At 40.0% G+C, this 121,896-nt stretch overlaps 2 protein-coding genes across 4 annotated transcripts in view; one reads left to right on the top strand and one right to left on the bottom strand.

Annotated features, from left to right (window-relative positions):
* Nucleotides 1–5,160: 5,160 nt before the first annotated feature.
* On the top strand, nucleotides 5,161–80,767 carry RGS20 (regulator of G protein signaling 20; the record flags this gene model as incomplete). Of its 3 annotated transcripts, XM_080801376.1 has the most annotated exons (6): nucleotides 5,161–5,313; nucleotides 28,940–29,242; nucleotides 64,217–64,365; nucleotides 71,045–71,131; nucleotides 76,739–76,973; nucleotides 79,758–80,761. In XM_080801376.1, the coding sequence occupies 6 exons, from the start codon at nucleotides 5,161–5,163 to the stop codon at nucleotides 79,944–79,946; spliced, it is 1,116 nt and encodes a 371-aa protein (XP_080657502.1). In that variant the 3' UTR covers nucleotides 79,947–80,761. The 3 variants fall into 3 exon arrangements, with proteins under 3 accessions (XP_080657502.1, XP_080657503.1, XP_080657504.1); XM_080801377.1 differs by lacking the exons at nucleotides 5,161–5,313; nucleotides 28,940–29,242 and adding an exon at nucleotides 30,034–30,120 and having other exon boundaries at nucleotides 79,758–80,767; XM_080801378.1 differs by lacking the exons at nucleotides 5,161–5,313; nucleotides 28,940–29,242 and adding an exon at nucleotides 30,706–30,774.
* Nucleotides 80,768–90,513: 9,746 nt separating this feature from the next.
* The window catches only part of LOC308341237 (acyl-protein thioesterase 1), a 91,300-nt gene continuing 59,917 nt past the window's right edge, over nucleotides 90,514–121,896 (bottom strand). The window contains exons 9-17 of the mRNA XM_080801041.1: nucleotides 121,444–121,506; nucleotides 115,358–115,463; nucleotides 110,124–110,211; nucleotides 106,774–106,919; nucleotides 105,255–105,322; nucleotides 104,110–104,253; nucleotides 100,783–100,929; nucleotides 93,859–93,930; nucleotides 90,514–92,101 (exon numbers count right to left, since the gene is read on the bottom strand). Of these exons, the coding sequence (XP_080657167.1) occupies nucleotides 92,093–92,101; nucleotides 93,859–93,930; nucleotides 100,783–100,929; nucleotides 104,110–104,253; nucleotides 105,255–105,322; nucleotides 106,774–106,919; nucleotides 110,124–110,211; nucleotides 115,358–115,463; nucleotides 121,444–121,506 (843 nt within the window). The 3' untranslated portion in view covers nucleotides 90,514–92,092. The remainder of the gene's footprint in view (nucleotides 92,102–93,858; nucleotides 93,931–100,782; nucleotides 100,930–104,109; nucleotides 104,254–105,254; nucleotides 105,323–106,773; nucleotides 106,920–110,123; nucleotides 110,212–115,357; nucleotides 115,464–121,443; nucleotides 121,507–121,896) is intronic.

Here is a 121,896-nt window from a genome sequence, read left to right as displayed (position 1 = left end):
CTTCATCTGTCCTGCAGGTGAAAGAAAACAGATCAAGCTAACTTAAGCAAAGGGTAATAATATTCTCAAAATAAGATTTTTTTTATTTTTAAGGAAGTTATTGGATGATGTAAATGAAGGGTCTAGGATTAGATCTTCAGGGACAGTGAACTGCTCAAATGATGTTAGGAATCTTTCTCTCTGCCTGCCTCTCTATTCCGGTTCTCAGTGAGCTGATTTCATCCTTAAGCAGGTTCTGTGCAAATATTGGCAAAGTAATGGCAACAGACTTATTTCTACTAGTTAGTCACCCCAGGGGAAAACAAGCAGTACTAATTTTCTGATAGTTTTAGCAAAAGTTCTAGGGCTGAGCCTAATTGAACAATTCACACACTTGACCTTGAGCAGTTATTGTGTGTGGGCAGGATGGAATTCACTAATTTACCAGGTTGTTTACAGACCTGCAGCTGGATGCACAGTGAACCCTATGCAAATAACAGGGATTGAGGATGGGATAGATGTATTTTCCCAAAGAAAACTGGAGTTGTGCTCTTAGAACTAAATAGTGGACAAGAAGAAAAAAAAAAAGAAGAAGAAGAAGAAGTCCACTCCATGCCACCTCTTCTCAGCCCACTGTTCACACATACACACACACATACACACACAAGCACAATCCCCTTTTTTCCATATATATACTTGCAGAAACGTTCCCACTGAGCATATTCTAAATGACATTTAAAATGTATTCACTCAGGGCGCCTGGGTGGTTCAATTGTTAAACGTCTGCCTTCGGCTCAGGTCAGGATCCCAGGGTCCTGGGATGGAGCCCAGCACTGGGCTCCCTTCTCAATGGAGAGCCTTCTTCTCCTCTGCCTGCTGCTCCCCCTGTTTGTGCACTCTCTCTCTCTCTCTCTCTCCCTTTGTCTAGTGCTCTCTCTCTCTCTCTCCCAAATAAACAAAATCTTTTTTAAAAATATAATCACTGATTCTAAAGGAAAACAAACCAGAATCTTTTCTAGTCACTGTATCCAGCTGAAAGTCAAGGGTCAGTTGGTGATTTGCACTGCTTTCAGTCTGGTCCATGCGTGGGTCCTCAAAGCTATAAATCCATGGTTAAGTGATACTTCTACCACAAACACTTTCAATACACAGTGATGAAGGAAAAATGAGGTACCGTTTGGATCCATGACATAATACAGCAAAGACTGCCTATCCTACCAGCAGAGCAAGTGTGGTCCACAATGTGAGCTATGACAAGCTGGGCAGTCTTGGAGAGCTCCCTTGTCTTGATCTTCCATGACTGTTTGAGATGGGCCCCTGTAAGGAATTCCCTCCCTGGACCTGCACACCATCAGCCTCATTTGCATGAAGGAAGATTGTTGGCTGGGCTCCTCCAGGCTTAGGATTTGTCTGTTCATCTCCATTAACACTTACTCAATCGGCTGTCAATCCACCAGCTTTCTGCCACTCTCATGAGTAGCAACCAAGTCAAGGTCATCTAGATTAATAGTCCGTTAACCTCCCTCCTTCGACCCCACTCTGAACTGTTTTTGCTTCCTAGCCACAAGTCCCTCAGTCCTGCCTGTTACACTGACCCTTTAGGAGATGTCCTTTTACTTGAGATAATGCAAAACAAATACATATTTGCCAATAAGTACTTTACTCAACTTTGACAGATAGTAAAATTCTTTTTTCATGTGGATTCCTCTCACTGTAATCTCCAGAAACTTGGTTTACGCAGAATGCCAGAGAAGGCTGATCAATGTTACTGTGCCACTATACACACACACCCCTCAAATACGAAAAAATAATTTTTACTAGGATCTCTCAAGAACTGAGTTTGCAATGCTTTATTAGCAGATCTAGATAAAGTTATCAAATTAAATTTAAGAAGATGAAGAATTTTCATAGAAATGATTGTTGACTAGAAAGAAGTTTCCAAACACAAGAATTTTTGCAAACATGGAGAAAGTGCTAGAGAGAACTTAGCAAATTTTTGAATGAAAGATTTCCTCCCTGGTTTGATACCACAATAGAGGGTGCAAAAATGAAAGCTGGAGCAAGAGAAAAATGCTGGTGGACCTAAGTGACATCATTAAAGAAAAAGAGAAACACGAATCATCTGGTTTGCAGAGTGGCTCAGAACACTGTGCTCTTGCCCTGGTATATGAAGACACAGAGGCTGGCTCCAATTGTACTACTATATATAGCCCTTGAACATGTCACCTAATATCTCATGCAAGTTTCGCCATTCAAAAAACGCACAGAGACAAAATGGGTAGGTCAAAATAATCTTCGGCTCCAAAGATTGCTCAGATCAATTCGAGAATACCAATACCACCCACTCTGTTTTCATTCTAAGAGTCTAGAACCAGGTCCTGGGACCCTCAGATCAATGATAGTTCAACCATATATTCACACAGCTGACCCCAGGGAATATTTTTAACTGTCAAGAGATTTCTTTATGGCCCCTCCCTGAAACATTTGGTCACTTGAAGAAGGCGCCTCTCTTTTTTATAGAAAGTTTAACAGCATTATCAAAATATAATTCACATACTATACAATCCACCCATTTAACATACACAACTTAATGGTTTTTAGTATGTTAACCAGGTTCTGAAACCATCACCGCAATCAGTTTTATAACATTTTCATCACCCCAAACCCTCATCACTCCTCAAACCCTCCTGCCCTAGGAAACTGCTAATCTACTTTCTGTATCTCAAGATTTGCCTGTTCTGGATATTTTCTTATAAATGGAAACACACACTATATGGTCTTTTGTTACCGGCTTCTCTCAGCATGTTTCTAAGGTTCATCCATGTTGTCCCATGTATCTGCACTTCATTCCTTTTCATTGTCCAAAATACACTTCACTTTGTCTGTTTACCAGTTGGTGGGCACGTGAGTTGGTTCCAATTACGGACATTTGTGTGCAAGCCTTTAGATGTGAACACGTTTCACTTCTCTTGCTTCAGTAGACATCTAGGAGGAAATTGGTGGATCTTATGGCAACTGTGTTGAACATTTTGAGGAACTGCTAAACTGTTTTCCAAATGGTTGCAACATTTTATATTTCCACCCACAATATATGAGAGTTCCAGTTTCTCCACATACTCACTAACATTTGTCCTTGTCTTTTTGATTAAGGCCAACCTCTTGAATGTAAAATCATTGTGATTTTGACTTGCTTTCCCCTAATGACTAATGATGTTGAGCATCTTTTCATGGGCTGTATTGATCATTTGCATATCTTCTTTGGAGAAATGTCTATTTAAACACATCACTAATTTTCAGTTAAATTTTGTTTTATTTCGTTAGTTGTAAGAACTCTTTACATATTCTGGATATAATTCTTTTTCTATGTATATGTGATTTACAATATTTTCTTCTGTTTTGGGGGGTTATCTTTTCACTTTCTTGATCAGGTTTTTTGAAAATCAAAGTTTTTCATTTTGCTGAAGTCCAGTTTACCTGTTTTTCTTTTGTCCCTCTTGCTTTTGGTGTTGTATGTAAGAAGGCCTTGCCTAAACCAGGGTCACAAAGATTTACCCCTACATTTTCTTCTAACAGTTTTGTAGAAGGCTATATAAGGCTAAATTCTTTTTGAGTTAGTTTTTTATGTGCTGTGAGGTAGAAATTCAACTTAATTTTTCCACCTCTAGTTATCCCGTTTTCCAGCACCATTTGTTGAAAAAACAATTCTTTCCTCTGTTGAATTATGTTGGCAACTTCTCAAAAATCAACTGATCATAAATGTATGGATTTATTTACAGACTCTCGGTTCTATTTTGTTATCTATATGTCTACCCTTATGCCAGTACCACAATATTAATTACTGTGAATTTATAGTAAGTTTTAATAGGTTACAATAAGTTTTAATAAGTTGTATTAAATTATAATAAATTTTAAAAGTTTTTTAAAAGTTTTAAAATTAAGAAACATGAATCTTCCAACTTTGTTTTTCTTTTTATGAGATTGTTTTGGATATTCTGGGTTCCTTCCAATCTCATAGGTGAATTTTAAAATCAACCTATCAATTTCTGCAAAAAAAAAAAAAAAGGAAGCTGAAAGAAAATAAAAAGGAAACTGAGATGTTGATAGGGATTGTGTCTGTTTTGTATACCAATTCTGGAGGCTTAGGGTCATTTTACAAAAGGAAACGTTTCCAGTTCATAACCCCCAGTAATACACACCTACGTTTTTACCTCTGTGACCCAGCAAGGCCTACTTGAGAATTAGGTATTCCTTGAGAGAAAGGTATTATGTTCTACTTTTTTGCATTCTGTTTAATAATCTTTATTTATAAGGCACTTTACAAATGTGAAGTACCATGTTAGAAGACAACTCTTGGCTTAACCACTAGATGATTAATTACTTCATTAGAAAAATCAATTTAATCCTACATGATATCAGTTAAGGTGTAATAATCCTGGTCTTAAGTTTGGGTATGAGTTTAGTACACATTTCTAGCCACAAAGCTGACTGCTGCTGAAATGACCTTTCAAAAAACCTACATAGAGGGGCGCCTGGGTGGCTCAGTGGGTTAAAGCCTCTGCCTTCAGCTCAGGTCATGATCCCAGGGTCCTGGGATCGAGCCCCGCATCGGGCTCTCTGCTCAGCAGGGAGCCTGCTTCCCTTCCTCCCTCTCTGCTTGCCTCTCTGCCTACTTGTGATCTCTGTCTGTCAAATAAATAAATAAAAAATCTTTAAAAAAAAAAAAAAAAAAAAAACCTACATAGATTAAGTGAACCACCTGCCTCTGTATTGCATAGCCCAGGTACTAGTCCCTGTCACAACATGACTAATTCAGAATTTTACAAAACGATCTATTCCCTTTGTCATTATATCCTAAACAATGTATCTCTTATATCATTTCTTTCCATTTTGATTTAGGATTAAATTTGAGTTAAGAGCTCATTGCTGCCTGTAGGGGGCAGTCATAACATACCTAGACATTCAAAAATAGGAGGCTCTACCTGGAATAGAACACTAGCAGATAAACTGCTGATCCACAAAACAGATAATCTTTTTGCTTCAGATAGTGTAACTTTCCAGGGAGGTCCCCAACTGACTGACAGATGGCCCAGCATCAGCCGAACGAAGAGAAATAGAGTGGACCCTGGGCTAGTGTTGTTAAAATCAGGCTGCGGGATTCATTTGGAACTTTATTGTAAAAACATGCCCGGTCCTTCCCAAGACAACCAAGAGTGCCTCCAGAAACATTTCTCCAGGCCATCTGCGCGGAAGCAATTCCTGCCCCTGCCTAGGGCTGAGGGATATAAAGCAAACATTCACCAAACTGTGGAAAATGAAGGCAGCACCAAGGTCAAGGTAAGACGATTTCCACAATCCATGACCCTTACTTGACAAAGAAAAGGTTTATCCAAAAAGAATATAAAACCATAAGCAAGCTTTCATAGTATTGTTCCTCTGTCTTATTGAGGCTTTATCAAAATGTTTTCAAGCCAACCCCAAGAGAAAAACTAGAACCTTGATAATAATTATCAGATCTGTCCAGTTTTCTCCAACCTAAACAACTTCCCTTGTCCAGACAAATGCTTATTTATTGTTTGTTTGTTTGTTTGCTTGCTTGCTTGTTTGCTTGCTTGTTTCAGGAGGTAATGTTTTAAAAAGCAGGAGACATAGTCATAGATTTTTCTGACTATTGATGTTCTGCAGCTATTGTGGCTCAGATGTTTTTCTCTGAAATAAAAATTATACCCCTTATAGTAATGAAAGAAAAATTATAGACTGCTTTCTACAAAAATTGCTCAAGGGAAAAAACTGATAAAATAATACAGGAACATAAAAACATTAAGAAGCTAAGGGATGTTTTTCCTAAATTCATAGTTTCCTGTGGTGAATTTTCTAAGCATGAATTTCTACCAATAGATAACATTATTTCCCCGAAGACTGACAATGTCCCTGCTCAGTGTAGTATCTTTGCAGTTTAAGTCTGTAAATCCTCTTAACTATGAATAGAATCATCTCTAAAAGGTTATTCAGGGTGGAGGGGGATGGGCATGTGTTAATGCTTACCAATAATCAGAGCTCAGAATTACACACTGCAATCACACTACAGCAAACCTATCTAAATACTTTAAGACAAAAAAAAAATTGATCTGTCCTTGTGCCATGGCTCATATCCTGATAATAACATGATTTATTGTCAGACATCTTATTTTAACCAATTGGCACAGGAAGAAGAAAAATGTAGAAAGGTACTGACCTTCAGTTTTGAGCTTTCAGACAGATGTGAACAAATAATATGCGATAATCCACAGCTCCTATTATCACCTGAGCACTAGGTCTTTAGGAAACTAAAATGAAATAGATACACTGGCTGGAAGTCCTTAATTAACAGGCATCTACACCTAATTGTATGGAACCCATGCAAAAGAGATTTCTGAAAGGTGGAATTTGGAGCTACTCTGAGGAAACAGAAAGCAACAACAACATGGGTATGTTTTATGTGTGCATATATATATTATGTGTACACACATATAATTTCAAAGTTCCAACTGTATCAAGGGGTATGCTTTAGACAGAATCATAAGCAAATACACTGGGAAAGTTTTTATGAATCAGCGGTATATCTTCCCACACCATCCTGGAATCAAATGCACTGCCAGCACTGGGCAATCCAACCTGTGATCCTGACCTCACTCACCTAAGTAAACAGGTTCCAGCCTGTACAACAGCAGGTTCGAGCAGTCAGGAGTGATCCATTGGGGTTGCTACTGGCCTCGCCACTCACTTTTACCTCCTCAAAAAAATCTTTTTATGTTGCATCTGATATAGATACACATATAGGTGAACATGTTCCTCTTCTAACATATATAAGGATGGTAGAACTCAATTCATTTTTATTCTACAAAGAGCACAACGTCCTTACTATTTGCAAAACCTCGGCTAGGTTTTGAGAAAGAGAAAGATATGCTCCTTCTTCTTTGCAGACTTACAATATATTGGGAAAGACAAACATATCAACATATTATCAAATTATCATATTATCGGCATGACTCATGTCAATAGTAGATAATATCTACGTGATTACATTGTTTTGATCAGGAAAGCAATAAGAAATAGAGATGATATATGACCAATATGGAGTAAAACAACTGAAAATGGCCTAATGAAAGAGTGAGAGAGATGAAATTTAAGAGAAAAGTGAAATAATGTCTAGAAATATAGAAAAGTAGACAGGGAGAGCATGGCTAGAATGTGTCTAGATGTCCAGGGGTCAGCGATAAAAATCTTCAAAAATCCTCCACCTAAGCCTCACACATTATATAGATATTAGCTCAAAATGCATCATGGACTTATAAAATGTACAACTGTAAGTAAAATTATAAAACTTTAAGGAAAAAAAATTTTTATCTTTGTGAGCTGAAGCTAAGCAGAGTTCTTAGACACCAAAAGTATAGTCTATATAGGAAAAATTAGTAAGATGAACCTCAAAATATCAAAAATAAACTTTTGCTTTGCAAAAAACCCTGTTAAGAGGATTAAAAAGACAAACTACAGACTTTGAGAAAATAGTTGCAAACCCTTATCTGACAAAGGCCTTATATTTAGAAAATATCAAGAATCACAAAACTCAAGAATAAAATTACAAAAAATCCAACTAGAATATGGGCAAAGAAAATGAACAAGCATTCCATCAAAGAGCATATACAGATGGCAAATAAATACATGAAAAGATAGTCAGCATCAAAGCCATTAGGAAAACGCAAACTAAAAACCCAGTAAAGTATCACTACACACCTATCAGAATAGCTAAAATGAAAATCAGTGAGTGGTGCTTTGGTGGCTCAGTTGGTTAAGCATCTGGCTCTTGATCCCAGCTCAGGTCTTGATCTCAAGGTCATGAGTTCGAACACTGTATTGGGCTACACTTAAAAAAATTTTTGAGAAAAACCTAGTGCTGGCAAGGATATAGAGAAACTAGATCACCCATACATTCCTAGTAAGAATGCACAATGGTACAACCTGTCAGGGAAATAATTTGGCAGTGTCTTTAAAAACCAAACATGCAAGAATCCTAGGGCCCAGCCACTTCACAATTGGGCATTTAGCCCAGAGAAATGAGAACCCACGTTCACACAAAATCTGTACACCAACATTCACAGCATCTTCCTTCACAACAACTAAAAACAGAAACAACCCAGAAGTCCTTCAAGAGATGAATGAAGGACTGTGGTACATCCATACTATGAAATACTATGAAACAACAAAAAAAATCAACTGTTGATATACAGAAGAAATGAAATACTGATACATGTCCTTTGGATAAATCTCAAGGGAACGATGCAGAGTGAAAGTCAAATACTGTGTGATTCCATTTATATAACATTCTTGAGATAAAATTATAGAAATTGAAAACAGATGTGTGTTGCCAAAGATTAGGATACAGAGCAGGTGGTGGATATTACTACACAGGGGTAGAATGAGGGAACTTTGTGGTGGTGGGATAGTTCTTTATCTTGATTTCAGTGATGGCTACACAAACCTAGAGATGTGAGAAAATTCCTTAGAATTACACACACACACACACACACACACACACACACGAGTGCTTGTAAAACTTGGGAAATCTAAACAAGCTCTATGAATTGTACCAGTGTCAGTGTCCTGGGTCTGATACTCTACAAAAGCCATGCAGCTGCCATTAGGAAAACTGAGCACTAGGTGCCTAGGAACACTTTGCACATTCTCTTTTGCAACCTACTATGAATCTCTAATTATCTCAAAATAAAAAGTTGAAAGAAAACAAAGGCAGTTAGACTGATGATACCAGCACAGTATTGCCTACATTTATTGTTGTGGTTCTTCAGTTGTTCTTTCATTTGGGTCCTTAACCAATTTCACTGGGTCAGTAGCCCCGGTGTCATTAGACCTGTTTCAGAGATTAGAAAACAGGTTTGGAAATACTGTTGGCTACATGTGTGAAATTGTCTGCGTGGTGATTTGAACCTAGGGTTTTGTTTTGTTTTGTTTTGTTTTGTTTTTTGGTGCTGATTTTATTACTAATTCAATAGCTTCTGATCGTGATTTAGAAAGTAGGCTATAATTTCATAGGCTTGAAGCCAATGTTCTTAATAGTGTTTTCCCTGTGCATTCAGCCCGAAGTGCCCCAACATGGGTCACTAATTTACTACAAAATAAACTAACACCCCCACCCACATAATCACACACCCATCTCCAGAAGAATTTTTTTTCTCCATCAGGATTTTTGCTTCCTTTCATTTAGGACAAGAAGTGCAAGTGGGAGGCAGGGTATCCCCTGGGCCAATTACTCTTCCTAAGTGACAGACATGAGAGAGAAAACATTATAGCCACACTGACAAGAGGTCAAATCCTCTATCGACAGAGACTTATATGTATGTGTCAGTCCATTCTTCTTCAGTAATAAACATGGTCAGAGGTTAGACAAGAAAGTTGTTCCCACAAAATCGTTTTTCTTTAACCTGGAGATTAAGAGTCTCATGGTCTATGGACTAAGCCAGCCAGGTATCCCTCCAAAAAACAATTTTTTGTATCATTCCAACATCAATGCACCTCTAAGAACACAGGTTTCTAACTGCTCACCTGTTCCAGATGTGTGATCCCTTGAGCAGCTGATTAAAGCACTTGTTTTAAGACGTTATATACTAAAAGGAGAAAAATAAATGTCAAGGCCCCAAAAGGTAGCTACAAAGACAATGGACTTTTGTCCATTGTCCATTTTTATGTGAAAGTATTTTAAAAAAAGAAGAAAAAAAATCTTAGTAAAAAGGAATTGTGCTTCTGGTATCCAATACCTTAATATTAATGTATTCAGAAGAGAAAATTTGTCCTCCCACCATTTGTGAGTTAAGTTCAATAAGAAGAACAAATTTTGTTCTTATTTTTTTTAAGGCCCTCTGAAAAGAATTCTGTAGTAATTAGTTTAACACCTGAGATGCTCACAAACCTCTTCAGAAAAAATTTCACTTGGAAGTTCGTTGTGATTACATCTCCCACAGTTAGCATGCAAATATTAATTGGCAATCCTCCCATATCTGCTGTAGGGTGTCCTAGATGAGGCAAAAAAGGAGTGTAGTTATCTTTTATTATTAATAATATTATTATTGTTGTTAATTTTTTTGTTTCTTAGGTTCCACCTATAAGTGAAATCATATGGTATCTGTCTTTCTCTGACTTATTTCACTTAGCACAATACTTCTTTTTTTTTTTTTAAAGATTTTATTTATTTATTTGACAGACAGATCACAAGTAGGCATAGAGGCAGGCAGAGAGAGAAGGGAGGAAGCAGGCTCCCTGCTGAGCAGAGAGCCCGATGCGGGGCTCGATCCCAGGACGATGGGATCATGACCTGAGCCGAAGGCAGCGGCTTTAACCCACTGAGCCACCCAGGCGCCCCAGCACAATACTTCTTGACTTCCAAAGTACAGTGGTTGGGGCCACGGAGAGTCCTAATTATGCAAGGGCAGGACACTACCACTTCAGTGGAAAACCCGCATAGTGCTTCTCTTCTTACCTTATAATTTTCCGAATCACTAAGTAACTGAAGACAATTGATTTATGGCAAGAGAGCTTTAAAGAAAAAAAAGTTATGTCCCAAGGATTACTCATAACCAAGTGTCACGGCAGCCCCATGTCTGTATCACTGTCGGGAAATTCTACCTGCGTCAGAATGTTTTCTGCTGCTACTGGCAGCTTTGGCTCTGGGCTGGCGTTGACTATACCACCATGGCATACTCCTGTAGAAAATAGAGGGAGAATTTTAATAATATATACCTGTGTTATATTCAAGAAGATGTTGCATTTCTGAAGTTAGAGAGGTGTCACAAAAAAAGTAAGTTTTAATGGAGATAAGTCATTCAGTCATTGATTTAAAAAGGGAGGGAGGGAGGGAGATTTAATAGCTGATTGGATGCCACAAAAATTAAGGTCAAAATAGAAAAATATATTTAAGAAAGTTGGTCATGGGGCGCCTGGGTGGTTCAGTCACTAAGCATCTGCCTTCGACTCAGGTCATGATCCCAGGGTCCTGGGGTCCAGCCCCTCATCAGGCTCCCTGCTCGCTCGGAAGACTACTTCTCCCTTTCCAGCACCCCCTGCTTGTGTTCTCTCTCTCACTGTCTCTCTCTGTCATAAATAAATAAAATCTTAAAAAGAGAGAGAGAGAGAAGAAAAGAAAGTTGATCACAACACAGAGGAGAAAGATAAAGAAACTAAAATTATGAAGACATAATAGAAAGAAAGGTCGTCTCTTGGAAACTCACTTTAGAGACAGATAAAGGAAACAGATAAAAGTGGGATCTGAGTAGGTGAAACAGCAATAATCAAGTTTTCTTTAAACATAATTTTATATTCCCAATGTAATAAAGATTTCAGGCAATAATCTAATAAGACATACTGTATTATAAGCAAATTTAATGAAAATAGAACTAACCCTAGAAATACCCTCATAGAATGTTCAAATTTCAAAAATTAAGGCATTTCAGTAAATATCCAGAGGGGGAAAAAAATAAGGTTACCTAAAAGGAAACAAGAAGGATTTTCACCTTATAGTTCTCTGGCTAAATAACTGAAAATAACTGAATTATAGCAAGAGAGCTTTAAAGAACAAATTTTTACGTCCCAAGAATTATTCATAAGCCAGTGTCATTCATGCCCTAACTCAAGAGAAAGACATTTAAGATATGCAAGTGTGCAGGTTATGACACAGCCACACTTCCGGGATAAGTCACATGGAAATACGTTTCAGAGCAATGAAAAATAAGGAAGCTACAGTTAGGAAGGGTTGACGGTAATTACTGAAACAGTCACTCAGATGGAGATCTTTGATGTAAAAAGTAACTGCAAAGTGTGATTATTCTTTAAAAGTTGGGTTATATTCTAAAAAGAATGGAGAAATGAATGAGGGACGAGTCTTACAGCTCCAAATTAAACTCACAGACACAAAGAGAGGAAGGAAGAAAAGGAGAAACAACAACTGCCCTACTCATCCTGTCTGGTAAAACGAAGTCAGAAGAAACTGTGGTTCTGCTTTTTTTTTTTTTTAAGTCCCAAAGAGGCAAGTGGAAATGCTTTCAGAGGAAATGACATATGACCTTCGACTTCCTTTAACATAACAGGGGAACTGGGGAGTAAGGAGGAGGAAGAGGTGAAGCAGAATTGGCAATATGTTGATATTAAGTGATGGATATGAGAGTTGATGAGTGTATTTGCTCTGGGGTTTTTTAAATTTGAAAATTAACATAATAAAAAGACTTTTTTTAAATCTCAAAGACTGGAGCTTAGAATTTACCCTTTGAAATTAAACAACAAATAGACACACAAATACATAAGTACAACTTCCCATTTATCTCTTTATTACCACGACGGTGGGAGATGTTAGCACACACTTCACAGTCACTGGATAGCACAACTGATCTTGACCTTTCAGAAAAATCTTTAAAAATGGCAAAAGAACCTAAGAAAAAAATCATAATAAATAAGTAAGTAAAAATAAAAAATAAAATAAAATAAAAGTGTCAAAAGATCCTGTCTAGAAGTATTAAAAACATACTGTGAAATTCCTGTTTGGCCTCATTATGTGATTCAGGCTTTTTTTCATAAATCTCATAATGCTCAGATGTTTAATTAATGATTAGCAAAAAATATGTGTCTCAGTCTCATTTCCCCTATTCAAAAGATCTCATAAAAATCATGTTGTTGGCTTTCTGGTCAAAATCAAATCAGCCTTGGGGCAGCCGGCTGGTTTAGTCAAAAGAGCATGTGACTCTTGCTGTCAGGGTTGTGAGTTCAAGCCCCACATTGGATGTAGAGATTACAAAGAAAATAAATAAACTTAAAAAAAAAAAAATCAAGCCAGCCTTCACAAAACCATAAAATCAATGCAAATGTCTTTGGACATTTACATTAAAGTTTTGCCTTCTTGGAAGGCAAAGATGTAGATGAACTTCACTGGAAGCCTCTTTTTTTTTTTTTAAACATCTTAAATTTTACTCTTTTTTTCAGTGTTCCCAGATTCGTTGTTTATGCACCACACCACTGGGAGCCTCTGACAGGAAACTTGTTGTCATAGGTTCTATATGAACCATGTATTTCCACTCTGTGGGCAAAAGCAATTCAGATTAGGCTTGTAATGTGGAAGTTCATTTTAGAAATGTCCACAGACTGGCTTCATAGTTACTGCATATAAAATGACTGAAAAAAGAAATTTTAAAATGAAGTACACAGGCTGACAGATAATATTTAGTTTAAAATGTGCAGTGACTATTGGAATATATTTCCATATTCAAGAATGGAACCCAAATTGCAGACTACATAAGTAATTTAATTTGACATCAGTGATGTAATCAGATATGTTTTCCCCTAAGAATATATTGTGCTTACATAATGTTGAATTCTCAGTCTTAAAAATTCTAAGGCTTCATTTTCAAGTGATAGAGCATTCCAAGGACTCTTATTTGCAGTAAGACTAAAATATCGTAAGCATAATCTCAACACATTTTGGTAAATGCCTGTTCAAACTGTGTATGACCAGAAGATAAAAGGAAACAGCAGGAAGGCAGGAGTCTGGCCGTTCAGAAACCTGAGCCTAGGAGTCTGTGGAAGGTGCTGGAAAGACAGCTCAGCACCAAAAAACAGACTCCCATCACTGCATGTCCATGTTCTCATTTCCAATTCCCAAGAGAGAGAATCTGGCCCAGTATGGGTCTGGTATCCACTCCTGGATCAATCTGTTCTGGCCCTTCTATAGGCTGAGAGACCATCTTAGAGGAGCTGACCAGCATGTTTTGAGAGACTGCAACTTTGAACCAGCATATGGCCTCCCAAAGTAAGGTTGACACTCGAAGGAAATAGTGCTAATTTAGGCGTTTGAAATCTGGCATTTTTGTATCTATCACTTGCAGGGTTTATAATCACATTTCAGAGATAAATCCACACATCTCCTCCATTTATCCTCAATTTAGCAAAGATCTGTGGGCAGGCCCCAAAGTAACTGAAGTTTAGAGTCACCAGACAAACCCCCACCTTCACCAGACATGGGGGACTGTGAGGTTTTTGTGTGATCCTCTGCTCCCTCGAGTCAGTGCGGGTCACCCAGTAATCCAGACACACAGCTACATGAATATTTTTTTAAAGATTTTATTTATGCATTTGACAGAGAGAGAGAGGGAGAAAGAGACTTCCCGCTGAGCAGGGAGCCCAGCATGAGGCTGTATCCCAGGACCCTGGGATCATGACCTGAGCAGAAGGTAGATGCTTAAAGAATGAGCCACCCAGGTGTCCCTCTATGAATATTTTTACCTATAAACTGTTATTAAAGGTTTCCTGAGGTTGTGAAAGAATAGTTGAGCAGAAATGACTAAATGGAATGAATAAAACGTTACTAGAAAGAAATGATCAAAGCATTTGATATTATCAATTTCACACATTTCTGCATTCTGTAATAAATATGCTCTCTCTGCTTCTGCAAGTTAGACTGGACCCCATTTCTTTAAGACTTTTTTCTGACAATTTTCCCAGAATGTCACATGTACAAAGGGCATATTTTTTGAAGTTTTCAGTTGAAGTGAGAGCTGTACTACCAGCAGCATCATCCAAGGAACACATGCACTTAACTACATAGATAATTCTGTTACAGAACTCGTTTGATAGATTGAAAGACAGGCTTATGATTAGCAAATAAAAGCCAACAACTATGGCTTCCTTTTTTCATGTTTGTCTTCTCTTTAAAAATAGAGGCCAACTAAAAAAAAAAAAATAGAGGCCAACTAACTATTTTTAATAACTTGCTGGTACCATTAAGGTCAGTAAGCTTCACCTTTGCAAAAGTGGCAATTTTGGAAAAGAAAGGCAGGCATCTTCCATCATGTGTTGGCCCCTGAGGGAGTCCAGGCTTTGAGGGACCAATCATTGTCTTCTGTCTATTCTTCACAACATTTGAGATGGGCAAGTTGAAGATGCAGATGGTATGAGGGACAGAAAGCAAAAGAAGGTCTCTCAGGCACCATGTCCATCAGCCTGGACCAGCCTGAGAGATCACAGAAGTTTGCAACCCTCGCTGTTTCCCCTACCTCTCATCCTAGACCCTTCCCCCACATTTCCAGGCATCCCCAAGGCACCTCATTGTCTCATTCTGGCCTGGTCTCTCCCATTAGGAAAAAAAATAAAGTCCAAATTCATTTGCACTTAGATGTAAAGGAATTCTTAGATTGTTCCTACTCACGAAATCTACAGGGAATGGTAATATTAGATCCACAAGGATGACCTTGCAGTAGTGTAATTTGGTATATGTGGAAGCTGAGCAGAAGACAGACCTGGTGTTTGGGGCTATTTCTGGTCCTTAGTCAGAAGCCACACTCCAGCCTGGTCCAAATCCCAGCCGCATCTGGCACCAGCTTCTGCTGTTGATTACAGAGAAGCCCAGCATTCCAGGCATCCTCTGGCACTTTCAAAACCTCCTCTTTTTCTGTGCAGTCTTGGCCAAAGGCCAGGTTTTAACTGTGCTTGCTCATCCATCAGAAATGAACTGGTTTTTATATACATGAAACCACAAAGAAGAGAAGAAAAAAATGGATACCTTTGGGTTTTAGAAAATGAGCAGCAGAGGGCTGCTGAATTTTGACATTTTCAAATTTGCATGGAGTCAAGATTCAGTGTTCAGCAGCATCCTTACCTCATGGCACATAACCCTTCACCTCATGCCCAGACATTTTGAGGCACCCAGAAGCAAGATGGGCTTTTCTGTCCTAATACTTTGTAACAGTTAAGGCCGAAGGGAGTGAAAGAACGGTAAATGCTGACACCTGGTGGACATTGCAGTATTGCAGGATCGCAAGCCCGTAAAGCTTTGAGGCTCAGATGTAACTGACAGAAGTCTGATTCCTTGAAGACATCCTTTATCCCAGCTGAAGTTCAGTCGTGTGCATCTTTTTGGTGTACGCAGGTGCAAACCAGGCAATAGGATGACAGAAAAGCAACGTCTTTGCACTGGCCAGAACTGTTTCTTGAATTCAGGTCCAAGTCAAATTTAATTCTCTTTGTCTTGGTTTTATCATCTACAAAATCAAGACAATAATACCTCTCGCAAGTAATTTTATTAGGTTTTTTTAATCAGATACTTTGACTTTTAAAAAACAATCTGCACCCATGGGTCCAGGCTTTCCATTGGTGCTGCGCTGCTGTCCTGGGGAACCCATGCTTGATTTGTACCCAGTTTTCCCCAAAACAGTTAATCTAATTATTCCCATCTACAGGTAGAGCCTCACTCATATTGGGCACATCTAAAAGCCCAGTCAATACTGGTTTGCTAGTTGATTAGTAGTAGAAATGTATTATTTTCCTACTTTATTCCCACCACGTGGGTAAAATACTACCTCTTTAAGCTAAGACTGTTGTTAGAATCTTTATTCAGCCAAATGTCTCAAGTGCCATGAAGGAAATTAATGATAGTTATGGATTCTGAATGGTCTCAAAATATGAAATTTCAAGTCCATGCCAACTTCCAACTTACTCAAGAAAAATACCCCTTTTAAAATGCAAAGCAAAGCAGTCCAATTCAGTGGTGTCCAACTCAAAGAAATCAGTGAGAGCTAACAAGTTTTCCCAGCAGCCAAGCCAGAGGAAAGAGAAAGCCTTAGTACAGGGCCCTGTGCAGCCTGGGTGAGACTCACACAAAGCCTGGTTTATTAGGAACCACTGGAAAAGCTACAAAGCTCATGCTGCCTTCCTGAGCCCTGTCACAAATTTCCACTTTGGATGGAACAATGTCTCCCCTTGTTCTTGCCATCTTGCTTGTTGATTTTTGTGCTCTACCAGTGTGAAATTGGTGGATCCGGCCTGGGACCATGGGGACAAATGGAAGGCAGGCTCCTCTAGGAAGAACTGCCTGTGTTCTCTTTTGCATCACACCTTCTCGGAACAGGCATTTTAATAAACCTTATGCCTAGGAGGCTTGCACGTGGAATTGTGGCAGCTTCTACCCTGCTGTCGCTCTTGTCTGTTGCAATTAAGAAGATTTGAGGTATGTTGCTTAGAAGCTAAAAATCATGTTTTAAAAAAATCTTTTTATTACAGCACCTGGATGTCTGCCTTCAGCTCAGGTCATGATCCCGGGGAGACTGCTTCTCCCTCTATCCCGCCCCCACCCCCACTCATGCTTCCTGTCTCTCAAATAAATAAATGAAATCTTTTTTTAAAATGTTTTTATTACAATAAATGTCAAATATACATAAAAGCAGAGAAAATAGCATAGTAAATAATAGCATAATAGAACCTGATGTACACATTACCAGCTTCAACAATTACCAACTCCAGATCACATCATGTCTTAGTTCATTCATTTACAACTATTGATTGAACACATATTATGTCTCAGTACTGCTTTAGGTTTTTTGAGACACAGGTCTGTACAAGGGCAAAGTCCTGACCCTCACAAACTATCACAATTCAGTGCAGGAAAGGCTGTGACAAGAGAAAGTATATGGGCAGCTAGCCCAAACTGGGAGAGCTTCCTGGAGGAAATGGCATCTAAGCTGAAACTGGAAGGCTAAGTAAGAGATGGCCTCAGGATAAAAGAGGAGAAGCAGATTAGGAATGGGTAATGATTCAGCAGAAGGAGGATTTATAAAAAGAGCCAGGAATGAACATGAACAAGGAGATTTTTAGGAACTGAGGAACCTTAATATGATTGGAGCTTGAAGTACAAAGAGTGAGAAAGAAAGGTAGGTAAAAGTACAGATCAAATCATAAAAGGTCTACATGCTGCTTTAGGGCCTAAAGAGAAATGAGGAGCCAGTGATTGGTTGGGGAAGGGGGGGTGGGTAACGTGATCACACTTGCCTTTTAGAAAGATCCCTCCTTCTGCAGGGTGGGGAACAGGTTAGAGTGGACCTAAGTGCTGCACAGGCTCCGAGGTGGAAACTGTTTAGGAGAACGCTGTAATTTAATTAAGTGAGCTAGGGAAGTCGCAGAGGGGATGTTGATAAGTGCCTGCCTGGGGAGGTATGCTGGGCTCCAGAGCTCCCTGGGGATTCTGCTCTGCTTCTCTTCTCTAAGGTATAGGGTTAGTGTGTATGTGAGTGTGTGTGTGAGTGTGTGTGTGTGTGTGTCCCTCTTCCTTTGGGGAGGGAGTCCCAAGAGAGGACAATGGAAAGTGATTACGTATCAGAGAATGGGTCCCACACTGAACCCAGAAATCAGCTCTTTGGAAGCCCTAGAGACCATCTTCACTAAATCCACCTGTGCAGGAAAGGAAAATGTACACGCATTTCCCTGGGCAGGAAGGGAAAAGCCCAAGTGAGCACACACTTACCCAAAGTCACAAGGGATATGGCTGGTAGGGCTTCCGTCTCCTGACTCTGCCACCCCTTCCTCCATCTGCGGCTTTTCCACTGCTCTGTTTTTATCCATCTTCTCCCTTCTCACCACCCCGCCTCAGGCACCCCAGGGGAGCAACAAAACCCCTGAAAAATGTTAGCATTCAAATGACAGCGGTGCTGGAAACTTTTGTAGACAGACAACATAAGAAAAAGAAGACTTCTGATTATGTGAGCAGCCCCATCCCCTGCATTTCTCACGCTTATGTTGTTCAAGATTCTGTTTGCTTCCACCAGCTCTTAGGATTTCAATGACAGGGTTTTTCATTTCTCATAGTCACTGACACCAATTCTTGAAAAGCCTTAGGATGAAACATTACAATAGGAACCCTTGTTGACCTGTTCCATATCTTCGTAAGAGAAACTGCATACAATCTGAAAAATAAATGTATGATTTACAATTATATTGGACTCTGCCAATCACTGTGCAAAGCTTGGCTGCACTAAGACTAGAAGCTTTCTTGAAAAATATAAATAATTAAATAGGAACTTTATAAATTATACAGAGTTTCAACAATATTGTATTTCATTTCAGAATAACAATATTCTGCACTCCAAGGATTTAACTTACCAAAGGTGTCTGACACCCTGGGAGGCAGATTCTCCCAGAAACTTCACTCTGGTGTTTATTCTTCAATATCTAAAATTTTAGGGGCTTCTCTGTTGGTGCTTGAAATTCTGTTCTTTGGTTTTAGGTAAATCGGGCTATTATAAAGCTATATAGCCCTTTTAGGATCTCAGAGAAGTAACTGTATTACTAAGCAAAGTAGAGAATGAGCAGCCATGTGATCAATGGACCCAACGCCTATAGAGTTGAAGTCGGGAATTCAATTTCCAGTGGTAGTTTGGAAGCGAGCTCATCATGGAATTCTCATTACTTGCTGGGTGTGAGAAGGAAGGGAAATTGGAATTTTGGTTTAAGAGAAAGGGAAATTGGAATTTTGGTTTAAGAGAAAGAATGTGGTCGAAGGTACTTAACTACATTTAGCCGCCATCGGAGGCATTTGGAGATATGGATCAACATTATTGCTGTCCTTGATGAGTGTCACTGTCAATCCTTGTTACTGACATCAGTAAATAATGACCACGTCTCCTGGATGTGGGTCAAGAAGCACCAGTCAGGAAGCACCAGTCTGTGGCCCAGTTCTGCTCCTTGTCAGCCTAACAGATATCATCTGAGCTCACTAGTCTGTAGCTTCCTGACCAAATAGCGATGAGGAAGGGGGTGGTGAGTAGTGAGATGCATGTATAGAACATTTTGTAAGTATTTGCACATCAGGGTAAAATACGTAAAAAATATGATGCAAGGAAGTATGCAAAATATAGGAGGGATTTTGTTGGAGCACGGCTTACTATACTTCAGGAATAGCTTGCTTGGAGATTTATATATATATACACACATATATATATGCATATATACTTTTTTAATTGTAAGAATCCGTGATTTTTAAAAATATGGTAGTTTGGACAAATAAAATTTTTATAGAGCTGGAGATCCCAGGAAAAGATCACTAAAGCTTCAAAAATTAATTTTGAATCTTTCTTTTTAATTTTATACTTTATATAATAATACCCTTCCTGATCTCTAGAGGTATAGAATAGTATGGAAGAAAGAGCACAGATTTTAGTTCATTTTAGTTTTAGTTATCTTTAGTTTAGTTTAGTTTTCTTTACCTTCTCAGCCTTTTTAATGATCTAACAGGTAAGAAAAATGGAGGAGAAGGCCCATAGGGATCTTAAAATCTCAAGACTTTAGGACATGGGCCTTTTAAAATTCTTACCATTTAAAAATGTCCTGGCTAATTTATATTTTTGAATTGGAATAGTCAAAATCAGACTAGTCCAGTCTTACAGTTGTCATCTAACACAATTATTGGGGTCACCCCTACATAGGCAGAATGGGCCTTCCCACCCACACGCCCCCAATTTGATTCTCTTGTCCAGACCAGTGAGGCCACATAAATACCAAGAGGGCATAGAGAGATGTATTACTCCCATAACGAGGCCCTCTGAAGAGAGCAAGGCAGGTTGCTTGCTAACAGGTCCAAAAATGGCTGAAGAGAACAGAAGAAGAGTGGCTTAGAATTTTATGGTGGGGCTGGAACTGAGGGTTCTCCTCTGCAAGAGTCAAGACTTACATCGCTTGAATTCCCTGCAGGTGCCCAAGGAGAAAGCATCGAGGCTGTCCTATCAGTTTGCCCGGATATGAGGCAGAAGGGAAAGGAGAGTAGTGGGGACTGAAAGCTGTCAGCAGTCAAGCATTTAAAAAAGAAAGAAAGAAAGAAAGAAAGAAAGAAAGAAAGAAAGAAAGAAAGAAAGAAAGAAAGAAAGAAAAGGAGCCAAGTCCTTATTACAGACTCTATTACAAAAATACAGAGCATTACAGTGTATATAATATAGTAAGTCTCCATCTAGTTGCCAACCTCTGTTCCCTGATCCACCCAAGGCAACCACTCTACAGTCTTAGCAGCTTCTTTGTATCCTCCTAGAGATAGTCTACGTATATACAAATACATGTACATGGGAACGCACATGCCCGCACGCGCGCGCGCGCACACACACACACACACACACACACACAGGATTCGTTCCTTTTGGGAACAATCAAAGGGTAGAAACTTCATAGTCCAAGGTTTGTTTAAATTCCTTCTAACTTGATCTATTATTTTCTGGATGAGTGTCTTTGACCCAGTTATTTCACTTGAGTCTCAATATGGTCTTCTGTAAAACGGAGAGGACATCAATAACTGCTTGCAGTGTCACAAAAAGAAATAAATGACATGACATCTAGCCAGAGTCTGAAACGTGACAAATGATGTCCCTTTGTCTTATTTTCTTCTACTTCTCTGGCTGCTCCCTTTCAGTCTCATTAAAAAAATTTCTCTCCCTTTACTGACTCTGAAAAATTGGAAGTTCCCTAAGTTTTCAACTTTGGGAAAGTTTTCTTTTCTCTTCTCACTGGACTCATTCTCCCTGGCTAATCTGGGCAGTGTCAAAGGTTCTAAGACAGCTTATAGATTGATGACAGCTTATAGATTGACAGCTTATAGATTTCAGGCTCTGTCTCCTGCAGTCCCCACATGAACTTACAAAAGTCTACTGACCATGTAGATTTACATGTCTAACAGGCGCTTCAGAATTAGCAATTGTCTTCACTTTTGCCCAAACTCTTCTTCTCCTAAGTTCTCTATCACAGTAAAAATGGGTACCGTCATCCACCCAGTTTTGAACTAGCAATTTGGGAGGCAGAACCCTTGACCTTGCTCTTGTCCTCATTTCACACGTCTAATCAATTCCCATGTTTTGTTCACACTATTCAAAATTATCTCTTGATCTGTTAATTTAGTTATCTCTACTGTATTTAACACTTTCCTAAATCAAGTCATTATCATCTCCCCAAAAATTATTGCAACAGCATGTTCCCTGGTCCCTCTTTCTAGTCATGTTTGCCTCTAAGTAACATCAGAGGACAGAGAGATTCTTTCTAAAATACAAATCTGATCCTATTAACTCCCTGATTAAGTTTTGTCAGTGGTTCCCCATTTCTATCTGGATGTGGTTCAAACTCCTTAAATTGATTCAATCTTGTTCTATATTTTCATCTTTTTCTTAGAATCTTACCCAATTCTAATAGCTTTAAATACCATTTTATGCTAATGACTCCTAAACGTACATCTCTCCTGGACTCCCACCCAGACCTCTACCCTGAGCTCAAGGCTCTTTTACAACAACCTATTTAGCAGCTCCATTTGAATGACTCATAGGCATCTATGAAATATGTTTACCAGCATTCTTTTTTTTTTAAGATTTTATTTATTTATTTGACAGAGAGAGAGAGAACACAAGCAGGCAGAGAGGCAGGCAGAGAGAGGGGGGAAGCAGGCTCCCTGCTGAGCAGAGAGCCCAACTTGGGGCTTGATCCCAGGACCCTGAGATCATGACCTGAGCCAAAGGCAGAGGCTTAACCCACTGAGCCACCCAGGCGCCCTATACTAGGATTCTTGATTTCCCTCCTCATCTTCCTCATTTCAGCAAGCCACCCAACTGCTCATCTCAAAACACCTGGGTAAGATCTTTGATTCCCTTTTTCTCAGCCTGCACATCCAATCTACCTGAAGTGCGATTAATTCTCTCGAAAACATATCTCAGTCTGTCCATTTCTCTGTATTTTATCCCCATTACTGTCCAAGTCATCAACTTTTCCCATGTGGACCATTGCAAAGTTTCCTGTTTTCACTATTCCCAAGTGTGTCCCCTTCCAATTCACTCCAATACAAAGCATCAAAGGAGTATTTTAAAAATATAATCAGATCTTGTCACTTTGTTGCTTAAAACCTTTCAGTGACTTCTGATTGCTTTTAAAATAAAATCCAAAATCCTTGCCATGACTTCTTGTCCTATTCAGTCTGCATAGATTCTTACTACCCCCTCCTTCACCACACCATAAGAGCAGATCATTTTCTTCCTCACTCACTTTGACTCCAGAGCCTCTAGAACAGTCTGATACTTAAGAGACGCATGATAAATATTTGCTGAAAGGATGAAGAAATGATTGGCCTGCAAGACCTTTCTTGGACCCTGCTTTAACTATTCTCCTTCTACCTCTACATATCACAATCTGTGTCCCCATACATTCTAGAATAGAATGGCAGTTGGCAATATCTATCTTGAAAGCACGTTTAGCTGAGGGAAGCAAAAATCAAAGCGAGGGAACCCCAAGAGATTCTGGCAGAATCAGGAGTGATTTACTCAGCTGTTTTTCCCTGCGGGGTGGACATTCTCAAGCTCCTCTGAGCTCACACCTTGAAGAGTTTTTAATGTTTTCTTAAACTGCGGGAAATTATAAATAATATAAAATAAATTACTATTTTAACCAGTTTTAAATGTATCATTCAGAGACATTAAATATATTCACAAGGTTGTAGGACCATCACCGCTGTCTATTTCTATAACTCTTCCTTCAACCCCTACACTCTGCATCCATCAAATAGTAACTTCCCATTCTCTCCCACCAGCCCCTGGTAACCACTATTCTACTTTCTATCTGCATGAATTTGCCTATTTTTGGTACCTCAGATAAGTGGAATCATATAATATTTGTCCTTTTGTGTCCAGCTTCTTTCACTTAGCAAGTTTTTGAGGTTTCCATGTTGTAACATGTACCAGAATTCCATTCCTTTTTATGAGTGGTTAATATTTGAGCTAGTTTTTGCATTCATTTGTCCCAAAAAATACTCATTGAGCACTTTAAGGGCCAAGAATGCTATTCTAGACACTACTGACATATCAGTGAACTAAAGAGAAAAAATTACTACTTTTGTCATATAAGGAAGTAAATACGTAGTATGCCAAATAGTAAAATGTGTTGTGCAAAACCAATATTGCAAGAATAGCTGCATAGGTGGAAGAGATCTTCGTGGTAAGATGGAGCCATTCGTGTTGTGCACTGAGCTAATGTAAGGACTTGGTTTTTACTCTGAAATAAGAAGCTGATAGAAAGACTGGAGTTAGAGAGTGATATAGCCCAACCTACATTTTGAAGAAAAATCCTGTCTTCAATATTAAGGGGAAATAAAGCAGAAGGGAAGTAGAAATACCAACTAGGAAGAAAATCCAATAGTCCAGGTTAATGATGATAAGAACTGTACCAGAGAGTATTAGTCAAGGTTCTCTAGAGAACTAGAACCTACAGGACATGTACATGATAGATGATGAGAGAGAGAGAGAGAGAGAGAAGCGAGGAGGGAAGGAAAGAGGGGTAGGGAAAGGAGAGGGAGATTCAGCTAAGGAATTGACTCATTCAGTAGTGTTGGCTGGCAAGTCTCAAATCCAAATCTGTAGGGCAAACCAGCAGGTTGGAAATTCAGGTGAGAATTGATATTTCATCCTTGATCTAAAATCTGCAGGGTATATCAACAGGCTGAAAACGGAGGCAGGGTTTCTATGTTTTCATCCTGCAGCCAGATTTCTTTGGAGGGAGAATCTATTCTACGCCTCTTTTTCGTTTCTGATCATTTGCTGGCAATCTTTGGCATTCCGTGGCTTGTGGATTCTTCACCTCCTTCTCTGCTTTCATTTTCACATGGCATTCTCCTGGTGCATGTGTCTGTGTCCAAATTTCTCCTTTTTAGAAGGACTCCAGTCATATGGGATTAGGGGCCCATGCTATTCTAACATGACTTAACTAATTATATGGTCTACCATCCTATTTTGAAAGAGGCCATATTCTGAATCTGGGGGTTAGGACTTCAACATATGATTTTTGGGGAGACCCAATTCAGTCAATAACACAGAGTGATAGCTGTGAATATAAGCAGGGATACCCCAGTGTTTTTGACAAAGTGATCAAGTTACCGTTCACTGAAATGGAGGAGAAAATCTGAAAGAGAAAATCAAGAGTTCAGTGTTGTATATACTTCAAACGAATATATGTATATATATTCAAATAAAGACCCAACTCCTGTCTTAAGCTCTTCACTCAGTTAACAACAACAGCAGGAAGGCAGAGGGCCCAGTTATCTCTGAAAGGACTGAACAGACAACCGTCAGTGTTTCCCTTTTCCAGACATACATGTCACCTAAGTAGCCCTTATTTCTGGTCCCCTCCACTTCCATTCCTAGTCCCACCTTCCTCGCTATCAATGCTCATTATGTAACATCTACTTATAACACCTCCATATAAGTCCTCGACATAGATCCACTTAAAAAGTTATTAAAAGAGGGGCGCCTGGGTGGCTCAGTGGGTTAAAGCCTCTGCCTTCGGCGGCTCAGGTCAAGATCTCAGGGTCCTGGGATTGAGCCCCCACATCGGGCTCTCTGCTCAGCAGGGAGCCTGCTTCCTCCTCTCTCTCTGCCTGCCTCTCTGCCTACTTGTAATCTCTGTCTGTCAAATAAATAAATAATCTTTTAAAAAAAAAGAAAAAAGTTATTAAAAGAATGGATGAAATCAGAACTAATTATGAGATATTCTTTTTAACAGTTGTACTTTCACTAAGAACATCAAGATTTGAAATGAACCCTAATAGAAATATGTTATTAATAGTTTGGTTGGCCTCAAACTAATATTAACCTGTGACTCTAATATCCATGATCTGCCTATTCTATCTTGCCATTTTCCAATCTGCATGCTTTATAGTCAGCACAAGCAAAGACTTGCCAGTGGAGTTTTAAATCACTGCCAATTGGATTCTTATATCCAAGTGAAGGAATTGTTTCTCCAAATAATTGAAAATTAAAACGTATAATGTTTACTAAAGTAAACAGAATTTTTATAAAAGAGTCCAGGCGGAAAAAAATAGATCCTTTCATAAAATTAAATCTAATTTCAAATTCCATTCTGTGATTTTAATTCTAAAAGCTCTGAGAAATTTTTGGTTAAAAGTATTTAATCCTCTGGTACACTGAAAAGAAATTTAAAAAATAAATAAAGATTTTTTTAAAAGTATTTAATCCTGCCATGGATGTTTCTTTTATGAAAGGCTATTGAGGGGTGAATGAAAATTTTCAACTTGCCTTTTAAAGGGATGAGATTTTTCTGTACATTTGGGTGTGGTGGTTTTTTCCTCTGCGTGGTTCAATAGACAATATGATTCATTAAGTAGTGGATATTCGATCTTTATAAAGTATTCCCTAAGTCTTCGGGATCCTTACGGAGCAGGGCTTTCAGGAATACAGATTCCAAGATGATTCTGTTTTGTGGCTAATATTACTGAAATCCTCAGACAGTCATCTAGAATCTGGCCTAAAAGGAAAACAGAGATCTCTGGAGCACTGCAGGTAGCTGAAGGTCTTTCCTCAGATAACTTTTCTCAGATCAAATTTTGTGGTACATTGATAATCCCAGAGCTCTGTCCTTGCCAGGAGGGCCAGAGGAAGTCAGATTTCAGCTCGCTGCACTTATCATGCTTCAGATCCCTGCTTGTTAGGGAAGCCTGTAGCCCCTGTCCAGACTTGCTCTGACTGCATAGTGTGTCCAGACACCACCCAGAATTGGAGAGTAGGCTGCTGATCCTGAGAGAAAAGACCCGTCTAGGGAAGGGTAAAAGCTGAATGTCTCCAAAGGAGCAGTGGAGCCCGGGCTTTGTGCTACTGGGGCTGAGTTTGAGACTTTTATTCTGTCTGAACATTTCCACTATTTTCCTCACAAGCGTCTCTGTCTTGAAGCAAAGGACCGAAGCGAAATGCCTAATGAAGCGTGCCGGGGGGGAAGGGGTGTGCAAAGGACTTGGGAAGAAGGACTTGGGAGGGGAGAAGAGAGAAGGGTCAGGTTACCGGTTCACATATTCGCAAGAAACCATTTGAAAATATGAGCTGGAGACGAAAATTCGGGGTCCCACGGAAGTTCCCTGAAGCTTCCTTCGGGGCCCTAAGAGCGCGGCATGCGACCCAGAGGTATGCCTGCTACTCATTTTCAGGGATTTAAGCTTTGCTCAAGCCGTGGAATGAAGGCTGGTTGGGAAGGGTCGCGGGTGGGCTTAGTTAAGCTCTGGGTCGCCGGGGGCTGAACCAGTTCTTTCTCGACTTCCTCTGCATGGGGTCCTTGAGGCCTCAGTGCTCGCTTCCCCTCAGGTTTCTGCTGCCATCCAGCAGCGTACTCGAGGCAGACGCGGCGGCCTCCGCTGGCAGGTGTGCACGAAGTTAGCTGCGAACCGCCCTAGCCCAGCTGCCCGCGGCATCCGAGCTCTATTGAAGCCGGCGAAGCACACACACCGACCCCAGAGCAAGGGCCTGGTCCCCTGCCCTCCTCCCCGGAGAGACGAAAGCTGGGCGCCAAGGCCGGCTCTGAGCGTTTTCCAAATCTCTCCTTTCCCCCCGCCTCGAGTGAGCTGTTGGCACTTCTCCAGAAGCCTCCCCGGCTCTCAGGGCCACCCCCTAAAATAAACACATGGTGCCAGAAAGCGGGGGAGGGGAGAGAAGCATCTGAACTGGGAGAATGAAAATACTAGGAGAAAGACTCCATTCTCCAGGAAAAGGTATAAGGGAAGCGAAACAGTGTGAACTTACTCGGATATGCAAACCAAGCTCCACTCTTTCCCCGATCGCATACAAACGACCGAAAGACAAATCCGCCAACACGTTCGTTGGCTTCCCAGAAAGGGCCTCATGAATGAGAATGGGTTGCTAGGTTTCCTCCTTCCCTCCCGACAGTCGCTTCCCCCACGACTTCCACCGCCTAAAGAAAACACGCCGGGCCTGGCAACTGCTGATCTAGGGAACCTAGCCAAGCCCACGGAGGCCGCCCTCGGCCTCTCCCGCCTTCAGGACCCTGGAGAGCGGCAGCTGCGCCCTTGGGACTCCCGCCGGGCTCCCGTAGCCCGGTCCAGCGCCTCGCCACCCTGTCACTTATTCGCTGCTTCCCGCCTCCACCTTCAATCTTATTGGCAACCGCCACTCTTGTTTTTCACAAACAGATTAAATTGTCTTTTTGTTTTACTTGAGGGAGCTGTTTGGATTGGCTGAGTTAGGTTCTGGATTGTAGCTTCTCTAAAGGTTAGTGGACCAAGAAGCTCTAAGAGCTCAAAAATGAGAGCCTGACAAGGCAGGTGACCTTAAGAAGCCACTGAGTTCAATCCCTTTACTCTATAAATGAAGCAGATAAATTCAAAGAATAAAGAGACTTTCCCAAGGTTAGTTGTGGAGTTAGTTGCAAGGCTCAGTCTAGAACCCCGGTCTTCTGACTTTTAAATTAATGCTTCCCTCTACTTTCAAAGAAAATAATAATAATTTTGCCTTTACACTGGCCGTTTAGATATCCTAAGCAACAAGTGGAAGATGTAAAGCCCTGTGTTCCTGAGAATAAGATGGACACACAGAGTGCAGAAAGGGGCCCTGCACAGTGCACACTCATGAGACCCAACACAGTCCTGGTATCCCACCCACACCAACCAGCACAACCCAGGACAAATCAGCCAGTCCCTTCTTCCACCCAGCCTACGTCTGGGATTGCTCAGTCTTCTGACACTAATGGATTCTCTCCTAGACACTTCGCACACCAGAACCTAGTAACCACGTCCAACTTCAGTGCCTCAGCAGGGAGAGCTCTAGGCACTTTAGGAGGTGGGAAAGATCAGAGGGAAAGCGGGAGAAGAGCAAGAGTTGCAAAACTGAACTAGATGTTCATTCACTAGAAAATCCTAAGAACCAAGAAGTATGAATATAGATACTTTTATACACTGCATCTCACATTTAAGGTGCATATGAACCCCCTGGGAACATTAACATTCAGATTCTGACACTAAAGTTCAGGATAGGGTCCCAGAGTCTGTATTTCTAACAAGCTCCTGGTTGTCCTTGAAGCTGCTGGTCCAAGAACCACAATGAGTGCAGAGTTAGAAAGGGGGAGAGGAGAAGGGGGGAAGGGGGAAAGGAGAGAAAGGAGAAGGAGAATCCAACCAAAGGCCTTTCCTTTTGCTCTCACTACCTTCTCTTGCACCCCCAAAGTACAGCCTCAAAATGCTGCAGTAAATGATACTAAATACACATTTTCTTCAGTCTGTAGCTAGACCCAACAGTAATGGTGTGTTGCTTTTGTTTCTCTCCCCTTACCTCTTGCCCTTCCTGCCGCCGGCCCTGCACAGCTCCCAGACTCGCCCGCTGCCCCGAAGCGGCTCGGTCTCCTTTTTAGCAAGCTCTCTGGCCTCGCGCGATGCTTCTCTCATCTTCTCCGGCGACCCCCTCCTGGCGGTCCCCAGTGGCGCCCGGACTTCTCCCTCCGGCTTCTCGCTTGCTCCCTACCAGCTGGGCTCTCGCGGGGGTACGGGGAGCGACCGGGCCGCCTCTTGCTCCTTCTGGGGTCAGCTCTGACACTGCCCAGCCGACCCCCAGGGGGACGCCCGCCCAGAGAAGAGGATGCCTGCGCTGGGCAGAGCTCGCCCATGCCCGTGAGTATAGTTGTCTCCACCACGCCCCGCCCCACCCCCACCTCACCCAGGCACCAGCATCCCCTGCTCTTCCCTAACCTCGACTGACCCACTCCACGCCAGGCCAGCAGGGGCTCCAGCCCGCAAGGGGCTAGGGCGGGAGGGGGCAGCGGAAGGGGCAGAGAGTTTTGGTGGGAAGGGCAAGAGAGGCTACAGCTAGTTCAAGGAAAAGGCGACAGCGCCTCGCCTGACACCCCCTTTCCGCTGTAGACCCTCGAAGCTACTTTTTGCTGGACCATTTCCTTCCAGTGTCAATGGAAACTGTGGGAGCGGGAGGGAGTCCTCGCCCTTCCTGAGTCGGCTTCTCAAACTCTGGTTCCCAATGGTGTAGCTCAACCCCCTTCCTACAAGCCTCTCCCTCGACGCGCCACCCCTCGCGCTCCCACTCCCCTGCCCTCTCAGCGTCTGCAGGCTCCGGAGGCCTAGGAGGAAATGACGTGATGTTATTTTTGTGTCAGGTCAGCTTCCAGCTTCAGTTTAGCCCTCCAAGCTCCCGCGCCGGGCACAGGCGGTCGGTCTGCGTCTCGCTCTCGAGGGCACACGGCGGGGTCTATAGGGACACGCGGTGTTCTGTGCCCGCGGAGCTGGGAGGCAGCGTTTTTCCTTCTCCTTACCCCTGCACTTCGGAGCCTCTGGGGACGGAGGGCAGCTGCCAAAAGTCTCAGCGGGATCCGAAATCGGGAGTTAGCCAACCCTACCACCCCTACCCCCACCCCCCCGACCTGGTGGAGCCTCCGGCTCCGGCAGCAGGAAGAGGGCGTGGAACTCCTTTCCAGTGAGGGACCAGCCAGGATAGGACGGGTGCAGCTCTCGGAGTGGCAACCGGAGAAAGAGAAAAGGTAGGAGGCTGCCCTCCAGACGCGGGGTAGTCCGTGGCGTGACTCTCCAGGGCTAGAGCACGCCCTCGGCGCGCGGCGCACCAACCCCCCGGCACACTCACACTTGCACCACCCACCGCCCCCTTTCATTCACAAGGTCTGAGCGCACGTTCCCGCACAGCCGAGTCTAGCTCAGCCCCCGCGCGCCGAAGGGTGGGAGCGCAGAGGGGGTCTTGCAGACTCTCTTCGCGCTCGCCTGGCTTAACGCCCACACTCTGGATTCTGCCTAATTCCGGGCTGGAGGAGAGGGCTACAGTCCTGCCGCGGACTGGGTCCAGCTTGAAGCCGGGCTCCCCCCAGCCCCCGCCGCAGTGGAGCGCGCCGCCGCAAAAGGGAGGCGAGACCGGGATAGCCCGGCTGGGGAGGCGGGAGTGAGGGGGCGGGGAGGAGGCTTAGCTGAGGGAGCGTGAGAGAGGGAGAAGGTGAGAGGAAAGACCGAGAGCCAGAAGAAAAGGAAAACCGGGGAAAGCAATCGCGGGCGTAGTAAGGCCACCAGTTGGTAATGTAATTAAAAAAAAAAAAAAAAAAAAGGCACACGCGAGACGCATGCGCACGGCCGACGGAGGCGAGCTGGCCGGAGCTTACCCTCCGGCTCGCCCGGCGGACGGTGAAATCGTGAGTACCCCGCATCTTCAAACCCTTTTCCCCTTCTCGGACTCCCTCTAAGGCCTCGGGCTGGGAAGTGGCCGGGGCCAAGCGGGACGCTCACGCAGGGCAGGACCTGGAGTTCTGGTCGTCGCCGCGATGGCAGAAGTCTGCTCATCCACGGGTCCTGCCCGGTAGGTCAGTCAGTGCGTATTTTGGGGGTGTATGGGCTTAGGGTGTGACTGGGTCTCAAGGGGGGGGCCCCAGCCACCAGGATCAGTTTCTGCCAGGTCCAGCGGGGAGTGCGCGCGATTCAACCTCTGTGGCCTGGGGTCAGTGAGTGGGTAGCCCTTAAAGACTAAAATGCGTACTGACCCCCCAAGTAGATTTGGGGAACTCCAGGCTGTGGAAACGTCGGCATTCTCGCCGGGCCGGGCGCCCGAGACAGAGAGTTTGAGCGCAGGTAGGACGGAAGAGGAGACACTCCCTGAATCACAGAACCTCCCTTTAAGAAAAGCGCAACTTAGGCGGGGGACGGGGAAGCGCCTGCACATGCACCCTGGAGGGTCCAACTGGGTGTCCGCATTCACGCTCTTGAAAACCCAATGGACTGAACTGTCCGCGCACCCTTGGACAAGGCGGTTAAGGTGCAGGCGCCGCGGGTGTTTTTCTTAAACAAACCCGGGCGATTGAATCTTCCGCCCTCTCCGAGAGGCGCTAGGTAAGTTGGAACGTGTCGCGGCAGCCAGGCTGCGGAGACTGGAAGGGGGCGTGGGCGCGCAGGGGACCTAGGAGGGAAGTCGCGCCCGCGGGAAGGGATGGTAGGACCTTTAGGGGTGGGTGTGCGTGGCGATTCCCCTCCCCCGGCTGTGGGGAGGAGGCGTTGCAGGGGCCTAGGAACTAGCTGGGCGGGTGGGCGTTGGCGGGCGGGGTCTCTGTGCTCCGCGTCCGGGGGGAGTGAGCGGAAAACGATGGGCACTGGGGAGTCTCGGTTCTACGACCTGCCCACCAGGCGTGGGTGGTGAGTGGGCGGGGAAGGGCCCTGCTGGAGACCGAGCTCCGAGGCAGGAGTGGGACTCGCCAGTTTCGGAGGAAAATCCGGGCGAGCGGCTAGGGCCTTGCAAGACCCCAGTGGCGGGCGGGATGCGGCGGCGGAGAGTGCTCGAAGCCCGGGACGCGGGCACGGACTGGGAGCCCGGGGTGCTGCTGCGGCTCCCTCGAGGCCAGCAGCGGACAGTTACAGGAGTGAAAGTGAATGCATTTTCTATCCAGAGGAAGGAAAGCGCCAGAGGGGAACTCTCTCCTCCTTTCTTTTCTTTCTTTGAATCCAGCGGAGGCCCAGGGCTCTTTCGGACCCCGACTGTGCCAACGGGGCTGCCTAGCTGGAGTTCCCAGGGCGTCCCAAACGTGGCAAGTGCGGGCGGTGAGGGCGGGACTCCTCTCGTTCACCGCCTTGCAAAAGTAGTCACTCGCCCGCTGGGCTCCTTCATGCCTCTGGACTGGGAATTTCCTGCCCCAACCCCCAGTCATCCCACTTGGGTCTGACCTCCTCATCCGGGACACAGGGCCCCAGCGTGGCTTGGCTTCATTTTTCTTCTAGTGATTGCAGATTATGGAATTGACTACACAAGTGTCCGAGTTCAAAAAACGAACTGATTTCGTCCCTAGACTTGGGAAGGACATTTGTAATGAAAGGACTCCAACTGTAAATTCTTGTTTTTGTTCATAACCTAATTTTTGCTCATAACCTCTATTGGGCCTCATCCTATGTACATTCTACTCATTAAATAACATCTTCTATCTCGTGTATCAGTAATGCATATGAGAAGCAGTATTGCCTGATAAGTCAGAGTTCAAGTTCTGTAACTGTCTGGATTCAAATCCTAGCCTAGCTGTGTGACTTCTGGAAGTAACTTAACATTTTGGTGCCTTTTCTTTATCATCTGTAAAATGAGGATAAGAAAAAGTACCTGTACCTACTTTACTGGGTAGCTTCCAGCTTTCAGTAAATTAATACTGTAGAGCTCTGTCACATACCAAACAAGAGCTAGTATTACTATTGTTGTATTTATGCAAAATTGGCTAAGTAGCTTTCAAAATACTGTATAATAAGATCAGGAACAAAATGCATTTTTTTGGATATGCTATAAAGAGAATGTATATCAAAGTAGAAGATGTCCATCACCGAAATTAGAAAAACAGTAAATATTTCCTATGTTGATATGTAAATTTTAAATATAGTGCATTTGTATACCATCTGGACTCTTTTTATTTCAAATAGTTATGAAATACTTATATACACATTTCAAACAGCATTTTTGAAAATAATCTTTAACCTTCAAAAAATGTTTCATTTTGTTAAATGATGTGCATAAAAAATACACACTAGGTCATGGTTTATACAGAAAATCCAAGGTCTCCATTAAAATATTGCACCAGGTCAGCTGTATTTAAGAGAATCTGGAAACTTACTTTGCAAGCTAGAAATGCTAACTTCTCTAAGATGATTGTAAACATTTTAGCCAAAATACTCTTATAATATCAAGAATATAGAAAGATAGGGGTGCCTGCTGGTTCAGACCCTTGATCTCTGGATTGTCAGTTCAAGCCCCACGATGGGCACAGAGATCACTTCAAAAATAGAGAAAAAAATACATAGGATAACAAAACTCAGATTCCTTCCCTTTACAGCTGAGAAAATACTCAGAGAGGGTGGAGGTCCCTACTGGAGATCTCCAGCTAAATAGGGCTCCAAATACGATTAGAGTTAGGTCTTCTGACTCGCCATCTAAGGCTCTTATACACCACACTGATGTGTTCCTGTTTACTGCGGGTTTATGAACCTGTAACAAATAGGAAACTGGAAGTCATTACATAAGGGAAAATATACAAGCATGTGTTATATACCACACGAGAAAGACGGGACAATAATTTGGCTACTGTCCCACAGCTTCATCATGGTCCCGCACAGCAGAAGGTAGAACTACATAACTTACTAGGCTAAGGTCACAGATCAAGCCAGAGGCAAAGCCCCCACTAGAATTCAGGGTCCCACTGGAGTATGCATTTGGTTGCATATTCTATTAATCCCTTGTAGCAGTTTTTCCTTAGAAATCACTTTTGAGCTTTTCTTAAATTCTGAAAATCTCCTTCCTGCTGACTTAAGAGAGCTTTTTAGGAAAGACCTTCAAATTTACATAGAAGGAGATTTTATTATTCCAGATTTTGTGGACAAGCAAGAGTGAAGTGGGGGACGCTTTCTTATTCTAATGCAGTGGCTTGGTAAATAAGGATTTCCACTCCAGGCACTTGAATATCAATTCCTAAAATCCTGCAGTTCTTTCATTAGTGCATGTATAATGCACGTATAATGACATTCACCTTCCACAGAGAGGTGCAGCAGGTATTTTCAAGGTCGGGCTCTCACACGAGCAGTTTAGGAATTGTATGGCAGAGCTTTCAAGTAAGCATCTAGCCTTACAAAGTTATTTAGGATTATAGGAACGATGTGTCCTCCAGAGAAAGCACTTGTAGGAATGGTACTTGCCTCCTTCATGAAGGAAACCATGGTTCTCTCCAGTGCATGAACTGGGATATCTTACCCTTGACTTTGCACCTCTGTATACCTACCACATGTTTTTAGACAGAAATACAGGGCATTAAGTAGGGAGTGACTTTGTAGCAATCTCCCAAGCCAGTTTAGCAGAATCAGGTTTTGAAACCACATGTGTTAAGTCAAGTCCCAGTATGATTAGAATGTGAATCACTGTCCAATTGGGAATATTTCAGATTGGTTTCCAGTGTACCACCAGGTGAGTCATGGTGTGAGCTTCTTCTAGTCAAATACGTATAGTACCAGTCAGCAGCTAACAGCGTTCACTCTGAGTCAGAGCTTAGCATTTAATACAAGAAGTGTGAGTCACTGACTACCCGGCACCTACTTGAGATGGTCTCTGAATTTTACCTTGAGCAGCTCAAGAATCTAGACAACACTGCATGGGGTGAGTCAGTTCATAGTACGATTGAATGGGCTTCCGTGGTGGCCATTCATAATAAAGTTTGATATGACCAAGAGCACAAGGGAATATTACATGATGGTGGATTCATAGAATAAATTGCTCTGATTCTAATCCCGATTATTAGATTCTAGCTATTTGCACGGGGAATCATTTGTGAAATAGGAGTAATATGCGCTCTTGCCTCGCAGGGATATTTCACTTCAGTTACTTGAGTGATTTTTTAAAGCCAGTTAACTATTCTGGTTTGGATGTGCTTGATTTCTTCTTACTACTTAATTTTACTCCAAACTGTAAAATCCTTTTAAAGTACATGTTAGTGTTGGGATTTTAGACAACCACATCTCAGGCAGTTACTTAGCAGTTTGGCTTCCTGCGGTCCTGGGTTGTACATCTGCAGGTCAACCCAACAATGAGGTACAGGAGTACACTTCGTTCTCCCATTTGGCTCCTCAGGTGCCTATCACCCCTCACACAACTGAACGGTATTCGCTCAGGAGCTGGAACACAGGTTTGTGGTGCTATTCCAAGTCTACCGGCTCCCAGCACTTGTAATCCTTTTTGGGCTGCATGGCTAGATCAACATAAACTTATACAGCTGTTGCATTTATGTAAGACAGTGGAAAGAATGATGCAACGTATGCCTTTACCCCACCTTTGCCAACAAATTTGACATCTCGGGGTGGAGTGGTAATGACATGTAAGGGACTAGTAGATTTCTTAATTATTGGTAATTAGTGGCAAAATGTTATTATCTTGGGAACAAAGGTTAGACTACTGCTTCAAAGTACATGTGTATTTTTCTGTATCTTCTGGACAGAAATACAGGGCATTAAGTAGGGAGCAGCTTTGCAGCAATCTCCCAAGCCGGTTCAGCAGAATGGCTCCAAGAAAATCCCAGACATGTGGAATTTACATACACCTTTATTGTGTTTCTACAAATATCCTTTCCTAGCAAATAACCCAGTTACTAATTCATACATCTTCTGCTACACAGGGAAGTATAGATACTTTTTGGCATTTAATGGGGATGAGAACTAAATGGTTCCATTCTTCCTAACTTAGTGTAATTCTTGGCAAATTCACGTCATTAGGACGCTAATGAATTAGACTTACACATAAAACTGCAAAGAGTTTCTATATAAGTTTGCTAAATTTCAGTGAGGAGCTATAAGTACTTTTGTGACATTATTACTTTTACCCTTCTTTATTTGAGTTATAACTTAAATAGTAAAGTGTACACATCTTCAATATACAACTTAATCAACCTTACATGAGTATAGCCCCATGTAACTTCCTGTCATCTAGATGAACATTTCTCAACTTCAACATTATCGACATTATGAACTAAATACCTGCCTATTTGGGAGACTGTCCTATGCATTGTAGGATGTTTAGCAGCGTCCCTGTCCCTAGATGCCAATAGAACCCTTTCCTAGATGTGACAACAAAACATGTCTCCAGACATTGCCAAATGTTTCCTGGGGGGCAAGATCACTCACCACTGCTCTAGATCAAGATATCAGATAATTTCAGCTCGTATCCATAAGACCCCCTCTTACTTTTTCCCAGTCATTACTCCCACAGATAACCACTCTTATAAGTTTTCAAACCATATACAGTTGACCCTGAAAAACAGGTTTGAACTGCTTGGGTCAGCTTATACATGGACTTTTTTCTTTTTTATGTATTACACTACTACAGAAGCATTTTCCTTCTGACATTTTAAATAACATTTTATTTTCTCTAGCTTACTTTATTGTAAGAATACAGTGTATAATACATAGAACATAAAACGTGTATTAACCAACTGTTTATGTTATCGGTAAGGCATCCAGGCAACAGTAGGCTCTATAGTTAAGTTTGGGGGCAGTCGAAACTTATAGGCAAAATTTCAGCTGCATGGGGACAGTCAGCAGCCCAACCCCCCATGTTGTTCAATGGTCACCTGTATTAGCTGGGCCTTTTCTTAGGAATTATATAGTACATATTCTTTGCATCTGGTTCTTTAGCTCAGCGTTATTTTTTAGAGATTCTCTTGTTGTTGCACATATTGTGATGTTTCAATGTTGTGCAGTGTTCCTTTGTGTTAACACAATACAGTTTATTTATCTATTTCATCTATTTATCTATTCCTTCTGTTGAAGGACATTTGAGTTGTTTCTAGTATGGGGCTATTATGAATAATGCTAATATTAGTATTCTTATTCAAGTCTTTTGATAAACATAAGCCTTATTTCTGTTGGAAGCCCAGGAGTGAAATTGCTGGGTAAATATGTTTAGCTTTAGGAGATACTGTCTGTTTTTCAAACTGTTTTTACACTCCGAACTAATTTACAACTGACCAGCAATATATTGCTTCGTGACCTCACCAACGCTTACCATTGTCCACCTATTTAACTTTAATCACTCTGGTGGCAGTGTTTTGGTAATTCATTAAGGTTTTAGGTTTTGTTTTGTTTTGTTTTGTTTTTTAGGGTGCTTGGGTGGCTCCTTTGGTTAGTGTCTGCCTTTGGCTCAGGTCATGATCCCAGGGTTCTGGAATCAAGTCCTACATTGGGCCCTATGCTCAGTGGGAAGCCTGCTTCTCCCTCTCCCATTCCCTCTGTTAAATTTTTTTTAAAATCTTTAAAAAATTATATTTCTCTAATTGCTAATGATGTTGAGCATCTTTTTGTTGACTCTTTAGTGTATTTTCTATTATAAACTGTCTCTACTAGTTTTGGCCCACTTTTCCGTTGTGGTATTTGTCTTCTTTTTCATTCATAAGAGTTCTTTATATATTCTGGATATAAGTTATTGTCAAAAATGTGCGTGTGTCCATATGTATTGCACATCCCAGTCTGTGCCTTGCCTTTATGTTCTCAAACCGTTATCTTCTGACTTCTGTAGGTTCTGTTGAAAAGTCCTGCTTCTCTGAAGGTAATACAGCTTTTCCTCTGACTGATTTAAAATTCTTCTCTTTGTTTTTGACTTGCCACAAAATGTGTGGTTTTGTATCTGTCCTGCTTTCAACACACTGAGCTTTTTTATCTGTAGATTGATACCATTCATCAATTTTGGGAAATGTTCACTCAACAACTTCTTGCCTGTTTTCTCTCTTTCTCTCCTGCTTCTGGGACTCAAATTCTACAGGGGTGCCAGGGTGGCTTAGTTGTTTGAGATTGAACCCCGCATCGGACTCCCTGCTCTGCAGGAAGCCTGCTTCCCCTCTCCTACTTCCCATTCTTGTGTTCCTGTTCTCGCTGTCTGTCTCTCTCTCTGTCAAACAAATAAATAAAATATTTAATAAAAAAAAGTTCTGCATATGTTAGATTTGGCCTTTCTTCCCTTGTGTATCTTATTCTATGCTCTGTTTTATTTGTTTGTTTGCTTGTTTGGTCTCTCTTTTTCCCTTCGAATACTTTCTTTTGACCTGTGTATTATTTTATTTAACCTGTCTTCTGCTGTGCCCAGGCTTCCATCAAGCCATCTAGGGAGCTGTTAATTTCAGAAAGTGTTTTGTTCACAATGTATTATGTCTATTTGATTCTTTTTAATACATTTAAATTCTGTGATGAAATTCATCTTTTCATCAGTTTTGTGCATCAAATTCTTTTTTTTAATATTTTATTTATTTATTTGACAGAGATTATAAGTAGGCAGAGAGGCAGGCAGAGAGAGAGGAGGAAGCAGGCTCCCTGCTGAGCAGAGAGCCTAATGGGGGGCTCGAGCCCAGGACCTTGGGATCATGACCCGAGCCAAAGGCAGGCTTTAACCCACTGAGCCACCCAGGCGCCCGTGCATCAAATTCTTATCTACTAAATCCAATATTGATATTGTTTGTGAGTCTGTATCTATTATTTGTTTCTTCCATCATATTTTTCTCTCTCTTCACTTACCTCCTGACATTTATTATATGTACACATCGTATGTAAAGAAACTGTGTTTGTTCAGATAATATGGTTCCCCAGCAAGGACTCTCCCTTGGAGGGGTTTCCTGTGTGAGGGTGAGAAGCTGTCCACTTCAGTACTAACAGGTATTGAAACGAGCTGGGGCCAGTTGCAATTTTAATAAGAAATAGGTAACCTCTGGCTTTTTCCCATTCCTCAAGTGTGTTCTCCTGGACTTCAGAGTTAGAGCCTAGTGGTTTCTATCTCTCAGTCTTGAAAGACTGAGACACTCAGTGTCCCCTTCAGAGGTTTTGAGCTTGCTTTCTGCGCCCACCTTACCCAGGTGGCTTCCACATCTGGTAAATGCCTGGAGGAGGCCAGTTATGTGTTTGAGGGTGGTCTTGTTACACACGGGGACTGGCTGTCCCACATGAGACTATGGAGTCCCTTTATATTCTCAACCCAAGCCTAGAGTCAGCAAATGCCCTCAAGGGGAAAAAACACCTGATGACAGACTTCTCACTTTGGAAGAGCTGTGCCTCTCAGAAATTTTAATTTAATCTTTTTGCTTCCACAGCTCTTTGATGTCTTTAGAAATGTGATTCTAATTATTTTTCTGACCTTTTTGGTTGGTGCAAAGGAACTGTGGTCTGCCCTGAACTGTTGTCTTTTTTCTTAAAGATATTTTTCCTGAATTAAGTTTCTTTTCTTTCTTTTTGTTCTTTCTATCTTTGGATCATATTTTCATCTTTCTATTAAATCACTTGTTTCCAATATAACTGAGAAAATTAACATTGAAAATCTTGCCATTTAAAAAAACCTTGCCATTTACAACTGTAAAGTGTACTATATGTTTTATGAGTTTAAAAATGTTAGAAGGAAAAGAAGTATGTTATGATCCTTGCAACTCTTTATGCTTCACATTGCAGTTACATAGTGTAAAAAACATGAGCATTGGGATGAAGGAAAACTGAGCTTGAATTTTTATTTTGCTCACTTAGTTTTCTGAGCCTCCAATTCTGAATATGTATAATAGGAATAATTACACTTACTTTATAATGAGAAATGTGCAGCAGAAGTTTCAAGAGAGCATTCAGTAAGTGGGACCTATTATCATTATTCCTCTAATATGTATCCATCATTATTTTAGGCCCCTGAACATGTATAATTTTATTTTAAACACTTATATTTTGATATATTTTTATCTGGTACAGATACTAAGATTTTTACCATTCAAACAGGGTTCTGAAAAGGGTTTTTTTTTAAATATATAAAAAGCCTATACCTATGACTTAATACCTATGAAAATATTACTCAATACATCTATGAATTCATATTCTACCAAAATTTTTATGTTTTGTAGACCACAAAATAAATAAAATTTAGTAACAGAAAGAATGATATTCAAAATAGTTTGCTCTCAGTAAAGTCCACAACTGACTACTTGGTGTCATACCAGTATGGTTTATTACAAGATGTTGCCAATAAGAAAACAGTATTAGGAAATACTTTAAAAAGTCTACCAGTATTCTCTGGAAAGGACAGCTGGTTCATTTTTGCAGAGGAGAGTCTGTGTGGGGGCTAGGAATAATTTTAACATTCTCTCCACGAATGCTTCAAATATAACTAATCTTCATATTAAATTTTCTGTTACAAGCTACACTTTTATTTTGACTTATGCATTTGTTTCTTTTTTAAAAGACTGCACTAGGGGTGCCTGGGTGGCTCAGTTGATTAAGCGATTAAGTGTCTGTCTTCAGCTCAGGTCATGATCTCAGGGTCCTGGGATCAAGTCCCGCGTGGGGCTCCCTGCTCCGTGGGGAGTTTGCTTCTCCCTCTGCACCCCCTTACTCACGTATGTGCTTGCTTGCTCACTCTCCTCTCAAATAAAAAAATTAAATTAAATTTTTAAAAGACTGCACTAGTATATGGAAACAATTAGATTCTGCTCTAAATAGAAGGTGAGAATAGTAGTCTTAGAGGCAGAAAGGTGTTTCTGGGATACACATGCCTCTCCTGAGAGAGCAGGACAGCACCTCCGGTCTGTGTCTCCAAGGCCACAGATGTACCTCAGTCTTTAGTTCCTCAGCATCGTGAGAGTGGGCTTCACTGGTCTGACCTCCAAATTCTAGGGAGACTGCACTCCTTACAGTTTGTGAGCAGATTTAAGTCAAGGCACAAGAATTGTAGGATCTGGTTATGCAACAAACTGGAATTTATCAAATTCCTATGAGAGCTAAGGCTTTGTTGGAGAAGTTAAATTACTTCTGGCCCTTTAAATGACTAATTAGACTCTGCTGTTCTTTTGGTGAAATGAAGTACTTAGTAACAAAAACATCTGAACATCATGACCAGATAATGTTGAATAAATTTGGGTTAAAGGAGGGTCAATGAAAGGATGCAAAGAGGTACGAAAAAGGTACAATTCTGCAAAATCTAAGAAAGTGAAAAACTCACCTGGGCATATTAAACAAATGTCATAAATGAAAAAAAGTGTTTATTTCTTTTCCTTATCTTTCAATGATATGTTCAAAATCGTGAATGTATTAAAACTATAAATACTGATTTATGGGGCACCTGGGTGGCTCTGTCAGTTCAACATCCAACTCTTGATTTTGGCTCAGGTCATGATCTCAGGGTCATGAAATCAAGCCCCACATCCCATTTAAGATTCTCTCTCTCTCCCTCTACCCCCCAAAAAACTATAAATACTAATTTAGATAGAGCATATATTTATTTAAAATATATCATATGTATTCTGAGAGTCAGGAGCTACATATACAGAGATTACGTTTTCTTAATGGAAACTGGTTGTCAGGGTGCCTGGGTGGTTCAGTCAGTTAAGTGTCTGCCTTTGGCTCAGGTCATGATGCCATGTCATGATCTCATGACATGATCCCCATGTCTAGCTCCCTCCTCAGCCAGGAGCCTGCTTCTTTCTCTCCCTCTGCTCCCCTGATCTTGTTCTCTCTCTTTCTTTATCTCAAATAAATAAAACCTTAAAAAAAATAAACTAGTCATCTATGAACTTTTTTTTTTTAAGATTTACTTATTTTAGAGAAACAGAACGCACGAGCGGAGAGAAGGGGCAGAGGGAGAGAGAAAAATCCTCAAGCAGACTCCCCACTGAGTACGGAGCCCAACGACACAGTGCTTGATCCCAGGACCCTGAGATCAAGATTTGAGCCAAAATCAAGAGTTAGATGCTCTGTGAGCCTTTTAATGTATCCCTTAGGATGGGGGTTTTATTTCTGGATCTCTGTATCTAACCACCTTATATTGTCTCACAAAAAGATTGTCAAAAGCTATGGTACTACAGGGAGGCCAAAATGCACAACCATTAAACATTTCAGTTACTTGAAATTTTTTCAGTTTTAGATGTTTGTTCTACATATCTAGCTATTTAACATTTTATGCCAAGGGGGGATAGGAACCTAAAATTCAGTAGCTATTCTGGCACAAATTGTAGAAAACCAGAACCTTGAGGACCAGAGATTCTCCCACATATACCCTGGGAACAGCAGACAAAAGCATTCCATCAGCTCAGCCCCCAGAGACTGTCTTGGGAGCACTAAAGGAGCATGGAACCACGGTAGTACATTGGAATTTCCATTCTAATCAGAAGCAGCCCTGCTAGAAAAAGGACTCCAGAGGCATTTACAGAAGGGTATCCAAAAATAACCCAAACCTGTCCAGCTGTGGCCCGTGCACAGCTGTGCCATCGAGAGCAAGGCCCTGTGGGGTGGTGGGATGGACCCGAGCCTAGAGCCGAAGGATCTACATTCAAGTCTGTTGGGGGGCTGACTTTGGGGAGTTGGGCATATCACACAAGCTCTGTGAGTCTGAGTTCCCCATTGATAAAAGGGGATCTTGAAATATCCACACAATCATTTCACAAATTAAATGTAAGGTGTGATGACTACTACCTTTGCTCATATAGATAAAGGAGAAACTGCATTATTTGGAAGCCATACTTAGAAAAAGTAGGCTCTGATAAAGAGTTTAGATTTTCTTCCAGTGTCGTAGATTGCCACTGAAGGCCACAGGAAGGGACTCACAAAATGTGGACTCTATTTAATCAGTAAATATTTTAGAGTTTATGGGCCACGTGGTCTTTATTGCAACTACTTAACTCTTGCCACTGTCTTGGAAAATCTGTGGGCAATAAAGTGCAAGGAGATTAGAGCTCACTGTAGTGGTCTGTGCAAAAGATGGTGCCCACCTGGGCTGGGCAGGTAGTGGAATTGGAGAGAAGTGGGTAGACCGGACGTCCACTCTGGAGTGGCAAGCTTGCCAGTGATTGAGCAGCTGAGAGAGGAATCAGGGTGATTCCTCGGATGTGGGTAGATTGGGGCACCATGTATGGACTTGGAGAAGATTGGAGAGGAAACGGAGCAGAAGAGGAGACTCAGGAGTCTAGTCTAAACCCTAAACTCTTTGATGTCCACAAAAGCTCCAGCTGTCGTGGTGAGTAGACGCTGGTTTGATGTGTTTTGAAATGAAGGGATTGGTCTGGGCTGGAGGCAGAAATGAGAATTTGTTAGGCTCTTTATGAAATGTAGCTTGCTGTGCTGTGTACTAAATTCTTACGAGGTTCTGGTGGGAGATTCTTTGGCATAATCAATGGGATATTACTGCCCTAGAATCTGCACTTTCTTTTCTGAAACCATGAACAATCTACTGAGATTTTCTATATGTTTACTACAGAGGTCAGCAAACTAGGGTGCCTGGGCCACATCCAGACTGCTGCCTGGCTTTGTATGACCTGCACACTAAAAATGGTTATTGCATTTTAAAAAAATTATTGTGTGTGTATGTGTGTGTGTGTAGAGAGAGAGAGAGAGAAATTTATTTCGAGGAATTGGCTCACACGATTGTGGAAACTTGGCACATCCAAAGTCTTGATGGGCTAGGGCTGGCATGTTGGGGACTCAGGGAAGAATTATAGTTCAAATCCAAAGGCAGTGTGCTAGCAGCATTCCTTCTTGCATGGGGGAGGTCGGTAACTCAGCCACAGCCTAGTGGAAGAGATGCTGAGGGAAAGGCATGGGGGAGGGACGTGGAGCTTCCGCGCTCTCTGTGGGGACACTGCTCTCCTAGCATCTAGATGTGGTCACCAACCGAGAAGCTCAGTATTTACATTTTTTAATTGTTGGGGGGGGAATCAAAAGGAAAAGAATATTTTACGACATATGAAAATGTTATGAAATTTGAATTTCAATGTCCATAAAGTTTTATTGGAACACAGCTACATTCATTCAGTGACATGATGTCTGTGACTGCTTTCGCACCAATAGAGGCAGAGCTGAGATGTTGCTACAGAGACCATACGGCCCGCAAAGACTACAGTACTGACTCTCTGGTCCTTTACAGAAAAGTTTTGCTTCCCTCTCATCTATAACCTAAATATAAGTGTGAAGTATTACTGCGTTTTTGTAGGAAACAGTCTATGTGAAAGTAAATGTGATGTTCAACCACTTAGCAATGTTTTTTCTTAGAAAAACTGTTCACTCTTAAAAATTTTTCAGAAAGACAAGACCAAAAATTCAATGAAAGACAATCTCCAATAGGAAATGAAGTCAGAGGATCTAACTTAAGGTTCCTTTTGGTATCCACCACCTTAATATTCAGCATTTTCCTATGAACAGGAAAACTTAAGGACATTTAACAAGCCCCAAAAGTATTAAGGAAGAAGGGCCAGAGGGAAATTATGTGCACCAAGGCTGTGTTTGTAACTCTGATGCTCGAGGCTTTCAGAAAGTCAAATCACTTACAATCTAAAAGTTTTAAATAGGATGGGATCATCACAGGATGAAAGCATCTAATAATGGACACAAGGCAAAGTTTGAGGACCCAATGCTTCTATCCACTAAGGATCATGGAGAATTTTCTATGTGGGAAGGTAGAATTTGTAAAAAGAGACATAGCAAAAAATTTGCCCAGACAGACCTGTAAGGAGTACAGAAATCTAGCTAGTTACTTAGGAACACAGATTTTCTACACTTTTATTATCCTTAATTTGCATGTACATTAACACATTTCACTACCCATCTGCTCTGATTGGTGGAAAAGTAGTTCATCAACTAGCAAATAGTCATCCAGGCCTAATGTCTGCAAGATCTGTGGCCAGATAAACAGAACAGATTAGGAGAACCCCAGTAGACTGGACCAGAGTGGTGGGGGGCTTCTGCAGCCTTGGGTGAGGGCTTACTCTTGCTTGTGATCAAAGAAGGAGGCCTTGTCCATAAGAGTTTTCATAGTTCTAACTAATTGCTTTGGGACAATGATAGGAAGCTTCATTGCAAATGATACTTACTAAAGACAGTTAAAATAAAATTGTTACTTTTAAGAAATCTAATAATCTTATAATAAGCACATTTAAAATGTAATGTCCATATAATAATAACAATGCCTTTGTCATACCCAACAAAGTTAACACTATTTTAGCATCGCTTAACCTCTGTATTCATTTGCTAGAGCTGCCATACCAAATACCACCAGCTGGGTGCTTTAAACAACAGAACTTTATTTTCTCACAGTTTGAAGGCTAAACGTTCAAGATCAAGGTGTGAGCAAGTTTGGTTTCTCCTGACGTGTCTCTCTCTTCTTTGCCCTCACATGCTCCTCCTCTGTGTGCACACGTATCTTCAGTGTCTTTCTTGTGTCCAAATTTCTGCTTCTTATAAGGACACCAGTTAGATTGGATTGTGGCCCCACCCCACTGGCCTTATTTTACCGTAATCATCACTTTTAAAGACCCTGTGTCCAAATACAGTCACATTCTGAAGTACTGGGTATTAGGACTTCAACATAAAAATGAGGGGGACCCAATTCAGTCCCTAACACTGACCACATCACATCGTTTCTCCTTAGTTTCTGTCTGACTATTTCGTCTACTCTCCGTCTTTTTTTCGTATTCTAACTTGGGGAAGAAACTGGATCCAGTGCCCCGGGAATTATTCTACATCATAGATTTACTTACTTTTTCCTCATGACGCTGAACGTGTTCCTCTACTTCCTAAATTTCTGCAAACTAGATGTTATATCCAAAGCCTGGAAGAGGCTTAGGTTCCGTGACTTGACTAGACCACTTCCTGGGTGGCGCTTGAACTTCCTACTGCATTGCATCAGAAGGGCACCGTGTCTGTTCGACCAGCCCCTTTTAGTGATACTAAGAACATTATTTTCTAAGGGCCTTTCAAAAGCTTGGTGGGTCAGTTCAACATTGACAGAGCGGTTACCAGGCCACTCTGGGCATATGCAGCAAGGGTAACAGGAAACTCTGTTTGCCAAAAGATCTTGACAGTGTGTGCTCTAGGCCAGCTCTTTGATGAAGTCTTATCCCTCAGCGAGGCTGGAATGCTTCCTTGATTTGCAGCCGTTCACTACCCCCTACCCCCAGTTTCTCCACCGCCCCCCTACCCTCCCCACTCCCGCCCTTACACAGCCTCTTCCTAGCTGCACTTTCCCTGGCTGGCCTTGAGCAAGGATGATGGTGATTATATTGCATTTCCCCCTCCACATTGTTAATTTGGAGAACTCTCTGGGTTTAGGAAACTGTATCACCTCCAGAAATGCATCTGAGGATATCAGAGGTTTCCATTCCCTTGTCCTGGTACGGAAAGGAATTCAGAGTGTACCTCGGAGTCTGGGGCCAATTAGGAGAGCACAGAGGACCTTTATCCCTTTTCTTGTTGGGTGGGTATATTCCTTGTATCACTTCAGAACCGAAGAAGAAACTGGCTTCACTCTGAAGTTGCATCCTTACTTTAGACAGTTTTGTAAGTGTGAGTTTATAGAGGATTTAAATTCACATCAAATTTCAGTTCACACTCCTAGGGCTATATTGAAGCATGCATAATACATGATACCCTCTGGGCTCTAGATGTATTTAGATTTCAAAACCAGGGAAAGAGATGAAATATGCAGATTGAACACAGTGAGGGCCAATGTGGGATTAACTGCACTTACTCACTATCCTCTCTATCAAATAAAATTTGAAATGTAATGAGTTAAGCTTTACTCATGTCTGTTTCTCCACATGCACTTTGAGAACCATGTCTCCACTGTTGCATGTAGGAAAGACTATAAACGTGATCATTCTCTGGGCCGAAGAGCACTTCTTGTGCTTTTAACCAGGGAAAGAGCTTGCATTCTGGATCTCTGTACCAACCAACTCCCACATACAAGAGAGTACTGAAATGCTATATAAGGTGACTGGCATGTTCATCTGAATTTCCCACTATAACATGATGTTTGTGGAAGTATTTGCCTTTTTTTTTAATATTTTATTTACTTATTTGGGAGAAAGAGAGGAAGAGAGAGAATGCAACCAGGGGCAGAGGCAGAGGGAGAAGCAGACTCCCTGCTGAGCAGGGAGCCCGACTTGAGACTCAATTCCAGGACCCAGGAATCATGACCTGAGCTGAAGGCAGATGCCTAAAGGACTGAGCCACCCAGGTGCCCCGGGAAAGTATTTTCATGACACTTCCTTTTTCAGATATAGACTTGAAAATCTGTCTAAACATGAGATGTTATACACAGTGCTGGGCCATGATGTAGAGTTTCCTTCGGGAGTCGGGTGGCTTGCCCACACTCCGACTACACCCCAGTGCTGGATCATGCACCCACAGCCCTCTCCCCCTCGCTACTTGCAACTCTGTTACTGGTGTGTCGCTGCTCCTCCCTGCCGCGTGTTGTCTCCTTACTCTTCTTCCCTGCACGTCTTTCTTTCCTTGCCCTGATGTGTCTCAGCTCTAAGTCATGGAATTCTTTGTCATACCTAACAAAAGTAAAAATGCCTGATTAAATACCATGCTCAGTGAACGTGAAGTTTACAAAACAGCAAGTAGAAATGACTCAGCCACCAGAAGCCCAGCACAGGCAAATGACTTATGGAGGGTCCCCACGTTAGGGCCAGAACTGAACTTGCGCCCGGTGTCCCTGCTCTTCTGGACCCATGCAGCCCAACATGCTGCCTTTAAAGTAAATTGAAAAATGGCATGTAAAAAAAATTGTTTTAATTGTAATTGATAACCATGTTACATTTGTTTCAGGTGACAAGTCTATATAAAGTAACAGCATTTTAATAATATTATATTGGGAGATAATTTATAATACCATACAATTCACCCACTTAAAGTGTACAGTTCAATGGCTTTTTTACTCTATTCAGGGTGTGTAGCAATCACCATAATCCATAATCACCATAATTATAACTAATTATAATTAAACTTACAATAATAATGGCATTAGAGTAGCACTTAACTAGTCTTCAGAGACCTCTCATGTACATTCTCTCATTTATGACTTTGAGCCAATCTCCAGGAGGCTGATATCCAGATGAGGAGGTGAAGGCTTAGGAGGATGAAGTTGTTTGGTCCAGACCACACAAGTGGCAAAGGTCAGAGTAGAAGTAGGCCCTCTGACTTGAAGCCCCATGATCTCTTCCCTTCATGGCACAGGTCCCTACATACTGTTGTAGAAATTCTAGATCAATTGCCCATTATTTTTTTATTAATTTATTTTTTAATTTTTTTTGTTTGTTTATTTGAGAGGGTGGAGGAAGAGAACAGAGAGAGAAGCAGGCTCCCCGTTGAGCAGGGAGCCCAATGTTGGGATCCCCGTACCCTGGGATCATGACCTGAGCCAAAGGCAGACATTTAACTGACTGAGCCACCCAGGCGCCCCTCATTGCTCATTATTTTTCAATGATTATTCTTTAAGTGCCAGCCCAAGACTTGCAGGACTTCTCTAAATAAACCTGGTATTCCCACCCGGCTTCTGATCCTGGTCACTACAGGGAGGCATACCTCCATGATCTGGCTTCATCGGATGCCCCTCAGCCTCCTGCCCGCCGTGCTCTCTGGAAATCAGTCTGCCAGCAGAATGCCCCAGGTTTTCACAAGTGTCTCAACATCCCTTCCCTTCCTTCTCTCACTGAAATTTGGCTACTCTCAGAAGACAGTACTTTCCCCCAGGGCCCTGGTAATTGCAGGCATTTTTCCACTGAGATTCTACCACTTACTTCCATTCTTAGAAGTTAAGTGGGTGTCTCTATGGCCACTTCGAAAACATTCTTCCCTCAAATACCCTACTCTTAAGTTCCGGGATGGGCTACAACATGGATGAACCCTGAAGACGCAATGCTGGGTGAAATAAGTCAGATATGAAACAAAAAATACTGTGTGGTCCCACTTATTCAAGGTACCTAGACGACTCATATTTTTAGAGACAGCAAGTAGAATGGCTGCTGTCAGGGGCTGGGGGAGGTGGGGATGGGAAGTTAGTGTTTCATGAATTCAGAGATTGGAGATGAAAACGTTCTGCAGACAGATGGTGGTGATGGTTGGACAGCAGTGTATGTGTGCTTAGCGCCACTGAACTGTACACTTAAAAATGATTAAAATGATAAATTTTATGTTATGTAAATTTACCACAACTAAAAAAAAAAATACTTCTTTCGAAGTCTTTTGAATGTCCTTAGACATTCTTTTGAATGTCCTTAGAGTGAACCTCAGCTTCTGCTCCTTTCCGTCATCTGCTCACTCCCTGGCCCCTGCCCTCAGGTAGAAGACTCTAGAACGTGGGCGTCATTTTCTCTCCAGTGCTGGCCCTGTCTTCGTTCCTGATTTCTTCAACATTCGTGTAAGTGACCTGTGCTACCCTCTGGTCTCTCTGCTTCTTGATTTCTCACTTCCAGAAGGCTTTTCCCCTCCTACACCTCAGCCCTCACTTATGTGATCATCCGTAGGGTCAGCCATGACCAACTGCACCAACATGGAAACCTCATCCTGAAACCCATACCTGTGACCCACCCATTCCCTCATTCTGGTGCTCTCCTGCATAAATTCTCTGGTGTCTGAGGCCTCCAGTCCATTCTCATCTCCCTGACTCATGTGTCCTCAGCACTCCATCCCCTTATAATTCACCACCCTTCCTGCATGTTCCGGGGATGGACCAGTATCATTCATATTTGCAGTTCCTTCTTGGAAGCATGCCCACCCCCCCGACATCCATGTGCACCCATGCACAACAACCCATCGTTGGTCTCACTTTAGTTTTCCCATCCTCAGAGACCTTCCCTGTCCACAACTCCTCAACATGCTATAGGGTATCGACCATTTTAGCATCTCACCAATATTTTGTCATGGTTTTGTGTTTCTCTACCTAGTACATAAGCCCTTGGCAGAGATAGTCAGGCTCACCCCACAGGACCCCCGTCTGCAACACGGATTATTTCAGGTGGGGCTTAATAAATGTGTGACCAGTTCAGGAGGAAAATCCTTTGAAAACAAACAATGTCATATTTTTAACCTTTTACCCTAGATTTTTAATCAGGTCATTCTTTTTTTTCTTTTAAGATTTTATTTATTTGAGAGAGAGAGCACGATCAGGGTGGGAGGAGGAAGAGGGAGAAGGAGAAGCAGACTCTCCGCTGAATAGGGCCTCGATCCCAGATCATGACCTGAGCAGTTGCTTAACTGACTGAGCCACACAGGTGCCCTTAATCAGGTCATTCTTTGCCTGATCCTCCTGCTACATCATCAAAGACTTTGCATGTTTTCCACATTTGAGAAACTGTGAAACAAATCATCCAGGAAGGTTGTGAAGCCCATATACCCGCTACCCTTTCTCACAGTGTCTTGTTGACAATATCCAACAACTCTGGAACATACAAAAATCTTTCACAAGGCCATGATCGTGCTTATTGGGCTCTAGATTTACGCCAAGAACTTCGTAGGATGATTTCTGTATGAAACGGACACTCATGTCAATCACCATTACACATGTATTATGTTCTGTTAGCCACTGTATTGTATGTCATTAGTTTTTGATGTAGTGTTCCATGATTCGTTAATTGTGTATAACACCCAGTGCTATTACACATTTTTAAAAGTTCCTCCTTCATAATGCTTTCTGGCCCTTTGACATATGGGTCAGAAACATTGAAAGCACAAGGCAAACACCTTGTGGTAAGAGTAAACCAAAAAGGAACACTTCAAGTGGAGAGAGGAGGCGAGCCAGCATGTGGAGTCTGGCGTGCAGGCTGTTCGTGCTGGCAAGACTTCCCGGGCGCGTCGCTCCCCGGCCTCATGTTCCCTGGGAGGCTCATGAAGTCAGACGCCCTGGCAGGTGACAGACATCCGGATAATTATAAACCTCTGTTCCACCCGTCTTCCCTTATCATGTCTTCTAGCCTGCCTTGTTTGCATTTTAGCATTAAGACCATGCCGTACAAACAGAGAAGTGCACATATGTTTTCACCACCTCAACACACCCCTGTAACCTGCACCCGCATTGCAGCGGCAGCACATTATAGGTTCCCAGAAACCTCCTCACCGAGGTGAAGCACTATTCAGACTCCTCGCAGCGGACAGCCGTTTTGCCGGGGCTTATATTTTTCTCTGAAGGGAGTCATGCAGTGCATGGTCTGTTTCACCTGGCTTCTCTTACTCAGCGTTGTTGGTGCGATTCATCCACATGTCGAGGTAACTACAGATCGATCATTGCTGAATCATAGCTTGTTGTATGAATATACCACAATTGACACATTCTACTGTTGACATTTGAGTGGTTTTAGACGATTACATGTTACTACATAATCCAAGAATATCCTAGTGTGTGCTCTTGGCGCAGCCTTTCTGGGGAGTGGATCCCGGGAGCTGCAATGGCTGGGTCAGAGGTGTGCACGTGGTCAGCTTTCACGGATTATGTGAGTGTCCAAAGGGTTGTATCAGTGTGCACTCCCATCAGCAATGTAGGTTCTTCCATAGGATCACCATACTTGCCATTTTCTTCATTATTTTATCTCTTCGGGGGGGGGGTGTGCCTTTCCCTGTTTTAGTAGTTGGCTAAATCTGCGTGGTATCCTTAGACTGATTTTAGGTTATGGATTGCTATGAAAGTGAAGGAAAGGCGGGGCACCTGGGTGGCTCAGTGGCCTCTGCCTTCGGCTCAGGTCATGATCTCGGGGTCCTGGGATCGAGTCCCGTATCTGGCTCTCTGCTCAACAGGGAGCCTGCTTCTTCTCTCTCTGCCTGCCTCTCTGCCTACTTATGATCTCAGTCAAATAAATAAATAAATCTTTTAAAAATTTTAAGAAAAAGCTGAACTTCTAATTTTTAAAATAAGATGTATTTATTTTAGAGAGTGTGCAGGGGAGAGGAGCAGAGTGGGAGAGAGAGAAACTTAAGCACGCTCTGCACTGAGTGTGGAGCCCGATGTGGGGCTCAGTCCCACAACCCCGAGATCATGACCTGAGCCTAAACCAAGAGTTGGACATTTAATCAACTGTGCCACCCAGGTGCCCCCAAAAAGCTAAACTTTAGATGTAAAAACAAAAATGACTGATTTTTATATTTTTGACAGAGGGGTCAGGTGGAATCCATTCATACACTGGCAACTTATTTCCTCTACGTGAAAATGGGCAGCTTGATTTATTAAGCCATTGTGTCATCATTATATATAAAATGTATGTAAGTGTGTATAGATACATATATATGTACATGTATAAATATATATGTATTATTTCTAGTCCTCCTGTATGTTAGGCACTGCTATCCTGCCATCATGAAAAAAAATCACGGTATTGATGTTTTGATGTAGGTTTCTTTTTAAGATATTTTGGATATGGTAAACAAATGAGATGTCCAACAATTGTCATAGGAAAAGAAATATCAGTTTAGAAAAATGTGTCAAATTTGACTAACATAGAATGCTAGTTACATAGTCCTAGAATTAGTATTAACCTTATCTTGACTACATCTGCTCTCCAGCTAGCCATCTTGCACAGCAGTTAGGTCCCTGAGAGATAGCACACAAGAAACTATGAGGAGCAGACCACATTCCTGCCCAATTTCTGCCCACGGTCATTGTCAGTTCTCTAACCCTCCTGACCTAGCTGATGACCTAGCACTGTCCATGCTTCTCTCGCAGTTCTTCAGAGTGTAAGCCAAAGCAGCATCAGAAAACCTGTTGTTCTCCCTTTTTAGGGAGGGGCAGAGGGGGCAGAAGGAGAGGGAGAAAGAGAGAATCTCAAGCAGGCTCCATGCCCAGTGTGGAGCCAATGCAGGGCTCAGTCTCACAACCTTGAGATCATGACCTGAGCCAAAATCAAGAGTCAGATGCTTAACCAACTGAACCAGCCAGGCACCCTTCTTTTTTCTTTTTAAGTAATCTCTATGCCCAATGTGGGGCTTGAACTCAACCCAAAGATCAAGAGTTGCATGTTCTTCCAACTGAGCCAGCCAGGCGCCCCCAATAACGAGTTTCTTCGGTTCCCCAGCCTTACCTTCATCCAAAATGAAAATGTATCTCCCAAGCAAAAGCGTACTCATCCCAAAGGCAACTCCTTCCCTACCAAGTACCACCTAAAACGCTGCCTTAGAAGGAAGAGGAAAAAAGAAAGACCACAGAGGGAGGAAGGGCAGTGATAACTCTCTCATATCTCCTTCCAGAATGTTACCCCTTTTCCAATGATCTAAGGCCAGAATAGAGGCAGAATGATTGATGTGGAGACTTTCTTCATGATCCAATGCCAGAGATGTTAACTAGGACCTAGGCATGTGGAGAAAGAAAGGGGGATGGACACAAAAGAATCTTGGGGGTAGACTTCATTTGGCTTTGCCACCAGATGGAAGTGGGAGGAGCGGAGGGTGTCTTCAAGCTTTCTTAAACAGGATAGACTGCAACGCTGCTTACCAAGATAGGAAGAGGGAGAAAATGGGTAGGTTTGTCCATGGAAATAAGTTCGAATTTGGACTTTAATTTTTCCATGTTGCAAATATGTTGTCCCGTGTTTTTTTTTCCCTGTAATTTGCAGTGATTTACTCATACATTCTTGGGAGAGGGCCTATTCCTTGCTGAGAAGAATTTAAAAAGCTGGCAGAAATTCTCGTGCAAACCGTTAATGACTGCCTGACACATTCCTTCATGATCTGGAGATTTCCTAAAGCAGCCCCACAGACAAAGATTGTAATGCACATTTAGAACTTTCCAAGGTGCCCTGAGCTACTTTATTATTGGGAATACATCTATCTCCAGTCTCCTTGAGAAATTCCCCATGGTCTTTGGGATAAGGAAAGCCTGAGATAAAGATATCAGTCAGTACTTACAAAATGTTCCTTAATTGTTGGTTGATATTAAAAAAAGAACAAGTTAAAATATGCATAATTGATTAATTTCCTTCAGATCATACTATTTTTATTATTTCCCAAAGGCAATCATAAAAGTTGAGGCACACAATACGTCCATTTAATAATAGCACAAAAGAAGAGGGGCACCTGAGTGGCTCAGTGGGTTAAAGCCTCTGCCTTCAGCTCAGGTCATGATCCCAGGGTCCTGGGATCAAGCCCCGCATCAGGCTCTCTGCTCAGCAGGGAGCCTGCTTCCCCCTTTCTCTGCCTGCCTCTCTACCTACCTGTGATCTCTGTCAAATAAATAAATAAAATCCTTAAAAAAAAAAAAAGAGAAAGATGTTACTATTATGGTCTTAAACTTGGTGGCAGCTATTTAAACAGCAGAGTAAAGATTTCCATTCACAGGCACTGCAAAACAGATGGTAACATACTTACATGTTTTTTTAAGAGGCTAGGAAATGTGTAAACATCCATTTGGAAGTAATTACAATTCTAAAATGCCTATTGTTATTAGTATGCTTTCAGTTTACTTCCCCTCCTAGAACAATGAACCAGCTTTTTCTAAAAATAGCCCCCAAATTATTCACACAATAAAATCAAAGACAAATTTTTGAAAACTCCTAGTTTTGCACAGAGGAAGAGCTAAGATCTTCCACCACCCCATGAGCTCCTAGAAACCGTTAGCTCTCTGTGTCATATAAGTGGAAGATACAGCTCTGGTTGGAGTTCTGGTCCATTTGACTATGTAGAAGTCAGTGCAAGTAACTTCCAGCTTTTCATTAATATTTCATGAGCTGGGGTGAGTTGGACTTCTTTCTGGTGATGACTGTCAGGGTAATGTGCCCACATTCCCTAAAATTTGAAATTGTTTTATTTCAGGATCCAGCTAAACAAAATGGAAACATCACTGTTGACCTGGGTTCTGTTTATTTCCTGGCAGCTAAGAATAACAGGTGGAAGTCTTAGGCAGACAGTGGGCATGGCTGTGACTTAATAAGCCTCAGGTGATCTGGCGTCCAGGCTTGGACTCTGTGACTCAGAGAAAGCCACCTTCACCTCTTGGTGTTTTCAGACGAAGTAGCTAAACCCAGGAAGCTCAAGAGTGAATGAGTGGGCCCGGCAGATTTCAGTTGGTCTGTTTTTCAAACGTCATGGTGTAGATTCTTGAATGAGAGAGACTTCCTGTGGGTTAACCCCCCTCAAAGCCAAGCACTCTCAGAAGCAACTCCCTTGAGATCCTGAAAGCCCAGTGCTGATCACACCTGATATGCACCTCCCTCCAACCTGTGTAAGGACTTGAGCAGTCCCTTTCCCCAGCCTGTTCACTTGAATTCTTCCCGTTCCTCAGAAGTCAGGCTCCCTCTGAGAGAAACCCGGATCCTAGGTTCCTCCACTGCGCCGGCCCGTTCCTGCAGGTGAGCACACAACTCCAAGAACAAACGCTGCATCTCCTGCAGGAGGCTCACACTGGCTGCCTGCCACGTGGCCGCTGAGCACACCCTGGGTGTGCTTGCCTTGTGGCAGGGTCGGGGTGCAGCATACAAACCTAAAGGTGGCATCTGTGAAAACAAATCATGCATCCAGGGCAAAATAATATTAGAAAAAGCTGTTCCAAGGCGGGGAAACTTAAAAGGCAGGAAGACCAACATCAGGGTCAGATTAGCAGCAAATTCTGCTAACTACTCAGCGGTGTTACTGCAGAAGGAGGAAAGGAGAGCATCTCTTGAGGCGGCAGCACAGAGAATATTCCTGGAGTTATCACCACCATTCTTTTGATGCAGCTCGGCGCCCCTGGCAGTGGCAGCTCAGCAAGCAGTGTGGATAGATGAGCAGAAGTGGCTCCCGAGGAAGGGAGCTTTGTTCCTGGTACAGACCTGGTCATTTGAACAGGCTCAAAAAATTTTTCGGGGGATAGATAGAAGGCATAACGGGAAAAAAGATACAATTCGCGTGCACCATGTAGCGCATGAGGAAGCATCACGGTCAGGGTCTCGCACTCATTTGTAGTCAACCTAGTAGAGCTGGTATATTTAGAATTACTAAAGCTATCATATACCAGAAATAGTTCTCCACCTGCACCTCCCACCCCATTTGGACTTCATTTGTGAACAGGAAAAGCAAAACTCAAATCCGTTACTTCTGCAGCTGGTAAATAAGGTGCGAGGTGGGGGGGGGGGATGACTGAGCTCATGGGTGTCGGGGAGACAAGGCATCCTGTGGTTTGTGCCCACCCCATTCCCACTCTTCTTTATCTAAGATGAAGGCATTGCATTGCATAACAATTCCTCACACTCATAAATCCCCTTTCTTGTGAAACACGTGATGTTTTCAACGTGCTGGCAGCTTGCTTATCTGTATTACAATTTAGAGTCTTTCCAAAATATGAAAAGAATCAGAGAGACCCCATTTGGTCTGGGAGGTAATGATTCCACTGTGAAGCAAGTGACCAGGCTAACGGGTTCTTGATCCCAATGACATTATGATCCCAGAAAATGATTGGAAAATTCTAGAAGTGGCTACACACTGTATGATTTCATTTATATGCCATTCTGGAAAACATAAAACTAAAGGTAAGCAAAGATATATAAGATATATCCTTACCCCCAAATCTCAATATATTCAAAAGTGGAAAAGTCATAGAAGCCACATTTTCTAATCAGTGCAAATACATATATATATACATATATACATATATATATGTGTGTGTGTGTGTGTGTGTGTATCTCCTAATGACAGGTTGTCAAGAAACTAAAAATAAACTTCTGAAAAACCTTGGATAAAAAGAAATCTGAGCTTAAATTTGATCTGAGTTCTTTGGATTAAACAGTAATGCCGCATATCAAAATTCATAGTTAAGATCAAAGCAGTAACTGGATAAAAATGTGTAGCCCAAAATGCATTAATTAGAAAACAGCAATGATGGAAAATAAATGAACCAAGAATTTAGTGCCAGAAGTGGAGAAAACTAACAAAAGCAGTTTTTGAGAAAGATAAATAAAGAGTAATGGAAATGAAAACAAATACATGAAATTCACAGTGATAAAAATAAAAGTTATTTTACCAGCAAAAACAGGTTTATCCAAGAATAGCAGAGAATTGTAATTGAGGACAGGCAAGTCACAGCAAAAAATCATGGGCTAGCACAACAAAGGAGAGTAATGTTATTTAATAAAAAGGAGGAAGCTGGGAAGGGTTGTTTTGAAAAAAATGTCCATTTGAGAAAAGCAAGAGTTCAGGGTGATGAGGGTTTCTCACTGGTTGAATTGCTGGGGTAGTTGATTTCTTGGAGGAGATGCAGTGTGTATCTTTTCCTGTTGTGGCCTGTAATTGACGATTCTTTCCTGCTGAGGATTCTTCTGCTGGGGTCTGTAATTGGCAGTTCTTCCTGTAATTGACATCAATTGGTAAGGGGTGAGAGCTCCCCCTTCTGGTCTCCTGACTCCTTTTTAGTGAGGTTTCCCTTTATTAATTTCCATATGCTGGCGATCCACTATGGAGTACTGCCCAAAGGGAAGATACTTCCAAGAGGCAAGGTGTGTTAAAGAAAAAGGAAGTCAGAGCCTGTATAGATGGATTTGGGATTTGGGTTGCTTTCGTGGGAAGTTGGCCTCTCTAGTTTCCTTATATATTAGTTGAACCTTCAGGGTCCTGAATTGTCACCTGATAGTAGGATCATTTTCTAAGGTTTGCTCAGAATGGTCTTGAATTTATGCCCTCTAAGATTCTTGGCTCTCCTTCATTGGCATTTTGTCTATAAGCCTATACCCTTGTCTATGATTCTAACAGGAGCTCAGGTCTTAGGCCTTAAGAGAGAAGATTTTTTTCATGCAAGACTTGATGTGTCATCATATTCCTAATGCGTAATTCAAAAATGGCTGTTTTCAGAGGTTGGGAACTATAATGAAAATAAATAGCTATTAATGATCATCCAAGCACCAAGTTTAAGTTTACCAGAAAATAAATATTTCTTCGGAGCTAATTATGGTTAGGTTAAATTTTTTTCTAACAAGATACTACTTTTGATGCCAAATTACTAAAAGAGTATGATCAAGATTAAGAGTTTGCCCTGGCTTTTACTTGAACTTTGAGAGAATTCTCTTAAATGCCAGGTTCCTAGGAATTGGGAAAAGCCATGTTTGAGTAGGATTATCTTTTGGTTAAGATCTGAATAGTTAATAAATTGCCAACCTATATTATTCACATTTCCTCAGGCTGCTCTTTAAATGCCATAAATTATAGAATAAAGCATCTGAGGTCACTGACATTGGTTTGCATTCCTCTAACTTCTCAAGAAAAGGCAGCCAGGTCCTGGCTCATTATGCATGTGACATCCCAACAGACACTGAAGTGATACCCAGCGGTCCATGCCAGATACTCACCTCAAGAGGAAAACAATAGCAAAGATAAAGAAGCACAGATTCCATGTTATTTAGAGAGAATTAATGGAATTTAACTGTGTGCAGAGTTCTCCCACAGACATGGTGATGGCAAAGGAAAAAAGATACGCGAAGCTAGTTTGGCTAATCAGACACCAGTATCTGAAAGGACTAGCTGAGCTGATACATACCAATGGCATATTTTAAAAATCTTTAAAACAGGTGGCATTCATTCCATATACGTTTTTAGGGACGCCTGGGTATGATTCTGGGATCTCACCCCACCTCGGGCTCCTTGCTCAGCAGAGTGCACTTTTCCCCTCCCTCTGCACCTCCCCCTGCTTGTGCCCTCTCTGTCTCTCTCTGATAAATAGATAAATAAAATCTTTATAATACATGTTTTTAGGCCTCATATTAATTAGCTATCACATTGAAAAATTAAGTCTCTACAAGTATTTTGTAACATTAAATATGCAACTCTCCCATAAGCAATTACACATTTGTCTTTTAAACAAGCAGGCAATAATTAAAAGTATTATATTCTGACAGTGATAAGATGACTATTAATAATGATTTTCAGTGAATCTGCAAACTAGATGAAATGGATTTTTTTTACAGGAGATGAAAAAATACCATACTGACTCAAGGAAAGGAAGAAGGAAGAACAGAAATGAAAGAAGGAATTGAAAACATAGTCAACAAGCCACTCCTGAGAGATTTCAGTAATTTTACAGATAAATTCTATAAATCTTCAGGACTGACAAAAATAATTTCCTAATAAAGGTAGATAGGGGTGCTTGGGTGTCTGAGTCAGTTGGGCACCTAACTCTTGGTGTCTGCTCAAGTCGTGCTCCAGGTCATGTGATCAAGCCTCACATCAGCTCCGTGGAGTCTGCTTCAGACTCTCTCCCTCCTTCTCCCTCTCTGACCCCCCCAACTCTCTCTCCCTCTCTCTTGCAAATATATTAGTTAATTAAATCTTTAATCTCAAAAAAAGATTGATTTTTTTAAAACTCCTTATAAATTTTATCAAATTTATCTCAGCAGTATAATAAAAGAATAACCATCTTTTTTAAAGATTTTATTTGTTTATTTGACAGAGATCACAAGTAGGCGGAGAGAGAGGGAGAAGCAGGCTTGGCGCTGAGCAGAGCCCAACACGGGGCTGGATCCCAGGACCCCAGGATTATGACCTGAGCCAAAGGCAGAGGCTTAAACCACTGAACCACCCAGGCGCTCCAAGAATAACCATCTTTTAAACCGAGGAAGAGTTTACTTAGTAAGGTAAAGGTGATTCAAAATTAAGAAATTCATTAATTTACTTTATTCACTATTCAAAGGAGAAGATTCATATTCTTAATAGATTCATATTCTCAATAGATTTTTTTAACTGATAGAATTCAACATTTTAAAAACTTTAAAGAAGATTTTCAAACATTTTTAAGTGTACAGTGGAAGGGGGCACCTGGGGGCTCAGTCGGTTAAACATCCAACTCCTGATTTTAGCTCAGGTCATGATCTCAGGGCTCCATGCCCAGCATGGAGCTTAAGATTCTCTCTCCCTCCCCTCAGCTTGCGCCCTTGCTATCAAAAAAAAGAAAAAAATTGTAGAGAGGAAGGTATAACAAAGTCCATGTGTTAATGACACAACTTCAACAATTATCAACATTTTGCTAATATTTAATATTCAGCTTTTATTAACATTTTTTGCCTTTTCTCATGCTCTTCTATTCCACCATGGCTCAGCAGGGCATAAGTCATCAAGACTAACTACTCTGTCCACTGAACAATCCAGCACGTAGTAACTGAGTGAAAACCATTTCTATTCATTTAAAAAGCTTGGAAATGAGAGGAGATGGGTTGCTTGTAGATTTTATAGGAATAGCATATATTTCTTGTTTACCCAAAGTTTTAAATAATTCAAGATGTCAATGTTACTGAACCATGTGTAAGGTTTCCAAGAAACCATACAAGAAATTCTAACGTTGAACAGAAGAAAAATTAAATAGATTATGAAGCTAAGTTGAAACTCTATAAAGATGATTTGAAACATGAAACACTGAGAAAAGAAAGGAGGAATTTTAAGTGAAAAAAAAAAAGGGTTAACAACCATGTCTAGTCCAAGAAACACCAAAAGAACATAATCATCAACCATTATTCAATGCAGAAGAGCAAACTAGAAACATCACAACTGTATACAGTGCTGTAAATTTTAATTTACAATCACAGCCACATGCACCTCTCACCTGATAAAAGACTTCTGTGTTCAAAAGAAGACAATGGGGCGCCTGGGTGGCTCAGTGGGTTAAGCCGCTGCCTTCGGCTCAGGTCATGATCCCGGGATCTTGGGATCGAGCCCTGCATTGGGCTCTCTGCTCAGCGGGGAGCTTGCTTCCCTCCTCTCTGCCTGCCTCTCTGCCTACTTGTGACCTCTGTCTGTCAAATAAATAAATAAAATCTTAAAAAAAAAAAGACAATGGCTTATATATATATATAATTCTTTCAGGAACCATCAGTAAGGTGTAAGGCCAACAACAGGTGCAAGGATGAGCAAATCCATCTAGACAATGGAATGCTGCTCAGAAATTTTAAAAAGGGATGAAGGATTGATACACATAACCATCATGAAATAATCATGCTGAGTGAAGGAAGCCAAACAAAATAAGATCCCATTTGTATAAAATTCTTAACAAATGCAAATTAACATATGGTGGGAGAAAGTAGATCAGTGATGGTTGAGAGCAGGCAAGAGCAGGAGAGAGGGGCCTGATGGAGGGATTCCCAAGGAGTGTGAGGAAGCTTGCGGTTCATGATGTGCTTCTGATTGTAGTAGTAGCTCACAGGTGTGTACATGCCAAAGCATACCAAATTATACCCTTTAAGCAGTATGTGCAGACTGTATGTTTCTTGCATCTCAGTAGAGCTGTTTTCAAAAATGTGTAAGAACAGACTTTGATGTCATTTGCCTTTGATTTCTGAAGGCTGTCTTTAGTCATGAGCAACCCCATGACGTTCTCTCAGAGTCTGCTCACTAAATCATTAAGTCTTCCCAGGATTTACAGACGTGAGGTGTATACAAGCAAATACAATATGTTAACTAAAAAGATAGGCGGAGAGGGGAATGGCTCCTGGGTGGCTCAGTCAGTTGGCCCACTGACTCTTGGTTTTGGTTCAGGTCATGATCCCAGTGCCCTGGGATCAAGCCCTGCATCAGACTCCATGCTGAACTCGAGTCAGCTTGAGGTTCTCTTTCCTGCACCTTCTGCCCCTCCCCCCACTCACACTCTCTCGGCAAAATAAATAAATAATAAGATAAGGAGGCACAACTTATTCTGTGCTGTGCAACTAACAGAAAAAATATGCTTAGCTCTGTAAAATTATCTTCTCCCAGAAACCTCCAGCACATATTCCACATATGGGCAAAGTGCCATCAAGTCTTCTTGTTAAAGTCATGAAGAAGTGAAAGGTGCCTAGAAGTACTGCTACTTTTCGATATTTATGTGGCCAGTGAAATTAGACCAAGGAGAGGAAGGATCTTGGACTTGGAAAGGTACAGAAAGTAAACAGACAGGTGTGACTATTTATAGACTCTATGATCATCCACCTAGAAAACCCAAGAGGATCAGTAGAAGGACTCCTAGAATTAATTAGAGAATTCAACATGGAGGCCAGATATAGTACCCTTAGCCTTCCTGTACACTAAAATAACTACTTAAAAACTTGAAGCGGGGAAGTATTTACAACAGCAACAAAAACGAATCTATAAAATACTTAGAAATAGGGGCGCCTGGGTGGCTTAGTGGGTTAAAGCCTCTGCCTTCAGCTCAGGTCATGATCCCAGCGTCCTGGGATCCAGCCCCACATCGGGCTCTCTGCTCAGCAGGGAGCCTGTTTCCTCCTCTCTCTCTGCCTGTTTCTCTGCCTACTTGTGATTTCTGCCTGTCAAATAAATGAATAAAATCTTTAAAAAATAATACTTAGAAATAAATCTATCAAAAATATGCAAGACCTGTTTGAGGAAAGTCTTTAGAATCTACAGAAAGGCAGGCTCTCAATGAACACATAGTTCATGTACTGATTGGGAAAACCCAGTGTTGCAAAGATGTTGGAAGAGTAGTCCCTTGAAACCCATTAACGTTACCACGTTACAATCCTTCGTTCTGGGCAGCTGTTGGGATTTTTTTCTTCTTTTTAATGAGGCAAGTTGCATCAGTATCTCTTAGAAAATAATCAGCTGGGGTATCTTCTGCTCCCAGCACCTCTGTTTAGAGCCTGTGCTGGCTTGTCCTTGTCCCTCAGTGTCCTGAATGAAGGGAAACCATTGTCAGTCTCTCTCTGCTGCTATGCCACAGATGCCTGGAGGAGCCCCAGGTTTCTACCCCAGGGGCATTAAAAGGGGCTTGTCTCCCCATGGTGCCCATAAAACATGGCTGTGAGCTAGACAAATGTCTCTGTCTCTGTCTCTACCCTTTGAACAAGTGAGCCACCCCAGTGCAGGCATCCTGGACTGATCAGGCTGGGCACTGTGGTTGGGAGTTGTGAGCGTTGTTCCAGCTGTGGATGAAAGGACAGTAAACACTTGGCTGCGTCTCTCTTGCAGTCCTCGAACTACATCCTGGGATAATTAAAAGAGCTACTCCAGAAGAGTCACCCTGATTTGGCAGGTACTCAAACTGATGTCATTTCTCATAAATAGACCTATAAATTCAATGTGATCCTACTCAAAATCCCAACGTGGTATTTCTGGACCTTAAAAAGCTGACTGCAAAATTCAGCTGGACGAGAAAACAGACATGAACAGCCAATACCAATTTTTTTTAATTTGTTTAGAGAACTTCGCCTACCCAATATAAACACATATACGAAAACTATGATCATTAAAGCAAAGTCCAGGGATACCTGGACTAAACCGTCTGCCTTTGGCTCAGGTCATGATCCCAGGGTCCTGGGATCAAGCCCTGCATCAGCTCCTGGCTCAGCAGGGAGTCTGCTTCTCCCTCTGCCTCCCACTCCCCACACTCATTCTCTCTCTCTCTGACAAATAAATAAAATCTTAAAAAAAAATCCAATATAGTATAAGAATTGGTAATAGTAGGAAGAGATAAATCTAGTGTTGGAATAGAAGAACACATCCGGAATTTAATCCCAAAATCCCATCTAAGGTTCTTTAATGTAGCTTTGGTATTTTTTGCTTTTACTTCACCAACATTTGAATGACAGCATCAAATGGAAAAGTTCACTTGACAATTTCTTGTTCTTACATTGCTTTTATGCTTCTCTCTTGTGGTCCTCAGAAAAAGGACAGGTTGAAGGACGTAGACCTTGTTTGCAATGGCTTACTCTCCACTGAAGTAGGCCAGGGGGGTGCCCCTGCAGAAGGCAGGACCAGTCAGAACAGGCTTCGGTCCCTAGCCCTCCCTTGCTTCCTGGGACTAACTGAGCAAAACTAAGTAGCAGGCAGGGTCTAGATGCTTTGCATATATCGCAGTGGGGTATCTTCGTCAAAGTTTCACAGCTTGTTAAGACTTGAACCTGTCACTAGGGTCTCAGAAGCTGGTGGCCTCCCAGGACTTCCATCCTCCCTCTTGGGATATTTCTTCTTACAGCTCGTTAACATGCCTGCCATCTTGGCCTGGCTTCCTCCCATATGCATGCTCTGGTCCGCAGTGCTCACACAGTCATGCCTTGTGGGCATCCTTAACTCAGCTGTCACCAGGGACTGCTCCCTGGCAGTTGAGCCCAGAAGGGACATCAGGGCTGCAAAATGCCCTCATCGTAGCCGTCACCATGATGGCCTCATGTAGGGGATGTCAGTGTTTGAGTGCTCTCCTGACCTGGAACTGCCTTAGAATAGGGATCCCTGCACTCGTCCCTTTATTCACAGTGCTTGGCAGATGCCAAGCATGAGGTGTTGGCTATAGAAATGAATGATAAGCACCAAATTTTGCCAGAATTCTCAGAAACGACTTGGAGAGAGTCATAATTGTGTCTTCTCTGCGATCCAGACAACTGACTCTCTGGCTTTGTGTCGTGGTAACGGGCTCCCATTTTGCTCGTCCTGTTGCAGCCCATGAGATCTGAGCGGACGGAGATGCGGAAACGGCAGATGCCTGCACCCCAGGAGACCACCGACTCCATGCCAGACCAGCCCGGAGCAGGGGACCGCGGGTCCGACGCCTGCTGCTTTTGCTGGTGCTGCTGCTGCAGCTGTTCCTGGTAAGATTGGGGCTTTTCTCAGTCATGCCCCCCTGACTGGCAGAGGGCACCCTGCAGTAGTGCCAGCTTATGATTAACTCGATACGTGTTTTTCATTTTATTTTTAAAAATATTTATTTATTTATTAGAGAGAGAGAGAGAGAGCATGAGTAGGAGGGGCAAAGGGAGGAGGAGAGGGAATCTCAAGCAGACTCCATGCTGAGTGTGGAGCCCAGCATGGAACTCGGACTCCCAACCCCGAGTTCATGACATGAGCCGAAACCAAGAGTTAGATGCTTAACTGACTGAGCCACCCAGATGCCCCATGCATGTTTTTTAAACGACTACTATATGCTTAACACTGATTTGGAATCTGTGAAGTACAACAGCAAATACACACACACACACACACACACACACACGAGGGGTTCTGTATTCCAGCTCTCAAGGGACTTCTATTCAAATCCCTGGCATCATGTTTGTGTGTTAAACAACTAAAGAAGAGTCCACGGCCATTGGCGATTGAATATTAATATTTGGGCAGAAACAATAACTTAGATGGTTAGAAAGGAGTGAACTCAAGGCAGCCTACTTGGTAATAAAGGCTTTGTAGAGGACATAGAATTTAAGGTGGGTCTTAAATATTGAAGTAAAATGGAGGATTTTACCTTCAGCTTTGCTTTTATTAATTTCATGTTTTCATAAAGAGAAATGTCAAAATATATGCTTAACTGTAGAATATAAAATGATAGGGTAACTTATTAGTACAGGAAGATACATAATCTTTGCTTCAAAAGAGAGAGACACAACTTGAATAGAAGATATCCTTGACCCTTTGAGTCACTGTCAAAGGTCTGGAGAAATGTATAGAGAGTGCATCATAAGAACATTAGGTGGCATTTCTGAAATCTTGGCTACGGAAAGTGCTTAGCGCCCCCCAAATGTGTGCCTAACTTTAGGCAATTAAGTTATTGTATATTTATGTAGGCTTGACCACGAGTTGGACCAAGACCTCACTCCACAGTAGAGAAGACGACAAGGTGATAGTGCCGCTATCAAGAACAGTGACAGGACTGTTAGAACGGGGGTGAGGCAGGTGGAGGCTGACATGAAATGTCCAAGAAAATCTGGTCTCTTGCTTGATTTGAGCTACTGCTAACTTCCAGGAAGTTCCAGTCTGGTGGACGAGACCCAGCAATACAACACTCTGACAACTGATGGAGTCCTGATTGTGGGTGGTTGCCCTGTACAGAGCAAAACTCCAGGCGGCAAGTGGGAATATGAGGGACATGGGGCTGGCAGGAGGCAAGTGGTCTGGCACTCCAGGCAAGGCTTCAGCCCCGAGTAGGAACATAGAGGACTCGGCAGGAAGCCAGAGGAGAACCCTGTGTGGGTATACGTTACACACGTGGGTGTCCAGGATCCACCCTAGACCAGGAGGATATCCACCAGGGGTGACAGGATTTCATTTTGGCCCCTCTTCCAGTCTTTCACTCCACTAATCAGTTTCAGTGAGATGATTAGAGATGACTGTGTGAGAGATGGGCAGAGATATCCTAGTGCTGGGAAGACACCTGTTGACCCAGTCACCCTTCCTTCTCTGCTACCTCAGAGAGACACAAGAGGCTGAGATTGTGGCCTGAACAATGTACGAGACTGATGGTGTGAGCATAGCAGGTGGTGGCATGCTATTTCCAGAGCAGGCTCCTTCTACTGGCACCAACTGTGGTGAATAAATCATGGAGCTGTGCTTAGACATCATCGTCCTAGCCAACACTTCTGCAGCACATATTGTGTGTGTACTTAACGGACAACAGAGCAATGGGAAACAATGTTGAATTGTTATATTGTACACTGAAACTAATATAACACTGTTATGTTCATTATACTTCAATTAAAAGAATACAATAGAGCAGTATCTTCAAAGAACTGAAGAAAAGTAATGGAAAACCAAGTCAAACTATAATTCAAGGACGGGAGTAAAACAAGACATTTTCAGACATCCAAAGGCCAAGAGAGCTAACTGTCTTCAGATCTTCCCTAAAAGAAAGGGTGTACTTGAGGAAGAAAAAATGAAGCATTAATCTGATTGAGAAAAATTGAAAATGTCCTTAAAATTCATGAACAGAGAATGGATAAATATATTGCAGTGTAGTTATACAATGCAATAGCATATAGCACTTAAATGCATGTGCTGGAGGGCAAAAAAATTGTGGGGTGCCTGGGTGGCTCAGTCAGGCATCCAACTGTTGATTTTGGCTTAGGTCATGATCTCAGTGTTGTAGGACTGAACCCCGCATCGGGCTCCACGCTCAGTGTGGGAGTCTGCTTGGAATTCTTTCTCCCCTTTCCCTCTGCCCCTTCCCGCCCCTCTCTCTCAAATATATAAACAAATAAATAAAATCTTCCAAAAAAAAAAAAGTACACAGCAAACTTTAACTGTTTCAGTGTTTACTCTCCTTGATTTTCTTTTTCTCAGCATGCTTTTGAGACTTATCCATGTTGATGATACATAATAGAGACAATTTTTAAGAAAAGAAAAAGGCAATGTGTTTTCTAAACCTTGTATTATCTTTCTCAAAATTCTGCTTCATGGCCTTCTGGCATTTCATTTTATCAAAGAAGTCATGCAGGTGCTTGATTTCTTAAAACTAAACTTTTTTTCCTTTCTAGAAGACTGAAGAATTTTTTCCTCTTTGTAGCTCAAGAATTTACCAAAATATACCTAACCATGGTGCTCCTTTTACTGAATGACTCTTAAACATAGTGAACAACTATTGTGGCTTCCAGCAATGTTTTCTTGTTCTACTGTAACAATAACAATACACTCAGGTTAAAAGCTTGACACAAAATGTATTTTTCACTTTTCTAAGAACAGAGTATCTCATTGAGAAAGATTCCTACTTTTAAAAAAATAAGACATGGAAAACATGTCAAAGCTTAAATAAAGATTGCTTTGTTTAATTCACAATGTAACTTCCAGTTCTCTTAGAAATCTTGTTTCAAATTCATCCTTTCTTTTTCTCTTTGATTTTTCATACCCATTGTGTATTGATGTTTTCTGCTTACAAAAGAAGCCTGAGAAATCAAGCAGTATTTACGCTCCTACAGTGAGAACACCCTACAGATGCCTCTTAAGTTTGTTTTTGTTTCAAGAAACCATTATTTACTGAAACTGGCATCATGAAAGCAACAAGTCAGAAGAGTTCCTGCATTTCTAATGAGTTTGCATTAACGAAAAACAGCTGCGCATGCACACGCACAATTACTGAAAATCCATCAAGCAAACGTGCTAAAACTAGGCTCAATGACTCTTATAAAATGGTGGAAATAGTGGAAAGGAAAGATATAATAAAAGGAATAGAAAAGAGTACAGGAACAATAGTCAGATAAAGCAAACTCAAATATCCAATAGTAAAAATCCATTTTGAAATTAATGGGGAACTAAAAGCATTTCTCCTGAAAACAAGAACAAGGCAAGGATGTCCATGCTCTCCCCTACGGTTTAACATTGCACTAGCTATCACTTGGTGCAGCTAGACAAGAGAAAACAACCGTAAGATTCAGAAGAGAAGTGGTAAGACTCTCCCCATCTGCAGAACATATGAGAGTATACCTGGAAATCCCAGGGGAACAGTTGCTAAATTAATGCAAATACACAAGAATTCAATATGAAGAAAGATATAATACTAGTGTAAAAAAAGAATAGTCTTCAGAATATAAAGAACTCTTAAAATTCAAAAATAAAAAGACGAACCAGTTTATAAGTAGGCAAAAGAGGGGCACCTGGATGGCTCAGTCAGTTGAGCATCTGACTCTTGATTTTGGCTCAGGTCGTGATCTCAGGGTTGTGAGTTCAAGCCACGAGTTGGGCTCTGTGCTTAGTGGGGAGTCTGCTTCAGATCCTCTCTCCCTCTCCCTCTGTCCGTGCCCACCCCTGCTACCTCTCCCTCTCTCTCTCTCTCAAATAAATAGATAAATCTTTTTTTTTTATTTATTTTTAAGACATTTCAGGGCGCCTGGGTGGATCAGTCAGTTAGGGGTCTGCCTTGGGCTCAGGTCATGATCCAGTGTCCTGGGATCAAGCCCCAAGTCACATCAGGCTCCCTGCTCAGTGGGGAGCCTGCTTCTCCCTCTCTTCCCTGCCTGTGCTCTCCCTTGCTATCTGTGTCTCTCTCAAATAAATAAATAAAATACTTCAAATTTTAAAAAGACATTTAAATAAAACAAAATTAAATTAAATTAAAAAATAAAAATAGGGGAGCACCTGCATGGCTCAGTCAGTTAAGCATCTGCCTTCAGCTGAGGTCATGATCCCAGGGAGCCTGTTTCTCCTTCACTCTGCCTACTGCTCCCCCTGCTTATTCTGTCTGTCAAATAAATAAATAAAATCTTTAAAAGGGGGGTGCAGTCATGGGGGGCAGGGTGGGAAAAATGAAACAAAATGGGATCAGGAGGGAGACAAACCATAAGAGACTCTTAATCTCACAAAACAAACTGAGGGTTGCTGGAGGGGAGGGGGATGGGAGGGATGGGGTGGCTGGGGGATGGACATTGGGAAGGGTATGTGCTACGGTAAGTGCTGTGAAATGTATAAACCTGATGATTCACAGACCTGTACCCCTGGGGCAAATAATACATTATACGTTAAATAAATAAATAAATAAATAAATAACATTGTGAAGTTGAAACATTAAAAAAAGTAATAATCAATAAATATAAAAGTAGGCAAAAGATCTGAGTGGACAGGTCTCCAAAGAAAACATATAAAGAGTGAATAAACACATGAGAAACCATTTCATCTCATTAGCCATTAGCAAAATGCAAGTTAAAAGCACAATGAGATACCACCGCCTACCCCCCGAGATGGTAAGAATAAGAAAGACAAAATAAGAAAGACAAGGATATAGAGAAACTGAGTCCTTCCAGCATTCCTGGTAGGAATATAACATGGCACGACTGCTTTGGAAAACAGTGTGCGACCTCCTCAAAATGTTAAAAATAGAGTTACCATAGGAAAGCATTTCCACTCCGAAGTGTCTATCCAAGAGAAATAAAAACAAACATCCACAGAAAAAAAAACTAGCACATGACCGTGCACAGAAGAATTATTTGTAAATAGCCAAAGAGTGCAAATAACCTAAATGTTCATCAGCTGATGGATGGATAACAAATTGTCACATATCCTACAAGGGAATGTTATTAAGCTGCAAAAAGTAACGAAGTACTGATATATCCACTACAACATGAATGAAACGTAAAACCATGATGCCAGGAGACAGAAGGCAGCCACTGAAGACCACGCGCTCTAGCATTCAGAAGAAGTCCGTTAGCGTGTTTCTGGGGCAGGAGGATGTGGGATATAGGGGGTGATGGGGAGGAGCTGCTCTTTGGGCCTTCCCTTCAGAGTGATGAAAACATTCTGAAGTTAGATTGTAGTGATGGTTGTACAACCCTATGATTATGCTACAAACCACTGAATTGTACACTTTAAACAGGTAACTTCCTGATGTATAAATAATGCTCAATAAAGTAATAGCCTTGATATGTACAAACAGGAACCAGTTAGGAGATGAGATGAAAACTGCATTTGCAATAACAACACAAATACTTGGAATAAGTGTACAAAGAGATGTATAAGATGTATACAAGAAAATTTAAAGTCTCCTGAAAAATACAATAAATTTTGTTTGTATGCTTTCCTCTAACACTTTTTCCAAGTATACCTATAAATATTTAAAACCTCCATTTTGGATTGGAAACACAAACACATTTTGCCTAGAGGACGTACACTTTTTTTCAAGGTGCAGAAATGAGATGAGGGATGCCTGGGTGGCTCAGTAGGTTAAGCCGCTCAGGTCATGATCCCAGGGTCCTGGGATCGAGTCCCACATCGGGTTCCTTGCTTGGCAGGGAGCCTGCTTCTCTCGCTGCCTCTGCCTGCATTCTCTCTCTCTCTCTCTCTCTCTGGCAAATAAATAAAATCTTAAAAAAAAAATGAGATGAAAACCCAAAACATCCCTGGTAATCTGACCTTTTTATTACTTTCTAATGGACATGTTTTTATGAAAATTACTGTTAATGAGGGTGCCTGGGTGGCTCAGTCGTTAAGCGTCTACCTTTGGCTCAGGTCATGATCCCAGGGTCCTGGGGTTGAGCCCCACATCAGGCTCCCTGCTTAGCGGGGAGCCTGCTTCTCCCTCTGCCTGATGCTTCCCCTGTTTTTGTTCTCTCACTCTGTCAAATAAATAAAATCTTTAAAAAAAAAAAAAGAACTATTAATCTAAATGTAAACTCTCCCTCAACTAGTGTAGACCATAATATTATAATTTATTCTGTTAATATTTTAGCATCATACTTCTGGTTTCTTTTCTTTTTAATATTACTTATTTTTTTGAGAGAGAGTGAGCACAAGTGGGGGGCAGAGGCAGAGAGAGAGGGAGAAGCAGGCTCCCCACTGAGCAGGCAGCACAACAGGGCTCCATCCCAGGACCCCGAGATAATGACCTGAGTTGAAGGCAGATGCTTAACCGACTGAGTCGCCCAGGATCCCTACTTTTGGTTTTCTTAAGAAAACCAGCCAGGGTCAATTTTTTTCAAGAAAAGAAAGACATTCTACATGGTGATCTGGAGTTCCCTTTAAAATATTCCTCGATGCAGAATGATCTCAACTGACATAGAAATGTCTTGTTTCATGCAGTCTTACTGTTAGAAACCAAGAAGAACAGAGACCCAGGAGGCCCTCCCATGAACTCAGAAGAGAAGACCTTCCAACCTGTGAAGAAAGGTAAATCTCATTGTTTAGCTCACTAAACTGACAAAAATGCCAGCCTTAGTGTTTTGATTTTTCGGCATTGTAACAGTTTCTCTAACTGTAATTTAATAATATCAAATCACAATGTGGCACCCCATTTCCCTCTGCAAAGTTCATTGTGTGACAGGGAGAAAAATTAGTTCCATTATTAAGTTCATCCCTGCTAATCACAAATATAAATTGATGCTTCTTGACAACATGTGACATTATCCTATTTTCATATGATAGACTTTTTAAAATAAAAGACCATAGTGAAACGTATATGTTTGATTTTCAGGAAAGTTTTAAAAGTCCATTTTTTTCTTAACTATTAAGTTTATACTCTAGCTAATGTAATACTGTCTTCATTTTAGTATTTTGAAAAAAAAGTTGGGAAGAAAACACATAAACTTACTTTCCATAATATCAGATTTTAAAATTATCTCTTTTTGTCCTGTATTATTAATTGGCTTACTTTCACTTACCCATTCTAATACCTTTTCTTGATATTATACCTATATTATCACATATACTGGACAAATATCCTAAAAGCATTGTTCAAATAGATCTTGTATTAAATTGCTTATTTTTGAGGGGAAAAAACAAGTAGACTAAAAGGTTACTTAAGTGTTTCTTTTTCATTCTTTATCTTATTTATCCTTACCCAGATTTTTCAAAGTCTGGGAAGCATATTAAAATCTTCCACAGTCTGGGGCACCTGGCATGCTCTGGAGGAGCATAAGACTCTTGATCATCGTGAGTTCAAACCCCATGTTGGGTATAGAGATTTCTTAAAAAAATAAGTAAAAACTTCTGAAAAATACTCCACAATTTATGAGTTTGTTTAAAAATAACTTTTATCAGGGGCGCCTGGGTGGCTCAGTGGGTTAAAGCCTCTGCCTTCGGCTCAAGTATGATCCCAGGGTCCTGGGATCGAGCCCCGCATCGGGTTCTCTGCTCGGCAGGAAGCCTGCTTCCTCCTCTCTCTCTGCCTGCCTCTCTGCCTACTTGTGATCTCTCTCTGTCAAATAAATAAATAAAATCTTTAAAAAAATAAATAAATAAAATAACTTTTATCAAGGGACATCTGGGTGGCTCAGTGGGTTAAGCTCAGATCCTGGTCTCAGGGTCCTGGGATTGAGCCCCACGTCAGGCTCCCTGCTCAGTGGGGAGCCTGCTTCTCCCTCTGCTGCTCCCCCCAACTGTGGCTCTCTCTCTCTCTCAAATAAATAAATAAAAAGTATTTTAAATAGCTTTTATCTTGAGGCACCTGGCTAGCTCAATTGGAAAAGCATGCAACTCTTGATCTCAGGGTTAGGGAGTTCAAGTCCCATGTTGGGTGTCAATTACTAAAAAAATAAACTTTTTATAAAATGGCTTTTATTTTATATATTCTGTTATGTTGTATTCTGTACCAAAGCTTTGAGGCTTTTATATCTGGAACCAGAATGCCTTGTCGAGGCCTGACTCTAACCATCCTGACAGTGGGACCTGACAGTGGGCACTTTACTGAGAAGCCACACTCTGTCTCAGTTTCCTTGTATGTAAAATGGGAATCACAGTTTACCGTTGGCTATTGTGAGCCTGGCAAGCATTCAATATATGTTGGCCATTATTTGTTCTCAATCAAATTCCAGAATATGAAATGACTTTATCTAACATAGTGCTTTTCGTTTCCAATTCTACTTAGATATTAATATTATTCTTATTGCATTTGCCTCATATTCCTTTGCCTATTTGTTCTTAATTTTTGTAATGTTTTGTATGATTTGTATGATTGCTGAATATAGCATTATGTTTGCTTTTGGCCCCATAGCAGTCTGTCTCTAAATGGAGAATTAGAATTCAATGACATTGGGTCAGTTATTTTGATGACGACTGGTAAATTTAATCTTCTAGCATATTCTTTGATTCCTTGTAATACCTCTTAATTACTTCCTTAATTTTGTTTGGTTTTGGTTTTTGCTATTTGAACTGTGCCTTCTTTGCTTTTAGTCCCTCAGTAATGCATATTGCTTTCTCTTATTTTAAATATTTTTATCTATTTGTTTGTTCCTGTGTGTTTGTTTTTAAGTAGGCTCCACACCAAATGTAGGGCTCGAACTCACAACCCTGAGATCAAGAGTTGCATGCGTTACGGACTGAGCCAGCCAGGCACCTCTGCTCTCTCTTATTTTTAAAAAATGTACGAGCAATTGCCTTTAAGTTTTTTAGAATCATCCTTTAATACGTATTTCTTAAAACTGACAGGAATAAAAAAGTATCTTTTGACTCCTCATATTTAAGGAACATAATTTAGGATACTTAGCCACACCAATTTAACTTTCTGAAAAAAAATCCAAGATTTTTACATAGATTACTCTAAGTTATTATTTTTAAATTATGTTTTCAACATCTTTTAAAACATTTTCTTTCAAAACTAATTTCCCTAGATATAAAGGATACTTTGTTTTCATACACAATGCTTTTTTGCATGATAAAAAGTCTACCCACTATAAAAATAAAACAAACACTACAAAACTTTTGCAATAAAAACTCAGTCTTCCTTTTTTTCTAGACCTTGTCCCAATCTCCAGATATAACTGCCATCATGGGTTTTTTTTTTGAGAAAATTCTCAAAGGAATTTTCTATGCTTTTACACATAGTTGAACAGAAATGGGATCCAACTCACAATGAAGCTAATTTGGAAACTAAACTTGAAACTATTGTTTCAATATCCTTTTTTGGGGGGGGTCGGCTCACTCCTTTCTCTCTATAATCTATTTTCTCTGGTCTTAAACCTTTCATGTATGCTTCACTGCTGGTTCATTATAATCCATCTTCAAGATGTGGTTTCAAGAAAAGGACACAGAATTTCCACTGTGAGCCTCTATATATGTGAGTGTGGGTTTTTTTCTATGACCTTCACACAACTAGGACAAGTAGCCACATATCAAATTTTGGGGTATACATCTTCTACCCCTCCAAACTAAATACAGAATTTTTGGCAGTGTGGCAGAGTAGATCACCAGAGGGGCTTCCCAATGTGGAACAACAGATTTTGCATTATTCCAAAGCTTTTGCATCGCTGGAATCCTAGAAAGTAAGGAAAATGACAAAGTACCTGAAAAACCAAAGCAAATTTAAAAAGTAAGCAAAAACCTGAGAGGTGTGACAGCTAAGCACAGGAATGAAGGGTTTTCTCTGAGAACAAGTACAGAGCAAGGTGGGGACAAGGTGTTGAAACTGAGATCCCAGAATAAGCCCTGATTTATGAAAGGAGCCCAGGTAGTCCTGGGTCAGTTACACCTCCTAGATCTCAGGAGAAGCCAACACACGACCTCGCTGGAGGAAAGAAAATATCCCCAATTTTGACTCTCAGTTTTCTAAAGAGTAAGACCAACCAGAATCTAAACTAAAACTGAAAGGACACAACCCACAACCCATGACAGTCTGTAGAAACGACGCTTGGATTTAGAGCCCAAAGGACTTCAGATACTAGAATCATCTATAAAAATATATAAAATAATCCTTTCTGAGACATATAAAGCAATCAAAGATGGAATCACAAAAATAAGTGAGCAGAATCCAGCTATCAGAAGTGTCCAGGAGGACTGTGAAGTTGTACTATAGTTTTGCATGATGTCACCTTGGGGACACTGGACAAATGACACATGGGATCCCTCTGTATTGTTTTTTCTTATTTCTCTGTTTTTAATATTGTTTTTCTGAGGCCAGAAGTCTACACTTTTCTTTAGGCCAGAAGTCCAAAATCAAGGTGTCAGCAGGGCCATGCTCTCTGATGGCTCTAGGGGAGACCTCTTCACTCTTAGAGCTCCTCCGATGGCTCAGGAGTCCTTGGCATTCCTTGGCTTATAGATGTGTCATGCCAATCACATGACCATCCTTCCCCAGTGTGTGCCTGTCTCTGTATCCAGATTCTCCTTTGTTGTTGTTTTTTTCCTTAAGATTTTATTGATTTATTAGAGAGAGAGAGAGAGAACAAGCAGGGGGACCAGTATGCAGAGGGAGAGGGAGAACCAGGCTCCCTGCTGAGCAAAGAGCTTGGACTGGATCCCAGGACTCTGGAATCATGAGCTGAGCCCAAGGCAGACACTTAACCAACTGAGCCACCCAGGCGCCTCCAGATTCCCCTTTATATAAGAATATCAGTCCACCGGGCGCCTGGGTAGCTCAGTCATTAAGCGTCTGCCTTCAGCTCAGGTCATGATCCCAGGGTCCTGGGATTGAGACCCGCATCCGGCTCCCTGATCAGTAGGAAGCCTGCTTCTCCCTCTCTCACTGTGTCTCTGTCAAATAAATAAAATCTTAAAAAAAAAAAAAGAAGAAGAAGAAGAATATCAGTCCACTGGATCGGGGCTCATCTTAATCACCTCATCTTAACTTAGTTAAATCTACAAAGACTCTATTTCCAAATCCAGTGACAGTCTGAGGTACTAGAGTTACGATGTCAACATATCTTTTCTTAGGGGATAGTACTCAGCTCACAACACCCTCCTACAAAATAAACAGTAAATTCAGTGGGTTTTTACAGATTGGTTCCACAAAGCAGTTCTGGAATTAATCATTCCAAGGTTATACAGGTTGTGTATAACTACCCAAATGTCTCAGAAATCAATTCAACAGGGATACCGAAAATCAGACGAGGACAGTACAAGATTGGGAAGTTGGAGATAAATCCTGAGTACCCAGGAACTCTGGCCACATGGAGCCATGCAGGCGAATCTTCAAAACTTAGTGTGGGGTGACAAAAGCAAGCGGCAGAACATAGAGTCAGCCATTTTTATAAAGTGAAGAAAAAAAAAACTGAAGGATATATTCTTCAGGGATACCTACCTACATAAACACGATGAAAAGGAAGGTGGGGGGGAAGAAATTATTTAATAGGGATCATTGTTGGACAGATGATGTTTTCTGACCTCAATATAATTAAAATATAAGTAAAAATGAACTAAACCAGGGTGGGTCCAAAGTCAAACCCAGCAGGGTGGGGGAGTCAGGAGAGCGGGGTGCGGCCAGGGGACCGCAGGAGGCGCGGCTGGTGGTGAGGAGCTGGTTCTCACAGTGAATACTGAACTCTAGGGTGTGTTTATTATCACCCTTTAGAGCTCGCACTTATGTAACATATTCTTTCCCCTTTCTCTTTAAAATTCATTTTCAAATTTTAAAAACCACGAGACACACACAGCTCTATGGCCGTTCTGGAAGGTAGTATCCTAAGGTCTGATGTACTTCTGTCACAGGTGACTGGGAAGTCTTGGTCAGATGCTTCTAGGATTTTTCTTTACTGTTACAATTCTAAAACTTTGTCAGGACTCATCCAGATGTAAATAAGTACGTTCTTAGCAGTTCTAACGATCGGTCTACGAGCATTTAATGGGCAACAGCCATGCACTCCAGCTGAACAGCTGCAAAGGATCATACTCATGTGTTTTTGCCAAGGGCCTATGGAAGTGAGCACAGCTCTCTCCCTTCCTAAAAGGGCCGAGGGGCACATTTTCATCCTCAGAGGGGAAAAGGGTATGTTTCTAGTGAGGAAATTCAAAGTAACTACTGATAACATCGCTCCCTCTTGCCCCTTTCTTTCCATCTCCGCTAAGCCCAAGTCCCACCCTGGAGGAAGTCAATGCCTGGGCTCAGTCCTTCGACAAGGTAATGCTCACTCCAGCAGGAAGGAATGCTTTTCGGGAATTCCTCCGAACAGAGTTCAGTGAAGAAAATATGCTTTTCTGGATGGCGTGTGAGGAACTGAAAAAGGAAGCTAATAAAACGATCATTGAAGAGAAAGCAAGGATAATCTACGAAGACTACATTTCTATTCTTTCTCCTAAAGAGGTATGTACCCCCACAAAGGCGTCCTCCTGGGAGGCCCTTGGTAAAATGAACCCCGTCAGTGTAGGGTCACCGGGCACAGTGACAGCTGGTCCAAACAGAGATGACTCCACCCGTACTCGTACTATCCAGATGCCTCTGAGCGTGATCCCACACGCGGGCTCTCTGTGGGCCCTGAAATCTGTGAAAGACTGCCTCTTTCTGGAAAAAATATTCCTGATTTTTACCAGATTCTCCAGAAGGGGGAGTCTATGCATTTTATTGTAAACACTGTTTAAAAACATGAAACCCGGTAAGCATTTCTTTAAAATTGTCCTTTTATTCTGAGCACCAATATTTTTTACAGGTATTTTTATTTGACTAGAAATAGCCTCACTAATATGAGACAGAGCTTTTCCCTGAGGTGTCCTTCCCTTAGAGCAGAGACTGTCCGGGAGACATCAGTCAAGCTTCCATCCCCTCAGTTTTTGTTCCTTTGTATCTAAAATCTGTGGAGTCAGGGTGATCTCAAAACCGAGCTCCTTCTTTCTTTTTTTAAAAGATTTATTTAGGGAACCTGGGTGGCTCAGTGGGTTAAAGCCTCTGCTTTCGGCTCGGGTCATGATCCCAGGGTCCTGGGATCGAGTCCCGCGTCGGGCTCTCTGCTAAGCAGGGGGCCTGCTTCCTCTCTCTCTCTCTCTCTCTGCCTGCTTCTCTGCCTACTTGTGATCTCTGTCTGTCAAATAAAGAAATAAAATCTTTAAAAAAATAAATAAAAATAAAGATTTATTTATTTGAGAGAGATCATGTGAGTGAGTGGGAGGAGGGCCAGAGAGGGGCAGAGAGAATCTCCAGAGAATCTCCTGCTAAGCATGGGTCGTGATCTCACGACCCTGAGATCATGACCTGAGCCGAAACCAAGAATCAGAAGCTCAACCGACTATGCCGAGGCAACCCTAGCTCCTTTTTTCTTAAAATTCCAAGTGGAACTCCAAATTCTTTATATTCTTGAGTGGAATAGTAAGGTAGACCAGGGGAATTCGTGGAAGCAGATCATAAAGGCCTCCTGATTGTAAACTTCGGACTTAGCCTGAGTGCCTGGCCAAGTCAATGCCAGGTCTGAAGTTGGAGTGTCAGAATGGGGTTTGCTTTAGAAGGAGCCCTCTGACCAAACAGCGGGGTGGTGTGGAGGGGCACTCGGGAGACAGGAGACCAGTTAGGAGGCCAGTGAACCAATCCAGCAGGAAACAGTGAGTGACCCCCACCAAGGGTCTTGGCAGAGAAGAGGGACGAGGTGGACAGGTCTGAGACGGGTTAAAGAGGCAGAGTGCCTGAGACTTTGTGATTAAACACAGAGCCAGAGGAGAAAGGATGAGAGGGACTTGGAATTGGATGGAAATAAATTGTTCTCTTCCTCCACAAGCTATATAAGAAAGAGATCCAGAGACGCTGGCAATCTGCGTTGAATGCAGAGTTGGTCTTTGAACAACACAGGGTTGGGGGCACTGACCCCACACAGTCAGTCGCTAACCAATGTGTAACTTTGACTCCCCAAAAACATACCTACTAAGAGCCTACTGTTGACCTTAGTTGACCTTAGTGTTGGCCTTAGTGACAAACATACATACTTTGTATATGTATTCTACACTGTATTCTTCCATAAAGTTACAGAAAAGAAATAGTTACTCAGAAATCATAAGAGAAGAATATAATTCAAACCCATGTTGTTCCAGGTCAACTGTATTGAGTTACCTATGGGTGGGCACAAGGGGCTTTCCAGGAGGAAAGTGGGTACATGCATCTGGAAAGACAGATCACTGAAGTCAGTATTTACTGATTCAGCTAGTCATATTTTCAGGTTCATACGAAAGAGTAGCACGTGCATTATACAGCACTGGAACTATCATGGCTTCCTGGGGCAAAGCTGGTCCAGCCAAGGTCCTTCACACGGAAGAGAAGATGTGTGAGCTTGGCTCTGCAGCCTGTAGGCGTGTTTGTCTGGCATCCTATGGGGAGAGTCTGAGCCCAGTAGCTTGCTCCGGTCTGAGACCACCTTTTCTAGGATGAGGAAAACATCAGAGAAAGAAGAGCCAATGTCTCCTAAGGTCTCAGTGAATTCCAAGCACTTTAAATAAATTCTCATTAAATCTCCACCAATCACCATTATCCATCACCATTTTTCTCTTTATGGAGGAGTTCATTAAGGTGCAGCTTACTTTGTCCCAGGTCCCACAAATAAGCAGTGACACATAGCTCGGCTATAAACACTGGCCCTGTGCTCTTAACGCTTCCACAGTGCTCTGAGCTAGCGTCCATTCACCAGCCAGCCTGATGCTCATTCCCAGAAATCTGCAACTGTGTTCCACCTGGCCACAGCCTGGGACCTCCAGGGGTTAGACCTAATGTTATTAGGAAATTAGCAAGTCTGTTCTTCAGAGGACACAGTACAATCTATTTAAAGAAGGAAAACAATGTTGTGGTTTTCTAGAACAGTGTGATCCCACCAGCACTACCTAGAACTTGTGACAAATACACCTTTTCAGGCCCCTCCCCAGACCCACTGAGCCAGAAGCTCTGCAGGTGGGGGCCAGCAATCGTTTAACAGCCACTCCAGGGGCTTCTGATGCTGCTAAAGCTTGAGAACCCCCTGCATTATGTGTTCAGTTTCTTTTTCAGCAATTTAGATTTTTGGATGACTTTTTGTTTCGTTTGGGATTTTTTAAAAAACAGAACAAGCCATCGTGCGTTGGGGATGGATTTCCAAAAAGTAGTATGTCTAATACCATTCTTACGTGTTTCTACTGACAGGTCAGTTTGGACTCCCGAGTAAGAGAAGTCATCAATAGGAATATGGTGGAGCCATCCCAACACATATTTGATGATGCACAACTCCAGATCTACACCTTAATGCACAGAGACTCCTATCCCCGGTTCATGAACTCTGCCCTTTATAAAGATCTGCTTCAGTCCTTAGCTGAGAAATCAGTTGAAGCATAGGATGTTATAAAATATATTTATTATTAATAAAATAATAAAAGAACTGATGGACTACATCTAGTACAGGGAACTTATAGGTAGTAGTACCTTCTACTAGAGTAATACTTGGGCTGTTTTAATAAACAGATGCTTCCTTTTACAGAAGCCTATATATTCATAATGTAAACTGTGGCCACCTGTACTGATACTTTTGGGGGGAAAGTGGGGTATGGCTGTCTTAGAAAAATATAGGATAGTTACATTTATGGTCACCGCAGCATGTCGTCAATGGCGAAGGATACTCTAGAAGACTCCTACTGCCTGGGGCACATGTGTCCATTGGAGCCAAGAGGACCACCTTTGTTTTGCATGAGTACAGTATCTGATGCCTCTCTTCCCAAGGAAAAGGCGTTCAAGTGTTTCTTAGCTACTCCTTCCTTCCGTCTGGCTGCTTTGAATATTTTGCTTATCAGTGCCAGCACAGGACCCAAATTCCCATTTTATAAAGATGTGTCACCACTACTTATAAAATGGAATTCCGCTTTTATCTTAGAATCTGTGTATGTGTGTGCACGTGTGTCTCTAATGGTTAATGAAAGTACTGTGCTCTTAAGTGGATCAGTCGCACCTGTTTGGTAAGAGAAGTAGTGTTTAGAAAATGCATTTGTTGAAGTTACCATGATTTTATTATCAGAATCTGACAACTTAGAGAATGAATTTTTAATTTGCAACTTAGTCCCCTTCATAACAGAACTTTCAAATAAGTGTATTTCCATCTTTATTATTCAAAGAAATATGGGCATTTTCAGTCCAAAAAAATAAAGCACAAGAGTTTTCTCTCCATTTTTATTCCACATGTTAAATATTGGGGACTATAAGATGAAGTAAGTAGGGAGATCTGCAAGGTATCATTTAGCTACCAGGCTAGGATTCTGATTTTTTTTTTAATTTTTCTTAAAGATTTCATTTATTTATTTGACAGACAGAGGCACAGCGAGAGAGGGAACACAACCAGCAGGAATGAGAGAAAAGCAGGCTTCCCACTAAGCAGGGAGCCCGATGCACGACTCGATCCCAGGACCCTGGGATCATGACCTGAGCCGAAGGCAGACGCTTAACGACTGAGCCACCCAAGCATCCCAGGATTCGGATTTTTAGATCCCACTATTTATAATTGTAGGCACATGAAATAACTTTAACAACTTCCAGGTAAAACTAGTAGTTTGTATCCTGAGTCATCCTGAAGAAACCCATCACTGCAGTGAATGGGAAAGACATCCAAAATCTGGAACAGTTTGAGTAGTGGGTTAGAAATTACATGCAAGGGGCCCATGGCAGGCTTCACCCCATGGGGGGGGGGGGTCTTTCCTTCTCGTTACCCTCACCTGGCCTGACGATTTCTTCATTACTCTCTTCAAGCCACAGACTTAAGCCCTTTGTCCTCAGTGAAACATCTTAACCTCCTACTTTATGGTGAAAGTGGGTCCCCACCCACTTCATCTTCCCATGTAACCTACAAATATGTCTGGATGGGCATCTGTTTTCACCTCCGTCAGTCCAGTGCCAGAGGATAATGGGCTCTTTCCTCCTTTTCAAGGCACCCTTACATGTGCCTTTAATGCCTTAGTCTACAGCCTCATTTTTTCACTAGACAGAGGACATAATTGTGATTGGGGTTGTAAACTCTGCCCTCTGGTTTACATGTAAGTAAGGATGATAGGTGTCCATGGCCGCTACGGTATACTGTAGCAAGTACTAGAACAGGGAGGAACTGAGATAGAGAAGTCTTGAGGGTCTACAGAAGATTTTGGCAGAGGATGTGATGGGGGGTGTGTGTGTGTTGGGGCAGAATTGTAGGGAAGGTATTTGTAATTGAAGCAACCCCATATGAGTCTAGTTGCAAACATGCAGTGTATGAAGTGACTGTTAAGACAGATAAAAGATATCAAGACATCAGTTGGATGTCTCGACCTGGGTGGTTGAGATTTTAGGCTGGAGTATTTGGGATTTTTCCACACAGATGAATAAGATTTCTAGAAGAGTTAGAGTATGAAAAGAGCTGAGGGTAAATCCTGGCATCAATGGACCAAGAAATAAGAGTTTCCAAAGAAAATTTAGAAGGATTTGCCTTCTAGGTTCCATTAAGAAAGTGGGGGATATGGCAGCAAATGAACGGTGGGGGGCACTCCACTCCCTCTATTCCCTCAAGCTCCTGTGTCCTCAGTCCGACCTTGAGATTTTCCCATACCACGTGGGTCCTTGGGTTCCCCAATTCGAAAGGAGCCTGTATAACATAACTGCTGACTCCCCTACCTTTCCCATTAGACTTGGCACTCCCACTGTCTCCATTTGCTCATCTCTGCATGTGCTTCTTGTACCTCGGCAGCGCACCCACCTACGTGGCGGGATCTCCACCAGCCCAGCCTGACACCACCACACTCCCAGTTGACTGCCCAGCTCCCTGACACTGCCCGTGCCTCACTGGAAACACAACTTCCTTGTCTTCTGTGAGGCTTTTGCTGCTCTCTGTGTCGTCCTCTTCTCCCTCCGCTCCCTTCCCAGCCAGTGGGGGGCACAGCCGCCAAGGGTTTGGGCTCTGGGGCCAGACTGACTGCTGCTCACTGCTTGATGGTGGGTACGTAGTCTTTCTGGGCCTCTTTCCTCGCTATACAAACGGGGATAATAATGGTACCTTATCCCTAGCATTGCTGTTTAGATTTTTACCCCCAAAGGAGACAAGTTTACTGAATATAGTGGAAGGGAGCCGCAGGCCTGACATCGAAGGAGACTGTAGGCTTGCTGTGCAGATTCAAACCAACCCATGTGGGGGCGCCTGGCTGGCTCAGTCAGTAGGGTACAGGATTCTTGATCTCAGGGTTGTGAGTTTCAGCCACGTGTTGGGTGTAGAGATTGTGTAGAGATTATTTAAAATCTTTAGGGGCGCCTGGGCGGCTCAGTCAGTTAAGCATCTGCCTTGGGCTCAGGTCATGATCTCTAGGTCCTGGTACAGAACCCCAAATGGAGCTCCCTGCTCAACCAGGAGTCTGCTTCTCCCTCTCCCACTCCCCGCCTCTCCTCCTCCCAATTGTGCACTCCTTGCTCTCTCCCAAATAAAATCTTTTTTTTTTTTTAAGATTTTATTTATTTATTTGACAGACAGAGATCACAAGTAGGCAGAGAAGCAGGCAGAGAGAGAGGAGGAAGCAGGGTCCCGCTGAGCAGAGAGCCCGATGTGGGGCTCGATCCCAGGACCCTGGGATCATGACCTGAGCAGAAGGCAGAGGCTTTAACCCACTGAGCCACCCAGGCGCACCCCCAAATAAAATCTTTAAAAAAAAAATAGTAAAAATGAAATTTTTTTTTAGGACAAAAAAAAAACAACCCATCTAAAATATATTAAGCAGTCACTGGATGTTAGTTATTGCTGTTATTGTCTACTAAATGCCATGGCCTCCAAGGATTAGGCTTTGACTTACTTTTCTTTTCTTACTAATCTATATGGTTCCCCTTCTCATTGTTTAAATTACCGCCAACACGTTCATGGCTACCAGATCAGGACCTGGTGTAGACTTCCTCGAGCTCTTCATAGTCAGCTGCCTGTTGGACATCTCCCTTTGCATATCCCACAGAGAAGTGAAATTCATCTTAATTCTGATTTGTCATCCTGCTGCCCCCCTCCCTCCAAGCCTCACCCCTGCCTATCTCCCCAATTACCCAGCCAGTCACCTAAGCTCTTCTCTAAGTGCTAATTTCTCCCTTGTTTCTCCTTGCACAGTCACCAAGCCCTGCTGATCTTAACTCCAATGTATTTCTCATGTCTCTTCTGATCCCCATTACCTCATATCTGCCAGTACGTAGCATTGCCAAGAGCCTCATAAGTGGTCTCCCTGCCTCCATCTCAGCCTTTCAAAGCCACCTTTCAAAATGTCACAAGGTGACCTTTCTCACACATAAATCTGCTCGTCACCCTCCCCCTGCTCTTTAGAATCTTCAGTTAATTCCCGACTGCCCAGAGTACCAATACCAAATTTCCAGTATGAGATACAAGCAAGGGCCTCTATATATAGTTGGGTTACGCGTCCTTGCCAACCTTCCACATATACTCTAGAATATATACTTATAGACAAGTATATCCTTTCATAACTGCTCATACTGTTCATACTTTCTGCTGCCCCCACCCCTCTCTACAATGCCACCCTTCACTCAGTGAACTGTCATTATTTTAAGATTTACCTCACACATCACTGCCCAAAGGAAACCTTACCTGACCTCTTGATTCATACTTCCATTTGGTGCCATTCTTTAGTATTCTGGGATTTTCCTGTTATCATCTGAGTTTACCAATTATGTTGGCGTATCTGTCTTTCCCATTAGACTATAAGCTCCAGAGGCACTGAAAATATACTTTACCCTATATCTAGTTAAAAACAGTATTCAATAAATGTTTGTAGAACTGGAGAGTTATAGCATGAAACTGAAAATCCCATAGTTATAGGACAAAAATTCCATGCCAAATTTATTTCACAATGTGTCACATCTCAGAAAGAGATCATCACAGCCCATGTGGCTATAGAGCTCACTACCACTACAAACCAATCCGGTGGGTAATCGCTAGTGATATGTATATGTATACATGTATATGTATATGTATACATGTATATGTATATGAAAGAATCCTGGAGCAGTCCCAAAAGGATCATACAAATTCAATGTAATTCTAAGGTTTTTAAGAATTCTTAAGTAAACTTTGAAGGGATTATTTTGTTGGGATAGATGACGCTCCATTTGGGAAAAAATGGATACATAAACAAATATAAGTTCCAAACTGTTTAAAGATCTAAAATCTTTTTAAAAAGAGAACATTATTAGAATATTGGAAGAAAACATAGGCCATACTTTTGTAACTCAGATGGAAAAGGTCCTCCTCTGCAAAACATAAAACCCAGAAACCATAAAATACTAATAGATTGGATTGTATGAAAAAACAAATTAAATTCTGTGCCACAAAGACAACATAAAAAGAATTAAAACACAAATATCATGGGGCCCCTGGGTGGCTCAGTGGGTTAAAGCCTCTGCCTTCAGCTCAGGTCATGATCCCAGGGTCCTGGGATTGAGCCCCACATCAGGTTCTCTGCTCAACAGGAAGCCTGCTTTCTCCTCTCTCTGCCTGCTTCTCTGCCTACTTGTGATCTCCGTCAAATAAATAAATAAAATCTTTAAAAAAAAAACCCACAAATATCAGGCTATAAAACACTAAAGATTACTACGCAGAATGCATTAGGAGTACCTACAAACTAACAAGACAACTCTATAGAGTAAAAAGGAAAGACACAATAAAAACAGAATTAACATAATAAATCAACTGGCTATAAACAAGAAAAGATGAGCATAATAAATACAAAAAGATAATCCTATGAACTCGAATTAAAATGAGAGGATACTGGTTACTATTTCCTCCCTAGATTTGCCCAAACCATGAGGTTCAATACCCAGTATTATTAGCAAAGGTGTCAGGAAATGGGCCTTTATATCCTGTTGACAGGTAGATAAACTAGTTTGACTTTTTGGAAAGCAATCTGGCAATATCTATCATATAAATGTGCATATCCATTAGCTAGCCAGCTAAATTGTTAAGAATCTATCCTACAAAACATCAAAACAATGGGGAAGAGTATTTTCTTTTTAAGATTTTATTTATTTATTTGACAGAGATCACAAGCAGCAGAGAGGCAGGCAGAGAGAGGGGGAAGCAGGCTCCCTGCTGAGCAGAGAGCCCGAGGCGAGGCGGGCTCCATCCCAGGATCCTGGGATTGTGACCTGGGCTGAAGGCAGAGGCTTTAACCCACTGAGCCACCCAGGCGTCCCTGGGGAAGAGTCTTTAAAGGAAATGTTATTATATATGTGCATAGACTGCTCTACAGTGAAAATGAATCCCATATATCTATATCCACTCAGAAGCAATGTTAGGTCAACTGTTTAAGGAAAAAAGCAAATTCTAGGATATGTATGTGTGCCTATTTATGTTAATAATGGCCATTCAAGGGGCATCTGGCTGCCTCAGTCCGTGGAGCATTCAACTCTTGATCTTAGGTTCATGAGTTTGAGCCCCACATTGGCCACAGACTTTTTTTTTTTTTTTTAAAGATTTTACCCATTGGGGCGCCAGGATCCTGGGATCATGACCCGAGCCAAAGACAGACACTTAATGACTGAGCCACCCAGGCACCCCCTTAATTTTTTTTAAATGGCCATTCTAAAAAAATTCCCTCACTGACTAAAATGGGTACTACTTCAAGGCCTTTACAAATTATTGTTTGGCCCTTCTTACTCACAATTCTAAGGGAGGTTGGTGTTACCCTTTACAGAAGTGACATTCCTTGCTCTAAGTCTTACAGCTAATAAATGGTAGTCAGATTTGAATCTGTGCAGATCAAAAGCCTGTGCTCTTAACCACTATGCAATGCTGATTCCCTAGGAAGAGAACTAGAAAGCCCAGTATGAGCACATACGCACAAATACAGACACAGAGAAAATTGAAGAGCCAGGGAGACCATTTTTAGTTCATGATTTTGACCTAAAAGACAAAGGTAATACAACCAGTTTTATAGGTAGTAGTTAAAAGTAGCCTTGACCAATCTCTTCTGCCCTCATGACTCGTGAAGGCTCAGGTAGCCAGTTTTTCTTTTTAAAGCATAACATGACAAGCATTTATTAAAAATTTGTCTTCATAAAAAAAAATAAACTTGAAAAATAAAAATCAGCCTTCATATTAAAAATACTACTACTGTTTTAGATAAGGCACTTTTTTTTCCTCCACTAGTTACTGAATTTGGAGCTAAACCATCTAAGCTTTCTTTCCTGGTATGTGCATAAGCAAAAACTTCTATTTTGAGTCATCTAAAGTACAACAGTCACCAAACAGGATTCTTCCTGAATAATGCCAACTGAATCTCATAGGAGATGAAGTTGTGGCCTTGGCATTATAAAACTATCAACCTGAATTAACTGTCCCAGTGGAATACAGTGGAAAAGCAAATAATCAAAATATTAACTATAAGAAAAGTAGAAGTTAAAACTTGATTAGCCTAAGAATGAGAAGTCTGAGTAAAGGAGTAATTATCTACTTAAGCATAAAAATTTTTAAAATTAACGGTATGGTGACTACAGTTACCAATGTTATATCGTATATTTTGGAAGCTGCTAAGAAAGTAGATCTTAAAAGTTCTCATCAGAATAAAGTATTGTAATTTTGTGTGGTAAGTGATGTTAACTACTTATTGTGACATCATTTTGCAAAATATGCACATACTGAATCATTATTGTACACCTAAAATTAATACCATATTATATGTCCATTATATTTCAAAATTTTTTTAAATGGGAAGTGGGGTACCTGGGCAGCTCAGTCAGTTAAGGTGTCTGACTCTTGATTTTGGCTCAGGTCATGATCTCAGTGCTATGATATGAAGCTCTACATCAGGTTCTATAATGGGCATGGAGCCTGCTTAAGATAATTCTCTCCCTATCTCTCTCTGACTCTCCCACCCCCCAACAAAGAAATAATAAATAAATAAATAATAAATAAAGTTTTTAACAGGAAGAAGATTAAGCATTTGGTCTTATGGACTTGTTCTGATGAATTTTAAAACAGGATTAGGACTGCAATCATTAAGAGGAAATAATGGACAGATTAGTGGGAATAATGGACAGATTAGTGAAAAAATCCTGAGGTAAATCAGGCTGATAAATAACTTGTGACTTTAATTGCCCTTCCAGATCACTTATGCTTCTTCTGCAATTACCTGGATATCTCAGTAGAACTCTCAAAGCTTTTCGTATTCTGATAGCAGTACTTTTATTTAGAATCATTTCATATTTACCCAATTCAAATATTTATCCAAAACAATTTAGGATTTTTAAAAAATTTTTCAGTTGCTTGTTACAGAAATCTATCTGAAATAGCTTAAACACAAAGGAAATTGACTGGCTTGCATAAGCAGGAAGTCCAGGGTGGTTCTAGCTACAGCAAGCTCAGACCCAGACACTCAGTGTTATCCAGACCTTCTCTCCATCTCAACTGCCTTCGCCTTCATCACACACAAAGGGACTCTGTATATTGTAGGCAAAATGGTACAGCAAGCCCCAGATGCAGCTCCTGCTAGTTTAGGTATTCCAGTAGGGATAGCATTTATCACCTTTCAGAGAGCAACCCCAGAGAAGGGGCATGAGGTGGAGTAGGATGGTGAATGACAGACCCCCAAGGTCAAACAGAAGTGAGAAGGCATCCCCTAAATGAATCAGACAAGATGTCTGGGAACTACTGCCAAAAAGACGAAAGGCAGAGCTAAGCCATTCCATTCCACTGCTTTTATGGTTTGTGCTTTTTTACTTTACATCAGCTATACTTTCAAATGGCATTATTACAAAAATAATTTGGATATATACTGTAAACCATATTTAAGGGTTTAAAAAAACAGTGTTTTGAGCTGGTCACATGGCAGGTCATATGTGAAATGTTGTTGCTATAATGTCATGCATTAAGAGGAAAAAATAATAATAATTAACTGTCTTCTTATAGCACCCAGGGAGAGGAATCAGAACAAGTCATTTGAGATCGTCCTGTGCTTTCATTTTCTATCCATTAGCTGGGTAAACAAGTACAGGAGTACCCAGGTCCACTTGAAAAAAGAAAAAAACTTTTTTCAATTAATATAATAAAAAGTGTTACATCACTTTGCAGAATTCAGGTACCAAAAGAGACCTCCCAAGACTCTAGCTTCATTACATTTCTTCCTTTAAGGCTGGGAGTCTAAAACATTGACAACCAGTAGCTATTTATCCTATGTCTGCAGGTCCTCAACACGTGGGATAGTCCTCATATCTCAGCTCCTGTATGGTCAAGAATAAATGTAATGCACAAACACAAAGATAACCAGGAAAAACTACTTCCTGAGCATCTACTATGTGACAAGTATACTTCTAGGTGTTTAAGATACAGCAGTTAACAAGTTTCCCACAAAAACATACTGACTCCATCTTTAATAAGTTAACAGCTATTGGTTATCTAGTAAAGCCACATGATTTCCAATACACATCTTTTATTACTTTTGACTGACTTCAGTTAACCTTTCTGCAACATAATTCTTCCATTACTACCTAGGAACTTGTCAATCAGTAACTGTTCTATTTACTGTAAAGCATCATCTTCAATCCTGGTACTTTTCTTATTTTGGAAACTGACAAAAATGTGTGGTTTTTATGTCAGTGACTATTCACATCACATTTCCCAGTGGGATATTCAACTCTTCTTAAATGGCCAATTTTCTATAGCAGGAATGTGTGTGTGTGTGTGTGTGTGTGAGAGAGAGAGAGAGAGAGAGAGAGAGAATGAGCAGAGCTGGAGGAAGAAGAGCAATTGCAGATTAAAACTCTTGAAACCACAACATTCTAATTGTAGTTTTTATTTTGAGAAGTAAATTCAATTCCAATCCCTGAATTACACTTTGACCTCTAAGAACAATCACTGTGTACCTATAAAAATTCAAAGTATATGTTATTTCTTTCAGTATCTTTTTAATAAAATTATTCTCCATTTGTTATATACAAATTTCAATGTTTGGGTATATATAAATATTTCAGGGGTGCCTGGGTGGCTCAGTCAGTTAACTGTCTGACTCTTGGTTTCAGCTCAGGTCACGATCTCACGGGTCACGGGATCAAGCCCCGAGTAGGGCTCTGAACTCAGTGGGGAATCTATTTAAGGATTCTCTCCCTCTGCTCCTTCTCCAACTCATTCTCTCTCTCTCTCTCTGTAATAAATAAATCTTTATAAAAGCATTTTGTCACTTTTGCCATGGCTTACCAAAACTTGTAAACCAATGCTCATCACCTCTGAGCTAGAAAACCAAAATGGTTATTTTCTGCTTTCCCAGGACGGTCCTTCATTAATTCTCACTGCCTATGTCTCATTTAATTCTTCTGTATATTCATTTAACACAGGTACTTTTACTTCCAAGTACTTTACAACTGGCTAGTATTTTCCTCTACTAAGACTATGTGGTCTCATATTATGTATGTGCACACACCGGATATGCTTGATGCTCTACTGAGAACCACTCCTCCACCGGATATGCTTGATGCTCTACTGAGAAACACTCCTCTCCTTCACCAGGAGTCCAGGAAAAGAGAAGGGAAAAACATGTTCTCTGCACTGCTGCTCAGTATTAGTCTCTACTTAAAACTAGGAAGGCATCACCTAATTAAAACTATCCTCTAAAAATACCTTAGTAGTTGGCGACACTTGGGTGGCTCAGTTAAGCATCTGACTCTTGATTTCAGCTCAGGTCATGATCTCAGTCACGGGATGGAGTCCTACTTTGGGCTCTGCACTCGGCATGGAGGCTGCTTGGGATTTTCTCTCTCTCTACCCCCTCACACCCCTCCCTGCTCACACCCAGATGCCCATACTCTCTCTCTAAAATAAATAAATAAATAACCACCTTAGTAGTTGGGGGGGAAAAAACCTTTGAAACATAAGGTAGAGCAGCTGTCAATATCTAAATAAAATGACAAAATGTGATACATGTTTAATAACAAGAAACTTTATTGAATTACAAATTTAAAAATGGATCACTTAATTTAAAAGTGTGACTATTTTAGTTTTATTCTTCCAAAACTCATTCTTCCAAAAATGCACTTTATTTTTTAAGTGATAAAGTTAATCTGTGAAATAACAAAGTAGAGACAGGATGGTATCAGTGGGCCAATGCTCATATATGGGGTCCTAACATGAACATTTAATGTTGCTTTCTGTATTACATCAAATTGATTTGCATTTAAAAAATGGGAAAAGGGAGCAAAGGGGAGTGCAAAGCATGTACTGAAGTCTTCCTATAGGAGGATGATAGAATACAGATTTAGCATGATAAAATGTGGCCTTTGTAAAAATGGCCTTTAAGATGTGCTAGAGCAAGTGTACCCTAAGGAACATTCCCTAAGGAAATCATTTTTTCTTATTCCTAACAAAACAAATGGTACACATGTAAAAAATAAATGTTAAGTATAAGATCTATACTGTAAAACCAACTGCATTATAGCCCATATATTTGGTTTGTTGAACAACCTCATTCATGGTGTAACAGAAAAAGACCAAATTCAACTCAGGACAAAAATATTTTCTATCAACCTCCATATGGAAAGACCACAGCTTTAATGATTTATATAGTCCTTAAACTTAATCCTTGGTCAGTAAAGATTTCCAAATCAAAAATCAAGTCATATCTGTTTATAGTAACTATACTGTACTAAAATGCTAATATTTCCTTCCAAGTCTGTCTTCCTATGAGGAGAAAAATGGTCAGAAGCTTTAATTCTTTGCCTATGCTGGGATTTATGAAAAACCTACTAAACTACAACAGTGTTCTGCAAAACTAAAATACAACTACAAAGTCAAACAGGTAAATAAACAACAAAACCAAACTAATTTCAACAAAGTCAAGTCATGTTTCCAAAAGTAAAATCTAGTAAGAAAAAGTCATAAACATGTACAAGAAATGATTATCACAGTTAGTTACAAATGCAAAATAATATCTAATTATCCCAGACTTGTGAAAATAATTAAGATAATCTCATAGGCTAGTTCAAATATTATGTACAATTTAGATAAGCTGGTCAAGTATTATCTGAATACACACCACATCTGATAAACTTATATTACCTTTTCTCCTACTTTACTATTTGCAGGTATGTGCCAATATGGGGGAAAAATGTAATTTCCATTTTTATGTATTAACTGAGAAGAACAGTATTCCTACTGTGTGTGTTTGGACTTTTACAAAGTTAAGGTTCATTTTCCTTTCAAAAGAAAAAAAAGTAAAAATAAATTGCCAGAAGTTTAACTGATAAGAGTTTAATATCAACTTACTATAAAAATGAAAAAAAATGTTTTGAAACAGATACCATACAATTATGTGGTCTCCCTACTAATCTGAAACTACAGAAGGCATTTAAGGAAGGAATGCTATGTCAAAAACCAAGACTAACCCAAGGGATGTATGTTACTTTAAAAATCTGATTTGCAGGTAAACTAGATGCTTGGCCTAGTTTTAAAGCTAATTACAAAATCCATTTTTTAATGGTCCAGACATTTTGCCATTTCTTCCAACTCAACAGAACTGTCAAAAAAAAAAAAAAAGAAAAATATTTCATGAGATCATTAAATACAGACAATGGGGTGTACCCCACCCCCCATTTAACATAATATATACCTTATACTGATAAAAAAAGAGGCATTTTTTAAAAAGATGTTGTACTTCCCAGACATGAACAGACACCTATCCTACGTGTTTGACTTTTCCAATTTACAATCAGTAGGAATATATAACTGAAGAAATACTATCAATTTTTTTTATCAAGTACCCCTCTTCTTAATGTTTTTAGGTTAAAAAAACAAATTAAAAAAAAACAAACTGAATTCCAATCTTGAACTTCTAAAGTAAGCCATCCTTGGGCATCAGCTTGCTACATTAAATTGACCTTTCTTAAATCCAAGAAGTACTATGTCAAAACTATGCTGCAAACTGCCTGTATTCAAAACCAACTGCAATATGCCCCATAATAATAGAAATCATCATCATCATCATCACTATCATCCATTATGCAAAATAAATCTAAGAGCTATCTGGAAAAGCCAGACTTGCTCAACAGAACTAAAAATAATTAAAATAAGATGAATGTCCCTCTCTTTAACCAATGTAAAAAACTACTCAGGATGGGAGACACTATTTCAAATCATGATGACACTCTCAATACCAGAAGACACTCTGAATACCAGTAACCTTCCCAGCTCAGCACTACATCTTTGTATATAATAAAATGAATACTGGTCTCAACCTCTAAAATAATATCTAGGGCCAAACCTATACCATATTTGTGGAGGATATTCCCCCATTGCCTAGCTTTTAATTCATTTCTGACTTTCAGAAAATGTTTTAACTTACGTGAATAATTCAAAAAGGCTAAATAATTCAAGAGCATTAAAGGGCTAAAGCTAAGTATAGCTTAAAAAAAAAAAAAGAATTACACAAGCTTCACTAAACCAATAAATGCAACCATTTTTGGAATACCAACATTTATCAGGCACTTTTTAAACATAGTATCTGTACTCTTCACTACAGCCTATGATGTAGATATTATTTACATTTAATATGTGAGAAAATTACAGTTCACTAATGATAAGAAGCAGAGTTCAAAACCTGTTTGGCTCCAAAGACTATATCCCTACCACGTGAGTCTCCCCAAATACATACCCCTAGCACTCGCATCTCCATTAACAATAAAAATGGTCTCAGAAGTGATTCTTCTCCCAAGTTTAAATTATATTTCTGTGGTTCACAAAAATCACTCAAAAAGGGATCACTTGCCTGTGTGGGGCTCATTCAAAAGTACATAGGTGATATGAAGTCTCCATGAAAAGCCTACCAAACCATGACAGTGCTCATCTGTTAATTCCTAAAATAAACGCTAAAACCATCCTTTTGGATTTCAACAAAGTAATCTTTCCAGAATCAAAATCTATGAAGACAAGTAATACCCAAAATCTCTGAAGACAGATTTTCCGGAAGTACAAGAGTCAAAGCAATTAAATGAGTATAGTATATACAGGACTATGATATAGTAAGTGCCGTTAAGATTCAATCCTGTTACTCCTACACCAAAACCATATCAAGATAGGAAAATTAAATTAACATTCTTAATTTCTAATAGAGTACAATATAGTATATTCCTTTACAAATGGTTTGTCATGGACTTCAATAGTACTAGACAGCATGAGCAGATGTATATATTTAGATACCTAGGTAGTCTTATGGAAAGACGTGAAAGAAATCTATTATAAATGGATAAAATATGAATATAAGAAAGTGTTAAATACCTTCCATCGATTTCCACATTCATTGCAGACAACAAATGTTGTCATCGGTTCATCAGCACTACGAGTTTGTACCTACAGTAAAATCAAGTGGAAAATATTATTTTTTAAAGTACTATAAAAAGTCTGGCCTAAATAAGAACATTCTACATTAAGAGATACAGTAACCACAACAGTACCACAATAAATAAAATGTATAAGAGCCTGAAACAAGTTCCAATAAGCTAAGTAATGTCAAAAGGACACATATCTCAAAACTTTATTTTTCTAAGTCATTGTTTTTCATGTTTAATTTATCCCAGATAAGTGGGAAAACCTTCTAAAGTCACACATACTTTTTATAAATGGCTAATAAATATTAAAAAATTTCATCATCACTAAGAAGCACAGAAATGTTAATTAAAAGATACATCAATCTTCTCTTATAAATTAGCAGAGATGTAAAAATTATGAATACTTCCTTCTGAAAAATATAAACTGTCACAACCTTTCTAAAAGTTAGGCAGCAACAAAGTAAGAGCCTCAAATATCCATTCTCTCTGACCTAGGAACCTGACATCTAATCTACTATAAGATGGTAATTGGAAACACAAAGACAGATAAGTATCTGATCACAAAGTACAGATCAATATCACTAATCATTAGGGAAAGCAAATGAAAACCACAAGGAATTATCATCTCACACCTGTTAGAATGGCTACTATGAAAAAGGCAAGAAATAACAAAAACTGCTAAGGATGTGGAGAAAAGGGAACTCCTATACACTGTTGACAGGAATATAAACTGGCATATCCATTGTAAAAAACAGACCAGAAGATCCTCAAAAAATTAAAAATTATACTACCACACAGGAAGCCTGGCCGGCTCAGTTGGTAGAGCATGATACTCTTGATCTTGGGGTCGTCACCCCACATTGGAGTGTAGACTTAAAAAAAAAAAAAAAGGCGGAGCGAGCATAAAAAGTAAAAGAAAAACCAACTACCTTATGACCCAGCAATCCCATTCCACAAATACATCTGAAGAAAATGAAATCAATACCTCAGAGAGTTATCTACACACTCACGCTCACTGCATTACTCACAATAGCCAAGATACGAAAACAATCTAAATGTCCTTCAGCTGAAGAATGGATAAAGAAAAGTTATTCAGCCATAAAAAAGAAGGAAATCCTACCATTTGAGACAACATGGATGGACCTGGAAGGCATGCTAAATAAAATATGCCAAAGAATGACAAATACTGTATGGTATCACTTATACGTGGCATCGTAAAAATGAATGAATGAACAAATGAATGAATGAATGCAGATTTCATAGGAACAGAGAACAGATAGTAGTTGCAGGGGCTGGGAGAAGGGGAAAATGGAGAGATGAAGGTCAAAGGATATAAACTTTCAAGTAAAGGAGAATAATTTCTGAGGATCTAATATACAGCATAGTGACGATAGTTAAGAGTAGATCTTAAGGAAGCTCATCACACACACAAAAAAAGAGTTAGGTATGTAAGGTAATGGATATGTTAACTATCTTAATCTTGGTAATCATTCCACAATGTATATGTATATCAAATCATCCCACTGTACACTTTAAAAACATTCAATTAGATGTCAATTATTCCTCATAAATCTGGGGGTTGGCGATGTGTGTACAGGGATGTTTGAGGTGTAATTTTACAGTAGTAACACTGGAAACAACTTAAATATTCAAAAGGGAAATAATGAAATAAGAGCATACCCATCTGATGGAATATTATACAGCTATTAAGATGTTTACAAAGGGTTTGGGGTTTTTTTTTTAATAATTAAAGGAAAATGCTTACATTATTATAGTAGTTAAGTGAAAAGAAGTACAGTTCTGCCTTGAACAATGTGGAGGTGAAGGGCACCAACTCCTCATGCAGTTGAACATACATAACTAACTCTCCCAAAACACAAATGCTAATAGTCTACTGTTAACTACAAGCCTTACCAACAACACAAACTGTCGGTTAATACATATTTTGTATGTCATACCGCATACATACTGAATTCTTAAATCAAGCTACAGAAAAGAAAACATGATTAAGAAAATCATAAGGAAAATATATTTACAGTAATGGACATAAATATGTTGAAAAAAATTTGTATGTTAAGTGGACTTATGCACTTCAAGCCCATGATGTTCAAGGGTCAAATGGTTTAAAGGGGTGCCTAGGTGGCTCAGTTCGTTAAGCATCTGCCTTCAGCTTAGGTCACGATCCCGGGATCCTGGGATCAAGCCCAATGCCAGGCTCCCTGGTCAGCAGAGAATCTGTTTCTTCCTCTCACTCTGCCTCTCCCACTGCTCATGCTCTCTGTAATAAATAAAATCTTTTTAAAAAATGGTTTATAGGATTTAGCTACAACTAGATTAGAAAAACTTCACAAAATACTGCAGGCACCAAAATACTGACCACTATTCCTTCTAAATGCAGATTAACAGGTGATTTGAATTTTTTGTTCATATTTTTCTTCATTTTCCAATTTTTCTATAAATAGGTACTTTACACTGCCTTAAAATAGCTAAAATAGGGATGCCTCAGTGGCTCAGTTGGTTAAGCGTCTGACTCGATGTCGGCTTGGGTTGTGGGATCTGGGTGTGGAGCCTGCTTAAGATTCTCTCCCCCACTTTCCCTCTGTATCTCCCCACCATCCCTCTCTTAATTTAAAAAAAAAAAGCTTAAATGAACCAGAAATCCCACTCTTGAGAAAATACCCGTAAGAATGGAAAGCAGGGTCTCAAAGAGGTATGGTATACAAAAGTTCAAAGCAGCAGTGTTCGTAAAAGCCCAAAATGTAGAAGTGTCCATCAACAGATGAATGGATAAACAAAATGTGGTATATACATACAGTGATAATTCAGCCTTAAAAAGGAAATTCTGATATATGCTATAATATGGACTATTTGTGAACATTACATAGTTTTCATTTGCATTTCCCTGATGATTAGTGATGCTGATCTGTACACATTCTTTTGTGCTTCTAATTACTATCTTAGAATAGATCAGGTATCAGAATTAAGCCAGGGACAAAAAAGGACAAATACTGTTATGTGGTTCCATTTATCCCTCTGACTACCTAGAGTTGGCAAATTCAGACACTGGTGGTTGCCAGGAGCTAGGGAAATGTACAGTTACTGTTTAATGGGTATCATGTTTCAGTCTTACAAGAGAAGAAGAGTCCTGGAGATTGCTACATTAATTTGTGGCAAATGTATTTGCCACAAATACATTACCTGTATTACTACAATGTATTACTTGTATTACTACTCAACTATATATTTAAAAATGGTTAAGGTGGTAAATTTTAGGTTATGTATATCTTGCCACAACTAAAATTTTTAAAACAAAAGAGAACTCGGGAAAAAATAATAATAAATAAGCTAATATGATTTTTTTAAACTTTATCAACCATAATAGACTTCTGAAGTTCTCCACTGAGAACTACTGAAAACAAGGTCCCCAAAACAGGAGGTTTTCTTTCAACTGTACATTCCTGAATGAAGCTGATAATGAATTATATACATTAAAGTTGTAAGTTATTCTTAAGGTTTAAGTTATGGGGGAGATGAGGAAGATGGGTGAAGGCAAGAACCTGAACACCAACAATATTGCATTCTGAATAAGGTCTATTTAAATTTAGTATGGGATGATGAAATCCAGTATATTTCCACCTTGAAGATGAGAAGCACACCATACTTGTCAACTATCAACATGATTTGTAACTCACAAGGAAGATAAAGAAAAGGCACTCTCAAAAGAATACCATTCTGGCTAAGGCCTTCAGATAAAAATCGTTTAAAAAATCCTTCTGAAATATTCTCATGTATTTATAACTAGATACTTGCTAACTAGGGCCCTAAAAGTACACAGATAGGAAGAACTTTTTGCTCTCTTGGAAAAATGTTGATCTCCTGGTAGGTACATGTTAACCAAGAGTCAAACTTATGTCTATTATATCAGTTATTTTGCCAACGGTGGAAGTTTTCTATCTATTAAAGGAATTGATTCTAAGAAAATCATACCTCATCTTTAGTACTAGATTCTTTCTATTAAAAGAAACATTTTTTATTATAGCTGATTATGTAAATATATTTCTTCATATGGATTTTTTTTTAAGATTTTATCTATTTATTTAGAGAGCATGTGCAAGGGGAGGGTGGTAGATGGAGACGGAGAGAGAACCTCAAGCAGACTCCACATTGAGCACAAGCCGCACATGGGCTTGATCCCAAGACCCTGAGATCATGACAAGAACCAAAATCAAGAGTTGGACGCTCAACCGACTAAGCCACCCAGGCACCCTGACTTCCAACGTTTTAAAGAAGCTTTGGATTTAAATACCTTTCTATTTATACTTAATACTTCCTGCTATGTAGCATTTTCAGGACAGAATTTTTACTGCTGAGATGTTTCTGCCTAATCAAAAGAAAACTAAGCAATCCTGGGGTGCCTGGGTGGCTCAGTGGGTTAAAGCCTCTGCCTTTGGCTCAGGTCTTGATCCCAGGGTCCTGGGATCGAGCCCCGCTCAGGCTCTCTGCTCAGCAGGGAGCCTGCTTGCCTTCCTCTCTGCCTGCCTCTCGGCCTACCTGTGATCTCTGTCTGTCAAATAAATAAATAAAATCTTAAAAAAAAAAAAAAAAGAAAGAAAAGAAAATTAAGCAATCCAAACTCAGAAATTTTTTTTTTTTAAGATTTTTATTTATTTGATAGAATGAGAGCAGGAGAGCACAAGCAGTGGGAGTGGCAGAGCAACAGGGAAAAGCAGGCCCCGCCCCCCCAGCCAAGCAAGGAGCCTGATGTGGAGCTCTCAATGCCAGGGCCCTGGAATCATGACCAGAGCTGAATGCAGTTGCTTAACCAACTGAGCCACCCAGGTATCCCCAAACTCAGAAATTTCTGAAGCCACTTTCATATTTTAATATATTTTAGTGACTATCAGTAGTAATAGTTCCACAAAATAAAATACTGAAATAACTATGATTAAATGAAAGACTCCAAAAAGATAGAAAGGACTTTGGATTGGTTAAATAGAGCATATCTGAAAATGGGTGTTATGTACCTTTAAAAACTAAACACGCAGTTTATATAATGTGCTACCACATGTGTTTAGGAAATGGGGAAAAAGGGGTGATTGGCTGGGTTCGTCAGAAGAGCATGCAATTCTTGATCTCAGGGTTGGGAATGTGAACCCCACACTGGGTGCAGAGATTACTAAAAATTATAAAAAATAAATATTAAAAAAGGGAAAACAAAAAATATATACATATTTGCATGTGTATGCATAAAACACATAGGAAGCCACAAAACAAACTAGTAACCTAGTTTATCTCCAGGGAGGTGGGGCCAAGTTGCTGCAGGCAAAAGTGGGAGGGGAACTTTCCACTCACAATTTTTTGTACCTTTTGAATTTTTAACCTTGAGAGTAACACCTTCTAAAAATTAAAAAAAAAAAAAGTAAAGGTTCCTTTCTACAACTTACAGAGAGTTTAGTAATACTACTTCCTTAACTGCTTAATTTTCTGTCAATGAGAAAATTCAATTCCCTAAATCCATTACCCTACAATATTAACTGTAAGTTGTTCTTTAAGGAGAAAATTTTGAGTTTAGTAAATTACAGACACAGTACAAAAATAGCTACTTGACAAATGAAATTAATGACAGTGATAAACCATTTTTACACACGCATATACAACAAAAACAACCATTATGTGGCTGTTTTCAGCTTTTTGTCCAAGAACAAAAAGGAAGGTTAGTTGCATCATATGTGAAGTCATCAATACGTTGCAGAAAGGCAATCAGTATCTGGAAAGCAGCTAAGCAAAAGTACCCATGCTCCAAGTGAGGAAGAGTAAAGAACTTTTCTTAAATTATATGATCCTGCCTAATAAAAAGAATTATAACCTGTTTATATACTAACCAATAATCAACTGCTCAACTATTAGAGAAAGAATATGGCCATTTCAGTAAATCCTACAATGATTTTTATAAATTTTACCTAACTGATACAGCTTTCACAGTAACAATTTCCATGAAAGTATATATATATATCAACTTATTTTCAATTAACTGGAATGTGTTAGTATTAAGAAAGCATTATCAGGGGCGTTTGGGTGGCTCAGTTGTTAAGTGTCTGCCTTTGGCTCAGGTCATGATCCCAGAGTTCTGGGATCAAGTCCCACATCAGGCTCCCTGCTCAGCAGAGAGCCTGCTTCTCCCTCTGCCTGCTGCTCCCCTGCTTGTGTTCCCTCTCTGGCTGTCTCTCTCTGTCAAATAAATAAATAAAATGAAAGACAGACAAAAAGAAAGAAGGAGGGAGAAAGAAAGAAGAGAGCAAGCAAGCAAGCATTATCAAAGTACTGGTAATTATCTCTACTACTTGTTTTGAAACAGGAGTTGCAAGCATTCTATTTATGTATTTAGTTTTAAATGGATTATAACTGACATATAATATTAGTTTCAGGTGTACAACATAGTGATTTGATATTTTTATACATTATAAAATGATTATCTTTATAGGTTTAGTTACCCTCTGTCACTAAACAAAGTTACTACATTACAGACTATATTTTCCATACTGTATATTACATCCTGTGACTTATAAATTTTATAACTGGGACATTTGTACCTCTTAATCTCCTTTATTTAGTTCATGCAACCCCCTACCCTTCTTCTCCAACAACCACAACAACCATCAGTTTGTTCTCTGTATCTGAGTATTTCAATTTTTTTTCTTTTTAGACTCTTTAAATAAGAACATATATATATATATGTGCTTATATATATGTAAGTATATACTTATATATGTGTGTGTGTATATATATATATGGTATTTGTCTTCCTCTGACTTACTTAGCACAATACCCTTAAGCATTCTCGAATGAAAATAAGAATCTATAAATAATCACAAACCTGTGTGTAAGTACAATTCTTCTTTTTACATTTGCCACATGTGAATAAGTCAGTCTGGGTTCCACCCGTCTTGGCCATCTGATGCTCTCTGATGGCTTCTTTGGTCAAGTTTTTCCGCATCTCTTTGAGTTCATCACTAGCCATTTCCTGTGAGGGAGGTGGCAATACCACTCAGTTATAGGCATCTCCTATACATATCCTGAATGTTTTTTATGTTCTATTAGCTTAATAAAAATGGAACAAAAACCAACTTTTAGAGTTTTAAAGGTGAAAAATTATTTTTCCTCCAAGAACTCAGAGTTTGCTTTCTTTTAAAATTTCATCGAATACTTTTAAGTTTCTATGTGAAAATTAGATTTAATTACTGCTTAAAGGTTTATAAACAATGTAATAATACTACAGCAATGAGCACCTCTAATATCCAGATTGTTGTCCGTACCACTGCCCTCCCCAAAAAGGAATGAGGGATCTTTGGAGGAGCATCTGGTTCCCATTTTTAACCAAGAAATGCACAGGATTTGGGGCGCCCGGGTGGCTCAGTCAGTTGAGCGTCCAACTCTTGGTTTTGGCTCAGATCATGATCTCAGGGTTGTGAGATCCAACCCCATAAAAACTGCGCTCAATGCGAAGTTGGGCTTGGGATTATCTCTCTCCTTCTCCCTCTGCCCTGCCCCCTGCTCACACACTATTAGGAAAAAAAAAGAAATGCACAGGATAAGCCAGGGTCATCCTTTTGTGCCAGAGAAGAATGGCAGCTACCAAAAACTTCTGTGGTTGAGTCATATGGATGAGGAGCTAATATGAAGGAGCTCCCATTAGCCAAAGATAGGACAATTTCTTCAGCTATCAAAATAAATTTCTGTAAAGAACCAATCCCCACTGAATAGTTAAAAATGTCACAAGCCCATGATGATACCGGAAAAGAAGAGCACAACCATACAAAAACGGCAAGAAAAGCCCCCAGTGGCAGTTACTAGGGCACCAACTCCTCATTCCAGTAACTATTAACTAAAGGGAGAGTTTCAGACAACTGACAACATTTACTTGCCTTTCATATCCAAACCAAGAGGTCACCAAGTGCCTGAGTTTACAATCGAAAATGCTTCTTTATCAAAGAAATCTAGCTAATAAATGTGAAAGGAATGACAGAACTTTAGAAATCACTATTTTGTAACTCCTGGTAATTTAACCAATTCAGGTAAGGAAATCAGTGGATGAATGCATTAGATGAAAGGTCAAAGGAGAACTTTACAATGGAGGAATCAGACTGTTAATATCCAAACCCACTAATCGATCTCAACCTGCTAACAGTAGAACAAGACATTATGTGTCTCCTGATGCAAAACAAAGTAAAAAGCACCAATTCCAAAGTATTATGTGGGGAAAACAGTTGAATTTGTATGTTATCAAACCTACAGAACTAGATTCCAGTTCACAGAAAATAGAGGGGACAGAAAAGTTAAATAAATAACATCATAAGGGGGCCCCTGGGTGGCTCAATGGTTAAAGCCTCTGCCTTCGGCTCAGGTCATGATCCCAGGGTCCTGGGATCGAGCCCCGCATCGGGCTCTCCCCTCATTGAGGAGCCTGCTTTCTCTTCTCTCTCTCTCTGCCTGCCCCTCTGCCTACTTGTGATCTCTGTCTGTCAAATAAATAAACAATCTTAATAAAAAAAAATCATAAGGAGGAGATAATTCATACTGTGGGATACAGAAGTAAACTGGTTTCTTCAATAGGTCAGTGTCATGAAGAAAAAGGGGGTAAGGGGCAGAAGAATAGACTGCAAGAGATTTAAACACATATCTACAAAATCTTTAGAGACCCAACTAAAGGTATGTGCAGACTGAAATCCTGATACGAAGAAATGTACAATCAGGAAAATATTAATATATAAATTAGGAATTGCTGTTAGCTTTGTTGGATGTAGTGATGACAATGTAATTATGTAAGAAAAAATTTTTTTTTTGAAAATTATATTTTTAAAGGTATCTCTCTTAGGTTTATAAAGGTAAAAAGATATAATGTCTGGGATTTGTTTGAAAACAACTCAGGGGAAAAGAAAAAAAAAGGGATAGATGAAAAGGGTCATGAGGCACCTAAGCAGCTGCCTTCAACTCAGGTCATAATCCCGGGGTTCTGGGATCAAGCCCTGCATCAGGCTCCCATCTCAGCAGCCTGCTTTTCCCTCTCCCTCTGCTTGTGTTCTCTCTCTCACTGTGTCTCTCTCTGTCAAATAAATAAATAAAATCTAAAAAAAAAAAAGAAAGAAAAAGGGTCACAAATTCTATTTTTTAAAAGATTTTATTTATTTGTTTATTTAGAGAGAGAGCACAAATTGGGGGGGAGGCAAAGGCTTGTGGCTTCCCACAGAGCAGGGAGCCCAATGTGGGGCTCAATCCCAGGACCTTGGGATCATGATAGCTAAAGGCAGACGCTTTACCGACTGAACCACCCAGGTGCCCTAAGGGTGACAAATTCTTGAAAATACATGAAGCTTAGGTGATGGATATAAAGGAGTTCATTACATTATGGTCTCTAATTTAAAGTTTTATGTTATTTTAATGAGGTTTAAAAAAAATGAATGTTAAAAATATAATAATTTTTATTAGCTATACAGAAAGACAAATTTACTCGCTTGGATGTGTAATAAAATAATGAGACTGCAGATTATGAACAGCTGTGTCTATAAAGAGCAAGCTCTGAATTTCGTTTTCTCAATCATTCCCTAAAATTTAAGGAACAGTCAATAAGATGTGACCAATTTTATGGGGTTTAACCATGAAAACAACTTGGAGGTTAAAAAGCCTGTTTGCAATTAGATATTCAAATCTTCAATTCCACGTGAATCCAAAATAAGTAAAAACAGTTTCATTTTCAGACAATGATTTAAGGCAATCAACCAAAGATCATGGTATAATTGTGGAAGAGACAAAGTATTGATACCAACAGATTTAATCACCTAAAGTATGTGTCTAGTACATTATACATATAAATATAGCAAAATAGCTAATGATAATTTATTATAAATATAGTACTTATAAAGTACTTTATGATTTTTTTTTAAGATTTTATTTATTTATTTGACACAGAGAGAGAGAGAGATCACAAGTAGGCAGAGAGGCAGGCAGAGAGAGAGGAGGAAGCAGGCTCCCTGCTGAGCAGAGAAGCCGATGCAGGACTCGATCCCAGGACTATGAGATCATGACCTGAGCTGAAGGCAGAGGCTTAACCCACTGAGCCACCCAGGCGTCCCGTACTTTATGATTTATACATACTTTTCACTTAACATCATGAAACCACACCATGGAAATGTTCATATATACTCACCTCTGCTGTCATTCTAGCGAATAAGTCAGGAGGAATATTTCCACATAGTACATTTTTCCTTAAATTTGGATTCTTAGCATCTTTAAGATTTGATATTCTACTTCGTACTCTATTTTTGTATTTCATGTCTGTATTCCTTATTTCCTGATAAATAGGTACTAGGCCGTTAAGGAAAAAACGTTAAATTGTAAAGGTATTTTTTTTTATTTCACCAAAGTAAGAATTCCTAAAATTTCTAAGCAGTTCTCCAAAACAGTTTCCAACTTAGATTAAGCTAACAGGCAGTGTTTCTACCTCATTTCTTGATCTATAACTGGCAAATAAAAGTGATCCTACTTTTATTACACTATGAATGAGCAATGCTTTCTTCTTGTTTAATGTCAGTAGCACACAAATTAGAGACATTTCAAAAAGTAACTTAGGTACTCAGTCTGAGTGAGAAAACTTGTGAAAAGAAGCCTGCATTTATATAAACTTTCACTTGCCCAAATCTGAATTCTACAAAGGATCCTAAAAGGCTAGATGACTACACAGTTCCTTTGGGGGCCCTCTGGGAAGAAATCATTCACGGTGCCCTGAAGGTTCATTTCCTCCCCCAGCTCAGCAAGAAGCTAGTTTACCAGGGTTTTTTTTTTCCCTCAACAGAACAGGTGAGCCCAAAGAGCAGCATACTTTCTTTCCAACAAGGCCATTTCCAAAACTAGGACAGTTCCATGGTCACATGGTCACCCAGATGTGCACAACCCCTCTCCCAAATCCCCTTCTATGGTGCCCAGGACAAACATACTTCCTTCCTGGGTAATGAACTCAGGGGACCCCACATGCTTTGCTGAGATCCCCCAAACGTGAAACCCTACTACACATGTATAGTGTGTGTGTCTTCCATGCCCTCCTTCTGCACAAGTTCATCTGAGATGCCACATTCTCAATTTGCAAGGCAGAAAAATAAAAATACTATCAACACATATGTTTTAATTTTGAGTAACAAGAAAACAAGAACAAAATGACATGGATGGCCCTATATCTTTTCCTTGTAAAATAATAAAATGAAGACAGAAACTGAAAAATCAAACTCTAAATTCTATACGGAAAGAAGAAAAATAGTTAATCTAACAGATTATTTAAACAATCATGAATAAACACACAAAAAGGATATCTTCCTCAATTTGAGATCCTAATTCTTCCTCATCAGCTCCAATAGCGACGTAGTCATCTAAACACAGGCACAAAGAATTGTCAAAAATAAGTGATTATGACATTTAAAAAAAATTTTCAATACAGAGTAAATTAAACTACATTCCTATTTCTTTAACCCCACTGCCCTAATAAAGAGTCCTTTTTGTTTAGTTTCATTAGAATCTGTTCTCTTTCCTACCCACTAGACTCCTCCTCTGGATTCACCTAATGTCCACAGTGCTCCTGCATTGATGACTCCTTATCCCTCAGGAGTGGGGAAGTAATTGATCTAGCAGGCAATTCCTCAATTCACAACTCCATAAATTCTGGTTGCTCCAGCAGAGAGTAGAGAAAGTTATAGAAAGAACTGTCTTGTATCCTGTGACTCAGGCTTCAATGCAAAGAAACCATTCATTTCATCTGCCAATCACATATATGGACACAGAAGACTCCTATGCAAATATTCAAATGGATAGAAGGAAATAAAAAGAAACTAGGAAGAAAAAAGAAAAAATATATAAAGAGACAATAAGGGAATCAAAATAGAAAGGGCAGAGTAAAAACAGGTCATAGTAACTACGGTACAGTATAATAGAAAAGAAAAGGAATGAATTTATATAAGATGATAAATATTCCTGTATATGAATCTTTTTTACATAAGAATGAATAACTTCAAATTAAATTAAGGCTCCCATACATATATAAATCAAGATCTCCTTTCCACTTAAAAGAAAATAAAAAATGGAATTATGAATATAAAACTTAAATACTATATGTCATACTAACATTTAACAATAGGACCCAAATACAATACCATTAATGCTCAATCTGGGAGCAGAGTAATTACAGTTGACCCTTGAATGACACAGGGATTAGAGATGTCAACTCCCTGTGCAGTCAAAAATCCACATATAACCTTTGACTCCCCAAAGACTTAACTAGTAATAGCATACTGTTAACCAAAAGCCTATCAATGATGTAAAGAATTAACACATATTTTATATATGTACTACATACTGTATTCTTACAATAGAGTACGCTAAAGAAAAGAATGTTAAGAAAATCATAAGAGAAAACACATTTACAGTATTGTACTAGTTTTGTCGAAAAAAAAAAAAAAAAGCTTCATTATAAGTAAACCCGTGCAATTTAAACTCGTTATCCAAGGGTCAACTAGGGTTTGCAGATTAAAAGTGGAGGAAAAGAAGATTTGTGAAAAACCTTTAAGTTACTATGAATCAAGAGAAACATCCACATATTAGAAAGGATCTCCTTCTTGGAACTATATAGTAGCGAGCAGAGGCCCTAGGATGCCTAGCGCTCTCTGCCATCGTTAACCCCTATGTGCCACAACATCTTCCTGGACTAAGCAGTGCAAGCAGCTACACGAGGAAGCCACTGGCGAAACAGAAACACGGAGGTGGACATGGCATCGGTGGTGGTGAAGAACAAAGGACCAGGAAATGAAACACGGTACACTAAACTTACCTCCCGTTCGGAGAGCTGCGGCCAGCATCTCCCTACACTTTAACCGTACAGAATCAGAAGTGCTTGGTGCCCGAGGAAAAGATGAAACATAAGTATCTCGAGCATTTGTCTCATCCTTTCTGCTGCTTACGTTGCCACTGGAACTACTAAAATACATATACATGCACACACACACCAAAAAGAAAACAGGAAAAATTCTCTTAAAGTAACATCATTACTATCACTCTCTAAAAACAAAAATTTGGGGCGTAAATAAGATCATATTCAGCAACTCTTACATGAAAAAAGAAATTGCGTGCATATAGATTTCTAAAAAGTTAAAGTTTTAGGAAATCTGAGACAGGTTTCATGGGTTTTTTTAACCAATTAAACACCTTGATTATCCTTTTAAACATTAAACAATATTTTTAATAAAGAAAATACATATTACAACTCAATACAATAAATGAAAACAAGGATCTGGGTTTTGAGAAAGGTGAGAGGATGATACCAGAGAATACGAAGTTCTCAACCAAGACTAGAGGGGAAAAAACAATGCTTGAAAAACCCTATTCCAATTAGATAACCAATGAAGTTTATATTTAAAACACTCCCTTCTGGATAAAAAATGTGTAGTAAAAAATCAATTTTAAGAATATGAAAATGTTGGGGCGCCTGGGTGGCTCAGTGGGTTAAAGCCTCTGCCTTTGGCTCAGGTCATGATCTCAGGGTCCTGGGATCGAGCCCCGCATCAGGCTCTCTGCTCAGCAGGGAGCCTGCTTCCCTTCCTCTCTCTCTCTGCCTGCCTCTCTGCCTACTTGTGATCTCTGTCAAATAAATAAAATCTTTAAAAAAATATATATGAAAATGTCTCCCCTGGGGCTAATAATACATTGTATGTTTATAAAAAAATTTTAAAAATTAAAAAGAATATGAAAATGTCTCTTTAATTCCTCCCTAGAAACATCAACTCAATCAGGACAGTTTAACAGTTTTCCAGTCAACCTAATCATTTCAATTGCTTCTAACTTCTTAAGAGTCTCACCAAAATATTTTCTGTGGGGTTTTAATTAATGTTTATCACACTGAAGATATTTGCCACAAACCTTTCCAAAGACACCAATCACCAGCCACAGAGTAACTTGTTGCATTCCTCCAAAGAGATCCCACCTCCTCTTTCTCCACATAACCCACTATCAAATTGCACAAACTGATCCCGGTGGGCAGAACAGTCCTTCTGTATACCTTGTATGTTTAATCACCACCTTCCTGAAGCCTTGTCTTCTCCAGGAAGAGAGAGTGTGAGTAAGCATGCATGTGTATAGATAAACACCAACCACTTTGTCAGACTTCATATGTGATACTTCAATGTGTTTGTCAATAGGCTCTCTCCCTAAACTTCAATTACATAAAACAAAAATATACTAGGAACTCATGCCTTCTCCAATATCTATTTAAAATAGCTGCCTACACTTTTATGTTTTATATCCAAGACATGAAGTCAGCAACTTTGAATATAATACAACTGAAAGATTTGTTAAAAATTTTGTAAATTATGGCCTATACTTTTCAAAAATATTATGGTCATGAAAAACAGTGACAGACTGAAGAATTACTCCAGATTAAAGTAAACCAGAGACGACAGCTAAATGCAGAATGTGATCCTGGATGATATTACGGAAAAATCTTTTCCTCTGCAATAAAATGCTTTATTGGGAAAACTGCTAACATATGAATATGCCCTACAGATTAGGAAAAAAGCACTGTATTAATCCTAACTTCTGGATTTTGTTATCTATATTGTGCTAGATGTGAGAAAGAGTGCTTGTTCTCAGTAAATACACACTGATGTATCTAGGGATATAAAGGACTCTCATTTAGTTCAAAATAAAATTATTCATGTGACTGAGTATGTACACACACATATGTGTATGCACATATGTATACACATACAGTGGCAACTGGGAGTTCTTTGTTCTGTTCTTACAATTTTCTAAAAGTCTAAAACTATCTCGAGTCAGAAAACACTGAATAAATTTTATTAACAAAGGATGTTCACCCTTTAGCTTACCTCTTTTATTATCAAGTTTAGTTAGTTCTAATGCATAAGATAACAGTGTACAGAATATTAATTACTGTTATTGAACCAATGAGGGGTACATTATCACTTTGGGGAAAATACTAAGACATAAATTAAGTTAAAATGGGTAGCCTAAAACTTGAATCCATCAGAATCACTTGAAAAGCTTGTTAAAAACATTTCTGGGCCCCACCACCACAATTCCATATTCAGTGGTGAAGCCCAAGAATTTGCTTTGTTAACAAGTTGCAGGTTCCCTGCTGTTCCTGGGACTACACTTTAAGAACTACTGCTCTACATCAGAGTCAAGTGTTAAAACACAAGCTTCCCAAGAACAAAGAAACTGTATTTAACCTATTAGGCATATCATCTACATCAACATGCTAGATACTACACAGTTCATTCATTATATGTGACAGGAAAAGAATAAATGCAAAGGCCTCATGAAAGCTGAGGAACAATTTGAACCCTTCATTACTGAACTTCACATTTTAAGTTCTTATGACAGACAGCTAAATTGAGAAGGAAGAAATTCGCATAAAAAGAGAAACAGATCCAGAACTCCCCCCCAAAAAAGAACAAAACAAAACAAAACAAAAAAACTAAAAAAGAAATGTTGGTAAATAAAGGCAGTAATCACTTGAATCCTTAATTAATACCTTAATACCTTCATTATCAATTCTATTAGTGCTATCCCAGAGATTCCATTCAATTAAGCTTATTGAATACAGTGTTAAGTAATTTCTCCTTATTTATGTAGTATCTTCTTTTTTTTTTTTTTAATGTAGTATCTTCTAAGTCTCTTAAATTTCCATGAAAATCTTGTAAGAAACCTTAGAATATTCTATCTGGCTACACACATTTACTAATTCTGTTTTGTTTTTGTTTTTTTTAATTTTATTTTTTCAGTGTTCCAAAATTCATTGTTTATGCACCACATCCAGTGCTCCATGCAATACATGCCCTCCTTAATACCCATCACCAGGCTCATCCATTCCCCTACCCACCTCCCCTTCAAAACCCTGTTTGTTTCTCAGAGTCCACAGTTTCTCATGCTGCATCTCCCCCTCTGATTTACCCCAATTGACTTTTCCTTTCCTTTTCTTAATGTCCTCCATGTTATTCCTTATGCTCTACAAGTAAATGAAACCATATGATAATTGACTTTCTGTTTGATTAGAAAATTAAAAAAGGGGTACAGACATGAGACCATAGATAAGACCATGGAGGAAGCGACAGTCAAATACAACTATGACTTCAAACAGAAATGAATTTCCATAAAGTGACATACCTTTCTTCTCTTGCTTCAGGGCTATTCTGTGATGTAATTGTAGTATCTTTTTTCTTTTCTTCAGGGTCTTTATCTGTTGATGGTCCATCTGAAAATTAGGAAATCCCTCAGTTGTTAGCATTTGTTTAAAAAATTATAAAATGGAACTACTTCACATTATCAAGCTACTGATGCAACAACAACAACAAAAATCCTAAAAATTTCAAAAGTAAATGAAGTTTATGCAAGCTATTCTACTAGCATAAGTACTTGGGTATTTTTCACAGTGCATGCTTAGCATTCCCAAATAAACTCCCTCATTTAGTGGGAAGCACAAATTCATATGCCAATGGGAACCTAAAATGGCAAAAAATATACTTAAAAATTAAATCTTTTAAAAAACTAGTAAATAATTATTTAATCAGTGAAACAGAGAAAAATATACAGAACAAAGGAAAGAATACAGAAATAATATCAGTACTGTCATTTTAAAAATGAAAAGTGCAAAGCATATATAGCAATATAATTTTAACAATTTTTCATGAAGTCAAAAAATTTGAGGTAGTATCCAAAATGTATATAAATATTTCTGGGATAGTAAACAAAGAACATTTTCATAGAAAAGACTTCAGGATTAGTAAGGCCTACCTAACACCTCCTCTATCTTAAATAATCTGTAAAGTAATATAGAGTCCATAAACTTTAAGAGATAAAGAGTTGTCAAACAGATTGGGCCAATGCAATTGTTTAACAATGAAAAGAAACATACATGTTTAAATCAACCAGAACTGCCTTCTGAAGCAGGGTTCAGAAAACGTTTGGATCTACTGCATAAATTATCCCACTTATCTATCTACATTTTGATCCCTACATAAGTAATAAGAGCTACATAAATACTTTACTTCTGCATATCCCTCTGTACAGCATATAAAAGAACATACACATATTCAACTGTTTATCAGGACTACCTATGTAACTTTTAAGCATAACCTAAAGCTCAAGCTCCTATCCTGATCCATTCAATCCAAATCTCTGGCAGTGAAGCATGAGCATCAAAATCTTTAAAAGTTCCCCAGATGACTCTAATATGCTAATCTAGATGAGGCTAATTGATAGAGAATGGTCTAAATCACAATTCTAGGAACTCATCTTGTAAACGTTAGGGTTACAAAATCCAAAATACAATTCAAGTCCCCTATAATACTGTGTAAGTTTTCACTTACTAATTTTATTGCCCCTTTTTATTCTCTACAATTCATTTCCAAAGCCTAAAACTGGCAGAAAACAAAGATTACTAATGACATTAAGAATATAACAAGGACTAGAAAATACTCCAAAACTAAAAGGGTAGAAAGCATGTGAAAGGTGATGTAACAATGCAATACTACCTAACAATGCAATCATACGGATCCCACACATGGCTCTAACGGTGTGAACTGGTGAAATCCAAGAGATGTAAACAGCCTTAAAAGCATTCCTACTATCTGAACATAGTGTCATGAGCAACAGAGCAGACCCAGAGAGAAGCAGTCCAGCTCTGGACTGAGACTATCTGCAGATTACACCTCACCACCAATCCAACTGTGCACAAGATGCTTAATCTCTCTGTATCTCCATTCCTCTTTAGAAAATGGGAAATATATTGACACCTAGTACATTGGGCTCCTGGGAGGGTTAAATATATCCGTATGTTAAGTATTCAAACTATGCTGCAATGTAGCAGTAGTAGTAAATCTTCTGGAAATCTATCTAGTAGTAATCTATAGAAAAAGTTTTAGGCAGACAGATGTTCATCAAGACATTATTTATAATAGCTATAAAGTTAAGAAAAACACATCTAAGTGATTAAATTAAGGCATAATCACCCAGTAGATTATTCTGAAGCCAATAAAAGTGAGTTAATGATATAAAACATAAATTTTTTTCATTAAAAAAGGCAATATAAGTAAATATACATACAGTATAAAAAGAGTTATAGTTGAAGCAAAACCCATACACAAGGAGAAAAAAAGGGCAAGAAATGCAACAAGATATTAACTGATTGTATTTAAAGACAGACTTAATGATTTCTTTTCCTCCTCCAATTCTCCATATTTAATGAACATGGAAATCTTTCAATATTAAAAAAAAGTTTTTAAAGGAGAACTTGTAATGAGATCAGATACCTCCAACAAGTATAAAAGAGTAGAACTTCTTTAAATTTAAGATTAAATGAACGTAACTATAATGTCCCACAAAATGTAAACCATCTTTCCAAAAATAAAAAACATGTATATGGTTTTCAGTCAACTTTCTATGGCAAATTCTAATTACTTTAGAATATGGAATAAGATTTAAAATTTAAATGAATTATAAACATAAAGTTTCAGTTTGTCTTTAAGACTAGGTTTTTTTTTAAGTTTTTTATTTTGAAATAATCTGAAGCTTGCACCAATGTTTTAGAATGATGCAAAAAACTTTACTCAGGGGTGCCTGGGTGGCTCAGTGCGTTAAAGCCTCTGTCTTCGGCTCAGGTCATGATCCCAGGGTCCTGGGATCGAGCCCCACATCGGGCTCTCTGCTCGGCGGGGAGCCTGCTTCCCTCTCTCTCTGCCTGCCTCTCTGCCTACTTGTGATCTCTGTCTGTCAAATAAATAAATAAAATCTTAAAAAAAAAAAAAAAAAAACAACAACAAAAAAAACTTTACTCAGGCACACCTGAGTGGCACAGTCGGTTAACCATCCAGACTCTTGGATTTGGCTCAGACAGTGATCTCAGAGCCCTGGGACTGGGACCTATGTCGGGCTCTGTGCTCAGCATGGAGCCAGCTGGGGTTTCTCTCTCTTCTCCCTCTGCCCCTCCCCACTGCACACTCTCTCTCTAAAATAAATAATAAATAAATCTTAAAAAAAAAACTTCACTCAGATTCCCCAAGTGTTAATGTTTGGTATACTCACTTCCTTATTCATTCATCACTGCCCCCTACTATACACATACATGTGTGCTATATGTACACAAACATGCATACTGTGTGCACACATATTTCTTTTGAACCATGTGAAAATCCATAGCAGACAGCCTGCTCCTTAATCCCAAAATACTTCACTATGTATTCCCCAGGAAAAAAATTCATTTATATAACCACAGTAAATAATAAGTAAATTTAACAATGATACAATACTGCTTACTTACCTACAGACCTTACAAAAAGGTCTTTAAAGCAATTTTTACTTTCTGGTCCAGAATCCAATACAGGAACATATATTATATTTAATTTTCTTAAGACTAAACTCTTTAAATTTTAGAGGCTTTACAATTTTTAGTTCTTAGTTTCTAAGCTCTTGGAAATAATAGGTTTTTCTGTTATTACTACTATTGCCCTTGAAATTTTAAAAGTTTCAACTTTTTCTATTTTTTGTCCATGTAAGGCTAATATCTGCTTGATTCCATGCTGGGGCAGGGAAGACAGATGAACCCAACATATTTTTTGGTTCCAGAATATAAAAAAAAGATAAAACTGAAGGGGTCTGTCAAACGGACACAAGAGCCAGTTTGAATGGGTGCCCATTAGTCAAATTTGGGATAATATAAACATCAAAATAATAATAACAGTAATGAATTATAATCCATGTTATAAAATAGGAATCCACTAATGGGAAAATAATAGGCAAGTAAAAGGAGGGTTCTTTCTTGTAGTAGTAGAATGTTGGTTTATAAATACTGAAGAAGCAGAAGAGTTAGAAAATCACAATTTTGCAACTAACACTATAAAGAGCAGTTTGGGCAAGAATTGGTTGATACTAGGGGTGCCTGGGTGGCTCAGTGGGTTAAAGCCTCTGCCTTCGGCTGAGGTCATGATCTCCCTTCCTGGGATCAAGCCCTGCATTGGGCTATCTGCTCAGCAGGGAGCCTGCTTCCCCCCACTCTCTGCCTGCCACTCTGCCTACTTGTGATATCTCTCTCTGTCAAATAAATAAATAAAAATCCTTTAGAAAAAAAAAAAAAAGAATTGGTTGATACTAAATGGGGGGTGGGGAGAAGACCGAAGAGAAGCAATAGTTTAAGGATCTTAAAATGTCCCTCATAAAATGCCTATCAGATATAAGAAGAAAAATGATAAACTATACAGTGTATGCCTTGACTGGGTTATCAAAATTAACAACATCAATGCCTCTGGATGTGATAACCTCATATCCAACTACAGATGCACAATCTGATCTAATCATGAGAAAATAACAGAAAAAGTCCAAATCAGAATTATTTTAAGCTGCTATTAAAAACACCGATGAAAAATAAATAAATAAATAAAAAGAAAGATGAGTGCTTATATTCTTCAAATTGTCAATGTTATAAATAACATAAGAAGGCTTATCTATTCCAGAGCAGAAGATTAGTGATCCTAGACTGGTTCTGAAAGGGGAAAAAAAAAATTATAGAGGACATCAGTGGGACACCTGACAAAACAGGAATCTGCACTATAGATTATATAGTACTATACTGATGTTAAATTTCTTGAATTTCCTATATTATGATTACATAAGAAAATAAACTTGTTCCAAGGATATAGACACTTAAGTACTGAAGGGTAAAGCACGATAGATGAAACTATTCTCAAATGGTTCAGCGAAAGTAATTTGTGCGTTTGAATATATACATACAGAGAAAGAGAAGAAATATGACAAAACAAAAATGGCAAATATTAAAAATTAATGATCTAGAAAAAGATACATGTGAATTATTTTTATTATTCTTGTAAACTTTCTGTAAGTCAGAAAATCATTTCAAGGAGCACTTGAGTGACTCAGTCGTTAAGCATCTGCCTTCAGCTCAGGTCATGATCCCAGAGTCCTGGGATGGAGCCCCGCATCAGGCTCCTTGCTTAGCGGGAAGCCTACTTCTCCCTGTCCCACTCCCCCTGGCTTGTGATCCCTCTCTCACTGTGTCGTTCTCTGTCAAACAAATAAATAAAATCTTAAAAAAAAAAAAAAAGAAAGAAAATTATTTCAAAAACCTTTTTAAAAAGTATGACAACTTTCTCATGGGCAGAAATTTTCTTCTTAAAGAGAATTCCAGTTCTAAGTGTTAAAAGACAAAAAAAGCTAATTTTGACTAACTTAAAAAAGCAAAACCCTCAGGGATGTCAGACTAATGCCACTCTCTCTTAATATAAGGCATTGATTTCAATACATTTATATTTGTAAACAGAAAAAAATGCAAATACCAAATGTTTGAGTAAGTCAGATCACAAATATATATAAGGGAAGATCAATTATACCTAGTAACTTTTTCCAGGATTTGATGAGAGACTTTGCTAAAGATGTAACTTCTTCATCTGTACTCTGCTTGCGAATAGCATTTACTGACATTCCAATTCTTGTGGACTGCAAGGCAATGACAAAAAAATTTGTATAAGCCATTTTCTTTCAGACACTTTAGTGTTTCATTTTCTTCTTTCCCATTTTCCTGTGAGAAAAAAACTCAGTTATTTAAATTCTTTAATACTATATTAATATATTCTTGTATATTATATATATATATATATATATATATATATATTCTTGTATACGACAGAATTAAGATACATGCGTCTTTAGATCAAATACTGGACTCATCGAGGTTATTACCATAGAGATCTGTAAGCATATAAGTTGCTACTGTAATAAGGCTGCTTAACCAGTAAAATGAAATCAGTCTTTCCATATCTCTCAAAGAATAAAACATAAAATGTTTGTATTTATATTTAGGCCATCCTGAAGCAATCATGACTAATATATGCACTTCTTTGTTTCTATATATTCTTCAACATAGATTACTCCATAAATCACCTGCTGAGACTTCAATGAGAATACCCAAATATTACCATCAATAGAGGTTTAAAAGCATTTTTTTGCCCAAACCAGCAAATAATCACGGAAATTAAAATGGACTTCACAGAATACAGTAATACATCATGCAGTAATATTATTGTTATTTATTATTCCTATGCCCAGGATTATGCTGGGAGCATCCATATATTCATTAATCTTCCTAACAACCCTATGAAGTTGAGATCATTATCCCTACTTGTCCAGCAATATTACTAATTGGTAAAGCTGGGATTTTAATGCAGGTCTGCCCACCCCCAAAGTCCATGCTCTTTCCTGCACATCAATGGTTTTCAAATTGTGCTCAAAGAACACAAAAGCTATGACAGGCCAATTAAGGATGATAAATAAAAAATGGTAAATTATTTAGTAAGTTCAAGTTGTTAATAGACAATCTTTCAAAACATACAGTCAATGGAAGAAAAAAATAACAAAAGGAATTGTTAGTGGCAAAAAAGGCGGGGGGGAATCCCTGCTACAAACTTTAAGACAGAATAATAAATGGGCACTTATGGTTTCCTGCTAAATTATTCAGTCTTCTCAACAAAGAGATTCAAGACAGAAATTGGTTCAAGAATTCAGAATATGTGTTTGGCTGGAATGGCCTATGTTATACCTATGGAAGGCTACGCAATGCAGGTAAGGTTTCATAGTAAAAGATAAAGGGGACTCTGCAATTCTAAAATCCAAAAATGTTTTGTGATTAATGTTTTGGGAGGGTTTTCCCCCAAAGAAAGAGGTTTATTGCTTTAACAAAATGCTCTCAGAACTTTTTTTAGAGAAGAAAATATTTTGAGAACTTTAAAACTTTTTAGAACTTTCTAACACTTCGATACAGAAAATTTTCCAGAAGCAAGTGCCTGGGCTGCCTGGCATAGCCTACAACTGTGTGGACCCAGAGCTGTCCTACTGGATGCAGCTAACTGCTTAGAAGCCAGGCTTGCACTTACAGCCACCATACCAAGTGTCAGGTCTGGCTTCTTATCCTGATGCCTTCAGCACTCCTTCTCCAGCACCCATCCACAGCTCTTCCTCGCTACCACCCACAACCCACCCCACCAACCTAGACGAAAACCTACTTTTGGAATGAGGCAGGGAAATCGTCTGAGTTACTAACATAGTTCTGAAGCTTGCAATTGATATAGACTGGCAAAGAAAATGGGATTTTAGGAAGGAGAGGCAAGCAAAGATATAAGGAGAGCATGAACAAATCGTGTGCTGTGCATGATTGCTTTTTAATTATCACAGGATGTTTTCATCACTAAAGAGTCAATAATTTCCTGCTTAAACCCCATGAAAACCCATATGGAGACTAAGCATCTGTAACAAACATGTTTATTTAAGAAAGAGATCATCTAGTCAAAAAATAGTAAGAAATGAGACTGCTAAGGTAGACTGACAAAGATCTGGGTAGGGTTTTCCTCCATTTTAAAAAGAGGGTATTTGGGGAACAGTAGAAGAAACTAGACAGAGGAAAGGATTATGAAGCTGTATTACTTTGATAACCAATTCTAGATGTCCCTCTAAGAATTCTCTGGATTCTGGTTTTTTCCTAAAACCAGTATACTATAATTTACAGGATGTAACAGGTGGCCTATAAAAAAAGTGTTGTGTGCTCAAATAATATTAAGATTGTAGAGCCGAGGTGCCTGGGTGGCTGTCGTCGGTTAAGCATCTGCCTCTGGCTCGGGTCCGGGGATTGAGCCCTGCATCGGGCTCCCTGCTCAGCAAAGTCTGCTTCTCACTCTCTCTCTGCCCCTCCCCCTGCTTGTGCATGAGCTCTCTTCCTCTCAAATAAATAAATAAAATCTTTAAAATTAATAAATAAATAATGCAAACAAACAAAAAAGAACTATAGAGTTAAAATGCTTCTTGACTCCAAAACTAATGAAGGTTTTTGAGATCAACTATACATTGTGAAATTCTAGACAGAGAAAATGTATGCTTTGCCCATGTCTGGCCATCTGATATGTATAGAACACCAATTCTGCAATTAGAAATATGCTACCTTGGTGGGTACCTGGGTGGCCCAGGCTAAGTGTCTACCTTGGGCTCAAGTCATGATCCCAAGGTTCTGATCCCAGGGTCCTAGAATGGAGCCCCATGTCAGGCTCTCTGTTCAATAGGGAGCCTGGTTCTCCCTCTCCCTCTGCATCTGCCTGCCACTCTCCCTGCTTGTGCACACTCGCTCTCTCTCCGTCAAATAAATAAACAAAATCTTAAAAATAAAAAAAAAATTAAAAAAAAAGAAAGACACTCACTCCCTTGGAAAGATGGGGAAGGCATTAAGCAGACTTAGAGAATCAGCTGCACATTGGCGGTAAAGCAGAAAGGAATGAGTAGTGAGATTAAGAGACACTATCAGCATCACAGGAACGAAGCAGACTTGCATGTTCTAGAAGAAGAATCATCTTTATGATCACTCATGAGTTTTTGCCAAGATGATTTAAGATAGCCACTAAATCTTTTTTTTTTTTAAAGATTTTATTTATTTATTTGACAGACAGAGATCACGAGTAGGCAGAGAGGCAGGCAGAGAGAGGGGGAAGCGGGCTCCCCACTGAGCAGAGAGTCCGATGCGGGGCTCGATCCCAGAACCCTGGGATCATGACCTGAGCCGAAGGCAAAGGCTTTAACCCACTGAGCCACCCAGGCGCCCCAATAGTCACTAAATCTTAAAGGAAAAAAATACAAAGCTACTAAAAACACTGTTGAAAGAAATTAAACACCAAAATAAATAGAAAGGTATCCCATATTCACGAATCATAAGGCTTAAATGTTTAGACTGCAATACTAATAAAATCCAACTATAGATTCAATGCAACCCCTATTAAAATCCCAGCTGCCTCTTGTGTAGAAACTGATAAGCTGGGGCACCTGGGTGGCTCAGTAGGTTAAGCGTCTGCCTTAGGCTCAGGTCATGATCTCAGGGTCCTGGGATCGAGCCCTGCACCAGGCTCTCTGCTCAGCAGGGAGCCTGCTTCCCTCCTTTCTCTGCCTGCCTCTCTGCCTACTCGTGATCTCTCTCTCTCTGTCAAATAAATAAATAAAATCTTAAAAAAAAAAAAAAAAAGACTTTTAGAAACTGATAAGTTTATTCTAAAGTTCATACAGAAATACAAGGGACGGGGCGCCTGGGTGGCTCAGTGGGTTGAGGCCTCTGCCTTCGGCTCAGGTCGTGATCCCAGGGTCCTGGGATCGAGCCCCGCATCGGGCTCTCTGCTCGGCAGGGAACCTGCTTCCTCCTCTCTATCTGCCTGCCTCTCTGCCTACTTGTGATCTTTGTCTGTCAAATAAATAAATAAAATCTTAAAAAAAAAAAAAAAGAAATACAAGGGACACAGAATAGCCAAAACAATCTTAAAGAATAAACTTTTGAGGGGTGCCTGGGTGGCTCAGTGGGTTAAAGCCTCTGCCTTGGGCTCAGGTCATGATCCCAGGGTCCTGGGATGGAGCCCCACATCGGGCTCTCTGCTCCGCAGGGAGCCTGCTTCTCCCTCTCTCTCTGCCTACTGCTCTGCCTACTTGTGATCTCTGTCTGTCAAATAAATAAATAAAATCTTTAAAAAAAAAAAAAAAGAATAAACTTTTGAAGGACTCACAATTACCAAATTCAAAACTTATTACAAAACTACAATAATCAAGACAACGTGGTCCTATATAAAGAGAGACATGCAAATTAATGGAACAGATTTAAGAATCCAGAAATAAACTCCTCCATTTTTTGTCATTTTCAATAAGGATGTCAAGATAATTCATTAGACAGAAGAATATTAAAAAGTAAACAAGTAGATATCCATATGTAAAAGAATGAAATTGGACTTCTTTATACCACATGAAAATTAACTCAAAATGAATCACAGAACTAAATGAAAGAGCCCCCCCAAAAAAGGAATAAATTTTTATAACCTTGAGTTAAGTAACTGTTTGAGATTTGACATCTAAAGCACAAGCAACCAAAGAAAACAGACAAATCAGACTACAACAAAATTTTAAACTTCTGTGCTTCAAAGAACATCACTAAGAAAGTAAAAATAACCTACAGAATAGGAGATATTTGCAAACTCTATATATGATTAAGGGACTTGTACCTAGAATATATAAAGAATGATCCCAAATTAGTTAATAAAAAAAAACTATCGGGGCGCCTAGGTGGCTCAGCGGGTTAAAGCCTCTGCCTTCAGCTCAGGTCGTGATCCCAGGGTCCTGGGATTGAGCCCGGCATCGGGCTCTCTGCTCAGCAGGGAGCCTGTTTCCTCCTCTCTCTCTGCCTGCCTCTCTGCCTACTTGTGATCTCTGTCTGTCAAATAAATAAATAAAATCTTAAAAAAAAAAACTATCCAACTTAAAAATAGGCAAAAGCTCTGAAATGACATTTCTCCAAAGAAAACGTATGAATGGTTAAAAAGTACATGAAAAGATGTTCAACATAATTAGTCATTAGGAAAATGGAAATCAATACCACAATGAGATATAACTTCACACCTACTAAGATGGGTATAATCAAAGATAATAACAAGTGTTGACAAGAATGTGGATAAACTAGAACCTTCATTTACTTGCTGTTGGGAATGCAAAATTGTACAGTCACTTGGGAAAGCAGTCTGGCAGGTCCTCAAAATATTCAACACAAAGTTACCTTATGACTCATCGTTTCCACTCTTTCAGATCTCTACCCAAGAGAAACAGAAACACATAAACCGATATATGAATGTGCAAAGCAAGAGTCATAACAACCAAAAAAGGAGAAATAACCCAAATGCCCATCAACTGACAAATGGATAAACAAAATGTAGTATATCCATACAATGGAGTATTATTCAGCCAGAAAAAGGAATAAAGTACCAATACATGCTACAACACAGGATTATGCTTGAGGATTATGCTAAGTAAAAGCAGCCAGCCAGGCACCTCACTGACTTAGGTGATAGAGCATGGGACTCCTGATCTTGGGAGTCATGAGTTCAAGGCTCACATTTAAGTTTACTTAAGATTAAAAATAAAAAAAATTTAAAAACTTAAAAAAAAAAAAAAAGGCAGCCAAAACGAAAAGGTCAGATAATGTATGGCTTCATTTATATGAAATCTCTGGAATAGGTAAATCTAAAGAGAAAAAAGGTAGACTGATTAGTGCTTGCCTGGGGAGAAATAAAGACTAATAACTAAAAGGTACCCCAGAGGCTAGCTTCATGCTGGCAGCAGCTATCAATAACAGACCAAGAAAGTGAGATTTAGGGAGATCAAATCAGGGCCAAGAATCCACCTTCATTTCCTTTCACAGTGAGATTTCAAACTTGGGAGATTCAGGTTTTATTCTTTTTGAGGAAGGCAACATTTTTCTATAGTGGTAATTTAGTAGATTATTGATTTATGTTGCCATCTTTAAAAAAGCCCAGAACATTGTAACAGGACAATACAAAAAAGTTTATGGTATTAAAAATGTTTTGGTATTTTATGACAATTATCTATTCAAATCATGAAACAGATTAGCACATACCTGTAGTAATTCCAGGGTCATGGGAATATTCTTAAGCTCCTTCAGTAGATCCAATGCTCCAGCCTATAAAACAAAATAATTGTATATTGAACTTCCCAGCTGACAAAGCAAAGACTAACTAGAGATTTAAATTTATGTTTTCCTATCCACAACTCACTATGGCTCACTTATTCATGTGGGAATAGTATATATATAAAAGGGAGAAAGGGAAAGAGAGGTAGTGTTTTCCAAATAATGGTTGTAACTCATTAAAGAAATATAAAATCCATTTACTGGGTTATGATCAGCACTTATTAAGTACTGCTTTGTTAAAGTTCATTTTACATATAGTATTTATGTGTCCCAATTAGAAATCTGAATTGGATTTCCTACTATGGTGGCATAACACATCCCAAATTTCCATAGAGAACACCTATCTGATTAAGGAGCCAACCCTGAGAAAGTGGGAATGGA

The sequence above is a fragment of the Martes martes genome (assembly GCF_963455335.1).
Source record: "Martes martes genome assembly, chromosome: 4".
NCBI lineage: Eukaryota > Metazoa > Chordata > Mammalia > Carnivora > Mustelidae > Martes > Martes martes.
The sequence above is the reverse complement of the archived record's forward strand: the minus strand, read 5'-3'. Positions and strand labels throughout refer to the sequence as shown.